The sequence below is a fragment of the Rosa chinensis genome, chromosome 2 (genome assembly GCF_002994745.2).
Source record: "Rosa chinensis cultivar Old Blush chromosome 2, RchiOBHm-V2, whole genome shotgun sequence".
Lineage (NCBI taxonomy): Eukaryota > Viridiplantae > Streptophyta > Magnoliopsida > Rosales > Rosaceae > Rosa > Rosa chinensis.
This window is the reverse complement of record NC_037089.1, coordinates 24,632,561-24,750,765: the sequence shown is the minus strand read 5'-3', so window position 1 is coordinate 24,750,765 and position 118,205 is coordinate 24,632,561. Positions and strand designations below refer to the sequence as shown.

The following is a 118,205-nucleotide window of genomic DNA, read 5'->3' as shown; positions in this document are numbered from 1 at the left end:
TCTCACGAATCGCCTTCCTAATCACTATTTCACAATTATACGAAGATCCAACGGTCGGATCTTTGCCCGTGACCACACAAAGTCATCGGGACAATCATACGATCAACATATTAAAATTTGAAGTAAAACCGATGGTCTGATCTTCACAGATCGTAAACCGAAGATAAAACGTAAAAACGTTAAATAGTAACGTCAAAACGTAAATCCACTATTTATCAACTTTTTCAAAAATAACCTTGTAATATATTAAAACGCTCGTATGGATGCGTAGATCATCGTCCAGATAATGAAAACTCAAAAAAAGGTCCGACGCGCCGCCACAAGCGGAGGTCAGACGGCGGTCAACGCGGCGGTCAACCACCTCCGATGCAAAAGTTGTCAACTACAAACTTCTTCAAAATGAAGGGCTGATGAACTTTCATACCTGGAGCTAAGTCTGGTTCGGCCTAGATCGTCCTAGATCAAGCTTTGAAGTTTGGATTAATCTGGTGCGTCTGATCAGATCCTAGATCAAATCAGGGACGTCGAAAAAGTCAAACCTTGATCTAGCGTTCTACACACAAAATCGTGATGAAAGACTTACATGGGGATGATCAGGGGGAGGAGGAGATCACGAAAATGGGAAGGATCGGCCCGTGCATCGCCGGCGTCGAGGTTTTCCAGCCGGGTCGGATTTCGCACGGCTGAGCTTCTTCGATCCGAGCCTGGGAGCAGCGGCGGGGCACGGCGACACCAGAGGGAGGCTCGTCGTGGGCCGGCGATCCCAGGGGAGCCCGGGTCCGTGGCCGGAGGAGGCCGGAGGGGCCGTGTTCGGCCGGGTCGGGTCAGAGGGTAGGCGGGCCTGGGGAGGGTTTCGAGCGAGAGAGAGAGAGAGCGGGGGGAGGGACTGTTCAGCAAAAAGGAGAGATTTTCGTCCTTATGAAAAAAAATCAGAAAATTTCCCTATTTATAGAAAATTCCCAATTTTCAAATATTCATAACTTATTCATACGAACTCCGAATATTGCGTTCCACATATGCACGCGATCGTATCGACGAGCTCTACAACTTTCATGAAGGAAGTTTTCCCAAATTCCATACGTATAAAAAGTCACTTTTTGAGATTCCCCTAAATAACGTTCGATTTCAAAAATAAAATCGTTCGAACTACTTCCACAACTTCTCCAAGCTTCGCACTCGCTCCTATTACCGTAAAATCAATTCTAAAAATCCACGGAATTTAATTTGGATTTTCGGGGTATTACAGAGAGAGAAGGACCAGTCTTCGAGCTTGCAGGGGTACAAGGAGAAGTAGCCGTCGGTGAAGGGAGAGAGAGAGAGAGAGAGAGAGAGAGAGAGAGAGAGAGAGAGAGAGAGAGAGAGAGAGAGAGAGAGAGAGAGAGAGAGAGAGAGAGAGAGAGAGAGAGAGAGAGAGAGAGAGATTGATTGTGCTTACAATCGAGCTTGAGAGAGTTGAAGGGAATGGAGGTGCCCAAGATGGCTAGCTCATAGGCGAAGGAGGAAGACCAGGAGGTCGGGTGAAAATGAGTTAGGGTTTGGGAATGACTCAAAGTAATGCAAGTCGTGTGAGAAAAATAACTATGTGTGGGGGGAATGAAATTTTAAGTCCCGCGTTTCTCAAATTTTTCAACTTAGTCATTCCGCGTTTTTGTAAATTTTCCGTATGAAACTTTTCTCATCGGTTTATTTGGTGACTGATGTCTATAATAACAATAGAAATCGGTTTCTTCACAAACTGATGTTAAGATGTTTTTTAACATCAGGTGCAATCCTGACCGATTTAATAGTGGTGATGTCTAATGACATTATTCTAGTAGTGAGTGGAGCATAAGAAGCATTTATAGGTGGACAATGACACAATACGTGACCAGCGTGTTTGCGTGTCAACCAACATCACGAAATATTTAAGCATCTGCAAGTTGGTTGAACTAGTCCACAAAATCCCCACGGATTCTATGTAAGAACATAATGAGTATTTTCATATCCTTTGCATAGGACTGTCTCAGTCCTAATTTCCCTAAGGAACGAGTTTTGTAAAATGAGTGAGAGGCTTTAGAAGCATCCAATGAGAATTTTGGTTAGGCCTGAGCATCTAAAACGCTATTTTGAAGCAAGTTAGTGATTGCAGCATCACTTAGGGAGCCATCACCATGATGGACGCCATCAATGGCGCTATGGATAGGGACTGCGCCAGCCCTAGGCTGGTAGTGGACGGAGGCGGTGCCTTAGGCAGCTACGTCGGTCACACTTAGTCCAGAAATCAACTTTTGATTCATGTTTCATTTCGCTCGAAAGAAATTATGTCCCTGTGAAGTCTTTAGTAGACTGATCATCATATCATGACTAGGATGATCTATCCTATCGTGACAAAGCCAATATGTGTCTAAATCTAAGAGATCTTCTCTCATAACTTTATTGGATTAATAGCTCGAATAGTGACATAGAATCCACTAGAGAGACACATAAACTTCTCTAAGATGCGCCTTTGTTCGCAACCATTAGAGGTATTGCAAAGGAACTTATTTCCGTTCTCTACATGCGTTTTCGCATGGAATTCGTTGGCTATTCATAGGTGTGATTGGCTAGGAGCATAGAGATTTTTTGTGAAGGTAATTAAGGTGCCATTTGGCAGGTGGAACTTGGGCTATTCCATGTCCTTGAATTAATACTGATGGCCCAGCCATCGTAGTCACAAAAGTCATAAGCTCAAAATCAAAATGGAGTCATAAAGAACTCGAAATTTTATTCATAAGCCAACGGAGTTACATCATTATCTCTTTGACTAAACAAAATCTAATCCAAAATGATAGCTAATGCAAAATAATGGTAGTCGTCTAACTTCTTTCGATAATTCCAAAATAAATGTGACCAGGTGAGTAGAGAAATGTCGGTGGAGCAAGGCTCGCTTAAGTACCACTAATCTCAGAACCTTCCTAGACATCACACTTACTTTAAGTGAGCCTACTTTGAAGAAAAACTAAACCATTGGCTTTTACTACAAAAATATATGGCAATTGCCTATTCCATCTCTTGGAAAAATAAAGACTTAAACAGAATTGGCGATCTATTGATCCCAGCCAGATTTGTAGTCTTCAACCCTTCACTCTAGATCATATTCTTGATCTTCTTGTTCTATATAGTGAGCTTCTCTTGCTTCACAATATACTTTGTAGGCGGTGACAATTTCTTCACGAGCTCTAGAAATGTGTGCCCAATGATCAGACACTCCACATCGAGAACATACATCTCTTTGGCCAAACTCCATTGATTGAGGTGCTTTAAAAGCGTCATTTAGATGACTCTTAGTGTTGGTGGTGCCACCAATATGGCTAGAGGCGTTGCCTCCCTCTCTCTTTCCACGTTGACCTCTTAGGTTCTGTGTTCGCCTATTTTGGCGGTTACCTTCCCAAGTAGAGCGATTATATGGACTAGAACGTCCAAATGTATCCGTAAGATTAGGGTTTCGCTCTTGGCGCCCTCTCTTTGGGGCGCGACTATAATTGGATTCCGGAATATGCTATGTTCCCTCTGGTCTTGAATTATAGTTCTTCACAAGGATGTTGTCATGCTTTTCAGCGATATTCATAGCTTCAATGAGCTCATGAAACCTTGTGATCCGTCTTGCAATAACATCAATTCGATAGTTCTTAGCAACCATCAATGCAGAGATGGGGAAGGTAGAGAGAGTTTTCTCAATCAATATCGCATCTGTGATTTCTTTACCACAGAATTCCATTAAGCATTTAATGCGAAGTGCTTCCGAGTTGTAGTCAAGAACTGACTTGAAATCACAGAAGCGGAGGCTATGTCATCTCACTTCTAGGTCAGGAAGCAGGGAGTCACGGACGTTGCCAAATCTTTCTTCGAGTGAGACCCACAGCCTTCTAGGGTCTTCTTCATTCATACACTCGTACTGGAGCGAATCATCCATATGACGAGTCATTAGGATGATGACTTTCTCCTTATTTGCCTCTAAGGCTGCTCTATTTGCTTCTAAAGCTTGAGCTTGCTCAACAGTTAGCACGTCCTGGCCAGGCTCGAGAATCATATCCAGGATTCCATCGGCCTTGAGATGCTGGCGGACATCAAGAACCCACCTGTGATATCCAAAGCCAGTTGTTCCCAATGGAGCAAAGTCCAATTTGTTCAGGTTACTCATCCTGAAAGAGAACAAGAAATTAGGGTTAGTTTCGGAGTGCAATAGGCTACCATGAAAACAAATAAAATTTTTGAGCGTAGTCGCTTCCAAGAAATTAGGAATTTCCGAGTGTAGTCGCTTCCAAGAAATTCAAGAGGGGTTGGATTAGATCGAAACAATGATGTTTGCGGTCGATCGTTTTATCTCAACAAACTCTAAGTTTGGAGGACTCTACAAGCTCCAAGCTTGGAGTGAGCATGAACCCCCACAGTTCGGCTTAATTTGGTCTCACTTATGATGAAGAAAGGGGGGGGTAGAAGAAGGGATGTTGCAAGTCCCCAAAAAAGAAGAGAAATTGAATGTAAAAACTCTTAAAAAAAACGGGAACCTTTAGAAAAAAAAAACCTCGAAATATGTCCCCTGAAATTGGCTGGAAAAGCTGCCGGAAAGTGGTTGACCGGCTTTGACCGACGTTGATCGGGGGTTGACTGACGTTGACCTTGGAGCTGACGTGGCAGTGGGTCCCCTTTGATGATGTGGCGCGGGTCCGGATGCTGACGTGTCGTGGTCCCTCTTGCTGACTTGGCGCGGGCCTGTGATGACGTGGCGAAGTAGCTGGGCTTTGACTTCTTCTAGGCTTGACTTTTTTTGGGCTTTTTTCTCTGGGCTTGACTTCTTCCTTTTTTTTTTTTTTTTTTTTTTTTTTTTTTTTTTTTTTTTTTTCTGGGCTGGGCTTCCTTTCTTCTCTTTTTCTTTTCTTCTTTTCTGCCGGTTCAAGATGCTGCTGCTCAGGTGGTCGGTTTACGTCTTCATATGCCGGTTTTTGGACTTTTTCTTCTGGTTCCTGAAACTTCAGATCAACAAGCTTCTGCTACCAAAATTTGTTGGAAATTGGAGGTTCGAAAGATGGTGAACCGGTGGAATATTTGTTGTGAGTTGTATGGAGCTTCCGATGGCCGGTTCGGTAGGTTTCCGGCCGGTTCTTGGGGTGCCGCCGCCGGTTCTGGACTCCTAGAATCGAGTTCTTCAAGGTGTGAGGTGGAGGCAGAAAAGGCTTCAAGGTTTTGTATTCGGATTCAAGGTTTTTTAGCTTCTTGAATCAGAGTTTGGCTATTTATTTCAGGGTTAGGGCTTCGTACTGATAACGTGTTTTAGGGAAACAGAAATGAGAGTAAATTACTGTGTATTCTCATTGATAATAGGGGCCTCTTTATATAGAGGATTACAAGGCATAGAGTCTGAATCATACAAAGAAAGATAATCTCTAAATTCTTCTAATTAATCCCTATTACCACTTGATCAAGTAACCTAGAGTTTGGGCCAAACATAAATTAGGGTTTTACTTGAACAATATTTTATTTGTCACTTTTCCAATATGGGATCTTTCCTCTCCAACAAATACCATGCTTTAAAAAAAAAAAGGATGTTAAAGGAAAAGCACATTATGTGCCTTCGTCAAAGAAACAGACGAAGAGGGAATCAAGCAATTACAAATCACAGCTCAATCAGCATTTAGTATCATCAATGTAATTGATATTTCCGTTGTAATCATATCCCTATATAAAGGGGTTATGAATGAAATGAGTAGATAATTCCAATCCATTTTTACTTTTACACGTTATCAGCACGCTCAGAGCTAATTTTCTAGTTTCTTTCTTCTTCGCGTCGAAAAAACCAAAACCCTAGAAGAAGAAAAAGAACTTTTTCTTCCTTCTTCCTGCCGCCACCAACTAAAAAAAAAAAAAATTTCAGATCGGCCTTGCATCAGACCCGGCCTCAGAAACCAAAACCCATCCTTGCAACCCTCCACAGCCGGCCTCATCCTTCCCGGCCACCTGCGCAGCCCTCCCCATTGTTAAAAAAAAAAAAATTCAGCCCGGCCAAGACCGGCCCCATCCTCGCTGCCACCTCCCACCTGCTGCTGCGCCGAGCACCATTAAATCCCCGGTCTGCAAGCTGGCCTCACAACCCGCCCGCGTCTACGCTGCAACAGCAGCACTCTGCCTCCAGTTTCCAGCATCGCTGCCTCTAGCCCAGCACCGCCGGAGCCCACCTTCTGCAGCAGATCCCAGACACAGCAGATCCCACATCGATCCCGCCTGCATCACCTCCCCGACTGACAGCAAGCCTTGCGTGCACGGCCTCTGTCCCACCCGCTCAACGCAGCAGACCTGCTGGAAATCTTCATTTGTACCCAACCTATCTGCACACCAGAAAGAGAGCGAAGAAGACGAAAAAAAAACAGAACAAAAAGAAAGAAAAAAAGAGAGAGAAAAAAAAAAAGGGACCTGGCTCAAAGAACAGGCCCAGAGAAAAAAAGGAAACAGGCCTTGCGGCCTAAAGAAAAAAAAAATACAGAAACAGGCCTTGTGGCCCAGACAAAAAAAAAAAAAAAAACAGGCCTGTGGCCCAGAGAGAAAAAAAGAAAAAAAAAGAGAGAAAGCAATTAAAAAAAAAAAAAAAACAAAAAGGGTTTTGTGGCCCATTGTTGACAAAAAAAAAGAAGAAGAAGCAAACACAGTTTTTTCTCAAGCCCAAAAACATCGCTACGCACGCCTGCATCAACAGGCGCGTGTGCTAGGATTGTTTTATTTTCTCGAAATCAAGTATGTTTTCTTTATTTTATTTTATGATTTTAACAAAGCATGCTTTATACTTTATTGTTTATGCTTTTATTATATTTTGTTATTAAGCATGTTTTGTTCGATAATATTAATCCTCTTACAACATGCCATGTTATTTATGTTTTAAATAATTATGTTTAAGCATGTTTCAATTATGCTATAGTTTATACTTTATTTTGAACATGCCATATATATTATTTATGCAATTCTGAGCATGTTTTGTGAATTTTATTTACACTTATATAGTTATTCCTAAGCATGACTTTAATTATGCTATTGTTTATATTTTATTTTACGCATGCTATATTATTGCTATTATTATGTGTAGTATATAATTTGTTGTATATTTGTGAAATTTAAGCACGCCATGTAGTTTATTTTTTTTTATATGCTATATTTTAAATGTGCTATGATTATTTTTAATGCAACATATCAATACCGTTTGGCCATGATAATGAAAATTCATGCGCATTATACACACACTTACTGTGATAAAGTATTTTCACATAGCATCGAAAAAAATGTGACCATTACGAGTCTTGGTCTTGAAATCTAATTCATAAGTTTGGAAAATAATTCACGTGGATGTCTTTATGACTGCGTAATTTATTTCTTCTCCCTTGTTTATGTAGATGACTGATCCAACTCGACCTGAGTTTGACATTTTGGACTCAGAAGGACTTGAGTACCACCGTTGGGTTTTCGATGTAGAAACTGCCTTTGTGGCAAGAGACTACACTGCCACCATCAAAACTCCCACTGACCCCAAAGACGATGGACCGTCTGATAAGGTGAAAGCAAATGCCTTAATGTTTTTGAGGCGACATATTGATCCTAGCCTACGCTGGGAATACCTTCAGTTGAAGACACCCAAAGAACTGTGGGATGCCCTTAAGGGACGTTTTGGGAACATTCATGACACCTTGCTCCCAGAACTGACCGTTCAGTGGAATGAAATCTGCTTGCTTGACTACAAAAGGGTCAATGACTTCAACAAGGACATGTTGCGCCTATAGGCACGTCTAAATTTCTGTGGAAGGGAAATCACAGAAGATGGTATGATCCAGAAGACTCTTTCCGCTTTTCCTACTTCAGCAATTATACTAGCGAACCAATATAGGCTGGAGTACGATAACAAAAGAATCACAACCTTCAACAAGCTGATCAACCTACTGCAAGTGGCTGAGAGGCATAATAAGGTTCTTTTGAACAACAATGCTAGGCCTTTTGGGACAAAGAAAATTCCTGAGGCTAATTATGACAAAGTGAAAGGTGGACAGAACCCCAATGAAAAGGGAGTTGGACGTGCTGATACCTTCCCACGTGGCAACAATGCACCATGTGGCAAGGGACATGGGGGTCATTATATGGGCCGTGGAGGCCCTCCCAATGTATGGCGCAAAGATGGTGGTATTGGCCCTAGTGGTCATGGAAACAAGGTGCAAAGGGCACATAAGAACCCTTCAGTAAAACAGAATAGAGTTGGCAATGAACCATGCTATAGGTGTGGAATCATTAGGCATTGGAACAAGAACTGCCAAGCAAGCAACAGAGTAGCAGCCAATTACAAGAGATATAGGGATTCTAAAGAACAAGAAACTCACTATATGGAAGAAGGAGGCCATGACCCAAATGTCAACCTCACAATTGCAGACCTCAATAGCAACAAGGAACTTGCTCAGTCAATGGATGCACTAGATTTTGACTGACCTGCTTTATCTATTTATTTTCCAAAGACAGTTGTGAAGGCATAATGCCTCACTTTTACTTAGACTATTGTTTTTGTCTTAAAGTTTATTTTCAATCATGGATTGATGAATAAGATTTCTGAGCAAGACCTTGATTTGATTATCGTTGGCTTATTAATAAATTTTGAATTTTATTCTGAAGCACTGAATTTATTCAAATTTATTTACTATACACATATTTACATGGTTCGAAATTGCAATATAAAGATGTAAAGCAATACATCTAAAAAAAAAGAAAATTATTACTAGAATGAAAAGATTATCATTCTACTAAAATAGAATTACTCTAAAGAATCTGAGATATATTTAAAGTCAAAGACGCTCTGTATGCACCAAGAGCTAATCGAACCTTGTTAATGTTTCAAAGCAATTTGTGCCAACGGTTATCATGTAAAATCACACCGTGAGTAGGAACTGAATACCTTGATATTGCATCTAATGACTGTGGAAGGAAACACATCTTAGAGAAACTTATGTGTCAATTTAGTGGACTGTACCTCACTACGATTCGGATCATTGAATCCTATACTGTCACCAACAATGAAATGTGGGACACTGACTCATACAGGCTTTTGCATGACCGCCTATGGCACCGAGGTCGTGACATGATGATCCGTATTTTTCAAGAACTCATACGGACATCCCTTCTTTCGAGTGAAAAATGGGAGACAAATCCACCACACTGCAACGTGTCGGTTCTAGGATTGCTCAAATGCAGTCATTGCTTTCTGAAGTACCAGAAGCACTACCTCCCTCCCATTATGCCTCATTGACTATTTCAAAGGCACATCACTCGTTTTGCAAAGCCTGCTCTTTAGCAAAAACAAGATCGAGACCTTCCTATGCTAAAGATACAAAACAAAACATTCCATTCTTACAAAGGATACAAAGAGATGTCTGTGGACCTATCCATCCAGAATGCGGACCATTCAAGTACTTTATGGTTCTGGTGGATGCTTCGACAATCTGGTCACATGTCGTTTTATTGTCCACAAGAAATGCTGCAATACTCCTAGCACAGATTATACATTTAAGGGCTCACCACCCTGATCACCCTATCAAGTCTATAAGGCTTGATAATGCTGGAGAGTTTACATCAAAAGCATTTGATGATTATTGCATATCTATTTGGATCGATGTAGAGCATCCTGTATCCCATGTGCATACACAAAATGGTCTCGCAGAAGCCACCATCAAAAGGCTACAGATGGTGACTAGGGCATTGGTTATGCGCACCAACCTGCCTATATTTGCATGGGGTTATGCAATATTGCACGCAGCTTTACTTATTCGTTTCAGACCCACAGCTAGCCAACCATTTTTTGCGTACCAGTTGGTAACTGGATATGAGCCTGACACTTCACACTTATGCATATTTGGTTGAGCAGTATATGTGCCTATTGCGCCTCCACAGTGCACCAAAATGGGTCCTCAGAGACGATTAAGTATTTATGTTGGATATGAATCCCCAACAATTATCTGCTATTTGGAACCCTTGACAGGCGATCTCTGTACCGCTAGATTTGCGGATTATCACTTTGATGAGACAGTCTTCCCGTCATTAGGGGGAGATAGGAAAAAGGATTTTCCAAGGGAACGACAGGAATTGTTGTGGTTTGTCCCTACTCTGTCTCATTTTGATCCCCGCACTTCACAAAGTGAAAGTGAAGTGAAAAGAATAATCGATCTTCAGAACGTAGCAGATTCGATGCCTGATATGTTTACTTATATCGCAAAAGTGACGAGATCACATATACTAGCTGCAAATGTGCCTGCAAGGTTAGAAGTACCCAACAAGGGGCATGGTGCCGCAGATAGAGGCACTGCAACCTCACTTAGTGGAGGTGTGGTTGAGGCCGTGGCTCCCCAAGGAAGAGGGGGAGGTCACTTGGTTCAATTGACACTCACCCAAGGAAGAAGAGGGTGAGTAAGGCACAAACCAATCATCAATGTATAGAATCCCTCTCATGAGATTATCTCTGATTGTAGTTATGTCCATGAATCAATACTGGAGGACGCTCCGATGTTTGAAATGATTCCAGAGAACAAAGAAATCTCAAAGGATTACGAGAGTGCTTATGAGTAGATAGACAGATCTTCAATACACATTGATGATATATACTGTTGCTCAAGGAATCATAGAGCACGATGATATCGAACCACGCTCTATTGAAAAATGTCAACAAAGAGCAGATTGGCCTAAATGGAATGAATCAATCCAGGTAGAATTAGATTCTCTGACAAAGAGACATGTATTTGGTCAGGTAGTGCTAACCCCACCAAGTGTAAAGCCTGTAGGACATAAATAGACCTTTGTCATAAAGCGTAATGAGAAGAATTAAGTCCTAAGGTACAAGGCTAGCCTTGTGGCGCAAGGTTTCTCACAACGCCTTGGAATTGACTACGAGGAGACATTCTCTCCCAAAATGGACGTTATAACGTTCCGCTACTTAGTTAGCTTAGTAGTTTCCAAAGGACTGGAAATGCAGCTCATAGATGTGGTTACTGCATATCTCCATGGAGATCTAGATTTAGAGATATATAAGAAAGTGCCTGATGGCCTTACATTACCCAAGCCAAGTGACTCTAAACCACGGAGTGCGTTTGCAATTAAGTTGAAACGCTCATTTTACAGAATGAAACAATCCGGGCTGATGTGGTATACCCGTCTAAGTGACTACTTGATTGGGAAGGGATATAAGAATGATGAAGTATGCCCCTGCGTATTCATAAAGAAAACAAGTTTCAGATTTGCAATTGTAGCAGTATATGTCGATGATATGAACATAACAGGCACTCTTGATGAAATAAGAGAAACCGCGAGCTACTTGAAATCCAAATTTAAGATGAAGGATCTTGGGAAAACTCGATTCTATCTAGGCCTTGAACTAGAACACCGAGTTTGTGGAATATTAATCCACCAGTCTGCATATGTCCAAAAGTCAGGCAATATAACATGGACAAAGCACATCCTGCTAGCACTCCCATGATCGGTCGAAGTTTGGATGCAAGGAAAGATCCATTTTGTCCAAAGGAAGATGACGAACAAGTGTTGGGAGCTGAAATTCCCTATCTAAGTGCAATAGGCGCATTATTGTACTTAGCCCAATTTACTCGACCAGACATTGCATTCTCAGTGAACTTGTTAGCTAGATTTAGCTCAGCGCTAACGCAGCGTCATTGGAATGGTATCAAGAACATTTTCAGATACCTAAAAGAAACCATTGACTTGGGATTGTTCTTTCCCTACAGAGAGACAAGAGGGACCGCAGATGGAATTGCAATCCCTAAAGGAAATGTTGATGGCGAAAGCGCCACTCACTACACTGAAACACCAAATGACGTTTTGGTTGGTTTTGCTGATACTAGGTACCTCTCTGACCCACATAAAGGTCGTTCCCAAAATGGTTATGTATTCACCATTGGGAGCAAGGCGATATCTTGGAGATCAACCAAGCAAACCCTTGTGGCTACCTCCTCGAACCACTCAGAGATCATCGCTCTACATGAGGCGGTCCGTGAGTGTGTATGGTTAAGAGCTATCATCACACATACTCGAGGAACTAGTGGTTTGAGTTCTACCACTGAAGAGCCTAATTGCATTTATGAAGATAATGCAGCTTGCATCGAACAGATGAAGCTAAGATATATCAAGGGGATAATACAAAACACATATCGCCAAAGTTTTCCTACAATCAGCAACAACAGACCCTCCTCAAGATTCAAGTGAATCAAGTAAGGTCTGAAGAGAATGTGACAGATTTGTTCACCAAATCACTGCCTAAGGCCACATTTGAGAAACATGTGAAAAGCATAGGAATGCGAAGACTTTCCAAGCTCACTTGATTAATGTAAAGATCAGGGGGAGGTGTAGATGTCAGGGGGAGTCTAACACACACATGTCATTCTCAAATGTAGAAGGTGCGTTGTGTTCTTTTCCTTCGACCAAGTTTTATTTTTGTCCCACAGGGTTTTTATTGTTACTTGGCAAGGTTTTTAGTGAGGCAACAACTCATGCACCATTTCGTCTTTGACTTGGCACAAGGGGGAGTGTTAAAGGAAAAACACATTATGTGCCTTCGTCAAAGAAACAAACGAAGAGGGAATCAAGCAATTACAAATCACAGCTCAATCAGCATTTAGTATCATCAATGTAATTGATATTTCCGTTGTAATCCTATCCCTATATAAAGGGGTTATGAATGAAATGAGTAGATAATTCCAATCCATTTTTACTTTTACAAAGGACTCAAAATAAAATGATCCAAAGGGTTATTATGGAAAAAAAAAAAAACATAAACATGAAATTTGAAGAAGTGCGTGAAACTTCCACATTCTTCAATATTTCGATAACATGACGTGCATTGCATATGTATAAGAGACTAGTTCTAAATAAGATGATAACTTTTTTTCAATCACATTCTTAGGTTATGTAAGTTTGAAGCAGGGGTGAATATGTAGAGACGGAATCAAATTTTCTCACCACTTTCTTTTTTGTGGTAATATCACTACCCTATTAAAACTTGCCACGTCATATAGAATTCATTTAATATGTAAAACATATTTTTTTTAATAAAACATCATGATTAATTTAAGATTTTGTGGTTCTTCATCACTCGATTCATTCTCATCATCTATCATCTCCTCTTATTTTCCTCTCTCCACTTTTCTATTTCTCTACGATGATAAGCCATGAGTTTTGGTAATTTGGTTATCCAGTCTCTGTAGAGATTGTAATAAGTAATTTTAGATTGGGGTATTCTTTGAATTAATTGAAATTTTATATGGCTATGTATTGGGTGTTGATTTGCTGGTGTTTGATGGTATTACTGAATCATTCTAGCAATCAAGAATTTTGGCTGCAAATTTCAAGGATGTACAACAATTTGAGGATTATGAAATAGACGAGAAAATACTTTGGAAATGTATTGTTCTCTCCCTACCTCTTAATCTTTTTTGAGGTTTATTATGTTTTAGACTTTTTATTTGTGGAATTTTTTTTAAGCAGAAAGTAATAAAGCTTCAATGACGGTTTATGCAGGTTTATTCATATGGTTAGGCTACATGGTTCTGAATTTTTTTATTTATTTAAAGTTTTGAAAGATTCGAAGAGGGTTTATGTAATTCTATTCAAAGAGGGTTTTGTTTTGTCTTTAAGAACATAATAGCTTTTCTTTTAAAAAAAAAACATAAGGAAAAAAAAAAAATACAAAGAACACTACAACAAAAATTGGGTATATGTATGTCTATCCATGGGCACACACAAAAAGATCGCCCCGAGCCTCATAAATCTTAGGATCGACTCTGGAGCAAAGCTCTATATTTTCATCATAGAAAATCACATAAACATAGTCTAATTTCCTCTTACATGGATGTTCCCATTTAAAGAGCTAGTTGGTCTCCTAATACATTGAAGAACACCGCTTTCCAACCCAACATTACACCATGTTTAATCCTCCAAAACATTCAACAACTCTTATAAATGTGCATAATTTGAAACATAAACTAATCAACTAAATTCAAAGAGAGACCCTTTGAAATGCCAAATGATTTGATGGAGTTAACCACCTATGCACTACATCATACTCCTTGGGTGAGAAAGAACTCATCCACAAGTTCGTATGGTTGAGATCAAATTCATCCAAGAGCTCATAATGTCTCCATCCTATCTTTTTGCTTATTCTTGTTTTCCTTCGTCAAGTTGACAAGTAACATCTCGGCATAATAGCCACATAATTCAATCATTTCAAGAAACTCTTGTGATGCATAAATATTATTGAAGAATGCATTAAGCTTCAATACTCTCAATAACTCCTTTGCATTTAAATTGTTGTTGATGGAAGCTTGTATAAAATCACCCCAAAAAGGATCATGATATTGAAATTCAAAAATAAGAGAGTATTGTGGTGCATGTGAAAACCCGACTTTAGTTTCTAAATATACACCACCATCCTCACAAACCAAGAATGCAACATGTATGATTCCTACCTTGTTCATTGGATAAAAGTTTCTCATTCGAACCGCTAGGTGTAAATAAATTCTCGAGGCATGCAAGAACTTTGTTCGAAAAATCAAACTCACTATCTCCATTTTGGCATATGAATAACCCAAATTGTTGGGTCAAAAGCTTCAACATCAAGATATTCATCATAGATGGTTGATGAAGTCCAATCAATGAATCAATTCCAACGTTCATGCTCAATTTCTAACTCAAAAGGAAACAAATGACATAAGACATTTGAATTTTCATTGAGTTCAATAGGTTCCTTGACCTCCAAATTGAACTCTTCAATGTCCTCAAGCTTGTATTCCTTTATACAAGCACCTCTAGCAACTTCAAGCCACTCTTGAAATCTTGGTGTTCCAATCTTCTGACATCGCTAAAAAGAAGCACGCAATTTAACCCTGTAAAATACGATAAATAAGGATCGTTCAAATCCGGGGATTGAGGGTAAACCTGTCATTGTAAAACAAGTAAAGAATTAAAATAAATATAAAGTATAATATTTACAAAATATATACAAATAAGGAAATAAAAGGGGGATTTTAGATAGATTTTAGAAAATTAAAATAAATAAAACACAGAAAATATAAAAACACATGTACAAGAATGAAACGTAAGAAACAAAGATCAAAACCAATTCCATGTAATCAAATTCGATTCAAACAATTAATCATCTAAGTCATGAGAAATAAGTTGATCATGTGAAACATTCGAAGCAAATGATTTCCCATATTTTACTTTTTTTTACTAATTAACCTAAGCGAAAGCACCTAGATCAATCCTATTAAACATGCAATCAAAGTCTAGAAAGCTAGCTAATCAAGACATGTTCAATGCAAGAAACATAGAGAAAGGTTATCAACTTAAGTGCACAACCTAGTATGAATAAGTTATCTATTTGCAATCCTTTTCAATTGAATTCGACCTTTGTCCAAAGCCTTTACTACTTTTGATTTAAGTTTACAAAACTATTAGATGAATTGTTTACCTAAATCTAGCACCAATTATATGCAAACCCTAGATGTTTCGAACCATATAAGATAAACATATAAAAGATGTCAATAAAGCAAATTCAATCGAACAAACTCACATAAGCAACTTAGAATCACAATCATAGAATTCGAAAACTTTATTTAATCATAAGAATTGGGCTTAAACTTTTCCCTAAACGTTATTGTTAACTAGAGACAAGTTCCTACGAAATCAAACAAGGAAACCAAAAGATTACAAGGAAAAAGAATGAATTACACCGTGAGTTGGAGATGGAGATGGAGAGCTTGAAACGTTGGGATCTTGAATCTTGGAAGCAAGTCTTCAAGGTGGACGATGGAGGATATGATCTTCATAGCTCCTTCTTCTTCCTCTCTTTGCTTGAAAACGCGGAACTTGAAACTAGAGAGTGGAGAGGGGGAGAGAGTTTTCTGACGTTGTGGTGTCTTGAAAAAGTCTAGAGAGGGGGGTATATATAGGGGAACGTCCAAGCTTCATGAATCTTCTTTTTAATTTCCCAAATAATTATCTAGTCATGCCACATAGCTTCGACCAATCACAGAATGTCATGTCAGCCATGCTATGTCATCCAATATTCCAACCAATCAAAAAACACCAAAATAAGTCCATAATCTTTCAAAATATTTTATTGCTGATTTTCCCAAGATTTTATCTTATCTTTCTCTTCATTTTTGGCCAAAATACTCTTGAGTGAAAATAGGAATGAATCTGGACTTGTTTTGGACCTTTTCTCCCTTAAATCTCTCTATGGCGTCATTATCCTTGATCATCTCTTGATTTTTGACATTAACTCCATGATTTCCAACCATTTTTCACGGCAAAATCAAGATTTAATCCCCCAAAAATATCTCCAACGTCACATCTTCTATGATCCTCTCTTGATTTTCACGGCAATAAGGGATTTTATTTTCTAAAAATCCCTCTTTTTACGTCCAACAACCCAAATTGATTGGGCTTTCACCATTTTGCTGAAATCCACATTAATCTAGAAGATTCTTGAGCCTCCATGTGTCATCTTCAAGCCATAAGGTCTCCTAATGCCATCATGACTCCTCACATTTCACCATTTTTCTTTATTTCTTCGACAATGCTTTCCTAGATGACTCAGGAGTCTTGCTTTGACAAAGTTTCCCATTTCGAATAGGATTTCCTAGTTGAATCAGGATTTCCTGGTTGAATCAGGATTTCCTGGCTGGACCGGGAAAACTTCATTTCTTCATTTCAGCTCATTTATGCATCCTTGTGCCTTGCCTTTGTCATCTCCAACATCTCACATCCTTCTCATGTGTCTTTAAGCTCATTTCCTTGTCATTTTCTCCGATGTACCTAGAAAATAGAAACTAAATTAAAATTTATTTATTTAAAGAAATAACTAAGAAAAATATGAGGAAATAACATTTAAAACGTCGCATTAAAATGCTCCTATCATCTTCCACAAACAATTCTTCGACATTTGAGATGAACAACATTGATGCTCGATTGCTTCAAATGAAACTTCCACATTCTTCATTTTTTTTATAACAAGTTGTACATTGCATATTTATAAGAATAGTTCTAAATAATGTATGACTTTTGTCAATCACATTCTTAGGTTATGTAATTTGTGGCTATGAAATGTCAATGTAGTAGTTATTGAGTCTTCTAGGGCCTATATTTTAAGGGATTAAAGGCTAAGTGATACACATAAATTATATAAGCTCATCTAGTTTTTTTTTTTTTTTTTTTTTTTTTTAGGGATATCTCATCTAGTTCGTAGAATTTTTAAAATTTAAATTAAAGTTCAAAGATTTAATACAATGGAAAAGAAATTAGAGGGATAGAACAATAATGAAATCTTTGGGGGAGACGAGGAAAGCATGAGGAGTGTGGTTATTACTAAGTGTAGTGATTACATTGACATGTAAAAATGGTAGAACGATAATTTAAACTAAAAAGAGAGGTGAAAACAAGCTTAGGCACCCAACACACTTTCAGTTAGTGGCGTTTGGGTAAAAAAGTAAAATGAGAGCTTCATTTTCAGTATGAAGTTCATTTGCACTTGAATCGCCACTTCTCTATGGAATTTCATTTCCTCTGTGAATTTGTGAAGGAACTCACTCAAAGTACATGGTTTGTGCTCTCTCTGTATAAATATTTATGAGTTTTGATTGTTAAAACCAAATTAAACCATATTCTTATTGCGATAATAAAAAAATTATGTTATCCTTTTGTTTTTTTACTTTCTATAAATTATGAGAGCAATTTGGTTATTTCATTTTTTTGATTATGAGAAATGAGGGCTTCCCTGTTTGATTCAAAACGATAAGGATCTTCATGGAATTTGTTGTTAATACATATTTTTTTCTTGTTTGGATAATGCAAATAATTGCTTTAGCTTTTCTCTCATTGCGATTGTTTTTTTTTTTTTTTTTTTTGTGATATGAATGAAAAAACATATTGTATTATTTTTTGAAAGGAAAAATATTGTATTATTATGTCAAGTAGAGTCAATACTCATAGAAACACACCAGCTATAGTCAACTAGCTTATAAAGACAAGGTTTCTAATTTGTTTACAAATATGTTTCCTTGTTGAACTAGGAATAGAGAAAAAATAAATCATCCTAAGATGCCATTTTTGCCTCATTCTTCATATTGTATCTTGTTTCTACTTGCCAAATCCAACTAGAATTCCAGATGCTCAAATGCCCCTTAGTGTTTGATCGAATGCTTCGCCATCTGTTAACACCTATAGCAAACCAAACAAGTTCCAGTACTTCAATAGAAGTCGAATCAAAGAATCATGAAACCCTCCCACACGTTGTTTAGTTGGTAATCTACCGTTTCACTAGATATTCTCTATCCATATAAATGTTGATCCTCATTTAGATGATAACAAGCAACGTGCATGAAGACAATTTGCAACTGCATATCTACTCTCTGTTACATCGGAGGCATTGATATAACTATTCAATTGCTGCAATATTTGTAAAGAAATATTCAACTTCTAGTTTTGCTCCGTCAAAAAACAACGTATATTTAGCATCACCGAATAAACGTTGTATTTCCACTCTTGGTTAAGTCCATTGATCCATGCTAGGTCATATGAAATTGTTACTAAAACATAACACCGTCTTGCATTTAAAATGTCTAGATGCTCTCAATGAAACAAAAATTGTTCACTACAATAAGATGTGCATAATTTAAAAAAATGATCGAGTTCTTCGGTTATGTTAGGTGGTAACAGCATTCGGATACTGGTAAAAACAATATGTTAGAATGAATGTTGATCTTTTTGGAACTTATCAAATCTGAAAAATCTGACTTCATTTCTGATCACATATATGTGATCCGAGTTTATGTTGTGACTCTTTTCACATTTTCAGAATAAGTTGTGGGAATCAGTGATGATATCCTTGACGACTTCAGCCACGTCATCCATTGTTCTTTTGTTTGTTGGTGTTGTGAGCTGCATTGATCTTTCATTTTGCTTAAAGTGGTTGCCAAATGTGTGGTTGAAGCTCTTTGAAACTATGGCGAATGTCTGTTGTTTGGTTATTTTCCCATCAGTATATTTTGTCACCAACACTACTTTGCTTCGGCAATATACTCGTAAATATACTTGCTTATTGTTGTTATCATTCTTTTGTGAAAGTATTGGGAAGTAAAGGTAGTGTGGCATTCGGCTGGAATCCAACAAGCTAGTTGAAATTGGCAAAAGAAATTGTCTTCATTATTCTCCATTAGGTTGCACTTGAAGTAATCACCTTCCAAGCTCCCGGTGATTGTGAAAGTAAAAATCATAAGAAATTGAGTTCTCAAAAATAATTGATAGAATGTATGATTGGTGAGGGAACTAAATACAGTAGTTAACCCTCCCATTGATTGTGATTGGTTATTACCTTTGCTCACTTGATTTTGTAATTTTGTTTATAGGTAGGATAGTTTTAGTGGTGAAGGAACATATTAGAAAGAAAGAACGGAAAAAATAAATATTTTCTTATGTCTTCTACGCAATCATTGCACGACTCTTTCCATGAATTGAGAGGTAAAACGAGGAGAGATGGTCGGCCATGCAGAGTGCGTAAGGTTCTCCAAAAAATATTTTGTGTATATTTTGTAGACAAGGCAAATTGATGCACTTATCCTCCAACACTAGCGTTTTTCCTCATCTCTGAAATATGTAGAGAATCTCCTTCGATGAGCCTTATGCCCTGGGAATGGCCAACCATCTGTCTTATTTTACCTCTCAATTCTTGAAAAAAAGTTATGCAAGTTTAGCCATTTGGAGCAGATACGCCGGTAAAGGTTGATCGAAGAATTGTTTTGTTCGGTACATCTACAATATCATAATAATAATAATAAAAAGGATTAAATACTTGTTACTCCCTGTACTTTACCCCGTAAAACAGTTTAGTCCAAAATTTTAAAATTAAACAGGTTAGTCCTTATTCTCTCTAATTCTCACACAATAGGTCTGTCACGCCCCTGATTTTACTCACATGAAAATCAATATATAATCCCATAATTACATATGTGTGAACGTTCAACCATCAATATAAAATACCTAGAAATTTTTTCCCTTTTAACCTAAGAACATATTGATGCCCTGAACCCACTATGTCAATATAGACCCGCTCCATAGAGTCATATATTATAATGCTTACGAATTAAATTGTCAACAACAAAATAAATCGTAAATGCTCCTCAGAGCTAACTACACAACGGAAGTCCTTATTAACGGTAAAGTTACAAAAATGGTTTCCTACCGTAAAGCTGCAAAGGCGCTACCTCAGCTTCAGCCCCGATTTTTTCCTAACCTGCAGGATTTACCCCTACACCGTTTGAATAGTGTACCGGGTTGTCACACAACAAACCCTGTAAGCTTTTGCAAGCCCGTATGAGTAACTCAAAACAGTTAACACAACTCACACCAGAAATAAGGAAAACAACTCACGCTTTGATTCCTTAAAACACGAAATAAAGGAGAATAACTCACACTTTAATTTCCTTTCAAATTGAAATAAAAGAAAGCAACTCACACCTTGTTTCCTTTTAAAATGAAACATAGAAAACAACTCACACTTGAATTCTATCAATAAAATATAGAAAGCAACTCACTCCTTGATTTCTATCAGTTGTACCAAAATCCTACCATAGAAAACAACGCACACTTGAATTCTATCAATAAAACATAGAAAGCAAGTCACTCATTGATTTCTATCAGTTGTACCAAAATCGTACCATAGAAAGCAACTCACACCTTGATTTCTATCAAATCGTTAATAAGGAAAACAACTTGCACCTTGTCCCCTTAAAAACCGTTAATAAGGAAGCAACTCACACCTTGTTCCCTAAAAGCACATAATGCATGAGTTATCAATAACCAGTTCTCGTTACCCCATGAATTATCTATATGGCAGACTATTTAGAGCTCTAACTGAAAACGTAATCACTCGTCCGGCCAAAGACGTGATTACCTGATATTCTGCCCAAGGTCATAGACCTTCGATCCTCAGGCCGCACAGTCCCTTGGAGCAAAACATTAAAGGAGTCGCACTGGACCCAAAATGTTACACAAATCGCAACTCTTTTGAAAACAATCGAAATCAACATTTCCAAAATCATTGTTTTCCGAAAAGCCGTAACACAAAACAATAAAAGAGCATCAATTCATGCCTATTGTTTTCATACCCAAATCTCAACGCTTTTCAAAACAAATCGAAATCAATCATTTCCACAAATCATTTGTTTTCCAAAAGCCACACCCCAAAACAATAAAAAGCATCATTTCATGCATATTGTTTTCATAAATACACAAACCACCAAAACATATATATTTCACTTAAATGAGGCGAAACCACATCCGAGACCTCCAAAAGTCCCCGGAATTAGTCCATGATAGATGTGACCAAACCACAAGTCGATCGGACTCTCGAATCCTCACGGATCAAATAAATCGATCGGTATGAAACTGCAAAAATCATAACAATTCCATACGAACTCCAAAATTTGCATATTATATATCGAAATTCTCGTATCAACGAGCAGAACAAATATAATAAGAAAAATAGTTCCTTAAGTGGCTGGAACACCGCCAGAACGCTGCCACAGGAGGTGGCGCACCGCCGCCTGCCAAAACTCAATATTTGCCAAAACTCTCAACATCAAAAAGCTTCATCGAAGCATGCTTGTGAATTCTCATAACTAGCTCGAAGTCAGAAAACAAGCATAAAGGGTCGAAAACTACCTCACAAGCTGTGAATAGTAATCCCATCTGAGTTGAACAAAGTTTTACTTGAATCGATCCAAACAACCACCAAGGATCGATCAAGGAGGCTGCTCTGAGCTCCCCAAGCTCAACTTGAAGCCCCACCGACGTCGGAGATCGGAGAACCGATCGGGTCCGAAAACACCCAATTGCACCGCCTTCTACCGCCGCCACCACCTAGAATCGATGCTAGAGGACACCACAGGGACGACCAGACGGAGGAGACGATCCTATCTGAAAAGTTTCGTCGCCGGAGACCGCCGCAGTTCGCTGGAAAAGCCTTGTCGGGTCTGCTGGGTCCGGGTCAGGTCAGTCGGATTATTTTGTTTCTGAAGGTGCAGCCGAGAGAGAAGAGAGAGAGATATCAGTTTCCGGAAATGGAAACCAAATGAAAATAGTAAATTTCCCCCTTGGGAAACTTCTATTTATACCAAAATGGAAACTTCTTCCAATGACCATAACTTCCTCATACGAACTCAGATTGACGCGTTCCATATGTCTACGAATTTGTATCGACGCGCTCTACAACTTTCGTGAAGGAAGTTTTCGGAGAATCTCATCGTATCAAAAGTCAACTTTTGCGCCAACCCTAAAGTCATATTTTCCGAATGAAAATTAATCCGAAACACTTCCGCTCCGTCTACGAGCCACGAAACCGTCCAATAAACATAAAATTAATTCCGGAAAATCTTCGGAAAATAATTACGAATTTTCGGGGTATCACAAGGTCCAAATTCTCACATAATGGGTGACTATTTTACCCTTCATTTTTTTTTAATTTTAATTTTTCTCTTTTTTTTTGTTTAATTTTTCTCTCTTTTCTTTATTTATTTTTCTGCTTCTCTCTCTCTCTCTCTCTCTCTCTCTCTCTCTCTCTCTCTCTCTCTCTCTCTCTCTCTCTGAGATCGATTCTTATTCTCTGCTCTCACTCTCTCTCTGACTGTTTTAGTAAATAGCTAATCACCGATTCATATTCAGCAAGTGTTCTCAAATATGTCGGTGTCGATAAACTCATAAGTGAAGCCATGTACGGCAGGGATCCATGGGGTTGGCCTAAACATGGAGGAATCAGCCACCGACGACGACTATAGCTGGAAATAGCGGGACCTCGATCGGGCTTGGGTCAATGGGGCCCAGGTCAGGTTCCAATAGAGATCGAACTTGAATTCATATATTGTTCTTCCATACCCATAAGTAGGGCTGGCCTCGGGTCAGTGTTGCCATTTCTAGTAAAGGAACAGAAACCGATTACTGCATCTCGGTTCGGGTTTGACAATTTTCAGTTTTAGAATCGAGAAGAAACCGAACCGACCATGCTCGGGTCGGTTCCTCAGTTTCTCGGGTTAGTTTCCTCATTTCCAGAACATTAGAAGAGTAGGACTATAGAAGCATACCAGAATTGAGTTGGTTTCTGTATCTGGTGCAGTATGCTAAATCAGCACACTACCCTTCATGCTTTCCCAACAACACAAACTCACAAACTGACCAAATAACACTAACAATCCACAAAATATTCACAATGTTACCAACGAAACTAACTAAAAACTGAAAATGAAAACTGCATTCAACATAACATTTCAACTTTTCAACACTCAAAACTAAAAAGTAAAAACTAAAAATGAAAACTGCATTATGCATTATTGCATTATTGCATTTAACACAACATCTCAATACTAAAAACTGAAATTGAAAACTGCATTATGCATTACTGCATTCAACACAACATTTCAACACTAAAACATGTCAAACTGTCAAAGCATGAAATCAACACTTACTGCCAGCAATTCAGACCAACTGATAGTGAAACATTGAAATAGAATAACAATATCTAAGCAATCCAATTTGGTCAAATATGGCAATCTTCCATAACCACAACACCACAATTCAACCAAGAGTCAATTTAAATTATAAAAGCTAGAAAAAATAAAACAACTCCATCAGCAATGGCTGCAAATCTGCAATGCAGCAATGAATGAACTGCATTAAATAAGCAAATCCATCCCCAATGCTCAACTCCATCATCAAATCGGCAAATCTGCAAATCTATATTAAAAAAAAAAAAAAAAAGCAAAGCAATTCATCAACACTTGAATTCCAGGAAAACAAAGCAAAGCAATTCATGAACACTTGAATTCTATCAAAACAAAGCAAAGCTTTGAAAACTGATCAGACCTTTTCAACAACTCATTTTTTCTGTTTTCTCTATTTTTTCTTCTTAGATGTAGAAACTGTAGTAGCAGAAGCCTCTAAACTTTTGGTAGTACGGGGACTTGGTGCAGAAATAGATGCAGGAGCAGCTTTCTTCCTGGCCTTCTCAGCTCTCTCTTGTCCTCTTTTTCATGTTCTACACAAATCAAAAACACAACACAAAACTCAGATGGTATGATTTAAGGAACAAAACACAAAAAACACAACACAAAGTCACAAACCAAAAATAGAATGTTGAAAACACATACCGGCTTCAATGTTTTCATAGGACTCCATTTCCTCTATAGTAGGAATGTACTCCAACCCCATAATAGCATCAGACTTCAACCAATTTTGAAGACAAATAAGCTTTTCAACAGTTTTGGGATTTAAGGAGCTTCTGTATGGATCTATCACTCTTTTTCCGGTGCTGAAACTCGACTCACTTGCAACTGTGGACACTTGTATGGCTAATACATCTCTGGCCAATGCTTGCAAGTTGGGATATTTACCTCCATTCAGCTTCCACCAATCCAAAATCTTCCAATCATCTTGTTGAATTGGATTTTCTATAAGGTCCAGTAAATACCTATCCACCTCATGTCCCACAACAGCTTCATTATTTTGTTCTAGCTGTCGGTTCCATTCTTCTTGCATAATTGCCCTCTTCCCACTAAGTGACCTTGTTCTGCTTCTAGACTTGCTAGTTGCTGTATCACTATTTGGTGCACCTTTAGACTTGTTCTGCCCACTGCTTGCACCATTTTGCTGACCATACAAGTCACATAGATCGACAACAAGCTGCTTCACTTCATCACATTTCTCCTTGATCTCCCAACTACTCAAATTCAACATTGTTTCACTCACATGAGCAATGTTTCTAAATTTATACCTAGGAACTAAGACTAAGGCAACTAGGAAAAGTTGATTCAATTCATCCAACGAACCAAAATACTTCGAATACTTTGCCTTCATCTTAACTGCCATGTTGTACAACACTTTATCTGCTTGGGTTGATTCTGGTCCTATACCACCAGAATTGAGTTCTTCAAGCTCTGCTTTGATGCCAACAATATCATGAAATGCCTTGTGGGCAGTAGGTGTAAGTGAAGCACTAACATTAAGTGTCACATCATAAAATACCTTCAAAAACTTCACAAAGATTGCTGCATTGTCCCAATCTGTATCATTTGGTGGCCCAACCCTTTTAACAGCAGCCTTCTTCGGTCTCTCATCTTCATCATCTTCCTCAAATTCCTCCTCTTCATCAAAGTAGCTTTTGTACTTTGAATCCTCCTCATCATCCAACCTAACAAAACCTTTTTTCAACTCCAAAGTTGTATCCAACATAAGAAAGGTGGAATTCCACCTTGTCGGAATATCTAATATGCAAATCTTATTGCATTCAACTTTCTCCTTCTCTACACAACTTTTGAATTCATCTAACCTTGCACCAGAACTTCTAACATATCTCACAGCATTCCTTATGCTACATACGGACTTCTCCATCATATTCAGTCCAGATTTCACGATAAGGTTTACGATGTGAGCCAAACATCTCACATGCATAAACCTGCCTCCACAGATTGGTTTTATCTCCCAATTGCACATTTTTTTTCCCTAAGATAATCAATGGCATGCTTATTGGCAGAGGCATTGTCAACAGAAATGGTTAAAACCTTATTGATTGACCAATCAATCAGACAACTTTCTAAGATTTTTCCTATGGTTACACCTGTGTGGTTTGGAACAACACAAAAAGCAAGCACTCTTTTGTGCATCTGCCATCCCCGATCAATAAAATGAGCGGTAACTACCATATAGTTTATATTTTGACAAGAAGTCCATGTATCAGTTTTCAAACAAACACAGTGAGAATTCAATTCCCTCCTCAATTCCTCCTTCTTGGCATCATACATGGCCAGAAATTTTTTAACAATCACTTTTCTACATGGGACTTTAAACAAAGGCATAGCAACACTGCAAAAATAATTAAACCCAGGTTTCTAAATAAAAGTAAAGGGAAGTTCATCCACAACTATCATATGAGTTGCAGCTTCCACACAATTCTCTTGTGACCAATTCATACTAACTAAACTACCCTGACCACCTCTTCTTCCATCACTAGTCAAAACTTGTTGTCCCGATTCAACATTAACTCTACCAGGGTATCCTTTACAAACAATCTCAATGTATTTCCTGTGCCATTTTCATATGAATTGCAAGCCAAATGAGTCGGACAGTACTTACATTGAGCACTTTTTGTATGGCCAACCACCTTCTCAACTCCATCGATAGTTTCGATTAAAGGATGATCTTCCTTCGTGAAGTGATCCCAAACCTCAGACCTTTGCTTCCCTTTCTTCTTCTCTCCCCTTTTTCTCTTCGCAGCAGTGCTCCGAGCAGAAGGAGCTTTCTTTGATTTTGGGACAGCTACTGGCTCAGATGGTCCTTCTCCAGATGGTTCCAAATTGTTGCTTGCAACAACAAGCTCATTGCAAGCAGATGGTTCGGATTGGGATGAACAGGTTGCAGACGTTTCGGAAGAGCAACCTGCAGCTTCGAGCATGATTGGAGATTCTGAAATTGAAGAGCTAACTGCAGCTTCAGGATGAAATTGAAGGAAGAACTGAATCAGTCGAACAGGTTTGAGGTGATTTGAGGTGATGAACTGAATCAGTTGAACATGTTTGATCGAAGGTTTTGGTCGAGCCTGAGAGGTTTTGCTAGAGGCGATAAGAGGTTTTGGTCAAGGCTTTGAGGTTTGATCCAAGGTTTTGGTCGAGCCTGAGAGGTTTTGCTGGAGGCGATGAGAGGTTTTGGTCGAGGCTTTGAGGTTTGATCGAAGGTTTTGGTCGAGCCTGACAGGTTTTGCTGGAGGCGATGAGAGGTTCTGGTTGAGACTTTGAGGTTTGATCGAAGGTTTGATCAAAGGGTTCTAATTTTGGGCTAGAAAAAACCTAATAACCTATCATCATGTGTATAATACAACATATAATCGGTTCCTCCAGTTTTTTGTGTTTCCAAAACTGAGAACCGAAACAGAACCGAATGAAGGGAACTCGGGTCGGTCCTGCTATGAAACCGAAAACTACAGCCTAAGAACCGCACCGCACCAGAAGGTTCGTTCGGTTTTCCTGGTTCCCGGTTTAAAAATCCCAGCCCTACCCATAAGCATAACCACATACATATCCATAATCCATAACCATTTTAATGCCCTTATTGCTGTTGCTCTCCTATTGCGGTCCAACAATCAAAAGTGAAGAAGAACAATACCAGAACCATCAACCCAGACCCGTTGAAGAACAATGGACTAGACCTGGACGACATCTTCGACCTAGAACACCAACATCCAGACAATGGACTTCAGCCCAGATCAGCTTCCTGCTTTGCTGTGTTCAGATCCTGTCAGATCAGCCACGAAGGAACTCACTACTCCGAATCAGATTCCGGCGACCAACCTGCAAGATCGAAATTGAAGCATGTGTTAACTCTTGAAATCTACTTTTGATTAAGTTTGGAAAATTTGGAGTTTTGGGTATAAATTTGCTACTGTGTTCATTATGAAATGTGAATTGTGATGATTCAGATCGGTTTTGGGTATGATCCATTGTTTACTAAGTTTTGGAGTTTTATCGATGAACACCGTCATGGAAGGAGGAAGAGGAAGAAGAAAAGGAAAAAAAAAATTGAAGAAGAAGGAGAAAAAGAAGAATGGAAAAAAAGAGAGAAAAAAAGGAGAAAAATAATAAATAAAAAATAGAAAAAATAAAAAGTGAGGGGTAAAATAGTCAGTTTGGACCTATTGTGTGAGAATTAGAGAGAATAAGGACTAACCTGTTTAATTTTATAATTTTGGACTGAAACGTTTATGAGGCAAAGTACAGGGAGTAACAAGTATTTAATCCATAAAAAAATATCAATGTAAGTAGCAAAACGACTGCGTATCAGGCATCGCAAATGTTTTCTTATTGTTCTTTCTTTGTACTATGTTCCATCATTCCTAAAACTAAACCACCAGTAAACAAAAATTATAAAATCAAGCGAGTGAAGATAATAAGCAATCACAATCAACGAAACAAAAACAAAAATGATATTTGCATTATTCAAACAAGAAGAAATATGCATTAACAACAAATTTCATGAAGATCCTTATCGTTTTGAATTCAAACATGGAAGCCCCCATTTCTTATAATCAAACAACCGTGTTTTTTCCTGACAAGGGGGACTCGAAGAAATCCGGGCCAATATCCGTGGCCCAAGCTATATATTTTCGATAAGTTTGAAATATATTGTTTAGAGGCTAAATAAAGCCTACTTGGAGATCAAGCAATCTTGAGGCAAATCTTGATATTATCAATATATTTGATATTTAATGGTGATTTGCTTGGTTGTCAAGACTATGCAAGACAGGAAGATAAATATGCAGGCTGCATTTAAGGCTGAGATTACGCGAGCCATGCAAGGTAATTACCAAGCCCCCACATATATCTCAATCAAGGTTGCAAACGCGAGTAAATTGGGTTGATCAATTAAGGAAGGATACAATTATCCTTCACTGGCCTTCGCCACCAATAATCAAGGCTGCTTATTAATTAAGGAATATGGCATGCACGTGCAAATAGGGAAGCATGCAATCATGCTTGCATGTTGCATGCGGTTAGAAAGGAACATATATATATATATATATATATATACATATATATATATATAGGACCGTTCTGAAGAGGACGTCCGCAACCCAAAAAAGTGCGGACGTCCCTCCTCCGGCGTCGAGAAGGTGGCGATAGTTGTGTTGCTGTTGCCGGACGAACCCTCTGAACGTCCCGGACCACTTTCCAGTCGGGTGGACTCGCCAGTAACCACTTTCCAATCGACCTTGATTGGACTACCACTTTGCAGTCGACCACGCTGCCCAGACCTCTGACCTCGATCTCTTTGGCCTTCGTCTTCACTGCAAACTGGTCTGGGATGCATGTAGCCTCCGTCGGACAAGAGGTGCGCCGCCGTCGGAGCTTGATCGCCGAGAAAGGAGGGACGTCCGCACTTTTTCTGGGTTGCGGACGTCCTCTTCATAACATTTTCGTTTATATATATATATATATATATATATATATATATATATATATATATATATATATATATATATATATATATATATATATATATATATATGGTGGCTCATGCATGATTCAATTAAGGAAGGGATCATGGCCAAGAACCATGCATGCAAGGAATCAAGGGGTCCCTTATATATTTCAATTAAGCCATAATAGACGTGGGGGAGATAGCAACTAGCAAGGATGTAATCATCCTTGATTACAATCAAACAAGGGATCTCAGTGCATTAAGTGTGCCATAAGCTACGGAATGCTTGCGAAGGCAATCTGTGCACATCCAAGAAGATTACGTCCAGGACTTCAAAAGGTAATTAACCTTGCCTAGAAGATTGCTACGACAGAGTTAATCTATTATTGCCTACGATAATATCATAACTATTAAGAGTTTTGATTTGATTTAAGGCCAATAACTGTGGCTTAAAATATAGTATTTCATTCATATTATGAAGGTGAATCTGCAGCGAGCAATCTATATATAGAGGCTAATGCGATACAACAAAAAACAACTCTTCAATCAATCAATCTCTCAAATTATCAAAGCCTCTTCGGAGCAAACCTACCTTCAACCTAGTTGAAAACCAGTGAAGCAAGGGTAATGTCCTCGCAACCCAGCGAAGCTAAAGTCACGTTTTAGCAAACCCGTGCTTTCTCCTACTTCCTGGTGATTGCTCTGCTCAATCTACAATATTGAGTATCGACTCGATGACGCAAGAGATCACAACACAAGCCCTTATCCGTAAGGCAAGAAGTCATTTTCCGAAAGGCATAGAAAAAAAACCTTGTGACGAGGTTGGTGCTCTCCTAGTCCACATCGTTTGATCAAGAAGTCAGATCAAGAGACACCTCGAAGACTGCACCCCACAGTACTGGCACTCTTGCGCATGCTCAAAAGAGACTGTTTGCAATCAGACTGGTTTTGGAGCTGTTAATGCTCAAAGTCCGCGGTGGCCGATCTTTAACTTAACGCGGGTCCGATGGGCAGACCGTTACTCCGAGGATTTGATGGCCTACGCTAGCTGTCACACGAGAGACAGGGCGTTAGAGGGAGACCACGTCGGGTGGTCTTCTCTTCTCCGATGCCTAAGTCAGTCCATGCATGTAGGCAGCATAACAATAAATGAGTAGTAAATGCGTAATTGATGAGGAGAAAGGAAAGAACCTTTTATAGGTGAGGAGAAGGTTGATCTTCTTCTTGTTTTCGATGTGGGACTGATGTGCTTCGATACCCAGCGTCTGGAGCTTCTGATGCTAACTTGGCGCGGCGCGTGGTGGCGCGTTAGCTGTGATCTGGGGGCGATCCCGGGCTTGGGCGGTAGCCCGCCTGGCTGTGTCTCCGCAGGTCACCCACTTGGTGAGATTCGGTACCTCTGGCCGTACAATGAGCGTGGCTCATTATAGCTAATTATGCTTGCAAACGTACATGTAGGTACAAGTCCCCCAAGTCCCCAGTCAAGGAGGGCAATCTTGGTTGGGGAGTTGATCGTCTGTGCGAAGCGTTTTCTCCGCTTAGACTTGCAAAAAGCATAATTAGCGTCATTGCGTTGTCAACCATGGACTTACTGAGCGAACGCTTTATACCCTTTTCGGTGGGCCCCTCTTAGGCCCGCCAGGGAGTCCCCCACTCCCTAGCCAAGACGGACCTCCGGATGGTCGGCAAATTGTTTGTTGAGGGGAAGCTGCGCGGAGCAGAGGGTGTTGGGTAGCGAGCCCAATCTTAGTACCCAAGTGACGGGGGTCAACGTACCTGATCATGGTCGTCGTAGACTGTTGACAAGTCCCCGTGTCCCGTAGGGACGATATGACCTTAACGTCGCTAGTTGTAGCAGGAAACAGCGTCACGTAGACGTGTTTGGCAGTAGCTATTGAGTGGAGTTGCGCTCAGCAAAGCACGGGGTTTGCAAGACGGAGGGAGCTCTGCCGGCAGTGTTGCGTGTAGCAGAGGCTGCCTATTGCAAGTTGATGAGTGGAAGTTTCGCTTAACGGGGATTCGCTCAGCGGAGACTTCGACAGCCGTAGGGTGCTAAGAGAGAACTCCCTCTGGCCGGGTTTCATCCAGCGGACACCATCGGTTGGAAAGTGACGAGAAGCTTCGCTAGTAGGGGTTTCACTCGGCGAACTTCGACACTTGGAAAGTGACAAGTGAGAAGTTCCGCTAGCGGGGTTTCGCTCAAGGGAGTTCGATACTTGGAAAGCGACAAGTGAGAAGTTCCACTAGCGGGGTTTCGCTCAGCGGGGGCTTCGACACTTGGAAAGTGACAAGTGAGAAGTTCCGCTAGCGGGGTTTCGCTCAGAGGGGGCTTTGACACTTGGAAAGTGACAAGTGAGAAGTTCCGCTAACGGGGTTTCGCTCAGTGGACGCTTTGACACTTGGAAAGCGACAAGTGAGAAGTTCCGCTAGCGGGGTTTCGCTCAGCGGACTTCGATACTTGGAAAGCGACAAGTGAGAAGTTCCGCTAGCGGGGTTTCGCTCAGCGGGGGCTTCGACACTTGGAAAGTGACAAGTGAGAAGTTCCGCTAGCGGGGTTTCGCTCAGCGGACTTCGACACTTGGAAAGTGACAAGTGAGAAGTTCCGCTAGCGGGGTTTCGCTCAGCGGATTTCGACACTTGGAAAGTGACAAGTGAGAAGTTCCGTTAGCGGGGTTTCGCTCAGCGGGGACCTCGACACTTGTTAGGTGATAAGTGGGAAGTTCCGCTAGCGGGGTTCGCTCAGCGGATATTGCTGACGATTGGCGCTTTCTTCCCAAAAGTGGAGGCTTCCATTAGACGCTTCGTCTGATGGTGGTTGACACGTGGCGAACGCTTAGAGGGTTAGCGTGCGGAGGCGTGTTTCCTCCGCCTAGCCGTCTCCCTGCCATTAATGCTGAGTAATGATGGATTTTGTAACCGAGGCGACGCCTCGGTTAATCCGGAGAGTAACTGGAGTCGTGGGACACGTGGATGGCTGATATTTGATGTCGTTTTTCAGCGGACGGCCCAGAACTGTTTGACGTTGACATAAAAGGGGGGGGAAGTTGGCTAATTTTGACACTTTGCTCTAAACTTTGAACTATAGTCGTCGTCTTCAAGCTCTCTGCGTCTATGATCGGAGAAGAAGGCTGGGACGATATTGCTGAGTCATCATAAGTGGAGAAACCGACGAACTCCGGCCTAGAAGACAAGTGTGCTCAAACTCCCACTAGAGACTCCATCGTTGAGGTCGGTACTCTGATCTGTATCCCTGTTTCATTGAATGTCTGTCATGGCGAGTTTCTGGGTTTTGGGTTTCTGTTGTTCGTTGACGTGCTGTGAGGGTGTGAGAGTGGGTTTGGGGATGGGTTGCTGTGTTTGACAGAGTTGGGGCTTTTTAGGGGTTTGCTAGATGGTCGAATCTGGGTTTGAATGCTTGTTCTTGTTTTGGTTTTTTCTGGGTAATTGTTCTTGATGTTCTTGGGTACTAACTGATATAGGTATAGGTTAGATCTTGTGTGAGCTAACTGATTTGGGTTTTAGGGTTTTGGGATGGCCGATGTCATAGAGATTTCGAGCAGTGAGGATTCCGGATCTGAAGTGTTGTTTAGCGAGGCGGATAGAAATTTTATTGACTCGTTGCGTCCGTCTGCCTGTGCAGGAACCTCACTGCCAGAACCGCTAGAGGTTGAGCCGCTACAGACCATATCGTGGGACGTAGTTATGGGTCGTGCACCGCGTCCAGAGAGTTCTAGGGCGGGGGAGGCTGCTACTGCCCACACTATGCACGAAGAGCACTTAGAAAGCAATAGTGCAGCCAGCGGTTCCGCTGGGGGGGAAGGTGTAGCGGGAGAGGATACCGAGTCGGCGTGGGTGTTCGAGGATGGCACCCCCATTGATGAGGCGGGAGGTAGGATGACTGCTGTTGCCGTCAACCGGCTGAAGCGGGTGTTCCGGTTGCCCGGCGTGGTGAAGCTGCGTCCGCCGACGGTGGAGGAGAAGGTCTCGATCCTGCCAGAGGGCCACGCTGCCGTGCACGAGGCTATATTCCGCGAGGGAGTGACCTTCCCGCTGGTGCCGAACCTTCAGATCTTGGTGTGCGAGTTTGGCATTGCCTTTGGGCAGGTCTGCCCCAACATGTGGCGGTTGCTGCTGGCGCTAAACTCATTGTGGCGGTTGTCCGGTTGCGAAGGACTGACCGTGGCGGAGGTACTACACTTCTACGAACTGGTGTATGTGAAGCGCCAGGGTTGCAGAGGGCAAGTAAACCTCAGTCGTCGCCAAGGAGCGCCCAAGCTGATCGAGAACATGAGGGACTCAATGTCATATTGGCGGGGGACCTTCTGTGTTGCCACGACGGGGTGGGAGTACCAGGCGGGGTCCAACGAAGGGGAGCCGACGTTTAGGATTAAGTCGGAGTTTCAGCCTATCCGAGGTTGTTTGTCGGTCTCCGCCGAACATGTCTGGCGGGGTTTTCCTTTTTTTTTTTTTTTTTTTTTTTTTTACACTGCCTTGTACTCTGTACTGACAATGACCTTTTGGTGCAGTGGGGTTGCGGTACAACCTGACTAGTGAGGAAGAGTGCCGTGTGACACGCATCATAGGTTGCTGGCGGAATCGCAACCTGCTGGACTTCCGTCTCCTTACAGGCTGGGAGTTGTTGGTGGATCAACAACTGACTCATGCCGTTGGTAAGTACTCTCCGCTGTATCGCACCTTTACAGAGATTGTTCCACGCTGACCGTTGTTGTTTTTTTTAGAAACTCCGCCGGGGAACAAAGCGAGCCGTGACGCCTTCGCTAAAGCCATGGACCGTGCCGAGATCGACAACTTCTTGGAGGCCATGTACGCTTCCGGTCTGGCGGCGCAGAAGACAGTGGTGGACCCGGAGACGCTGGCGCTGAGCCCGTCCGAGGTTCCTATGGTGCTGTCCATGCCGCACCACTCCCATCTTGGAGGTGACGGGCTGTCTGCTGTCCAGGCGGCGACTGGTGCGGTAAGGGAGACAGCGCCGCCGAAAGAGAGAGCGCCGGCCATACGGCGCGGGGTGCAGAAGAAAGCAGTGCGCCCAGCGGAGGGTGTCACAATAGCGGGGTTGGAGCAGCCAACGGGGGCTCGAGGCTTGCCCTCGCTGGAAGCACGCAGGTGCTTCAGCGAAAACGCCGTCAACCCGACTCCGGCGGGGAAAAGGAGGAAGTCGTGGAGATTACCGGGGCCCGCGAGCAGCGGAAGAAGTCAAGGCAGGCTCCGCCCGAGGCTCCCGCTGATGTGGCGAAAGCGGCGGGTATGAGCGGCCTGGACTCATTTGCCGCTTACGCTGAGTTCCTGAATGACGGTGAACGGGAGTTCCTGTATCACCTCTGTGAGCGGTTGGGGTTCAGCGGCCTGGAGGGGATTGTATGGTCGACCGCCGTTAACAAATCGCCCTTCAGCACAGCATTTGGGCACATCGCCGTTGGACTACATGAGATGTTCCAGGCGGCGTCAAAACAGCCCCTAGTTGAGCTGGAGCTCAGGGAGAAGGTGGCGGGCCTACAGAGGGACTTGGGGGAGGCCCAGGAAAGGTTGGCTGATGTTGAGCGACGCTTGACAAAGGCCGACTGTGATGAGGCAGACGCCCGTGGAAAGTTGGCCGTTGCCATTGAGCGGCACTTGGAGCGGAACGAACAGTTCTCCAAGTTGGAGCAAGACATGTCCCTGCTGCGGGATCGGGTGGCTGCCAAGGATAAGAAGGTTGAAATCCTTCAGCGGGAGTCTGCCGCTAGACAAGCCGAGGTTAAATGGCTAGAGGGTGAAGTCACTCGCCTTGAGGCTGAGAGGAGCCGCGCTGCAGCTGGCGCTGTTGAGTCATACAAGCAATCGGCGGAGTACAAGAAGGCATTGACCGAAGCGGCGAAGGCCGGTGCCCTGGCTAATGTGGAAATGTTGCAGCAGAAGGGCGCCATCGACTAGGCAAAGGCATCGATGCCGGTCGTGCCGCCAGCGAAGGAAACTCCGCCGACAACAAGTACTGCCCCTGCCACCGCCGCTGGTCAGGTTGAAGGTGTCTGTTCAAGTAGTGGGGAGAGTGGCGGACTTCCGGAGGGCGACTCTCAGCGGACTCCTACCCAGTCCGAGGTGTCCCGTGCTGGGTTTCTGGCGACCCACACCCGGGCGGATGGCACAATAGAGACCCCCAGTCCCACAGCCCGAGGGTCTGACCAAACAAGCCGCTCATATCCGCCGCAGGCCGCCGGTGGAGATGCTGAAGGTAGCGGAGCCAACCCCGCCAACCCCTGAAATAGGAGTAGAAAATTTTTTGTAGCCGCTGAGGCGTGTTTTATCTGATGTAATTGACGGCATTAAAAGTTAATGAAATTTCAGAATTTGGTTACTTTGTTTTCAATGTCTTGTACCGCTAGAGTTTTGACAATTTTGCTTTTGCCAACAAATGAAACATTAAAGCAATTAAAATTGGTCCAAGTGCACAGTGTATCGGATGTGGTCTGCTGACCGGCGTTGCCAGTTGCCCTTAGTGCTAGACTTGGTAACAATGGTCTGAATAATTCCTCGTTTCATTGATAGCTGACTGATCAGCGTTGTACAAAAGCGGGGTCGTACCCGTTGGGTAGCTTCCCTTAGCTAAATATTGAACAAAAATTTAGCTAAGTCAAGATGCTCTTGGGTAGCGGCATGACTATTTGTAGTAATACCGAAGGTGCTCGATATTCCAAGGGTGGGTCGTAGTGACGCCATCCTTGTCCATTAAGTTGAAGGTGCTTGGGCTAATGACTTCTACAATTTTGTATGGACCTTCCTAAGTTGGGCGGAGTTTTGTTGGTGGTGGTATGACTTCCTTCATTACCCAGTCCCCCAGTTGGAGGTTGCGGGCTTTGACCCTGGCGTTGTAGAAACGCGATACCCGCTGCTTGTTCTGGAGATTTTGCAAATGAGCTGCGTCTCGTTTTTCCTCTAGGAGATCCCTGTCGAGGTTGACGCCGTCGCTGGTGGTCTCGGGGCAGTAACCTTCGACCTTAGCGGTTGGTTGGGTTACCTCGATAGGCAGGACAGCCTCAGTTCCGAACATCATACAAAAGGGGGTTTCACCTATAGCGGAAGTTGGGGTTGTTCTGATGGCCCATAGAACTTCCAGGAGCTTCTCCGCCCATAAACCCTTAGCCTTATCGAGCTTCTTCTGTAACAGCTTCTTGATTATCTTGTTTGCCGCTTCAACCTGGCCGTTGGTTTGGGGGTGGGCGACTGATGCAAAACGCATCTTGGTGCCCAGGTTGGTGGTGAAAGAGATGAGTTCCCTGTTATTGAACTGTGTGCCGTTGTCTGTGATGATTGTATGCGGAACACCGTAGCGACAGTAGATGTTCTTCCAGAGGAAGTGAATTACTTTGGCGGTAGTTATTGCCGTCAGGAGCTCCGCCTCTATCTATTTGCTGTTGTAGTCGATAGCGACGATGATGTATTTGAACTGGCCCTTTGCGGTTTGGAATTTGCCCATCAGGTCAAGGCCCCACGTTGAGTGAATCCAGGGACCGACGATAACCGACAGGGGTTCCGCCGGGGCATGTGGAAGATCAGCATATTGTTGGCATTTGTGACAAGATTTTGATATCCGCCGGGCATCATCACCAAGCGTAGGCCAAAAGTAGCCTTGTCGCATTGTGCGATTAGCCAAGGATCTGGCGCCTGAATGATTTCCGCATTCTCCGCCATGTATTGTCGCCAGCACAACCTTTCCCTCCTCTGGGGTTAGGCAGCGAAGGTTGGGGTGAGTGAATCCCTGGCGGTAGAGCTTTCTGCTCTGGATGTTGTAGTGGGTTGCTCTCCGCTGGAGCTGTCGCGCTTTGATCTTGTCCTCCGGCAATGTCCCGTTGCGCTTGTACTGAATAATTTCATCCATCCAGCAAGGATTGGCCTCAATGTTGAAGATCTCCGCTAGGGTTTTTGTGATACTTGGCTTGTCCAGACACTCTACCCTTGTGTCCGCTGGACTTTGGTGTGGCTGGGCGGTTGCCAGTCTTGCCAGTGAATTATCCTTGGCATTCTTTTCCTTGGGGATCTGTGTGATGGTGTGGAACTTGAATTTTTTGAGCAGTGTTTTGACGTACCCTAAGTATGCCGCTAACTGCTAGTCCTTAGCCTGAAAACTGTTGTTGACCTGGTTAACGACCAACTGAGAGTCGCTGAAGATGTTAACGCTGTCAGCCCTTGAATCAATGGCGAGGAATAGGCCGGCAATGAGTGCTTCATATTCCGCCATGTTGTTAGAAGCTTTGAAGTTGAATTTCAACTCCTACTCGACGCTGAGTCCCCCTGGTCCTGTTAAGATGATTCAGGAGCCGCTGGCCTTGGCGCTAGCTGAACCGTCCACGTGTAGGTTCCAGTCTGATTGGCGGGGAGATTGTTCCTCAGATACCACCATCTCCATTCCTGGTTGTGCTCCGACCTTAGATTCAGGTTGTCGTTCCGTGAGCTCAGCGATAAAGTCTGCCACCGCTTGGCCCTTCATGGCGGTTCTTGGTTTGTAATCGATGTCAAATTCGCTGAGCTCAATGACCCACTTGTTGAAGCGCCCCGAATGTTCAGGGTTCTGCATTACTTGTCTCAGCGGTTGATTGGTTAACACATGGATTGTGTGGGCCTGGAAGTACTGGCGGAGGCGTCTGGCGGCAACGATTAGTGCGAGAGCGAGTTGTTCCAAGGGAGGGTACCTGGTTTCCGCTCCATTCATGCCTCGGCTGGCATAAAATACTGGGAGTTCGTCCTGGTTCTCCCGCCGAACGATGGCCCATCTTACCGCCGATTGTGATACCGCCAGGTATATGTATAGTGTCTCGCCTTGCACAGGAATGGAAAGTAGTAGAACTGCCGCCAGGTACTCCTTCAGGCCCTGAACGCCGCCTGGCACTCTGGGTTCCAATCGACGACTTTCTTGTGGGTTGTTTTATGGACTTTGAAAAATGGGGCGCACCTATCGGTCAGTCTGGAGATGAATCGAGACAGGGCGGTTAGCTTGCCCTGGAGGCATTGGACGTGCACCTTCCATTCTAGGTCCTTCAAGTCGAGGATGGCTTACACCTTGTTAGGGTTGGCCTCGATGCCCCGTTCACTGACAATATACCCCAGAAATTTGCTGGCGGTGACGCCAAAGAAACATTTTTCTGGGTTGAGGCGCATACCGTAGGCTAAGAAGATGGCTATTATGATTTTTAGGTTTGCCACATGTCCGCTGGCCTTTATACTCTTGACCAACATGTCGTCTACGTAGACCTCGATTATCTTGCCCAGATGCTCCGCGAACATGGCGTTCATCAGTCGCTGATAAGTTGACCCTGCGTTCTTCAAACCGAAAGGCATCACATTGTAGCAATACAGGCCTTTGTCGGTGGTGAAGGTGGTGCATTCCTGGTCGTCGGGATGCATCCTGATCGATGCTGGGTAGTGGGAAACTATCTTTTGGGCATGCCTTGTTAAGATTCTTGAAGTCGACGCACATCCTCCACCTGCTGCTAGCCTTTTTGACCATAACCAGGTTGGAAATCCACTGGGGATAGATGACCTGGCGGATGAACCCAATGCCTTGTAGCTTGGCAACCTCTTCCCCTATAGCACGGTACTTCTCTTCGTCGAAGGCTCTGCGCTTCTGCTTGATAGGGTAGAAGGATGGTTTGATGCTCAACTTGTGTGTGATGATTTGAGGGGAGATACCTGGCAGGTCTGCATATGACCAGGCAAAGACCGTAGCGTTGTCACGTAGGAACTGAGTGAGCTCCGCCGCCAGCTCTGGGTCTAATTGAGCGCCTATGCGGACTGTCAGCTCAGGGTGCTCATCAGAGATGCTGACGACCCTTAATGATGTTTCCGGGTTGACCGGCTCCTTCCTTACGTATTTCTTTTCGTCATCCCTGGGGTCCTCAAAAATATTTGGTGGCGGTGCCTGACTGCCTACTGCTAGGATCTCATGGCGGCGGGTTGATTGTGCTATAGTAGTTGAATAACACTCGCATGCCAACTGTTGACTTCTCCTAACACAGCCTGTGCCGTTGGGTGTGGGGAATTTCATGAGTAGCATGTATCCGGCGATGATGTACTTGAGTTTATTGAGCGCTGGCTGACCAATGATGGCGTTATATGAGCTAAAACAATCTACAATTATGAACTCCGTATGTATCTCAGCCATACATGGACTAGTACCGATAACTAGCAGCATATAGTCAGAACCCAGCGGTTGCGTGACGTCATCGGAGAAGCTGAGCAGTGGTTCATGATCTTGGAGTAGTTTTCTGTTCCGCTTAAGGTCGTTGTAACAACCACTGAATATAACGTTGACAGCGGATCCACTATCAACCAGGATTCTCCCCACTGACATTTTGCCGAGGATGGCGTCGATCAAGAAAGGATCATCATGGGGCAGGTGCACTCCACGTTCCTCCTCCTCTGAGAAGGTAATAGGCTCCCAGCCAGACTTTGGGAGTTTGGCGGATCTTTCGTAGCGGATGTTGCAGACTGCCTTTGGGTGATTAGCCCGTGCATAACGCTTTCTAGCCCTGTGGGACATGTTGGTGATTGGAGCACCCCCTTCAATGGTGTTGATGCGGCCCAAGGGTTCAATGTCAGCGATCACAGGTGGTGGTCGGTGCACCTTGAATTGCTCCATCTTGCCATCACGGTACAAGGTCTCAATGCCCGTTTTGAGAGCGTTGCAGCTGTTGGTATTGTGACCACTGTCCTCGTGGTATTTGCACCACCTGCCAGTGTTTCTTGGCTTTCCTGTTTTTGGGTATCTTCCATGGGGCGGCGATGAGATCTGATCCTTGCACTGATTGTATATTTCTTCATATGAGGCCGTGAGGACTGTAAATACTGCATACCGCTGGGAAGACTCCGTATGTTTGTTGCGGTTGTCCCCATGGGATGGGCTGTTTCCCTTGTAGTGCTGGTCCTTCTGTCGCTTGTTTTGGTACTGGCCCTGCTGCCACTCCCTCTTTTTGTCAATTGGCGGTGTGTTGGAGGTTTTGTTAGCGGTCCCCTGCTGACCGGAGGAGGGTTGTGTAGACTTTGCTAGTGCCGCTGGTGGCGGTGGGGTTTCTCCATATGTGATGAATTCTGCTTGGGCATGAATGACTGCCTCACTCATGAGGTGGTCGTATACCGCATTTGGGTGATTGTAGTTGAGGTGATAGAGGAATGGCCCTTTGAGGAGTCCTTGCTTAAAAGCCACCGAAGCCATTGTTTTATATAGATCACGGCATTGAGATGCCGCCGCTCGCCACCTTGTGACGAATGCCTTCAGTGTTTCTTCCGTACCCTGCTTGACGTTGAACAGTTGGCTTGTATTGTGGTGCCCGGCGGACAGTAGGATGAACTGAGAGAGGAAAGCGTGTGACAGTGCCTGGAATGAGTCAATGGATCTCGGCGGGCATTCGAAGAACCAATTCATTGCCTCATTGTCCAGCGTTTCGCTGAACAAGTGGCACAGGGTGGCATCATCGAATCCCTTGTTGTTGGTGACCTTCTTGAAGGTGTCCATGTGGACGAAGGGATCAGTCTTACCGCTGTAATGTGACATTTTTGGAGTCTTTGCGTACGCCGGTCTGACGGCCAGCAAAATTGCAGCGGTAAATGGTCCTGGCCTGGACGCAAAAAGTGGATTTGAAATTGGCGCCGGGAAGCCTGATTCCGCCCGGATTAACCTTTGTTCCAACTGCTACATCCTTTCCAGTATTTGAGCGGTTGCATCGCCGGCGGGACCTAGCCGGGTATCCCGCTGAATTGATTCCCGCCTGGGAACGGGTGGGTTGCCCTCGGTTCTTGCCCTCGGCCTCGAGCGGTGGGTGTGTAGTGATGACTCTGCCTCCTGTTCCAACATTAGCTGGGGTACAGGGGGTGGCCCCATTCCCGCTAGCTCTGGTGGGTGCAGCGGGACCTGCATATGCACGACTGATGCTGGTATCAATGCTCCGGTACTAGGTCTGCTGTGCCTGGTGCTCCGTGACTGCTCGCTTCGTGCCGGGTTGGCGGTTGCTTCCAGCGTTCTCTTTAGTTCGTCAAAGCGTGACACAAGTGTGGCCACTTACTTTTGGGCCTCGGCCTTCTCTTTGCGTTCTTGTTCACGCTCTCTGTTTGCTTTGTGAAGATCCGCCAGTGCCAGCTCATATAGAGAGGCAAGGTCTTGGCCTGGCGGGCGGCTGCTACTTGGGTTTGTTTCACTGCCAGGGTTGACCGGGGTGGTGAACAATGCGCGGTTGATGCCTACCGCTGGGTTGGTGGGTTGGGGAATGGTGGACTGATTTTCCTGCTCTTCAGCGTTTCCCTCACTACCGCTAGTCATGGTGATTGTGGCAGGATGACCTTTTGTTCAAGGGTTCCCACAGACGGCGCCAATGTTAATGCTCAAAGTCCGGCGGTGGCCGATCTTTAACTTAACGCGGGTCCGGTGGGCGGACCGTTACTCCGAGGATTTGATGGCCTACGCTAGCTGTCACACGAGAGACAGGGCGTCAGAAGGAGACCGAGTCAGGCGGTCTTCACTTCTCCGATGCCTAAGTCAGTCCATGCATGTAGGCAGCATAACAATAAATGAGTAGTAAATGCGTAATTAATGAGGAGAGAGGAAAGAACCTTTTATAGGTGAGGAGAAGGTTGATCTTCTTCTTGTTTTCGATGTGGGACTAATGTGCTTCGATACCCAGTGTCTGGAGCTTCTGATGCTAACCTGGCGCGGCGCGTGGCGGCGCGTTAGCTGTGATCTGGGGGTGATCCCGGGCTCGGGCGGTAGCCCGCCTGGTTGTGTCTCCGCTGGTCACCCACTTGGTGAGATTCGGTACCTCTGGCGGTACAATGAGCGTGGCTCATTATAGCTAATTATGCTTGCAAACGTACATGTAGGTACAGGAGCCAAACAAATGGAATAATCGTATTGTTCTCATAATTTATAAAAAGTAAACCAAAAGGATAATTTAGTTTCTTGATTTTCGCAAAGAGAATATGGTTTAATTTGGCCTTAATGACCTAATTATAGAGAGAGAGAGAGAGAGAGAGAGAGAGAGAGAGAGAGCATTAGTCACGTACCTGGAGTGAGTTCTTTCACAAATTCACAGAGCGAATGAAACATTTTGGAGAGTATTAGCAATTCAAGTGCAAATGAATTTCAAACAGAAGACGAAGCTCTCACCTTCATTTTTTTTTTGTACCCCGAACACCACTAATTAACAGTGTGCTAGGTGCCCAAGCTTGTTTTCAACTCTTTGTTTGATGGAATTAGCATTTTACCTTTTTTACAAGCAACGTTTCTCGAACCAACGCAAACCTATTTTCTCTCACCGTATGATCTCCCACCAAAAACCTCACCGAATTTCATTAAATGTGCTCACTAATATTAATCAATCTTGTCTGGTCATTAGTTTTTGGACTAAATATTTGTTACTCCTCATACTTTTCCCTTAAAAACAGTTTAGTCTAAATTTTTAAAATTAAACAATTTAGTCCTTATTCTATCTAATTCTCACACAGCATGTCCTAAAATGACTATTATACCCTTACTTTATTTATTTTTTTATTTATTATTTTTCTCTCTTTTTTATTTTTAAATTTTCTGCCTCTCTCTCTCTCACAAATCTCGAAATACAAAGGGTTTAGTTTTCTACCAAATCAAGATCAAGAACCAGAGAGCGTTACATACACAAACTCAATACAAAAATCCAAAGCGGAGAACCAAAAACCCATCAATCATTGTCCGAAATTTCTCATACCCAGTAAGCGCAAATGAGTGTTCTTGAATACCTAGATTCCATTAACGTCCCGGAGCTTCAGGTCTGGAACAATGCTGCGTCACCTTAGACGACAATGAAGGCTCTGAATTCTCCAGCGTCGCCGTTAAACCTTCATGGCCTTTCGAATCTAATTGCAGCAAAGAGAATCTGAGCCCCGTTCCAAAAACCTCTCTTTTCACTATGTCTATGATGCCGTTTAAGCCACTGAATGGACATTCTTGGAGGCAATCAGTGGCGCCGAAGAAGATGGGGTTTGAGGTTGAAGAAGAGAAAGGTCGAGACTTGGGGAAGATCGATTCGGAGATTGAGGAGATCAAGAAGGAGATAAGCCGATTGAATTCGAGGCTGGAATTGGGGAAACTAGAGAAGGCCCATAAGGTGGTGGAGAAGCGTGGCAGAGTTGTGGCGGCGAATTACATGGAACCTTAGTAGCAGAGTGTGAAGAATTCCGCTGGGTTGAGAAAGATTGAGGAGTCTTTGAATTTGAGCGCCAGGCCGAAGGTTAATCGGAGAGGTATGAGTTTGGGGCCGTCAGAAATTATCGCCGGTGCTGGGTTCCGGTGACCAAGCAAGCTTGAGATAACCCCTGTTCAAAAAATACAGGATCACCAGAAATCTTGCTTCTTGAAGCTTCAGAACATTAATGAATTGAGGGTTACTAAAGACCCTGGCAAAAGCATGAGTCTTAGCCTAAAATCGAGGAAGACCGCGTCGAGAGAGAGAGAGAAGAACCATAAGGAAAAAAAAAAAAAATTTAAAAAAAAAAGTTTAAAAAAAGGAAGTGAGGGGTATAATAGTCATTTTATGACCTGTTTTCTCACACGAGAATAAAGACTAAACTGTTTAATTTTAAAAATTTGGACTAAATTGTTTTTAAGAAAAAAGTATGAGGAGTAACAAGTATTTAGTCCTTAGTTTTTCTATTAATTATTTGCTATGGTGGCGCTACAACCACCTTTTCATGATGATATGCACTTTACGTGGGCATGTAAAATCATATCTTAAGTGACTAGTAATTCAAAAATTTTGCAAAATATTTGACCAAAAAGTTAAGGGCTAGATGACATCGGTTAAAACTAATGAGTACATGGAACCTCTACTGATATTAAGAGTAAAGGACCAAGTGATTCAGGATCTAAAGGTCTCAAAAATAAAATGAAACTTTCTATCGTCCATTTGTTTGATAAAAAGTTTTTTTTTTTTTTTTTTTTTTTTTTTTTTGAGGTTTGGACGACAGTAGTAACCACAAACACACACACCCTCATGCAGTGTATCCCAGCGTAGCCGGACTAATCACTGCACCGCAAACGCACAAACTTTGGTGTTTAATCAACCTAGGTCCCTCAAATATGCTGGCCACGTGATGGAGCTGGGATTCGAACGCTAGATCTGGGGGTTCCAGACTAGGCCGCTCGACCAACACACCACACCACGTGGTTTTGATAAAAAGTTAAGGATGAATAAATGATCTCCACTTTAATTTATTGTAAAGATGATAGGTGATGCATGAGCATATAGAGGTCAATTAAGTGACTTTAATATCAGCCAAAATCAAGGCAACAATAAATACGACAGCAAATTAGTGTTGATTTCTTTCTCATATATTTATTTGTAATGAGTAGTGCTACATATCACAATTTTTTTACCAAATATGAATACAAAATCCGCCACATCACCACTCTTTTTTACAAATCTTAATGACATGAATTCCTAAAAATAATTACAAAATACAATTATTTTCTTATAAATATTTTAAAAAACAGAAACCCTAATTCACCGGCCTCTATGAGTTTCTTCTAAAACTTTATTTGTAAGTTCTTTAATTATTGCTCGAAACACAGGTATCTGACAAGATTAAAATCTCAAAATCCTTCAAGTATCAAATTCGGAAACAATGTTCCTCCAATTTGGTTGCGAGAAAGTATATCTAAATCAAGAGGAATTTGACCCCAAAATCACCTTGGAACTCAGAAGAATACCAGAAATTCCAGCATCATAGATATAATTCTTTGAAGCCATGCAGCCCCATCTTGCAAGATTCTAAACTTATCTTACGGAATTGAAAAGGTGGAACCCATCTAGGATCAAAGTTCAAAATAAATGAGTCGTAGTAGCAAATGAATTATTGATGTATGGAATTAATAAGGATACATATCACAGCAGCAATTGATCGGAGTGGCAATGGAATGCTTCTTTCTCGGAAAGTTCATTCATTTATCTGAATTTATTTTCTATTTATCACTTTAGTTTTATTTTATTAGAAAAGATAAACAAATAATAAATCCACTAAGGCAAAAACTCCATGTAATCAATGATGTGGCACATGCCACATCATTTGGTAATTAGTTTTGGTATAAGTTTTTGGGATCTCAAGCATTTTCCATTTGTAATTGCATAGATTTAGCGGTATTTTATTATTAATTGGATAAATTTGATATTCATTTTGTAATTTTTCATTATTTTGTTTTGACTCGATCTTATGCTATTTAAACAAGAGTTTGTCATCTTTGTAACGAGCTTCTTTGACATTATAATGAAAATATAGTCGCTTTCTAGCTGCCTATAATGAGTTGTGTTCTTCTTATTTCTGGTGACGTGTGCTATTAATTCTAGGCCTATGTTTTAGGACCCGTTCCCCATCAATTTGGTATCAGAGCTTTGGTGAGAGCGTGGTGGATTCCATGGCTTGAAGCAGGCCTGATCGGGGAGGTTCTCGAATGGAGGGTCGTTATAGCAATGACATGGAGGAAATCAAGATGATGATTCAACAACTTGCAGAACGTATTAATCGCATTAAAATTGGACGCCAAGGAGGTAAGAGTTATGACCGAGCCGGGAGAGAGACGTTTATCAGCGTGTCACTTGCATCGAAACTTTTTGCCAAGACGGTAAGCGTACGTTCTGACGGGGAGGGAGACGTTGACCCTTTTCATCACTGTGCTCCATTGTGTGAGTCGGACTAAAGGGTACAACCGGTTAGTTTTGACTATGAAGGTTCAAACACTATCTTTAATTTTTCAGTTAATAAAATTTTGAAAAAGAAAAAAGAGATGGTTTTGTGGATTTTAGTTTGCCACCAATCTATGATTGTTTTTTTTTAGGCTTGTGGTGATAATTGTGATGATCAAATTTGTGATGGGAATTGGTTGGAGGTTGAAAGTAATATTGATGAACATGGTAGCAATATTATTAATAAAGAGTTTGAGCTAGTAGGAGGAAAAATTACTATGCACATGCAAGAAATTGATCCAAATATCCAAGTCATTGAAACTACTGTACCAGCAATTGAAGGGGAAGACATTTACTCATGTATGAGTATTGACAAACTTGATATGGGTGAGTGGATTGATGATATGAACTCAAACCATGGCCATATTGGTGATGCCAACGTGGATTTCAATTTTGGACTTCCAAGAACTAGGCATGAGCAAGGTTCAATCTTGGATGAGAGTAATACAAGTTTGGCTTTTGGAGGAATTACCTACAAAATAAAAGTTCACAAATCCGTTGATTTTGTTGGGTTTAATGTTTTCAATTTTCAAATTCTCAAGATATTAGTTGATATTGTCAATTAGAAGAAGAATGGTACAAAATCAACGGATTTGAGTTTTGGGTTGGCAAAAACGAAATCTCTCAAGTCAAGATTAGGAAGTTATTCCAAATATTTATTTATTTGGAATAGACGATTTCAATTACAAGCTAAAGGATCAACCATGATTTGGTTGCAATGGAAAAATGGCTTGAATTCGAGGACGAATTATTTCCAACTAGAGGGGAGTCTGATGCAAGAGCATATATGGGTCAATTAAGTGACTCTAATATCAGCCAAAATCAAGGCAATAATAAACATGACAGCAAATTAGTGTTGATTTCTTTCTCATATATTTATTTGTAATTGCATAGATTTAGAGGCATTTTATTATTAATTGGATAGATTTGATATTCATTTTGTAATTTTTCATTTATTACTTTTCCTTATTTTGATTCAACTCTTAAAGCAAGAGTTTGTCATCTTTATAACGAGTTTTTTTGACATTATAATGAAAATATAGCCACTTTTCAGCTGCTTATAATGAGTTGTGTTCTAATTTCTGGTAACGTGTGCTATTACTTCTAAAGCTATGTTTTAGGACTTGTTCCCCATCAATAGGTATCGATAAATGGTTCCAATCAAGTTGCTAAACTACATTTGGAAAAGAATTATTTAGACGGGTGTGTCCAAAGTCCAGACGCAGAACGGAGTATCGTCCAACATTTCTGATACACTAAATTGTTTCCGTGTTGCATTGGAGATGCTGTTTATGATGCCAGGAGAATACGATGGAATTAAGAGGAATCACTACCAAATTGCCCCATCATTACCTCAAGGTAGTAGAGATAGTAGCTAGAGTATTATAAGTGATGATCAACTTGTAAATTGTAATGAACTTGGTAAAAAAAATGCTATCGCATTAGAGAATTAAAATTGTGTTGAAGGAAAATCAAGTTTAGTGTGCCTTATCAAACTAGGAATAGGAATAGGAGAGAAGGTTCTAGATTTCCCAATCCTACACGGATTGGTATTCCTTGTAACATTAGATTATGCACTTTGTAATCCCTATATATAGGGCTCCTATTCTCTATAATGAAATACACTTCTCTCATCAATCTCTCTCAATACCAATATACTTAAACACGTTATCAGCACGAGCCCTAAACCACAAAAGCTAAAACCCAAAAACCCGAAAAGAATTTCTTCTCCTCAAAAATATGCGCAAGCTCCTAGCCCTCGATAGCCTCGCTGCGCACCTGCCCCTGCAGCGCACCTCCGCAGCCCCTGCTGCCCCGCAGCCCCCGCTGCGCACCTGCCCCTGCAGCGCACCTCCGCAGCCCCTGCAGCGCATCTGCTCCTACCGCGCACACCTGCGCACGCTGCTGCCCCTGCAGCGCTACTGCCTCTGCAGCTCCTCTTTTCTTCTGCTGCAACTCGCTGCCACTGCAGCATCTCTGCAGCCCCTGCTACCCCACGTCGCTGCAAACTTCTACACAACTTGCTTCGCTCCATCACGCCTGCATCGACACGCGCGTGATCCAAATACAAGTAGGTATTCAAAAGAGTAAGTTTTAAAGTTCCTATAATTCGAAGTTAAATATTTCTTCTTTTTCTCGGGGACTTAAAAACCTCCCTTCTTCTTCATCCCACCTTTCATAGAACGTGGGTTCGATTCAATGCGGAATCGTGGGGATTCACGCAATTAACGAACTAAGAGCGTTCGTAAGACTTCGGACTAAGAGCGTCCGCAAGCATCGATTTATGACCTTATAAACATCATTGTTTCGGTCTAATCCAATTTTCTTGGAAATCGATTTCTTGGTAGCATAGCTCGGAAATCTTAAATATTTAGTTGTCGTGGAAGTTTTAACTCCGAAACTAATATATTTCTTCTTCTTATTTCAGGATGTCGAAACTTGACTTCCCTGCACTTACCTCAACTGGCTCGGAATATCATAGTTGGGCCACGGATGTTGAGCACCATCTCACTTCAAAAGGGATCCTACCCTTAATTCAAGCTCCTAATCCTACTCTCATATTTGAGCGTACGGCTACGAACAATGCCACCGCCCTCATCTTGATGAGGCGCCACATGGATAAATCACTCCGACTGGAGTACATGGCAATCAAGGATGCTAGAGAATTATGGGTCGCGCTAGAAGAGCGATTTGGTAATATCAAGGATACCCTCCTCCCTGACTTGAAAGTTCAATGGGGCAATCTACGATTCGCCGACTTCAAGTCTGTAGCTGAATATAATTCAGAAGTTCTACGCCTCAAAACCATGTTGGGGTTCTGTGGACAACCAGTCACAGAGCAAGAACTAATTGAGAAAACTCTCTCCACCTTCCCCGTCTCAGCAATTTTGCTCTCAAAACAATATCGAACGGAATTCGATACTAGACGGATCACGAGATTTCATCAGCTCATTACTATTATGTCTGTAGCTGAAAAGCATGATAATATCCTCGTGAAGAATTATAATTCAAGGCCTATCGGAACTAAGAGCGTTCAGGAGGCGAATTATAATCATGCACCCAAAGGAGGGCGCAAGGAGCGGAACCCTAACAATAAGGGACATAACGGACGTTTTGGTCCATATAACCGCCCTACAAAGGAAGGAAACCGCCACAATGGAGCGGGAACACGTGGCAACAAAAGCCAACGTGGGAGAGGGGGACACAAGGCCGCCGGCCATAGGGGTGGCGCCAATGTCCAACACGGACGCCAATCTCGTCCTCATGCACAAGATGCATCTCAATTCAAGGGAGGAAATCGTAATGATGCATGCCATAGATGTGGATCTATTGAACATTGGTTCAAGCAATGCAATGCAAGCAAACAATTAGCTGCACATTACAAGGCATATAGGGAATTTCGAGAACATGAGACCTATCTTGCCGAAGATGTAGAAGAAGAAGGTGATGATGCACACGCCAATCTCACCATAGCGGACTTTAAATCTGACAAAGAATTGCACAAGGATGCTGCAGATTTTGATTAGTATAGTCCTTTATTTTTTCCAAGAATCATGTAATGGCAATTATGCCTTAAATCAATAACATGACTTATTGTATTAACTTTTCCCTCTAGGCGTACTCAAGAGTACTTGTGATGTCTAGGCAAGGTTTGATCTGAGAGAACGGTTTTAAAAGTGAGCAACGCTCCACCAAAATCTCACCTTACCTTACCTGGTCACAACAAAATTGAAATTACCGAACGGATTAAGTGACTACGATTTGTCTACTATTTGATTTTATATTGGATTAGATTTTAGTCAAGAAACTTTGATGTAATCATTGGCTATCATTTAATAAAGTATCGACTTATTTTATTCAAATGTCTTGGACATATTCTAAATTCGAACTTTATTATTTTTCAGTATGTTTCCCGGAGAGCTCGAATGCCTCGTGGATAGTGCCACTACACATACCATCCTTCGAAACAGGCAGCTATTCCTATGGATGGCGCCTACTCGATCTTCTGTGACTACGATGGCTGGACCATCTCAATTGATTCATGGTCGAGGACCAGCTCAATTTATGTTGCCTAATGGCACTACTTTGAATGTCACCGAAGCTCTTTATGCTCCTAGGGCAGGAAGAACCCTATTGAGCTTCAAAGATATAAGAGCCAATGGTTTTCATGTGGAAACACATTGTGAGAATGGACAAGAGTTCATTTGCATCACCTCTAATGACTACGGACATAAACGAGTCTTAGAGAAACTTATGTGTCGCTCTAGTGGGTTGTATGCAACCACTATTCGAGTCATTGAATCCAACCATGTCATGAGAGATGATTTATGGGATTCCGACACATATAGGCTTTGGCACGACCGTTTGGGACACCCAGGTCGTGACATGATGATCCGTATATTAAAGACTTCACACGGACATCCCTTTTTCAGAACGAAAGGAAGTAAAACTCGAAATTTGGATCAAGGAGGAGCACCTACGCCTCACGGCGCCTTCCCCCTTCAAGTCCGGCCACCACTAGCCGGCGCCGCCATCCCCCTGCGGCTCCAGGGTGGCTTTGACGCCACCCCTGCTCCCCTGACTCCAATTTCTGCTTCTAAAGTCAAAAGTGACTTCATGGCTCAACCAAAATCCTCATTGGTTATTTCTAAAGCCCATTATTCGTTCTGCAAAGCCTGCTCTTTAGCAAAGTTAGGATCGAGACCATCCTATGCAAAGGACACCAAAGAAAATATACCATTCTTGCAAAGAATCCAAGGTGATATTTGTGGACCTATTCAACCACCATGCGGACCATTTAGATATTTTATGGTGTTGGTTGATGCATCGACACGCTGGTCACATGTCATGCTATTGTCCACAAGGAACGCTGCATTTGCTAAACTCCTAGCACAAATAATTAAGTTACGGGCTCACCACCCTGATCATCCCATTAAGTCTATAAGATTAGACAATGCTGGGGAGTTTACATCAAAGACTTTTGATGATTATTGCATGTCCATTGGGATTGATGTTGAACATCCTGTTCCTCATGTTCATACCCAAAATGGTCTCGCAGAAGCCACCATTAAACGACTACAAATGGTTGCTCGAGCATTGGTGATGCGCACCAATCTCCCTATTTCTGCTTGGGGCTATGCAATATTGCATGCAGCTGTGCTTATTCGTCTGAGGCCCACTGCCACCCAACCCTTCTCTGCGTCCCAGATGGTTACTGGGTATGAGCCTGATGTCTCACACTTACGCATATTTGGGTGTGCAGTCTATGTGCCTATTGCGCCGCCACAGCGCACCAAAATGGGTCCTCAAAGACGATTAGGCCTTTATGTTGGATATGATTCTCCAACGATTATCCGCTACATAGAACCCTTGACAGGCGATCTCTTTACCGCTAGATTTGCGGATTGTCACTTCGATGAGACAGTCTTCCCATCGTTAGGGGGAGATAAGAACATCAATGTTCAACAGGAACGACCGGAATTGTCGTGGTCTGTCCCCACTCTGTCTCATCTTGATCCCCGAACCGCACAGTCTGAAATTGAAGTGCGGAGAATTCTCGATCTTCAGAACGTAGCAGAATCGATGCCTGATGCGTTTTCTGATATCGCTAAAGTGACGAGATCACACATACCTGCTGCAAACGTGCCTGCAAGGATTGATGTCCCTAAAACTAGAGGACATGACGCTAACTCAAGAGGATTTGAGCATGGCGCCAACGTCCCCTCTCACAGTGATGGTGACGTTGTGGCTAGGCCCATGGCTCCTGCCAGGAAGCGCGGGAGGCCTATAGGTTCGATGGATTCTCGCCCAAGAAAGAAAGCGAGTTTGGCACAGAATAATCCATTAATCATCGATATAAATAATCTATCTCATGAGAATATTCCGGATTATGGTTATGTCCAAGAGACATCATTGGGGGACGCTCCAATGTCAGAACCAACTCCAGAGAATAGAGAGATCTCCATAAATTACACTAGTGTACATGAGATGATGGATAGAAATTCTATGGCGATTGATGATGCATTTGCATATCATATTGCAAAAGGAATTATAGAATATGATGATATCGAACCTCGCTCTGTTGAAGAATGTCAACGAAGAGCAGATTGGCCTAAATGGAAAGATGCGATCCAGGTTGAATTGGATTCACTAACAAAGAGACAGGTATTTGGGCCTGTAACGCAGACACCCCCAAGTGTAAAGCCTGTTGGCCATAAATGGGTCTTTGTTAGAAAGCGTAATGAGAAAAATGAGGTGGTAAGATATAAAGCCCGCCTTGTGGCGCAAGGTTTCTCACAACGCCCTGGAATCGACTACGAGGAGACATATTCTCCCGTAATGGACGTTATAACGTTCCGCTACCTTGTCAGTTTGGTAGTTTCCGAAAAACTTGACATGCAGCTTATGGATGTGGTTACAGCATATCTCTATGGGGATCTAGATTCAGAGATATATATGAAGGTTCCAGATGGACTTCAATTACCCAAATCAAGTAGCTCTAAACCACGGAGCGCGTTTTCAATAAGATTAAAACGCTCACTATATGGATTAAAACAATCCGGACGGATGTGGTATAATCGTCTAAGTGACTACTTGATTGGGAAGGGATATATTAACAATGAAATATGCCCATGCGTGTTCATTAAAAGGACAAGTTCCGGATTTGCAATCGTAGCAGTTTATGTCGATGACATGAACCTAATTGGAACTCTAGATGAGTTGAAGGAAACTGCTAAATACTTGAAATCCGAATTCGAGATGAAAGATCTTGGGAAAACACGGTTTTGTCTCGGTTTAGAACTCGAGCACCGTAGTGATGGAATCTTGATCCATCAGTCTGCATATACTCAGAAAATCCTAAGGCGCTTTAATGAAGATAAAGCAAAGCCTGCAAGTACTCCCATGATCGGCCGTAGTCTTGAGCCCGGAAAAGATCCGTTTCGTCCAAGGGATGAGGACGAAGAACCCCTAGAGGCCGAAGTGCCCTATTTAAGTGCAATAGGCGCATTATTGTACTTAGCTCAATGCACAAGACCGGATATCTCATTCGCAGTGAACTTGTTAGCTCGACACAGCTCTGCGCCAACACGCCGCCATTGGATTGGTGTAAAGACCATCTTTCGATACCTAAGAGGTACGATTGATATGGGCCTATTCTATCCCTACAGAGAGAAAAGGAATGACGGAAAATTGGGATCGGACCCAAAAAGGCAAAACGCCCCCGTCCATGGAATGGCCGCCGGCCATGTTGCCGGCGCCGGCGCCGCCGCCGCTCATGGTGGCCGGCGTCCTCCTATCTCCCTCCATCAAAACGACAATGATGTCTTGATGGGCTTTGCTGATGCAGGGTACCTCTCTGACCCTCACAAAGGTCGCTCCCAAACAGGTTATGTCTTTACCATGGGAAGCACTGCGATATCTTGGAGGTCTACGAAACAGACCCTTGTTGCTACTTCCTCAAATCATGCAGAGATTATTGCTCTACATGAAGCTGTACGTGAATGTGTATGGTTAAGGTCTGTAATTCGACACATTCAAGGAAGTTGTGGTTTGAAGTCTACCACAGATGACCCTACATGCATTTATGAGGATAATGCAGCTTGTATTGAACAAATGAAGTTAGGTTTCATCAAGGGCGACAACACCAAGCATATATCGCCTAAGTTCTTTTATAATCAGCAACAACAATCACTTCTAAAGATTGAAGTGAATCAAATCCGATCAGAGGATAATGTAGCGGACTTATTCACTAAGTCGTTACCTAAATCCACCTTCGAGAAACATGTGAAGAGCATCGGATTGAGAAAGTTATCCGAACTCCCACGATTGTAGCAATCAGGGGGAGATATCGACATCAGGGGGAGTTATGATGTCTACATGTTCGATCTCGAAGAGTGAAGGACGTGTTGTGCTCTTTTTGTCCTTCGACCAGGATTATTTTTGTCCCACAGGGTTTTTGTTACCTGGCAAGGTTTTTAACGAGGCAACGGATGAAGCGTCACTACCAAGTTTGAGCGGCACAAGGGGGAGTGTTGAAGGAAAATCAAGTTTAGTGTGCCTTATCAAACTAGGAATAGGAATAGGAGAGAAGGTTCTAGATTTCCCAATCCTACACGGATTGGTATTCCTTGTAACATTAGATTATGCACTTTGTAATCCCTATATATAGGGCTCCTATTCTCTATAATGAAATACACTTCTCTCATCAATCTCTCTCAATACCAATATACTTAAACAAATTGATCCTGTCCGGCCAGGCGAAGAAGAAGTTGAAAAGGAGATAAACGCACGAAAACATGATTGCTGTGCAACACCTTAAACCAAGATTTATATTCATAAATGGCCAGGCTCTGTTGTAGTGAAATCTACTGCTATGAGAAAATAATGTAACTGCATGTAGTGCCTAAGTACGTCTGCATCCAAATTGATGTAACTGAAACTTTTCACAACAACCTTTTATTTCCTTTTGGCTCTCCAAGTCACTTGAAGCATGGTTGAATACTTGAATAGACATGTCAATGTATGCTACACTATTGTAGCATATACAAACTATAGTTTTGCTTACACTGTAGACTAGGAAGATGAGTTACCTATTAACTGTTAAGAAGAGCTTTGATGATTGGCGTGACCTTTTCACTTGTCTTGATGATTCCAAAGAACATGAGCCTGTAAACAATTACCATTCCAAACAAAATGGCAAGATCAACCCACTTAGAGTAGCCCATCTCCATTTGCCAAATACTCTTCAATATTTCTTCACCAGTAATGATGGGTGGCCCTCCTGCTTGATTACTGGGAAATGTTAGTCCTTCAAACTCATTCTTGTAGAATCCTTGATTTACATACTTGTGGAATCCGATATAGTACATTGGGTATCTCCAGAAGGGGTTTGGAAGATCGTGAGGTTTTCGGAAGAAACCTCCATTCAACAACATCACTCCTAGAATTCCAGAACCTGTGATAACACCCATGAGGAAATCTGGCACAATGCTTGCTACAATCATCATCAAGCTCTCAACCAACATCAGACACACAAACAGAACCAATGCAAAATAGGTGAAGTGGTCAAAGCTCTTCTGAAGGCCAACAAGGAAATAGGCTATTGCTCCAGGAATTAAAGAGATCATCAGTAAGTATGGAATGGAAGAAAATGAGTTTCCAACAACAAATGCAGCAACACCATAGTGCCCGTTTAATCTTTCACGCTCGAAAATCTGGTTGGTGATAGAGAAAAGGGGTCAGATTATCAATAAAGAATAATGAATATATATGTGTAGTGCATAACTATGATTACTCACCTTCATGTCTTCTACAAAAGAAGGAAATCCACCTATTGCCATGAAAGTTAAGAATGCTGCAACAAACATGAGCATTGATGCTCTATCCTGAAAAAAGTACATTCATTTTGAAGGTATTAAATCATTGGCTAATGTGCTAGAACAGCTAAAATGGTAGAACATGCATTAGGACACAAACATCTCACTCGTATCTTCACTAATTAAATTACCTGTATTGAGTCAAAAGTGGAGTCAATTTCATGATAAATAGTCCCTACACATAAGCACAAGGCAATGTAAATTGCAAGACGAAGCCAGTAGTAGCCTAGATCGCGGTACATATTCACGAATGATCTCCTTGTCAAAACCAGGCATTGAGTTATAAAGTTGGCTTGGCTTCCTTTCATTAGAGCTCCACCTTTCTACCAGACAGTAAAAAGAGTAAGGTAATCATTAAACGTTTTGCTTTATACCTACATTCCTTGATAATACTGGAATTGGAGATGGATCATTCCAAACCATAAGACTAGTAACTGACCTGTTGGCAAATTTCAGTTACCCGGTGCTCAAGTTGCTTGAAAGTTCCTGAAGACTTGTATGAATTTATGAGAATCTTAATTGCTTCCTCGGTGCTTGTTTTTCCCTCAAGCCCTTGTTCAATGTCCTAAAATTCAATACTGAAGTCAACTTTTTGCTAGAGTTTCCATAAATTCTTGCTACAAGGATCAAAATTATTTTCTTGCAAAAAAAAATTCTACATGGATAGTAATTGTTATAAGAAGACTTACAATATCAAAATCCTTGTTTATAGTTCTCAGGCAGTGATCTGATGGGTTTCTCAGAGCTGGGCATGGGAAGCCATTTAAAGCAAAAAACTGCGCCATGACAGGTACTATAGTTTAAGTGTTTATAAAAACTCAACTTTGTTCACATGAAAGTCAGAGTAATACGTGAATTCACATTCATTCTCCAAAGGAAGTAATACCTGTTCTGCCGTTGAAGCAGGGCCAAAATAGACTGTTCTACCAGAGGAGAGAAGACAAAGATTTTGGAAAAGCTCAAACACTTCACTGCTAGGTTGATGAATTGATGAAATGACTGTCCTTCCATCGCGGTGAGCCAGTTTAATAATGCGGTTCATGACATGGTAAGATGCTGCACTGTCTAGTCCACTAGTAGGCTCATCGAGGAATAAAAGCTTCGGACGAGTTAAGATTTCAAGGCAGATGCTAACTCTTCTTTTTTGTCCACCACTGAGGCCTTTTCTGCTCCAACCTCCAATTCTTGTGTCCATGGAGTCTTGCAAACCCATCTCCCTTATCGTCGTCTCTGCTCTTTCCTTCTTTTCTGTTTTCGACATGGAGTTAGGGAGTTGTAGTTGAGCCGAGTAATTCACAACTTCCCTTACTGTTAATGTTGTCATTAGCGTGTCATCTTGTGTCACATATGCCTATACCAATGACGATCGATATAGACATAAGAATTAAATGATGTTTCTAATTAAGGGTTTAGGATCTGAATTCTTATTTCCAAAAAACAATGAGAAATTAATAAGTATTTAAGTGTATTAATTTCAAATAGTTCTAAACCAGTGTTCTGAAAAACTCTCTGCACAGCGGCCTGGGCCGCCTGGCAGGATTCAAAAAAAATATTTGAAATATTTTTTTAGGTCAAATACAACACTTTTAAATTATATGCTTAACTTTGTCAAGTATAGTTTTTTGTTTTAATTACACTCATTTATATGTTGCATAATAAAATAAAATTAAAATAAAGTAAATATTCATCTAAGCCTTGCCTAAACACCTAGGCACTAGGCCATTCTCCATCGCCTGACTACCGCCTAACGATTTTTATAACAATATATAGTTTCAACATGACCACTTAACTTACATTAACCCCCGTCAACAATTCACATGACAATGTATTGATCAATGAGAATTTCAGAGCGCCAATCCCATGTTTTATTCAATTTCCTTACCAAGGTTCCGTAGGCAAGAGTTTCTTTCCGGCCATTGATTAAGATCTTTCCTCTCTGCTGTGCGCTTGAACTTAGCCTTCCTGCAAAATTTAAAGTCTGTATTTTTTAATGAAAAGATGAGAACAAATTATTATATAGAGAAGACTTGTACATGTCTAATTAGATGCACAGATATATGGAGAAGACTTGCATATTTAAAGTACCTCAACCCTAATCGATCTCACCCTTTACCGTACCGATCGAACCATATTATTTCAACACAAAACCATTAATTAATTACTTGCTCAGGTCTCCTAATTAATCACCCATGGTTGGAGTTTGTGTGATATTGTTCTAGAACCGCTAAAAGCGTTTTACGGTGCTTAATTTCTGAAGTAGCACATATTTGTTGCTTCCTTGGAAAGCACTTCCTTAGGATCTGTACTCATTGCAAGGAAACAATGTGAACAATTTTATCAATTAGCCCGATAAGTTTGTCTATGAGCAAATATAGAGATCCAGATTTGTTTCTCTGGAGTACTGATTGCTAATATTCAACCAATTAGTAATCCAAGATTCCCGACTTTTTTCAACTATTCCAATTGGAAATAGGATTGACTACAGATCGAGCCGTAGAACATGGTATTCACTAAGAAAACAAAGAAATAATTATATATATTCGAGTATATACCTGCCAAAGCATCCAAAAGGGTAGATTTGCCACAGCCAGAAGGACCCATTATAGCCAAAACCCCACCAGGTTGAGCAAACCCAGTAAGCCCCTGCAAAATCATCTTCTGCCCACTCTTCCCATCACCTACTCCGACCCACAAGTCCTCCCATGTCAAAGAAATGCCCTTCTCTCTTGACCCAAGTTCAACATGAGTAGCACCACTCCTTCGGACATTAGCATTTTCAGCTTCTAGTGACTTTTCAACCGCAGAAGCATAAGCAGTACTAGTAGTAGTGCTTTTGAATCCAATGCTAAATGGGAAAATCCTTTCCATGCTAGAACATGATAAGGATATGCCATCTTCTGCAAAATCATGAGCAGCACTACCCTTGATCTTGGTGTCTTCCACTGGTGATAGTAATAATCTTGAGGGGCTTGGACTTGGTGCCCATCTTGGAAAGTTGGCTGGAGAAGAAGAAGACTCCATGGAAATGGCTCTCTTTGCAGTGTCTTAGGTGAAGAGTAAGAGTTGCAGTGTGTTATTAATCCACAACGCTACTACTCACCCCAACTACGATTTAAAGCTTTTCAGAAGTGTCCTTCGTTTATGATCAAATTGTCATTGCCCAAAATAAAATAAAAATATTATCAAATTGATAAGGCTGTCAACATAAGTTCAATCATGCCATATTCAATAAATAAATAGTACCCTAAACAGTATGGAGCAATGAATGACTTTACATTTTTGCTGTTTCAAATCAGAGAACGACTTCCATGCTCTGAGATTTGCATGCTCAGATTCTCTGGGTCCACACACGTTACTTTCACGTGATAATTTATTAAATTGAAATCTACTTGAGAAAGGTTTAGGCTATGTTTGATATGGCTGTGCTTCTCAGAAAAACTGGTTTCTGCTTATTTATGAGAATAAGTGGCTGAAAAGTAAAATAGCTGAGTGTTTGGTAAACTGGCTTTTTATAAGTGCTGTCAGTGACAAAAGCAGTGTCAAAGTGTTTGGTAAACTCAAACTGGCTTGTGTTTTTTGTTTGTGGAATGACCAAATTGGACATAAGAGATTATTTTGCCTTGATTGTTTGGTAATACAATGTTGTTATGGCGTGATAAATTTTTGTTAACTTTTAATTTTTATAAATCACAGTGACCATATATATGATTAATATTAGATAACCGAATTCTAGTTTTTTAGTTCATTTTACCTAATGCACAATAATAATCAATTGGAAATCAAATTGAATGCAAACCATGATCAATATTTGTACCAAAAGCCTTGTGATACATCAATTTATCAAATACTGAATTTAAGGAACATTGTTATCCCATTCATACATTTCAATTTTCAAGTTTCCCAAGCTAAGTTTTACATGATGAAAGATAATATAACTTGCTGTGTTGCTTGGTATTCCGCTTGATCTCCCAATGACTCTGAATTAATACCAGCTGCAACAACATACATATCAAGTTTTCCTATTGGTATTCCAGTTCCAAGAACTCCAAGGTCACCTATCCAGTAGGAAAAGAAACCAAGAGACTTTTAGTATAAAACAAAGGAAAATGAAGGATAATGATGAAAAATAAAAGCAAGGGATGGCAACAAGCATACCCATGTATCTCTTTAAACCACTTATCCACACAAAATATGTTACAAAATGATGTGATGGAGTTCCATTGACATTATCCATTTGTAATCTCCAAAGTGCAGACAGAGTAAAAACTGTAACATGTGAAAGGATGCCATATCTACATTCTTCAAACCAGCAAGCATATTTGAAAGGAATACAAGCATATAGAGATGCTCTAGCTATACAAAGTATGTAACCAAAAAGTTGAAAAACACATGGACATGTTCCCACAGAACAGTGAGATATGAATATATGATGACATTCTGAATATCACTTTCCCTATTAAGAGCATGTCCACTGGTTTAACCTTGACTGGGCATAGTCAAGAAAAACATGACTACATGACCTTGAGATGGATTTTGGTCCTTCCACCGTTGGTTTTTTGACTGGGCAAAACTCACCCTTTCTTGACTACAGCCAAGAAAATAGTCATCCCCATGACTATTTCCATGACCGGCCAAACCCAGATGCCAGCTAGGCCCAGGCCATATCGTGGCTGACGTGAGGGACGAGGTGACGTGAGGGACGACGGACGAGGTGATGCTCCGCCTGGGTTGCTTCGATCTCGGCCTGGGGGAAGCTTCTGGGCGGTTTGACGCCACAGAGCGGCAGGACGAGGTGAGGCGACCTCGGGGGGGCCGGGTCCTTGGCCGGAGGACGGAGAAAAATCCGGGTCGGGTCGGACGAAAAACAACGGGTCTGGTGCAGCTGCGAGAGAGAGAACCGGAGGGGGGGGGGAAATGAAAAAATGAAAAAATTTCGTCCTTTGAAACAAAATATAATTTTTTTTCTTTTTTTGCTATTTATAGAAAATTTTCAGATTTCAAAAATTCATAATAAATTCATACGAACTCCGAATATTGCGTTCCATGTATGCACGAGATCGTATCGACGATCTTTATAACTTTCATGAAGGAAGTTTTCCCAAATTATGTATGTGTAAAAAGTCGATTTTCGAGGCCCCCTAAAATTATATAATAATGAACAATGTTGACCGGGCAAGAAAAACAACGGGTGTAAACCCATGCCCAGTGGCAGTGAATAGTAACTTGACTGGTCGAATTCTTGACTTCTCGACTTTGCCTTTTCTTGACTACGGGTGCACTTGCTCTAAGGAACATAATTGAGTCCCATAAAAACAAATTGATAGCCTACCGTGGATGATCTTGATATAGAAATAGGTTGACTTCGAGGTCTCCCCCTTTGTACCGTAGTAACTGGTGGTGGCTCATCATCCAAGGATGGAAAAAGAGAAGTGTCGGGAGGCGTTAATAACCTTTAAATTCATAACACGAGATCATTTCATCAGTACAAAGAAGGAAACAGGAGTGGACTCCTAATACTGGCTGAAAGCCTCATGAAAAGAACAAAACTGCAATGTATTCCTCATAAAACAATAACCACATTGATTTTGCTCTGTGATTAAATAGACAATTCCAGGTAGCAAAATTTCGGTTCTGTGACAGAAAGGAATAAGCGGAGTGTGGTGAGGTATTAATAACCATTGAAATCAATAACACCAGATAATTTATCAGTTACAAAGACAGAAACGACTACTGATACTGACTGAAAAGCATCATGCAAATAACAAAAATGCAATGTGTTTTCCATAGCAGAATAACCATGTAGTTTTTGCTCTGTGATTAAGTAGACAGTTTCAGGTAGAAAATTTCAGCTTTTTGATTAAAACGCTTGAATTATCAGCCAGGTAAGATGCCAGAATAGTGAAATGGATAAATTCACTAAATTTGAAAGTTAACAGAAATGCATGGATACAAATTGATCCTAGAAGCAGTTAAATCATGTCTTTAGTAATTCAGAACACATCAGCATATTATAAAACTGGTTAGCTAGCAATGATAAACTAAAGAATCAGATAACGGAAAATAAACTCACCACTCGTAGTCATTTTTCTCTTCTTCAGCATTAAGCAAGTCACTACTCTCCCCCAGAGTAGGAATGGCGATTCCCAGCTTGAAATCCAAAAATTGCCTCAATTTCGTAGCTGTAAAACCATAAACATAAATGTAGCCCTGTCAGCGCTGGTACCAGTGAAACAAAACAAAAAAAATCTCCAACTATACACTTCCAACCAAAACCATAAAATCAAGGGGAAATGATCATTTACCCAATATTGGGGTTATTTAACCCCACTTACCCAAACACTCTAAGAGATTGCCCACTTAATCAACAGTTTTCATTTTTAAACCCCAATTACCCAACCTTTTCAACACGTGTTTGTTTTATCCAATATTTCTGACCCTTTTGGCCCTCTATAACTGAAACGCTTTCAAATTGTAACAGAAACGTGATTTAGGGAGCGAATCTCTCCGATTTTATAGAGAAAGAGAGAGGATCGGCTGGAATTGTAGAGAGAGAAGCTCCCTGGTTTTTTTTGGAGTGGAGCTCTACCATTTTAGAGAGAGAGAGAGGAGCTGTGCAATTTCTGGAGACAAGAGAGAGAAGCTCCCTGGTTCCAGTATGTGAAGCTCTCCAGCGATTTCAGTGTGTAAAGCTCTGCGATTTGTATTTAGAGCTGGTGGTAGAAGACTTGTGATTCCTAGAGAGAGAAGATATGCTGCGATTTTCACATGGAGCGAGATCGAGATGCTCTTTGTGTTCCTCCATTGCGGTTTGCTTTTTTTTCTTTAGCTCTATCTAATCTGTTTGACTTTTAGCTCGATTTAATCTGTTTGATTTTAGGTCTTTTTGTGTACGAATTGTTGTGTTATTTTTGAACTGATTTTTCTGAATCAGATCTTTGTGTTATGTTTGTTTTGGTTTTGAATTGTTTTTGCAGTTTTGATTTGAATTTCCAGGTGTTTTTGAGTGCATTGTGTTAGTTTGGAATTTCTATATTAACTTCGTGTTTTTTTTGGTGAATTCATCCTTGGATTTGGGTTTGAGCAGTTTCCTAAGTGTTGTTGTAGTTCTGATTATATTATTGGGAGGCAATAATATTTCTATTGGGGGCCAATAATGTGTGTTAATTGATATTTAGTCTCTATAATTGTTGTTTATTGATCTTTTTATTTGGGTGCATAGCAATTTATTACATTTCCCAAAGTATTTTTGTAGTTTTGACTGTATTATTGGGGACCAATAGTCTGTGTATTGGGGGGCAGTAATGTTTTTTATGTGTTGTTAAGTCGCTGTAATTGCTGTCTAGTTATCCTTTTCATTATTTTAAAACTAATTTGGTACTGCTTCTAATGTGTTTTGGTAGTTTTGATTAAATCATTGGGGGGCACTAATCGGTTTATTAGGGGGCAGTAATATGTGTTTTAGGGTTAATAATAGATTCGTTCTCCCGTTTTTTTTTTCACAGGATTATGGCTGATCCTCTGGTTACTAGGTGCCTTTACTCTGGCAAAGGTTATATGATTCCTTTGAATCAATGTATGAGCTACTCTGAGTTGTATGAAGACATTTTCCGTACATTCCAGTTTTTGCCGAGCAATGTTATTGAGCTTCAGTATTCAGTTCCTGGTTGCGAAGTTTGTTTTCTTCGTAACGATAGTGATTTCCATATGTTGTTTTGCTCTGCTAGAATACATAGGTTAGAGTGTGTCGATATTTCAGTTTTAAAGATTGGGGGAAGTTGCAGAAGAACTTGTTCAGTGGATAGTTGTTCGGAAGTTATTGATGAAGATGATTATTTGGGTGATGCATTTAGGACTGAAGTTCACAAGACGTATTTGTCTGATGAGTGGAGTTCTTATATTCATCATGTTGGGGATAAGTTTCATGGTGTTTCCGAGCTCCGTGAAAAGCTCAGGAAGTATGCAGTTGCAGTTGGTTTCGAGTTTGTATTCCTGAGAAATGATTTGGACCATATTCATGCAGTCTGTGCAAATGTTGGAACCGAAGGTTGTGATTGGCATCTTCGCGCTCTTTCATCATCTACCAATGGTTGCCTTTATATAACAGAGTTGAATAATATTCACACTTGCAAGGGTGTAGTTAAGACTCAAAAGCACAAGCTTTTGGGATCCAAGGTTGTCAAGACTTGCATTGCTGCTGATGTTAGCTATAGTCTTTCATTGAAGCCAAGGGAGATTATGAGCAAGTTCAAATCAACATATGGGTTTGATATTTCCTACAAGGTTGCCTTGAAAGCAAAGCATAAGGCTAAGGAAGCGATTTATGGTTCCGATGCAGACTCGTTCAGGAAGTTATCATGGTATAAGGAAGCTGTTTTGCAGAGTAACCCGAGCTCTTCTTTTGTGTTGGAAGTTGACCCATCTACTAATCATTTTCAGAGGCTTTTTGTATCTTATGGAGGTTGTGTTGAAGGCTTCCAATTCTGTTTGCCTGTGTTGTATGTTGATGGAACGTTTGGTAAAAACATTTACAAGGGTCAGATTCTTTCTGCAACTGGAAGGAATGGAAATCAAGGTAGTGGTATAGTTTATTCCCCCCCCCCCCCCCCAGGTATTTTGCAGAGTAACCCGACCTCTTCTTTTGTGTTGGAAGTTGACCCATACTAATCATTTTCAGAGGCTTTTCGTAGCTTATGGAGGTTGTGTTGAAGGCTTCCAATTCTGTTTGCCTGTGTTGTATGTTGATGGAACGTTTGGTAAAAGCATTTACAAGGGTCAGATTCTTTCTGCAACTGGAAGGAATGGAAATCAAGGTAGTGGTATAATTTATTCCCCCCCCCCCCCCCCCCCAAATTTTATTATTGGCCCCTAGTAATATTGGCTTTTGTTGTCGTTTCTTCATCTGTGTGATTAATATTTCTTGTTTTAGTTTCTTTCATTGTTTTTTATATCATTTTTGTTGTGCAATGCCACGCTGCGATAGTTTACTGCTCTGCAATAAAAACATTATTGGCCCCCAGTAGACTGATTTTTCTATGATCTGGTTTATGCAGGTTTCTACCCTCTAGCCATATGTAGAGTTTGCTTGAACCTCAAGGAAGAGTCATCACATTTATAGTGATCGGGGTACTGGTTTGTTGAGTGCTTTCGATAAGGTATTTGTTGGTAATCCTCATCTATTTTGTCACAAGCATTTGGTGGTGAACCTTGTCGGTAAATATAAGGGTAAAGGTAATTCTGTCTTGATAGAAGATGTTAAGCAGAAGTTTTTTAAGGTTGCATATTCCTCCATTGAGAAGGAATACCATTTCAATTTGCGGTTGCTTAGAGCAGTTGGTGATGCCGATATTATTGACCATTTTCTTGCTGAAATCCTTGTGGAAAATTGGTGCTGTGCATTTTATACTAGCTGCCGATATGGAATTATGGCTAATGGGATTGCTGAATCATTTAACTCTTGGATTGCAATTGAGCGTTTGATGCCGGTCTATTGTATGCTGGACCAAACAAGAATAAAACAAATGGAGCAGATGGGTGAGAGGAGGGATGAGGCACAATGTTGGACCACCGAACTAACTCCCAAAATTGAGGAAAGGTTGAAGGTGCAGATGGAGAAATCTCGTCGTTTCAGTGTCCATTGTTCTAGCCCTAGAGTTTACGAGGTTCGATCTGACTTTTCCTATGTAGTCAACATTTCTGATCATTCATGTTCATGTGTGAAATGGCAGATCAATTGTTTTCCTTGTCCTTACGGCCTTGCTGCAATACAAGCTGCCTCTGAAAATGTCTATGATTATATTGATAAGTACTTTTGTGTTGATATGTTCAAGAAGAGCTACAGTTTTCCTATCCGGCCGATAACCAATGTTGATATGTCTTCTTCTGAATCTGCTACTGAATGTATATTACCTCCCCTTGCGAAGAGACCACCCAGGAGGCCTAGGGTGAAGCGGTTCAAGTTGGTTGGAGAGGTTGAAAAAAAGCTTATTCGTTGTGGCCGTTGTGGCAAAATGGGCACTCATAACAAGTTGAGCTGCACTGAACCTCTCGTTCAGCAGTAGTATATGTTTCTGTAAAGAGTTGATAGGTTTACTTTTTTCTATTGGGGGGCAGTAATGGGTTTATTAGGGGCCAGTAATTGTTTATATTCAAGCTCAAACAATCATTATTCTTTTCAGATAGTGTTAAAGTAAAATGACAATTGGAATTGGTCTACTCATTTCATTTCATAGTCCCTTTATATAGGGATAGAATTACAACAGAAATATTGATTACATTAATGATACTAAATGCTGATTGATCCGTAATTGCGCTGATTGATGGTAATTAATCACTGATTCCTTGATTCTCTCTCCGTCAGTTGCTTTGATGAAGGCACACAATATGTTTTTCCTTTAACACTCCCCCTTGTGCCAAGTCAAAGACGAAATGGTGCATGAGTTGTTGCCTCACTAAATACCTTGCCAAGTAACAATAAAAACCCTGTGGGACAAAAAATACACCTTGGTCGAAGGAAAAGAGCACAACGCACCTTTTACATTTGAGGATGACATGTGTGTGTTATACTCCTCCTAACGTCTACACCTCCTCCTGATCCTTACATTAATCAAGGGAGCTTGGAAAGTCTTCACATTCCTATGTTTTTCACATGTTTCTTAAATATGGCTTTTGGCAATGATTTTGTGAACAAATCTACCATATTCTCCTCAGATCTTACTTGATTCACTTGAATCTTGAGGAGGGCCTGTTGTTGCTGATTGTAGAAAAACTTTGGTGATATGTGTTTTGTATTATCACCCTTGATATGCCTTAGCTTCATCTGTTCGTTGCAAGCTGCATTATCTTTATTATTGCAATTAGGCTCTTCAGTGGTAGAACTCAAACCACTAATCCCTCGAATATGTGCGATGATAGCTATTAACCATACACACTCATGAACCGCCTCATGTAGAGTAATGATCTCTGAGTGGTTCAAGGAGGTAGCCACAAGGGTTTTCTTGGTTGATCTCCAAGATATCGTCATGTTCCCATTGGTAAATACATAACCAGTTTGGGAACGACCTTTATGTGGGTCAGAGAGATACCCAGTATCAGCAAAACCAACCAAAACTTCATTTGGCGTTTCGGTGTAGTGAGTGGCGCTTTTGCCATCAACATTTCCTTTAGGGATTGCAGTTCCATCTGCGGTCCCTCTTGTCTCTCTGTAGGGAAAGAACAGTCCCAAGTCAAAGGTTCCTTTTAGGTATTGAAAATGTTCTTGATACCATTCCAGTGACGCTGCGTTGGCACTGAGCTAAATCTAGCTAACAAGTTCATTGAGAATGCAATGTTTGGTCGAGTACATTGGCCTAAGTACAATAATGCTCCTATTGCACTTAGATAGGGAATTTCAGTTCCCAACACCTCTTCGTCATCCTCCTTTAGACGAAATGGATCTTTCCTTGGATCCAATCTTCGACCGATCATGGGAGTGTTAGCAGGATGCGCTTTGTCCATGTTAAATTGCCTGACTTTTGGACATATTGCTCCTATTGCACTTAGATAGGGAATTTCAGTTCCTAACACCTCTTCATCATCTTCCTTTGGACGAAATGGATCTTTCCTTGCATCCAAGCTTCGACCGATCATGGGAGTGCTAGCAGGATGCGCTTTGTCCAGGTTAATTTGCCTGACTTTTGGACATACACAGACTGGTGGATTAGTATTCCACAAACTCGGTGTTCTAGTTCAAGGCCTAGACAGAATCGAGTTTTCCCAAGATCCTTCATCTCAAATTCAGATTTCAAATAGCTCGCGGTTTCTCTTATTTCATTAAGAGTACCTACTATGTTCATATCATCGACATATACTGCTACAATTGCAAATCCGGAACTTGTTTTCTTTATGAATACGCAGGGGCATAATTCGTCGTTCTTATATCCCTTCCCAATCAAGTAGTCACTTAGACGGGTATACCACATCCGCCTGGATTGTTTCAACCCGTAAAGTGAGTGTTTCAACCTAATTACAAACGCACTCCATACACTGAAGCATTTATTTATAATGGTTTGTTTTCTTGATTGAGTTGATTCTAATTAATCATATTTAATACTCAAGGTACTTAGTTACTTGATATTTTTGTAGACTCCTAATGTTTTGTATGAGTAGTAAATTATAAAGATGATAAGTATATATTAACTTATATTTTAAGAATTATCAGTGAGTCAACGTATACTATCTTAATTTACTATAACGTGTTACATATCTAATATTTTATTTTGAAATAAAGAATATAATCAACATCCTTTAAAGACTCATTAAAAATTTATATCTATGTTTTTCTCCAAATTTCCATTATTTTTCTCGAAAATTTGTCAATATCGATATTTCTCGATATTTTCATTTAATATCCATTTTTTGGATAGTCGAAATTTCCTCGATATTCGATATTTTGGTCCTTGATCTAGAGAACATCTTGAAATAATATCATGAGTCTCTACTAAACAACTTTATTCAACCAGGCACCAACTAACAAAGAGCGCTCTACATGCGACTCTATTTGCTTTGACACAGCGGTGACACAACGGAAGGCGACCCTTTTAACCTAAAGCGACAAAGAAAGCATTTAGGCGAATAGACGCCATGAACGCCCTTTTCCAACTTGGATGGTGAAATTCAAAACAGCCAAGGACTTTTTAGCTTGATTTGAAACAGCAAAAACGTAACTTCATTCGTTACTCCATCCCCCATATTATATGGTTCTCCGGCGGCTGCGGATCATACTATTTAGGGTACTATTTAATATGGCATTATTGAACTTATCTTGACAGCCTTATCAATTTGATAATATTTTTTTTTTTGGGCAATAACAATTTGATGATAAACGAAGGACACGTTCTGACACTTCTGAAAAGCTTTAAATTTAGTTGGCGTGACTGCGTGAGTTGTGGCGTTGTGCATTAAATTCACAACAGCGAAGGACTTTTTAGCTTGATTTGAAGGGGGAGGATTCAGTGCACCGACGTCCAGTTGCACCGACATAAATGAATGGTTAGATTATATTAAATACACTCTTAAGTTATTAATAAAAATATTAATTATAAATATTAAAAGTTGAGATCATCTTATAAGTGTTAGATCATTTACACTGTCAGTGCATAGAATAATTTCCATGATTTGAAACAGCAAAAATGTAACTTCATTCATTGCTCCATCCCCCACATTATATGTTTCTCCGGCGGCTGCGGATCATACTATTTAGGGTACTATTTAATATGACATTATTGAACTTATCTTGACAGCCTTACAAATTTGATAATATTTTTGTTTTTTTGGCAATGCCAATTTGATGATAAACGAAGGACACGTTCTGACACTTCTGAAAAGCTTTAAATTTAGTTGGCGTGACTGCGTGAGTTGTGGCGTTGTGCATTAATAACACACTGCAACTCCTACCCTTCACCTAAGAAACTGCAAAGAGAGCCATTTCCATGGAGTCTTCTTCTTCTCCTGCCAACTTTCCAAGATGGGCACCAAGTCCAAGCCCCTCAAGATTATTACTATCACCAGTGGAAGACACCAAGATCAAGTCGAGTAGTGCTGCTCATGATTCTGCAGAAGATGGCATATCCTTATCATGTTCTAGCATGGAAAGGATTTTCCCATTTAGCATTGGATTCAAAAGCACTACTACTAGTACTGCTTATGCTTCGGCGGTTGAAAAGTCAGAAGCTGAAAATGCTTATGTCCGAAGGAGTGGTGCTACTGATGTTGAACTTGGGTCAAGAGAGAATGGTATTTCTTTGACATGGGAGGACTTGTGGGTCGGGGTAGGTGATGGGAAAAGTGGGCAGAAGATGATTTTGCAGGGGCTTACTGGGTTTGCTCAACCTGGTGAGGTTTTGGCTATAATGGGTCCTTCTGGCTGTGGCAAATCTACCCTTTTGGATGCTTTGGCAGGTATATACTCGAATATAAATTATTTCTTTGTTTTCTTAGTGAATACCATGTTCTACGGCTCGAATCTGTTTCCGATAGGAATAGTTGAAAAAAGTCTGGAATCTAGGATTACTAATTGGTTGAATATTAGCAATCAGTACTCCAGAGAGACAAATCTGGATCTCTATATTTGCTCATAGACAAACTTATTGGGCTAATATATTGATAAAAACTTGTTCACATTGTTTCCTTGCAATGAGTACAGACCTAAGGAAGTGCTTTCCAAGGAAGCAGCAAATATGTGCTACTTCAGAAATTAAGCACCGTAAACCGCTTTTAGCGGTTCTAGAACAATATCAAACAAACTCCAACCATGGGTGATTAGGAGACCTGAGCAAGTAATTAATTAATGGTTTTGTGTTGAAATAATATGGCTCAGTAAAGGGTGAGATCGAATAGGGTTGAAGTAGTTTACATATGCAAGTCTTAGAATATCTTTGTATCTAATTAGACATGTACAAGTCTTCTCCATAGAATAATTTGTTCTCATCTATTTCATTAAAAACTAGAGACTTTAAATTTGCAGGAAGGCCAAGTTCAAACGCACAGCAGAGAGGAAAGATCCTAATCAATGGCCGGAAAGAAACTCTTGCCTACGGAACCTCGGTAAGGAAATTGAATAAAACATGGAATTATTGGCGCTCTGAAATTCTCACTGATCAATACATTGTCATGTGAATTGTTGACGGGGTTCATGTGAGTTAAGTAGTAATGTTGAGACTACTGTTATAAAAATCACTAGGCGGCAGGCAGGCAGTGGAGAATGGCCTAGTGCCTAGGTGTTTAAGCCTTAATATTTACTTTATTTTAATTTTATTTTATTATGCAACATATAAATGATTATAATTAAAACAAAAAACTATACTTAGCAAAGTTAGACATATAATTTAAAAGTGTCGTATTTGACCTAAAAAAAATTTTCAAATATTTTTTGAGTTTTTCTATTAGAACCTCTAAATTTACTCACTTGACCTCTATGCTTTTTACACCTCCTATCAAATTTTTAAATACTAAATTTACTCATTAAACTTCACTAAAGTTCCTCAAATAACCTCACTCATATAATTTACAAACAAACTAAGATCTTTATAATAAAAAAAACTTAGCCATTTCAATGATTTACTTACTCTATAAATCTTAATTACATCTCCATTCCTTAATCAGACAACATAAATCTCTTATTCAATAAAAAAAAAATCAAATACAAGATATTGAGTTTTAAAAATTAATAAAAATAAAATAACATGAACTATTATGTGATTTTTTGATTTACTTTTTCTTTTCTAGCTGTGCCAAAAAAGAAAACAGATTAATCATTTTTACTTAATGTTTCTATATTTTCTGTACCTCATGATTAATTATTTAAATATTTTATTTATTTATTTTTATTGGCTAGCTCTATTTTTTTCCTTCTTTTTGCAAATATAATGCATAGAATTAGATTTAGGTCATAATACAATTTATTTTGTTCTCCCTGACCAATATGCGTTCAATATGCATATCATATATTTTTATCTTAATCATAGTTTTATTTCTTATTAAATATATATGAATGCTTTAATGAGTATGTAGTGAAATTGGAAAATGAAAATAGATAGGGAAAATAATAAAGAATGCAATATAATATTATTGAATTGGAAAGTTTAGAGAAAATAAATATAATGTTTTAGGGAATCAGAAACTGAGAGAAATTTGCTGTGTATTCTCATTGATAATAGGGGTCTCTTTATATAGAGGATTACAATGCATAGAGTCTGAATCATAAAAGGAAAGATAATCTCTAGATTCTTCTAATTAAACTCTATTACCACTAGGTCAAGTAACTTAGAGTTTGGATCAAACATAAATAGAGATATCCTTAAACACTCCCCCTTGTGTTGTCCAAACGCGGTGCTTCTCTCGTTGCCTCGTTAAAAACCTTGCCGAGTAACAAAAACCCAGTGGGACAAAAATAACCTCGGTCGAAGGGGAAAAAGAGCACAACACACCCTTCACGATTCGAGACAAACATGTAGACATCTCCCCCTGATGTCTGCGCCTCTTCCTGATGATTACGGTCGTGGGAGTTCAGATAATTTCCGCAAGCCAATTCTTGCCACATGTTTCTCTAACGTGGATTTGGGCAATGACTTAGTAAACAAGTCTGCCTCATTGTCCTCAGATCGAACTTGGTTCACTTTGATCTTGAGAAGCTTCTGTTGTTGCTGATTATAGAAGAATTTGGGCGATATGTGCTTGGTGTTGTCGTCTTTGATGTAGCCTTGCTTCATTTGTTCAATACAAGCAGCATTATCCTCATAAATGCTCATTAGCTCATCTGTGGTAGACTTCAAACCATAATTGCTTCGAATATGCGTAACTATAGATCGAAGCCATATGCATTCACGAACTGCTTCGTGAAGAGCAATAATCTTTGCATGATTCGAAGAGGTAGCGACTAAGGTATGCTTTGTAGACCTCTAAGATATCGCGGTCTTTTCCATGGTGAAAACATAACCAGTTTGGGAGCGACTTTTGTGTGGGTCAGAGAGATACCCAGCATCAGCAAAACCTTCCAAAACACTTATATCGTTTTGGGTTGGGGAGAGGGAACGCAGTCCACCATGTGTAGCGTGCCTGGCACTTGATGGGTCCAAATCCACCTTCTCTCTGTAGGGATAGAACAAGCCCATATCGATCGTACCACTTAGGTATCGAAAGATATCTTTAACACCAGTCCAATGGTGTCGTGTTGGCGCAGAGCTATATTTAGCTAGCAAGTTCGCAGCGAATGAGATATCCGGTCTTGTGCATTGTGCTAAGTACAACAATGCGCCTATTGCACTTAGATAGGGCACTTCTGCCTCTAGCACTTCTTTGTCATCATTTTTTGGACGGAATGGATCCTTTTTTGGATCAAGACTACGGACAACCATTGGGGTGCTTGAATGCTTAATCTTATCAGTGTTGAAACGCCTAAGCGTCTTTTGGATATAAGCTGATTGATGAATCAGGATACCATCTCTACGGTGCTCAAGTTCTAAATCGAGGTAAAATCTTGTTTTTCCAAGATCTTTCATCTCAAACTCGGATTTCAAGTGTTCAGCGGTTTCCCTTAACTCTTTAAGGGTGCCAATTATGTTCATGTCATCAACATAAACTGCTACTATTGCAAATCCGGAACTTGTTCTTTTTATGAACACACATGGGCATAGTTCATTGTTGACATATCCCTTTCCAATCAAGTAGTCACTTAGACGGTTATACCACATCCGTCCGGATTGTTTCAATCCATATAGTGAGCGTTTCAATCTAATTGCAAACGCGCTCCGCGGTTTAGAGCCACTTGATTTGGGTAACTGAATTCCATCTGGAATCTTCACGTATATTTCCGTATCTAGATCCCCATATAGAGACGCAGTAACCACATCCATAAGCTGCATGTTCAGTTTTTTGGAAACTACCAAACTGACAAGGTAGCGGAACGTAATGACGTCCATTACAGGGGAATAGGTCTCCTCGTAGTCGATTCCAGGGCGTTGTGAGAAGCCTTGCGCCACAAGGCGAGCTTTGTATATTACAATCTCTTTTTTCTCATTACGCTTTCTAACGAATACCCATTTGTGACCAACTGGTTTGGTGTTGGGCGGTATTGGTACAACTTTGCCAAATACCTTCCTTTTCGCTAGAGAATCAAATTCTGCCTGGATCGCATCTTTCCATTTTGGCCAATCAGCTCTACGTTGGCATTCATCAACGGAGCGTGGTTCAATATCATCGGTCTCAATAATCTCACGCGCCACTGAATACGTGAATACATCATCAATGATGATAAAGTTTCTTTCCCACGTCCCATGTACACTAGTGTAGTTTACAGAGATCCCTACGTTCTCAGGGATAGGTTCTGACATTGATGAGTCCCCCAATGATGTCTCGTGGACATAACCATAATCTGGAACATTCTCATGGGACGGATTTTGAGTATCGATGATCAAAGGATTTGTTTGTGCATCATTCGCTCTCTTTCTAGGGCGAGTATCCTTTGAACCAATTGGTCTACCGCGCTTCCTTGCGGGACCTGCGGCCATAGATGCCACATCATTGCCATGCTGGGCAATGGCGCCATCTCCTGATGTCACAGGAGTGGCGTGATGTCTAGTATTTGGGACATCGATCCTTGCAGGCACGTTTACAGTAGGTACGTGTGATCTCGTCACTATAGCAACATCAGAAAACGCATCAGGCAGAGTGTCTGCTACGTTCTGGAGCTCGATTATTCTTCGCACTTCAAGTTCGGACTGTGCGGTACGGGGATCGAGATGAGACATAATGGGGACAAACCACGACAATTCCTGTCGTTCCTGTTGAACATCTATGTTCTTATCTCCCCCTAACGATGGGAAGATTGTCTCATCAAAGTGACAATCCGCAAATCTAGCGGTAAAGAGATCGCCTGTCAAGGGTTCAAGGTAGTGGACAATGGTTGGAGATTCATAGCCAACATAGATGCCCATTCGTCGTTGTGGACCCATCTTAGTACGCTGTGGCGGCGTAATAGGCACATAGATGGCACACCCAAAAATGCGTAAATGCGAGATATCAGGCTCATACCCAGTCACTAGCTGTAATGCAGAGTAGGATTGGGTTGCAGTGGGTCGTAGACGAATCAGCGTTGCTGCATGCAATATTGCATATCCCCAAGCAGAAATAGGGAGATTGGTGTGCATAACCAATGTCGTGCTATCATTTGTAGTCGTTTGATAGCGGCTTCTGTGAGACCATTTTGGGTATGAACATGGGGAACTGGATGCTCTACATTAATCCTCAGTGACATGCAATAGTCATCGAACGTTTTCGATATAAACTCCCCAGCATTATCAAGGCGAATGGACTTAATAGGATGATCAGGGTAGTGAGCCCGTAGGCGGATAATCTGGGCGAGGAGTTTAGCATAAGCAGCATTTCGAGTGGACAACATCGTGACATGTGACCAGCGTGTCGACGCATCAACCAATACCATAAAGTATTTAAAAGGTTCGCATGATGGTTGAATGGGTCCACAGATATCTCCTTGGATTCTCTGTAAGAATGGAATGAGTATTTTAGGATCCTTTGCGTAGGACGGTCTCGGTCCTAATTTTCCGAAGGAACAGGCTTTGCAAAATGAGCGAGGGGCCTTAGAGACAACCGATGAGGATTTTCTAGACATTACACATAAATTGAGTTCGCCTACTTTGAAGAAAGATTAATATCATTGGCATCTATTACAAAAGTAATATGGCAATTGCCTACATCTCTTGGAAAATAAAAAGACTTTATCAAAATCGCCAGTTTCTGGGTCTTGATCCTTGTAGTCTTCCACACTTAGATCGAGATCGCCATCTTGATCTTCTTGTTCCATGTAATTTGCCTCCCTTGCTTCACGATACGTCTTGTATGCATTTGCAACATTCTAGGATGCAGTACACTTCCTTGCCCAATGTCCACTTGATCCACATTGAAGACAAACATCTTTATGGTCAGGCTCCCTTGATTGAGATGCTTTTGGTGCATGATTTGGACGACTATTACTCTTGGTGGCGTCACCACCATAGCCGGAGGCTCCGCCTCTCTCTCTCTTCACACGTTGACCTCCACGGTTCCGTGCACGCCTCTCTTGGCGATTTCCTTCCTCTTTAGGGCGTGAATATGGACCAGAACGTCTAGAATTGTCCCTACACTTAGGGTTTCGCTCCTTACGTCCTCCCTTGGGGGCGCCACTATAGTTAGACTCCGGAATAGACTTAGTTGCCACGGGTCTAGCGTTATAGTTCTTCACAAGTATGTTGTCGTGCTTTTCAGCTACGTTCATGGCGCCAATAAGCTCATGAAATCTTGTGATACGTCCTGCTTTCACATCAAATCCGATAATTCTTTGAAATCATCAGGGCAGAGACGGGGAAGGTAGAGAGAGTCTTCTCGATCAACATCGTATCAGTTATGGCTTGGCCACAAAACTCCATCAGAGACTTGATACGAAGAGCTTCTGAGTTATAATCAAGCACAGCTTGAAATTACAGAAGTGGAGGCTATGCCATCGCACTTCTAAATCAGGAAGCAGGGAGTCACGAACATTGCCAAATCACTGCTCAAGTTCAACCCATAGCTTTCTTGGGTCTTCCTCATTGAGGTATTCACTTTGGAGCGCGTCATTCATGTGCCTTGTCATGAGAATGATGGCCTTAGCTTGATTTGCTTCAAAAGCAGTAGCTTGCTCAATGGAGAGCACGTTCTGACTAGGCTCTTGGATGGCTTCCAGAAGTCCATCAGCCTTAAGATGTTGGCGCACATCTCGGACTCACCTACGGTATCTTGCGCCAGTTGTCTTTAGTGGAACAAAGTTCAACTTGTTCAGGTAACTCATTTTGAAAAACAACACAAGATTAGGGTTAGTTTCGGAGCGAAAAAGGCTACCACGAAAAACTATTAAATTCCTGAGCGTAGTCGCTTCCAAGAAATTAGGGGTTTTCTGAGCATAGTCGCTTCCAAGAAAAATCCGATTCCAAGAGGCGTTTTGGATTAGATCAAAACAACGATGTATGTGGTCGATCGTTTTCTTCTCAACAAACTCTAAGTTTGGAGGACTCTATAAGCTCCAAGCTTGGAGTGAGCACGAACCCCCACAGTTCGGCTTTTGGTCTCCCCTATGAAGAAGAAAGGGGTGTAGAAGAAGAGATGTTGGAAGTCCCCGAGAAAAGAAGAAGAAAGTGAAAAAAAAAAAACTTCAAAAACGGGAACTTTTAGAAAAGATTTACCTTGAAAAATGGTCGGAAATTCTTGACAAGAAAAAGTCGTTGGAAAAGTTACTGTAGATGGCCGGAAAAGTCGCCTGAAAAGTGACCGGAGGTCGCCAGAAAAAGGTTGACCGGAGGTGCTGAAGTGGCAGATCGGTTGCTGACGTGGGTGCTGACACAGGGCTGACGTCAGATGGCTACAGGCGGCTGGGCTTCTGAGCTTCTGACTTTTGGGCCGAGTTCCTGCTTTGCTTTTGGGCTGCACTGTGCATCTGGGCTCCTTCGATCCTTCTGGGCTGCTGGGCTGGGCTTACAGGGATAGGGCAGAGAGAATCTGCAGGTCACTTCCGGGGGCCGGTTTGGTGGTTTTCCGGCCCATTCTTGGGGTGGGGCCGCCAGTTCTGGATTCCTGGGGTTGAGATCTTCAAGGTAGGAGGCGGTGGTTTTCAGGGTTAGGGCTTCGTGCTGATAACGTGTTTTAGGGAATCAGAAACTGAGAGAAATTTGCTGTGTATTCTCATTGATAATAGGGGCCTCTTTATATAGAGGATTACAATGCATAGAGTCTGAATCATACAAGGAAAGATAATCTCTAAATTCTTCTAATTAAACTCTATTACCACTATGTCAAGTGACCTAGAGTTTGGATCAAACACAAATAGAGATATCCTTAAACATATAACAATTTTTTGGTATAATAATTGTCCTTAATAGTCATTTTATAGTAGGTTATATATGTCATTTAATAATTCATAATAGAGTGAGGTCAAGTGAGCAGATTTGGAGGTTCTAATAGAAACTCTCATATTTTTTTGAATACGGTCCGACTAAGCGTCTGTGCAAGAGATTTTTATGATACTGGTTTAGAACTATTCGAAATTAATAGGATTAAATACTTATTAATTTCTCATTGTTTTTTGGAAATAAGAATTCAGAACCTAAACCCTTAGAAACATCATTTTATTCTTATGTCTATATCGTCATTGGTATAGGCATATGTGACACAAGATGACACGCTAATGACAACATTAACAGTAAGGGAAGTTGTGTATTACTCGGCTCAACTACAACTCCCTAACTCCATGTCGAAAACAGAAAAGAAGGAAAGAGCAGAGACGACGATAAGGGAGATGGGTTTGCAAGACTCCATGGACACAAGAATTGGAGGTTGGAGCAGAAAAGGCCTCAGTGGTGGACAAAAAAGAAGAGTTAGCATCTGTATTGAAATCTTAACTCGTCCGAAGCTTCTATTCCTTGATGAGCCTACTAGTGGACTAGACAGTGCAGCATCTTACCATGTCATGAACCGCATTATTAAATTGGCTCACCGTGATGGAAGGACTGTCATTTCATCAATTCATCAACCTAGCAGTGAAGTGTTTGAGCTTTTCCAAAATCTTTGTCTTCTCTCCTCTGGTATAACCGTCTATTTTGGCCCTGCTTCAAAGGCAGAACAGGTATTATTTTCTTTGAAGAATTAATGTGAATTCATGATCATTCTAACTTTCATTAGCATACAAATGACATTTTGTAACGAAATAAACAATATATATAACCTATCCGGTGCAGTTCTTTGCTTCAAATAGCTTCCCATGTCCAACTATGACAAACCCATCGGATCATTACCTTAGAACAATTAACAAGGACTTTGATGTTGTAAGTCTTCTTATAAATATCTACCTATATTAAAATCCCCTTTCATGTTGTTGCTAGAAACTATAACCTGATTATCCAATATTGAAAAGTCAACTTGCGTACTGAAATTAGGACGTCTAACAAGGAAATGATCGATGGCAAAACAAGCACTGAGGAAGCAATCAATATTCTCATAAGGTCATACGAGTCTTCAAATACTTTAAAGCAAGTTCATCTCAAGGTAAATGAGATTTGCCAACAGGTTAGTTACTCTTTGGAATGATCCATAATCAATTTCAGCATTAGTACGTATCTAGGACAGAAAACAAGAAAGGCTAGTGATTACCCAACTCTTTTTACTGTAATGTAGGGAGGTGGAGCTCTGGAGAAGGGACGCCAAACCAACTTCATAACTCAATGCCTGGTTTTGACAAGGAGATCATTTGTGAACATGTATCGCGATCTAGGCTACTACTGGCTTCGACTTGCAATTTACATTGCCTTGTGCTTATGTGTAGGGACTATTTTTCAGGACATCGGCTTGACTTTTGGGTCAATACAGGTAAGTCGGTGAAATTATCAGTGAGATATTTGTCTGCTAATGTTATATTACATTGGCCAATATATAACACAGTAACTCCAAAATGAATGCAATTTTTCAGGCTAGAGGATCAATGCTCATGTTTGTTGCAGCATTCTTAACTTTCATGGCAATAGGTGGATTTCCTTCTTTTGTAGAAGACATGAAGGTGAGTAAGCATAGTTATGCACTGCACATATATTCATTATTGTTTATTGATAATCCCCTTTTCTCTGTCACCAACCAGATTTTCGAGCGTGAAAGATTAAACGGGCACTATGGCGTTGCTGCATATGTGGTTGGAAACACACTTTCCTCCATTCCATATTTGCTAATGGTATCTTTAATTCCTGGAGCAATTGCCTATTACCTTGTTGGCCTTCAGAAGAGCTCTGACCACTTCGCCTATTTTGCATTGGTTCTATTTGTGTGTCTGATGTTGGTTGAGAGCCTGATGATGATTGTAGCAAGCACTGTGCCAGATTTCCTCATGGGGATCATCACAGGTGCTGGAATTCAAGGAATAATGATGTTGAATGGAGGTTTCTTCCGTTTACCAGACGATCTTCCGAAGCCCTTTTGGAGATACCCAATGTACTACATTGCATTCCACAAATACGCAAATCAAGGATTCTACAAGAATGAGTTTGAAGGACTTACATTTCCCAATAACCAAGCAGGAGGGCCACCCACCATTACAGGTGAAGAAATATTAAAGGGTACTTGGCAAGTGGAGATGGGCTATTCTAAGTGGGTTGATCTTGCTATTTTGTTGGGAATGGTAATTGTTTACAGGCTCATTTTTTTGGGAATAATAAAGATAAGTGAAAAGGTTGTGCCAATGATCAAAGCTCTTCTTGTTGGTGTTCCCAAACACTGAACAGCTTACAAATAACCAATCCTCCTAGCAAAACTATAGTTGTATGTACTAATGTAGTATGTAAGTCGAATACGGACACGTATTCAAGTATTCTACTATGGTTGAAAACTTGAAATGACTTGGACCAAAAAGAAATATGTGTATAAAATGACTTGCTCTCCTAAGATATTATTTTAGTGGACTATGAGGAATAAATGTATCTCAAGTATATGTATTAAATTTAAAAGCTATAATTGTTGTGAATGATAATGACTATTCATGCAATAGGTATTGCTTAATGTATGCGATTGACAGACTCGTAATGTATGCGATTGACATACTTGTAATGTGCGATTGATTAGTATAGCTATTATGTATTGCCTTTTGTATACATGATGTAACCCTATATAACCTCATGGTGAGATGAATACAATACATTTTTTCCAATTCTCTATAACACGTTATCAACACGATACTCTAACTCAAGCCTTATCCAGGAAAAAAACCTAACACCCGAAATTTCTTTCACCAAAAACTGCCGCATGCTCCTAGCTCTTGCTAGCCATACCGTGCACTGCTCCTTCAACCCTTGAGCACCCATGTGCCTCCTACTGCCCCTGCAGCATCATCTCACGCCTGCTGTCCCTACAGCACAGCAGCACGTTCCTTTTTGTGCAGATCAGCCTGTTTGCATGCCCCGAAACGTCTTGATCGGGACCTCAAATCAAAATTCTTCCTTCATAAAAGTTGTTTGTCTCTGTCTCTTCTATCTGACCTCCAAATTTCAGGCCTATTGGAGTCGTTTTGAGATCTGTACACCATTCGAAGTGGGAGCTGTTCAAAAGCGAATCTGCTCCGAATTTCAACAAGTAAGTTTTAAAGATTAAAGTTCCTGCTTTCTTATCTTTTAAATTCCTTTATTTTCTGCAGGATTTTCAATATACGAACATGGGTTCGATTATTTAATAAAGCAGAATTGTGGGGATTCACCCTTAACGAACTAAGAGTGTTCATAATGCTCGGACTAAGAGCGTCCGTAAGCATCAAATTGTGACCATATTAAAACATTATTGTTTGGTCTAATCCAAAAGAGATTCTTGGAAATTGTTTTCTCGGTAGCATAGCTCGGAAATCTTATTATTTTAGTTTTTGTGGAAGTTGAGCTCCGAAACTAATATATCTTCTCTTCTTATTTTCAGGATGTCGAATGAACCTAGACTCGACTTTCCCATGCTTGACTCAACATGCTCGGATTACCACAGTTGGGTAACCGATGTTGAGAACCACCTCACTTCAAAGGGAATATTACCCATAATCCAGGCACCTAACCCGGATCGTGTATTCGTGCGAACACCTACAAAGCATGCTCAAGCAGTTATCTTGATGCGACGCCATCTGAACAAGGCACTCAGATTGGAGTATATGTCGATCAAGGATGCAAGAGAGCTATGGGTAGCGCTAGAAGAGCGCTTTAGCAATGTCCAAGATTCCCTCCTCCCTGACTTGAAGGTTCAATGGAACAATCTGCGCTTTGCTGATTTCAAGTCTGTTGCTGAATATAATTCAAAAGCTCTTCGCCTATAGTCCATGTTGAGGTTTTGTGGACAACCTGTCACAGAGCAAGAGCTAATTGAGAAAACTCTCTCCACCTTCCCCGTTTCAGCCATTGTGGTATCAAAGCAATACCGCATTGAAGTCAATGCTGGATGGATCACGAGGTTTCATCACCTCATCAATCTCATATCTGTAGCTGAGAAACATGATAACATACTCGTGAGGAATTATAATTCAAGGCCCATTGGAACTAAGAGCGTTCATGAGGCGAATTATAATGCACCCAAAAGAGGGCGTAAGGAGAGAACCCTAAGAATACAGGATATGAGGGACGTATAGGTCCATATAACCGCCCTAACAAGGAAGGAAACTGCAGGTTTGGTGCGAATACACGTGGTGGCATTGCCACACGTGGGAGAGGTAATCGTGGTATCCCTGGTCGTCGTGGTGGCGCCATGGCTCGTGGTGGTGGCTCCAACCCTCCTAGGGAACGCCCATAACGTGCACCTTAATTAAAGGGAGGCAACCACAATGACATATGTCATCGATGTTGTTGATGCTCAAAGTCCGGCGATAGCCGATCTTTCGTTTAACTCGGGTCCGGTGGGCGGACCGCTACTCTAAGGACTTGATGGCCTTCGCTAGCTGTCACACGAGAGACAGGGCGTCAGAGGGAGACCGCGTTGGGCGGTCTTCACTTCTCCGATGCCTAAGTCAGTCAATGCATATAGGCAGCATAACAATAAATGAGCAGTAAATGCGTAATTAATGAGGAGAGAGGAGAAAACCTTTTATAGGTGAGGAGAAGGTTGATCTTCTTCTTGTTTTCGATGTGGGACTGATGTGCTTCGATTCCTAGCGTCTGGTGCTTCTGAAGCTATCTTGGCGTGGCGCATGGCGGCTCGTCAGTGGTGATCTGGGGGCTATCCGGGGCTCAGGTGGTAGCCCGCCTGGCAGTGTTTCCGTAGGTCACTCCTTTGGTGGGAGTTGGTACCTCTGGCGGTACAATGAGCATGACTCATTACAGCTAATTATGCTTGCAAATGCACATGTAGGTACAAGTCCCCGAAGTCCTCAGTCAAGGAGGGCAATCTCGGTTGGGGAGTTGATCGGCGGTGTGAAGCGTTACCTCCGCTAGACTTGCAAAAGCATAATTAGCGTTAGTGCGTTGTCAACCATGGATTTACTGAGCTAACGCTTTATACCCTTTCGGGTGGGCCCCTGCTAGGCCCGCCAGGAAGTCCCCCATTCCTTAGCCAAGACAGACCTCCGGATGGTCAGCAAATTATTTGTTGAGGGGGAGCTGCACGGAGCAGAGGGTGTTGGGTAGCGAGCCCAATCTTTAGTACCCAAGTGACGGGGGTCAACGTACCTGATCAGGGCCGTCGTAGACTGTTGACAAGTCCCCGTGTCCCGTAGGGACGATCTGACCGTAACGCGGCGTGGCTATCGTTGTCAGAGTGAGGCGTAGCCTTGGGATTTGCCACTGGCGGATATCTCCCCGCTGGTTGTAGGAGGAAGCAGCGTCACGTAGACGTGCCTGGAGGTATTTTATTGAGCGGTGTTGCGCTCAGCAAAGTATGCGGTTTGCAAGCTGGAAAGGGAGTTCTGCCAGCAGTGTTGCGTGTAGTGGAGGCTACCTTTCTTGCAAGTTGACGAGCGGAGACTTCGTCACTTAGACGATGACAAGGGAGAAGTTCCGCTAGTGGGGTTTCGCTCAGCGAAGACTTCGTCACTTGGATGATGGTAAGGGAGAAGTTTCGCTAGCGAGATTTCGCTCAGCGGAGACTTCGTCACTTGGAAGGTAACTAGTGAGAAGTTCCGCTAGCGAAGTTTCGCTCAGTGGAGACTTCGTCACTTGGAAGGTGACAAGGGAGAAGTTCCGCTAGCGAGGTTTCGCTCAGCGGAGACTTCGTCACTTGGAAGGTGACAAGGGAGAAGTTCCGCTAGCTGGGTTTCGCTGGGCGGAGGGTTCGTCACTTGGAAGGTGACAAGGGAGAAGTTCCCCTAGCGGGGTTTCGCTCAGCGGAGACTTCGTCACTTGGAAGGTGACTAGTGAGAAGTTCCGCTAGCGAGGTTTCGCTGGGCGGAGACTTCGTCACTTGGAAGGTGACAAGGGAGAAGTTCCGCTAGCGGGGTTTCGCTTGGCGGAGACTTCGAACGATTGGCGATTTCTTCCCAAGTGGTTACTTCCATTAGATGCTTCGTCTGATGGTGGTCGACACGTGGCTAACTTATAGAGGGTTAGCGTGTGGAGGCGTGTCTCCTCAGCCTAGCTGTCTCCTTGCCATTAATGCGAGAAATTATGGATTTTGTAACCGTGGCGACGCCTCGGTTAATCCGGAGAGTAAGTGGAGACGTGGGACACGTGTACGGCTGGTACGTGATGTCGTTTTTCAGTGGACGGCGTAGAATTGTTTGACGTTGACATAAAGGGGGGGGGGGGAACTTAGCGACATTTGACACATTGCTAAAGCTTCAAACTCTACTCGTCATCTTCAAGCTCTGTTCGTCTGAGATTCGAGAAGAAGGCTGCGACGATTTCGTGGAGTTATCACACCTGGAAGGACGACGATCTCCTGCATTGAAGACAAGTGTTCACGATCTCACCAGAGATTTCGTCTTTGAGGTTGGTATCCTGAACCTCATCCCTGTTTCATTGGATCTTTGCTATGGCCAGTTTCTGGGTTTTGGGTTTCTTTTTTGTGTGATCTGTTCTTCCCCGATGTGTTCTAAGGGTGTAAAGTGAGTCTTAGGGTGGGTTATGGTGTTTGGCAGAGAGGTGGTGTTTAGGGATTTGCTAGATGGTCGAATCTGGGTTGAGTGTGTGTTTTGTTCCCGTTTTGGGATTTCTGGGTAATTGTTTCTTGATGTTCTTTGATGCAACTGTCATAGGGATGGGTTAGATTTTGTGTGAACTGATTGATTTGGGTCTTTGGGGTGGCTAACGTCATAGAAATTTCAAGCAGTGAGGATTCCGGGTTTGACGTGTCGTTCAGCGTGGCGGATAAAATTTTTATTGACTCGTTGCGTCCGTCTGCCCGTGCAGGAACCTCATTGCCAGAACCACTAGAGATCGAGCCGCTACAAACCATACCCTGGGAAGTAACTATGGGGCGTGCTTCGCGTTAAGAGAGTTCTAGGGCGGGAGAGGCTGTCGCTGCCCGAAATAGGCGTGAGGAGCGGTTGGCGAGTAATAGTGCTGCTAGCGGCTCCGCTGACGGGGGAGAATTTGATAGGGAGGATACTGAGTCAGCGTGGGTGCTCTGTGATGGCACACCTGTCGACGAAGCGGGAGGGCCGATGACCGTTGCTGCCGTCAACTCGTTGAAGCGGATATTTCTGTTGCCAGGTGTAGTGAAGTTGCGCCCGCCGACGTCGGATGAAAAGGCCTCGATCCTGCCAGGGGGTGTGCCGCCGTGCACGAGGCGATCTTCCGCCAAGGAGTGTCGTTTCCGCTGTTATCAAATCTCCAGATTCTGGTGTACGAGTTTAGCCTCGCCTTTGGGCATTTTTGTCCCAACATGTGGCGGTTGATGATGGCGCTGAACTCGTTATGGCACTTGTCCGGTTGTGAAGGGCCAACTGTGGCGGAGGTGTTGTACATCTACGAGCTAGTGTACGTGAAGCGCCGAGGTTGCCGAGGGCAAGTGAACTTGAGTCGCCGCCAGGGGGCGCCCAAGCTTGTTGAGAACATGAAGGATTCCATGTCCTATTGGCGGGGTAGCTTCTGTGTTGCTACAGCGGGGTGGGAGTACCAATCAGGATCCAATGAGGGGGAACCGTTGTTTAGGATTAAGTAGGAGTTTCAGCCTATCCGAGGTAGTGTCGGTCTCCGCTGACCAAAGTTGGTGATTTTTATTGTGAGTTGCTGTAGTTTGTACTAACGGTTACTTCACTTTTTTGTTTTTTTTTTTGTAGCAGGCCTGCGCTATAACCTTACTAGTGAAGAAGAGTGTCGCGTGGCACGTATCAGAGGCTGTTCGCAGAATCGCAATCTTCTGGACCTTCGCCTTCTCACAGCTTGGGAGTTGTTGGTTGATCAACACTTGACTCGCGCCGTTGGTAAGCATTTTCCGCCACAGCACTCCTTAGTTAAGTTTGCCCCAGGCTAAGTCGTTGTTGTTGTTTTTTTTTTTTTGTAGAAACTCCGCCGGGTAATAAAGCGAGCTGGGACGCCTTTGCTAAAGCGATGGATCGTGCTGAGATCGGCGATTTTTTGCCGAGTATGTACGCCTCCGGGCTGGCGGCTCAGCAGACGGTTGTTAATCCGGAAACATTGGATCTAAGTCAGTCCGAGGTTCCCGTCGTGCTACCTATGCCGCACCACTCACATCTTGGTAGCGACGGCTCGCCCGTCGTTCAGGCGGGGACTGGTGTGGCTAGTGAGGCTGTGCCACTGAAAGAGAGAGCGCCAGCCACCCGGCGTGGGGTACACAAGGAGAAAACGGTGCGGCCGGCGGAGACCGTCACCATTGCGGGGTTGGGGCCGCCGCTGAGGGGATCGAGGCCTGCTCCCGCTAGAAGTACACGGGTGCTTCAGCGAAAACACCGTCAAAATGACTCTGGCGGGGAAGAGGAGGATGATGTGGAAACCACTAGGGCCCGCCAGCAGAAGAGGGCACGACAGGCTCCGCCCAAGGCTCATGCGGACTTGGAGAGAGAGGTGCCTGCGAGCGACCTAGACTCTTTCGCCTCGTACACCGAGTTCTTAAATGACAGTGAGCGGGAGTTTCTTTACCACCTCTGCGAGCGGCTTGGGTTCGGTGGCCTGGAGGGGATTATACGTTCAACTGCCGTTGACCAATCGCCCTTCAGCACGACCTTTGGGCATCTCTCTGTTGGACTGCACGAAATGTTCCTGGCGGCGTCGAAACAGCCTCAGGTCGAGCAGGAGCTCAGGGAGGAGGTGACGGGTCTTCAGAGGGAGCTGGGGGAGGCCCAGGACAGGTTGGCGGACGTGGAGCGGCGTTTGACAAAGGCTGACTGTGATGCAGCGGATGCCCGTGGCAAGTTGGTCGTCGCCATTGAGCGGGACCTGGAGCGGAACAATCAAGTCTCCAAGCTGGAGCAAGATATGTCTCTGCTGCAAGATCGGGTGGCCGCCAAGGATAAGAAGGTTGAGATCCTTCAGCGGGAGTCTACCGCCAGACTGGCCGAGGTTAAAAGGTTGGAGGGTGAAGTCGCTCGCCTGGGGGCTGAGGGAAGTCGTGCTGCGGCCGCTGCTGTGGAGGCATTCAAGCAGTCGGCAGAATATAAGAAGGCGCTGACTGAGGCTGGGAAGGCTGGTGCCCTTGCCAATGTAGAGATGCTGAAGCAGAAAGGCATCATTGATTGGGCGGAGGCGTCCATGCCCGTTGTGACGCCAGCTAAGGATGCTCCGCCGGCGAAGGGTACGGCCCCTGCTCAGGTTGACGGTGCTTGCTCGGGTAGTGGAGAAAGTGGCGCACGCCCAGCGGATGACTCCCAGCGGACTCCTCCTCCTACCCAGTCGGAGGTGTCTCGTGCTGGGTTCTTGGCGGCCCATACTCGGGCGGATAGTACAATAGAGACTCCAAGTCCCACTACCCGAGGGTCTGACCAAACAAGCCGCCTACATCCGCCGCCGCATGTTGAAGGTGGAGATGTTGATGGCAGCCGAGCCAACCCTTGAAAGATGAAGTTTTTTTTTTTTTGTAGCCGCTGAGGCGTAATTTTTTGATGTAAAGAACTCTTTTGGGTGGGAAGTCCCAGCCCTATTATCTATTATCTAAAGGGCGTCAACTGTTCACTGGCGTGTCACTATTCATTCGCGTTGCACTGTTCATTTGAGCCCGAAGTAAATGACGCTTTTGCCCTTAATTTTTTCTTAAATTACATCCCTGCCATTCAGTCTGTTATAAACACCCGCCGACAGTAGAATGCTAGAACTCCAGAAGGTTCAGGTTTTTTCGCTCTCTTGCTTCTCCTTATCAACTTGACAGTGGTGCAGATATTTAGCAACGATTAGATACGTGGCAAGGATTGATTTCTATGGCAAAGGGATTGATTTCCGTCTCAAATCAATATTCCGTCTGTAACCTGCATTTGATCACTCGGCACGAGGTTATTGAGCTTCCTCGAAGAGAGACAAAGCTCGAGCTTTCTGGAGATGACGATCTTCTTCATTTTAAGAGGTATCTAATTGATTTTTTCACAAAAAAAATCTTCAAAATCAGTTTAAATCTTCATATGTGATTGATTTAGGATTTGCGCTCAGAGATATTGATTAAACACAATATTGATTTTGCTAACAATTTCCATGTTTTTCTCTGACAAGAATTAAGATTGGGTATCTACACCTGAGGATTCTAGATTTGTATAATAAGTGGATTGCTTCTTTTTTCTACAGTCGTGTAAGGAGGATTGAGAGGTTTAGGGTCAAAGAGATAGAGATAGACGAAGAGATAGAGAGAAATCGGAGGCAAGTTCTCACCTCATCATCTGAGATCGGAGGTTAGTTGCTCTCCTTCAAGTTTCAACCTTTATTGCTTTGGATCGTTCATGGTGTTGTTTGTTTAGATTTTGGTGAAAAACGTAATGAATCAATACACACTTTGGTTTGTATTTTATGTGCTTCCCTTCTGACCAGATTCCTACTTCAAATCTGTGTAATCATCTATTGACCTTAAAGATCCAATCTTAGAAATTGGTTTTGATCAGATTTCTTTGTTTGAGTCTATCGTACCTGTGATTATAAACCGAATTTCGAGGCCAAGTTAGTGTTTAAATATTTTCACTGTGTTAGAGCTTGGGACAAGTTGGTTCAGTTTTCAATTCCCCTTTGTTTTGATAGTCAGTCAAGCAGATACATTATTCTTTGTCAGGGGTCAAGACTGCATTATACTTGGATTCGGTCTATGTAGTAGATATTTCCAATTTATGATTAGCCAACTTGGATCCTTATTTTCCATGAAAGATCCAAGTGATCTCCATTGTTTATAGGCTTGGGAAGCTGTAGACACTCTGTTGGTCACTATTTGTCCTAAACCAATTACATTTCTGATTTAATAAATGAACTTAATGTGCTTTTACTGTTTGGATATCTCTGGGATGTAGGCTTGGGTTCGTTTTGGAAGAGATGTGTGCCAAGATTGTGATTGAGTTTAGGAGACCGGCTTTGGGAGCAAAAGAGGTATGTGTTTTGTTGCTTTTTCCAGTTCTATTAAGATTGTTTTTTTTTTCTTCTGTATTTGTAGATTTATTAGAAGAAAAAGGAAGAATTATGAATAAGAGAAAATTTATAATGAGCTTTATTGTTTAGAACAGGTGTGTCAATAGTGAAAAGAAGTGTTACTGTTTTTGGGTAATCAGGTTTTACTTGAAATAGAAAGAATGTTGTTCTGTTTTGTTGGAGCTGAAGTACTTTGTTTTGTAATCTAAGTTTAGAGGGAAGCAATGAAATGCCGGAGAATTGCTGTTGCATTTGGAAATTTATTTGACAGTTTATTTGGATTTGGACATTTGTTTTTATTGAGAAGTAATTGTTGAAGGATATCGACATAATGTGTGCCTCTACAAACTAGGGTTTAGAGTTGTAATAAGAATGTGTTTTAGGTATTCAATTGTAATCGGATTCTATTACCTTTTGGGTACCTTGTAACTCCCTATTTAAAGGGCTCCTATTATCAATGATAACACACAATTCTATTCTCCTATAACACGTTATCAGCACGAGTTCTAACCCTAGCTTCAAAGAAAAAAAAACTTTTCTCTCTGCCGCCCACCCAAAACAAAAAAAAAAAAAAATTTCTCTTCCGGCCGCACAAACCGGCCTCGTCCAGCCCCAAGGATCGGCGTCGTCTTCCCAGGCCATCTTCTCAGCCTAACCCCGATCCTGCCGATCGATCCCAGCGCATCTGCCCTGACCTACAGCGCAGCCCAGTCCTTCCGGCCACCAAACCCTCCACGATCGGCCTCCCTCTCCAGTTCGCGTCCTCGTCAGTCCACCGTGGCAACCTCCCAGCAGCCCAAGCCTCCCAGCGCCAGCACCTCTGACCTGCACAGCGGCCCCCGCTGCTTCCTGCTGCACCGCCGTACGCTCCCCTGCACCTTCCTGCTGCACAGCGGCGCGCACACCCAGCAGCCCTCGCTGCAGCCTAGCCCGTGCACCACCATCCCTGCCGCTGCATCTCTTCCGACTGCCAGCGAAGTGAAAAAAAAGGAAAAAAAAACCAGAAAACAGAAAGAAGAAGAAGAAGAACAGAGGAAAAGAAAGAAGAAGAAGAAAGAAAAAGAAGAGGGGACCCGGCTGGGCCCGAAAAAAAAAAAGGGAAGAAGAAGAAAAAAAAAAAGGAGAAGGAGAAGGGTGGGCCCGGAAAGAAAAAAGAAGAAAAAAAAAAAAAAGAGAAGGAGAAGGGCTGGGCCCGGAAAGAAAGAAAAAAAGGGGGAAGAAGAAAAAAAAGGAGAAGGGAGAAGGGCAGCCACCAACTGCCAATTTCCGACCAGATTCCAACTACACGCCTGCATCAACACGCGCGTGTCTTCAAGCCAACAACAATCACGTAAGTTTTTATAATTAAGGTTGCTGCTTTCTTGTATTTAAATTCCTTTTATTTTCTGTATAATATTGGAATATATGTTGCCAAATGATTTTGAGTACTTAACAAAGCGGAATTGTCGGGATTCACGCTTAACGAACTAAAAGTGTTCGTATGAACTAAGAGTGTTCAAAATTAAACGAACTAAGAGTGTTCGTGTGAACTAAGAGCGTTCACAATGCTTGGACTAAGAGCGTCCGTAAGCATCAAATTGTGACCATATTAAAACATCATTGTTGGTCTAATCCAAAAGAGATTCTTGGAAATTGATTTCTTGGTAGCATAGCTCGGAAATCTTATTGTTTTAGTTTTCGTGGAAGTTTAACTCCGAAACTAATATATCTTCTCTTCTTATTTTCAGGATGTCGAATGAACCTAGACTCGACTTTCCCATGCTTGACTCAACAGGCTCGGATTACCACAGTTGGGTAACCGATGTTGAGAATCATCTCACTTCCAAGGGAATATTACCCATAATCCAGGCACCTAACCCGGATATTGAGTTCAACCGAACATCTACAAAGCATGCTCAAGCAGTTATCTTGATGCGACGCCATATGGACAAGGCACTCAGATTGGAGTATATGTCGATCAAGGATGCAAGAGAGCTATGGGTAGCGCTAGAAGAGCGCTTTGGCAATGTCCAAGATTCCCTCCTCCCTGACTTGAAGGTTCAATGGAACAATCTGCGCTTTGCTGACTTCAAGTCTGCTACTGAATATAATTCAGAGGCTCTTCGCTTACAATCCATGTTGAGATTCTGTGTGTTGATGTCTAAAAGTCCAGCGGTAGCTGGACCCTAGCTAACGTTGATCCGGTGGGTGGATCGATACTTGTGTTGTTCTCGAAGCTACCGTCACCTGTCAAATGAAATACAATGGGCGTCAGAGGGAGACCGCGCCGGGCGGTCTTCTGCTCTCCGATGCCTAAGTTAGTCAATGTATTTGTGTTGACAAAGTAACAGTAGGTAAGTATTGAATGCGTAATTAATGAGGAGAGAGGAGAGAACCTTTTATAGGTGAGGAAGAGGTTGATCTTCTCTTTGTTTTCGATGTGGGACTGATATGCTTCAGTTCCCAGTTTCAGAAGCTTCTGATGCCATCTTGGCGTGGCGCGTGGCGGCGCGTCGGCGGCGATCTGGAGGTGGTCCGAGGCCGAGGCCGTAGCCTGTCTGGCGGTGTGTCTGCATGTCATTCCTTTAGCTGGAATTAGTACCTTTGGCGGTACAATGAGCGTAGCCCATTATAGCTAATTATGCTTGCAAATGTACATGCATGTACAAGTCCCCCAATTCCCCAGTCAAGGAGGGCAATCTTGGTTGGGGAGTTGCTCGGTGGTTTGAAGCGTTTTCTTCCGCTAGACTTGCAAGAGCATAATTAGCGTCAGTGCGTCGTCAACAGTTGGTTTTACTGAGCAAACGCTTTATACCCTTTCGGGCGGGCCCCTGCTGGGCCCCCCAGGGAGTCCCCCATTCCCCGGCGAAGATAGACCTCCGGATGGTCGGCAAATTGTTTGTTGAGGGGGAGCTGCACGGAGCAGAGGGTGTTGGGTAGCGAGCCCAATGTGACACCCAAATGACGGGGGTCAACGTGCCTGATCAGGGCCGTCGTAGACTGTTGACTAGTCCCCGTGTCTCGTAGGGACGGTCTGACGGTAACGCCGCGTGGCGGTCGTTGTCAGAGTGAGGCGTGGCCTCGGGATTCGCAGTTTGGCGGATATCCCCCCGCTAAATATAGCAGGAAGCAGCGTCCGGTAGACGCGGCTGTCGGTATTTTGTTGAACGATATTGCGTTGAACAAAGTACGCAGTTTGCAAGATGAAAGGGGGTTCCGCCGAAGATGTGTAGCGGAAGACACCCCGCTTGCAGGATGGCTATGGGGAAGTTCCGCTGTCGGGGTTCCGCTCAGCGGAGACTTCCTCAGATGGAATAGGACAAGGGAGAAGTTCTGCTGGCGGGGTTTCGCTCAGCGGAGACTTCATCACTTGCAAGAGGACAAGGGAGAAGTTCCGCTGGCGGGGTTTCGCCCAGCGGAGACTTCGTCACTTGGAAGAGGACAAGGGAGAAGTTCCGCTGGCGGGGTTTCGCTCAGCGGAGACTTCATCACTTGGAGGATGACAAGGGAGAAGTTCCGCTGGCGGGGTTTCGCCCAGCGGAGACTTCGTCACTTGGAGGAGGACCAGGGAGAAGTTCCGCTGGCGGGGTTTCGCCCAGCGGAGACTTCGTCACTTGGAGGATGACAAGGGAGAAGTTTCCGCTGGCGGGGTTTCGCCCAGCGGAGACTTCGTCACTTGGAGGAGGACCAGGGAGAAGTTCCGCTGGCGGGGTTTCGTCCAGCGGAGACTTCGTCACTTGGAGGATGACAAGGGAGAAGTTTCCGCTGGCGGGGTTTCGCCCAGCGGAGACTTCGTCACTTGGAGGATGACAAGGAAGAAGTTTCCGCTGGCGGGGTTTCGCTCAGGGGAGACTCGGACGGTTGGTGTAGTTATCGCAGTGGTTACTTCCACCAGACGCTTCGTCTAGTGGTAGTAGACACGTGTCCAACCCGCAGGGGGTTAGCGTGCGGAGGCCTATCCCCTAAGCCTGGCCGTCTGCTTACCATAAATGATAGTAATTACGGGTTTCGAAAACGAAGCGACGCCTCGGTTAATCCGGGTAGTAAGTGGAGGTCTGTGACACGTGTACGGCTGTCGATTGATGTCGTTTTGCAGCGGACGGCGGAGGATGCGCTGATGTTGACATAAAAGGGGGGGAAAGCCAGCGAGATTTGACACTTTGGTAAAAGCCTCAAACCCACAGTCGTGTTCTTATCGCTCTACTTGTCCGAGACTGAAGAAAGAGGTTGCCGGAGCTTGGAGATACTGTTCCCGGAGAAACGGCGATAGCGGCCCCCCAGGATTACCGTGCGTCATCGTATCGTAGGCTTCACCACCGAGGTTGGTATCTAGATTTATTTTTCCTGTTTCATTGGATCTGCTACTTTCTAGGTTTTGTTGTTTGTCTTTCTGGGGTGACTGCTGGTTTTGTTGGGCGTGTTCTGAGGTGTAAAATGAGATTTTGGGGGGGGGGGGGGGGGGGTTGAATTGCGGTTGGCCAAGCGTTAGTGGTTAGGGATTTAGATGGTCGAATCTGGGTTGAGTGCGTTTGTTCGTGTTTTGGCATTTTCTGGGTTTTTTTTTGTTCTTGATGTGCTCGGCTATAACTGATGTGAGAATAGGCTAGATCTGTGTTTGTGCTAACTGATGTGGGTTTTAGGGTTTTGGGATGGCTAACGTCATAGAGATTTCGAGCAGTGAGGATTCCAGGTCTGACGTGTCGTTCAGCGCGGCAGATAGGATTTTTATTGACTCGTTGCGTCCGTCTGCCCATGCAGGAACCTCGCTGCCAGAACCACTAGAAGTTGAGCCGCTACAGACCATCCCCTGGGAAGTAGCAATGGGTCGTGGTTCGCGTCCAGAGAGCTCTAGGGCGGGTGAGGCCGCTGCTGCCAACGCTAGGCGCGATGAGCGTTTGGCGAGTAGTAGTGCTGCTAGCGGCTCCGCTGGAGAAGAAGAAGTAGCGGGGCAGAATGCTGAGTCGGCGTGGTTTCTATCTGATGGCACCGCCGTCGACGAGACAGAAGGGCGGATGGACGCCGCTACCGTTAACCGAATGAAGCAGACGTTCCGGATGCCGGGCTCGGTAAAGCTGCGCCCGCCGACAGCGGATGAGAAGGCCTCGATTCTCCCAGCGGGATTTGCTGCCGTTCATGAGGCGATATTCCGCCAAGGAGTGACATTCCCGCTGGTGCCAAATCTCCAAATCCTGGTGTGCGAATTTGGCCTTGCCCTTGGTCAGATTTGCCCCAACATGTGGCGGTTGATGTTGGCCATGAACTCACTCTGGCGGTTGTCCGGGTGCGAGGGGCCTACTGTGGCGGAAGTGCTTTACTTCTACGAGCTGGAGTACGTGAAGCGCCGGGGTTGCAAAGGGCAAGTGAACTTGAGCCGCCGGCAGGGAGCCCCCAAGCTGATCGAAAATCTAAGGGACTCAATGTCCTACTGGCGGGGGACCTTCTGCGTCGCCACAGAGGGTTGGGAGTATCACGCCAGGTCGAACGAGGAAGGGCCGACATTTAGGATTAAGTCGGAGTTCCAACCCATTCGAGGTTGGTAACCGGTTTCCGCTGAACGTAGTTGGCGGGTTTATGTATTTGCATTTGTAGTCTCACTAACGATTACCGTTTTTGTGCAGCGGGACTGTGGTACACGCTAACGCGCGAAGAAGAGTGCCGCGTAGCGAGGATCAGAGGTTGCTGGCGGAACCGCAACTTGCTAGATTTCTGACTTCTGACCGGTTGGGAGTTGCTGGTCGACCAGCGGCTAACGCGTTCCATTGGTGAGAAATCTCCGCCACACTGTTTTCTCATTTTTTTTGTATGTGTGCTCTGGACTGACTGGTACCCATTTTTTTTTTTTTTTTTTTAGAAACTCCGCCGGGTAATAAATCAAGTCGCGACGCTTTCGAAAAGGCCATGGACCGCGCGGAGATAGACGACTTTCTGGAGGCCATGTACGCCGAGGGGCTGGCGGCTCAGCAGACGCTGGTGAACCCCGAGACACTGGCACTGAGTCAGTCGGAGGTTCCCGTGGTGCTGCCTATGCCGCACCACTCCCACCTTGGTGAGGATGGTCTGCCGGTAGTGCAGACAGGGACCCAAGCGGCTGGCGGGGATAGGGGAGGCGTTGCGGCTGGGCAACAGAAGGAGCGGATGCCTGCTCAGAGGCGTGGCCCTCAAAAGGGGAAAGTGGTGCAACCGGCGGAGCCGCCAGCGAGGGTGACGAGGACCGCCGCCGGGAACCCAAGGGCGCTGGAGAGAAAACGCCGGCAGGTTGATTCTCCTGACGAGGAAGAGGAAGAGGAGGTTGAGGTAATCGGGGCCCGCCGGCAGAAGAAGGCTCGCCAAGCTCCTTCGAAAACTGTTGCGGTGGAGGGAGAGACGGCCGCCGGCAGCGATCTGGACTCGTTTGCCTAGTACGCCGCATTCATGACAGATGGTGAGCGGGAGTTCCTCTTCCATCTATGAGAACGGCTAGGATTCGGCGGCCTAGCGGGTATCTCGCGCCCCACGGCAATTGACCAATCTCCCTTCAGCTCGGCGTTTGGTCAAATATCGGCGGGACTGCACGACATGTTCGTGGAGGCGTCGAAGCGGCCCCTGATTGAGGGGGAGCTGAGGGATGAAATCCAAGGTCTCCAGAGGGAGTTGGCGGAGACGAAGGAGAAGCTGGCGGAGGCGGAGCAGGGGTTTGCCAAGGCGGAATGTGACTATGCCGACGTCCGCGGTAAGCTCAACGTAGCCATTGAGCGGGACTTGGAGAAGAATGAATATGTCTCCAAGTTGGAGCAAGACATAGTCCTGCTGCAGGAGCGGATAGCCGCCAAGGACAAAAAACTCATTATTGTGCAGCGGGAGTCCGCCGACCGAATGGCTGAAGTGAAGCGGCTGGGGGGTGAGGTTACCCAGCTGAGGGCTGAAGGGAGTACCGCTGCGGCCGCTGCCGTTGAGGCGTTCAAGCAGTCGGCGGAGTTTAAGAAGGCAATGATCGAGTCGGCGAAGGCTGGGGCCCGAGCAAATATAGACATGCTGAAGCGGAAGGGCGCCATTGACTTCGCCAAAGCGTCACAGCCTGACGCGCCGTCGGCTGAGAGTATCCCGCCGGAGATAGACGTGCCTGCCCCAGCGGGAGGTGCCTGCTCGGGCAGCGGAGAAAGTGGCGCTCATCCGGCGGAAGGGTCCCAGCAGACTCCCCACCCCACCCCGTCGGAGGTGTCACGTGCCGGCTTCCTGGAGGCACATACCCGGGCGGATGGTACCATGGAGACCCTCAGTCCGACGGCGCGAGGGTCCGACCAAGCGAGTCGATCGATCGTGCCGCCGCCCGCCGAAGCAGAAAATGTCGAAGGCAACCCCTGAAGCCGGCCGAGGCCGCTGGAGACTCCTAGTTTTTTTTTTGTTTTTTTTTGTGGCCGCTGAGTCACGACAGCTTGTAAAGAATATTGAAAGTGAAATAAATTTCTGACTTGGTTTGCCATGATGTGTTTGCAAGTGCTAGTGTTTTGAGTAATATATATTTCTTCTGTCGATCAATGAAACATTAAAGGAATTAAGATTGGTCCAAGTGCACCACGTAGCGGACGAAGTCCGCCGACGATTGCTGGCGTTGCCAGTTGCCCTTAGTGCTAGACTTGGTAACAATGGTTTGAATAATTCCTCGTTTCATTGATAACTGACGGATCAGTGTACAAAAGTGGGGTAGTACCCGTTGGGTAGCTTCCCTTAGCTAAATATTTGAACAAAAATTTAGCTAAGTCAAGATGCTCTTGGGTAGCGGTTTGACTATTTGTAGTAATACCGAAGGTGTTCAGTATTCCAAGGGTGGGTCGATGTGACGCCGTCCTTGTCCATTAAGTAGAAGGTGCCTGGGCTAACGACTTCCACAATTTTGTACGGGCCTTCCCATGTTGGGCGAAGTTTTGTTGGTGGCGGGATGACTTCCTTCATGACCGAGTCCCCCAATTGGAGGTTCCGGGCCTTAACCCTGGCGTTGTAGAAACGCGATACCCGTTGTTTGTTTTGTAAATTGTGTAAATGGGCCTTGTGTCTTTTTTCCTCTAGGAGGTCCGTGTCCAAGTTGACGCCGTTGCTGTTGGTCTCTGGGCAGTAGCCGTTGACCCTAGCGGTGGGCTGAGTTACCTCAATAGGAAGGACAGCTTCTGTGCCGAACATCATACAAAAAGGGGTTTCGCTGGTGGCGGTAGTTGGAGTTGTCCGGATGGCCCATAGGACCTCTGGAAGTTTTTCTGCCCACAAACCCTTGGCGTCGTCGAGCTTCTTTTTTAGCAGCTTCTTGATTATCTTGTTTGCTGCTTCGACCTGGCCGTTGGTTTGGGGATGGGCGACAGATGCAAAACTTAACTTGGTGCCCAGGTTGGCGGCAAATGAGATGAGTTCCTTATTGTTGAACTGTGTGCCGTTGTCTGTAATGATTGTATGTGGGACGCCATAGCGGCAGTAGATATTCTTCCAAAGGAAGCGGATTACCTTTGCGGTAGTTATTGCCGTCAGTGGCTCCGCTTCTACCCACTTACTGTTGTAGTCGATGGCGACAATGATGTACTTGAACTGGCCCTTGGCGGTTTGGAACTTTCCCATCAAATCAAGGCCCCAAGTGGAATGAATCCATGGGCCGATGATGACTGACAGTGGTTCCGCCGGCGCGCGTGGGAGATCTGCAAACTGTTGGCATTTGTGGCAAGACCTCGAAATCCGCCGAGCGTCATCACCAAGCGTGGGCCAGAAGTAACCTTATCGCATTGTGCGGTTAGCCAAGGATCTGGCGCCCGAGTGGTTTCCGCATTCCTCGCCATGGATTTCTGCTAGGACGACCTTTCCCTCCTCTGGGGTTAGACAGCGGAGGTTGGGGTGGGTGAATCCCTGGCGGTAAAGCTTGCCGTCCTGGATGTTGTAGCGGGTTGCCCTGCGTTTGAGCTGTCTTGCGTGGACTTTATCTTCTGGCAATGTGCCGCTGCGCTTGTATGCAATGATTTCGTCCATCCAGCTGGGATTGACCTGAATGTTGAAAATCTCCGCTAGGGTCTTTGTGATACTTGGCTTGTCAAGGTATTCCACCCTTGTGTCCGCTGGACTCTGATGTGGTTGGGCGGTTGCCAGTCTCGCCAGTGAATCAGCCTTAGCGTTCTTTTCCCTGGGGATTTGTGTGATGGAGTGAAATTTGAACTTTTTTAGCAAGGTTTTGACGTATCCCAAATATGCCGCTAACTGCTGGTCCTTGGCCTGGAAGCTGTCGTTGACCTGGTTAACGACTAGTTGCGAGTCGCTGAATATGTTGACGCTGTCAGCTCCTGAGTCAATGGCGAGGAGTAGACCGGCGACAAGTGCCTCGTATTCCGCCATATTGTTTGAAGCCTTGAAGATGAATTTCAATGCGTACTCCGCGTTCAGTCCCCTGGGTGCTGTTAAGATGACTCCGGCGCCGCTGGCCTTGGCGCAAGCGGAGCCGTCCACGTGCAGGTTCCAATCTGACCGTAGGGGAGTTGTCTCCTCACCATTTACTACTTCTGTTCTGGGCTCTGTTTGAGTACCGGGTTCCGCCTGACGCTCAGTAAGTTCAGCGATGAAGTCCGCGACTGCCTGGCCCTTCATGGCGGTTCTTGGCTTGTACTCTATGTCGAACTCGCTGAGCTCAATGGCCCACTTACTGAGGCGACCCGAGTGTTTAGGGTTCTGCATCACTTGCCTCAACGGTTGATTGGTTAACACATGGATCGTGTGAGCCTGGAAGTACTGCCGGAGGCGTCTGGCGGCAACGATAAGTGCGAGGGCCAGTTGCTCCAACGGTGAATATCTAGTTTCTGCTCCGTTCATGCCTCTGCCGGCGTAGAACACTGGGAGCTCATCCTGGCCCTCCCGCCGGACAATGGCGCAACTTATCGCCGTTGCCGAGACCGCTAGATAGATGAACAGTGTTTCTCCTTGCACAGGGACAGAAAGGAGAGGGACTGCCGCCAGGTATTCTTTTAGGCCCTGGAACGCCGCCTGACACTCTGGGTTCCAGTCAATGACCTTCTTGTGAGTTGTTTTGAGGAGTTTGAAGAATGGGGCACACCTATCAGTTAGTCGAGAGATGAATCGAGAAAGGGCGGTTAGCTTACCCTGGAGGCACTGGACGTCCACCTTATACTCGGGGTTCGCCAGGTTAAGGATGGCCTGTACCTTATCCGGGTTAGCCTCGATACCTCGCTCGCTGACGATGTAACCGAGAAATTTGCTAGCGGTGACTGCAAAGAAACATTTTTCTGGGTTGAGGCGCATATCATAGGCCAGGAGGATGGTTACTATGATCCTGAGGTTTGCCACATGTCCACTGGCCTTTATGCTCTTAACTAGCATGTCGTCCACGTAGACCTCGATGATTTTGCCCAGATGCTCAGCGAACATGGCGTTCATCAACCGCTGGTAAGTTGCACCGGCGTTCTTCAGACCGAAAGGCATGACATTGTAGCAGTAGAGGCCTTTATCGGTGGTGAAGGTGGTGCATTCCTGGTCGCTGGGGTGCATCCTGATCTGATTGTATCCGGAGAAAGCGTCCATCATACTGAGGAGCTCGTGTCCGGCAGTCGAATCGACTAACTGATCGATACGAGGTAGCGGGAAACTATCCTTTGGGCATGCCTTGTTGAGATTTTTGAAGTCGACGCACATCCGCCACTTGCCGCTGGGCTTTTTGACCATTACCAAGTTTGAGATCCACTGGGGATAGATGACTTGGCGGATGAATCCAATGTTCCGTAGTTTGGCGACCTCCTCTCCGATTGCCTGGTATTTTTCCTCATCAAAGGCCCTCCGCTTCTGCTTGATAGGGTAAAAGGAGGGTTTGATGGTCAGCTTATGAGTGATAACTTCAGGGGAGATACCTGGCATGTCCGCGTAGGACCATGCAAAGACGGCGGCGTTGTCACGCAGGAATTGAGTGAGCTCTGCCTCCACCTCTGGATCCAGTTGGGCGCCTATGCGGACTGTCCGCTCAGGGTGCTCGTCTGAGATGCAAACAACCTTTAACGATGTGTCCGGGTTGACCGGCTCCTTCCTTACATATTTCTCCTCCTCATCCCTAGGGTCTTCAAAGATGTTTGGTGGCGGTGCCTCATTACCCACCGTCAAAATTTCATGGCGGCGCGTTGACCGCGCCACAGTCGTTGAATAACATTCTCGCGCCAGCTGCTGGCTTCCCCTCACACAGCCCGTGCCGTTGGGCGTGGGGAACTTCATGAGAAGCATGTACCCGGCAATGATGCACTTGAGCTTGTTAAGCGCTGGTCGACCAATGATGGCGTTGTATGAACTGACACAGTCGACGATAATGAACTCCGTATGCACCTCCGCCATGCATGGACTAGTGCCAATAACCAAGCGCATGTAATCCGACCCTAGCGGTTGTGTGACGTCGCCGGAAAAGCTGAGCAGTGGCTCGTGATCCTGGAGTAGTTTTTTGTTTCGCTTGAGATGGTCGTAGCAACTGCTGAAGATAACGTTGACAGCGGATCCGCTGTCCACTAAGATTCTCCACACCGAGAATTTGCCAAGAATGGCATCGACCAAGAATGGGTCATCATGGGGTATATGCACTCCGCGCTCCTCCTCCTCTGAGAAAGTGATAGGTTCCCAACCTGATCTCGGGAGTTTGGCGGATCTTTCGTAGCGGATGTTGCAGACTTCCTTCGGATGATTAGCGCGTGCATAGCGCTTTCTTGCCCTGTGGGACATGTTGGTGATTGGAGCACCGCCATCGATGGTGTTGATGCGGCCCAAGGTCTCGACGTTGGCAATTACTGGTGGTGGTTGGCGCACCCTGAACTGTTCCATCTTGCCGTCACGGTACAAGGTCTCAACGGCTGTTTTTAGAGCATTGCAGCTATTGGTATTGTGGCCGCTGTCCTCGTGGTATTTGCACCACTTGCCGGTGTTCCTGGGTTTACCCGCTTTTGGGTACTTTGGAGGGGGTGGCGGTGGAATCTGATCCTTGCACTGATTATAGATATCTTCATATGAGGCTGTTAAGACCGTGAAAACTGCATACCGCTGCGAGGACTCCGCCTGCTTGTTGCGGTTATCTCCATGGGTTGGGCGGTTTCCCCTGTTGTAAGGCTGGTCCTTCTGCCGCTTGTTCTGGTGGTGGCCCTGCTGCCACTCCCTTTTCTTGTCAGTTGGCGGTGCCGAGGGGTTCTTGTTAGCGGTTTCCTGGTGACTGGAGGATGGCTGTGTTGACTTTGTTGGCGTTGCTGGTGGTGGTGGGGTTTCTCCATATGTGATGAATTCCGCCTGAGCGTGAATGACCACCTCACTCATGACGTGGTCATACGTCGCATTGGGATGACTGTAGTTGAGGTGATAGAGGAACGGTCCCTTGAGAAGTCCCTTTCTGAAGGCCGCTGATGCCATAGTTTTGTCTAGGTCGCGGCACTGAGACGCTGCCGCCCGCCACCTTGTGACGAAGGCCTTCAGTGATTCGTCCTCCCCCTGCTTAACGCTGAACAGCTGACTCGTGTTGTGATGCCCGGCGGACAATAAGATGAAACGGGAGAGGAAAGCGTGTGATAGTGCATGGAATGAGCTGACAGAACTCGGCGGACATTCAAAGAAGCAGTTCATTGCCTCGCCATCCAGTGTTTCGCTGAACAAATGGCATAAGGTGGCGTCGTCGAAACCTTTGTTGTTGGTGACCTTCTTGAAGGTGTCCATGTGGACGAAGGGATCGGACAATCCGCCGTAGTGCGGCATCTTTGGGGTTTTTGCATATGCTGGTCTGACAGCCTGCAGAATTGCAGCGGAAAAGGGCCTGGGTCTGGAAGTGAAGAGCGGATTCCGAGTTGGCGCTGGGACGCCCGACTCCGCCCGAATCAATCTCTGCTCCAGTTGGTGCATCCTTTCCAATAGCTGGGCAGTCTCCTCGTCTGCGGAATCGGTCTGAATGATCCGCTGGGCTGGCCTGCACCTCGGCACAGGCGGATTACCCTCTGTCCTCGCCCTGGTTTCTGAGCGGTTGGTGTGTGGGAGTGATTTCGCCTCTTGCTCCAACATTAGCTGAGGTATGGGCGGTGGTCCCATTCCCAACAACTCAGGTGGGTTCAGCGGTACCTGCATCTGTACGACCGGCCCTGGTACCAATGTTCGGGTGCTGGGTCGACTACGCCTGGTGCTACGTGACTGCTCGCTCTGTGCTGGGCGGTCGGTGGCCGCCAGCGTCCTCTTTAGTTCCTCAAAACGTGTCATTAGTGTAGCCACCTGTCTTTGGGCTTCAGCCTTTTCCCTGCGCTCCTCCTCACGTTCTCTGTTTGCCTTGTGAAGATCCGCCAGTGCTAGCTCGTACATGGTGACGAGATCTTGGCCTGATGGGCGGCTGCTGCCTGGGTTTGCCTCACCGCCGGGGTTGGCCGGGGTTGTGAATAGTGCGCGGTTAACGCCGATCGCGGGGTCGGAGGGTTGGGAGATGGCGGGCTGTTCTGCTTGCTCCTCTGCGTTTCCCCCGCTACCGTTAGTCATGGTGAATGTAGCGGGATGACCTTCTGTTCAAGGGTTCCCACAGACGGCGCCAATGTTGATGTCTAAAAGTCCAGCGGTAGCTGGACCCTAGCTAACGTTGATCCGGTGGGCGGATCGATACTTGTGTTGTTCTCGAAGCTACCGTCACCTGTCAAATGAAATACAATGGGCGTCAGAGGGAGACCGCGCCGGGCGGTCTTCTGCTCTCCGATGCCTAAGTTAGTCAATGTATTTGTGTTGACAAAGTAACAGTAGGTAAGTATTGAATGCGTAATTAATGAGGAGAGAGGAGAGAACCTTTTATAGGTGAGGAAGAGGTTGATCTTCTCTTTGTTTTCGATGTGGGACTGATATGCTTCAGTTCCCAGTTTCAGAAGCTTCTGACGCCATCTTGGTGTGGCGCGTGGCGGCGCGTCGGCGGCGATCTGGAGGTGGTCCGACGCCGAGGCCGTAGCCTGTCTGGCGGTGTGTCTGCATGTCATTCCTTTAGCTGGAATTAGTACCTTTGGCGGTACAATGAGCGTGGCCCATTATAGCTAATTATGCTTGCAAATGTACATGCATGTACACTGTGGGCAACCTGTCACAGAGCAAGAGCTAATTGAGAAAACTCTCTCCACCTTCCCTGTTTCAGCCATTGTGGTATCCAAGCAATACCGTACTGAAGTCAATGCTGGACGGATCACGAGGTTCCATTAGCTTATTAATATTATATCTGTAGCTGAGAAACATGATAACATACTCGTGAGGAATTATAATTCAAGGCCCATTGGAACTAAGAACGTTCATGAGGCGAATTATATATAATGCACCCAAAGGAGGGCGCAAGGAGCGGTACCCTAAGAATGGGGGACATGAGGGACGTTTGGGCCCATATAACCGCCCTAACCAGGAAGGAAACCGCAAGTTTGGTGTGGATACACGTGGTGGTAATGCTACACGTGGGAGAGAGGGTCGTGGTATCCCTAGCCGTAATGGTGGCTCAATGGGTTGTGGTGGTGGCACCAACCCTCCTAGGGAACGCCCGCAACATGCACAACGTGCACCTCAATTCAAGGGAGGCAACCGCAATGATGAGTGTCATCGATGTGGATCAATTGAGCATTGGTTCAAGCAATGCAAGGCAAGTGAGGAACTAGCTGAAAGATACAGGGCATATAGGGACCTGAGAGAGCAAGAAGTGTACCTTGCAGAAGAAGAAGAAGATGGTGGAGATGTCAATCTCACCATAGAGGACTTCAAAGCTGAAGATGAAGTGCACATGGATGCAACAGACTTTGATTAGATTAGTCCTTTTTATTTTTCCAAGAGCTTTTGTAATGGCAATTTGCCTTAGTCAATAAATGACAATTGTATTAACTCTTTCTTATGTGGCAGACCCAATAAAATGTGATGTCTAGGAAAGTCATTGATATTATTGGTACTTAAGAGAGCCTCGCTCCACCAACATCTCTCTCTACTTTCCTGGTCATATTTGATTGGAGTTACCAAACGGATAGAGTGACTACAATGTGTCTTACTTTGATTTTATTTTGGATTAGACTTTGGAAACCTTGATGTAATCATTGGCTATTAATAAAGTGTCAATTCTTTTACTTAATGTCTTGGACATACCTTAATTCGAACTTTATTATATAAGAGCCAATGGTTTTCATGCGGAAACACATTATGAGAATGGACAGAGTTCCTTTGCATCACCTCTAATGACTACGGACATAAACGAGTATTAGAGAAACTTATGTGTCGCTCTAGTGGGTTGTATGCAACCACTATTTGAGTTATTGAATCCAACTGTGTCATGAGAGACGACTTATGGGATTTTGGCACATATAGGCTTTGACATGATGATCCGTGTATTAAAGACTTTACACGGACATCCATTTTCAGAACGAAGAAAAGTAAGAACCAAGAATTGGTTCGAGGAGCTGCACATGTGCCTCATGGCGCCATGATTGTTCAAAGATAGGCCATACATGGCCAGTGCCGCCTACCCCCTGTGGCAAATACATGGCATTGACGCCATAAACTCCTCTCTCTACTTCTCAAGTCTATTGTGACACTATGGCTTCACCAAAACCTTTATTGGTTGATTATAAAGCCCATGTTTCGTTCTGTAAAGCCTGTTATTTAGGATTGAGACCATCCTATGCAAAGGAGATTGAGGAAATAATTCCATTCTTACAAAGAATCTAAGGGAATTCTATGGATTTGATCAACCAACTTGCGGACCATATAGATGTTTTATGGTGTTGGTTGATACGCAAACACGCTGGTCACGTGTTGTGCCATTATCCACTCGTAATGCTGCTTATACTACACTCCTAGCACATAACATATGGCTACGGGCTCACTACCCAGATCATCTCATTCAGTCAATTTGACTTGATAATGCTAGAGAGTTTACATCGACAATTTTCGATGACTATTGCATAGCATTGGGTATTGATATTAAGTATCATATCGCCATGTACACACCCAATTGGTCTCTCGGAAAAGCCACCATTAAACGACTACGATGGTAGCCCGGACATTGGTAATGCGCACCAATATTTCCGCTTGGGTTATGCAATATCGCATGCAGCTATGCTAATTCGTCTACGACTCATAGCAGCCACTCAACTTTTATTTGCGTTACAGCTAGTGACTGGGTTCGAGTATAAATATCTCGTATTTTTGCATATTTGAGTGTGCGGTTCATGTGCCCATCGCGCCGCCACAGCGCATCAACATGAGTCATTGTAACGAATGCATATACATATATTTGTTGGACATGAGTCTCCAACTATAAGTCCGCTATGTAGAACCCCTGACAGGCGATCTCTATTTCGCTTGATTAGCGAATTGTCACTTTGATGAGACAGTCTTTCCGTCGTTAGGGGGAGATTAGAACGTCAATGTTCAACAGGAACGACAGGAATTGTCGTGGTCTGTCCCCACTATGTCTCATCTTGATCCCCTAAAAGTGACGAGATCACATATACCTGCTGCAAACATGCCTGTAAGGATTGATGTCCCCACAAGAGGACATGGTGCCACCCAAAGAAGATGGGTGCTGCACCACTACCATGGATGGTAGTATGGTGACGCCACAAAGGTGGCATAATGGCGTCATAGGCCATGGGTTCCGCTAGAGAGAGTAGGAGACCCATAGGTTCGATGGATTCTCGCCTTAAGAAGAGAGCGAGTTTGGCACAACTTGATCCATTGATCATTGATACTCAAAATCCGTCTCATGAGAATATTTTGGATTGTGGTTATGTCCAAGAGACATCGTTGGGGGACGCCTCAATGTTAGAACCAATTCCTAAGAATATAGAGATCTCTACGAACTACACTAGTGTACATGAGGACGTGGAATTATTGAGACCAATGACATCGAACCTTACTCCGTTGAAGAATGCCAACGTAGAGAAACTTGGCCTAAATGGAAAGATGCGATCCAGGTTGAATTGGATTCGCTAACGAAGAGGAAGGATTTCGGGCCTGAGATGCCAACACCTCCTAACATAAAACCTATTGACATTAACAGGTCTTCGTTAGATAGCGTGATGAGAAAAAGAGATGGTAATCTCACCTTATGGCGCAAGGTTTCTCACAACGCCCTGGAATCGACTACGAGAAGACATATTCTCTCGTAATGGATGTCATTGCACTCCACTACCTTATCAGTTTGGTAGTTTCCAAATAACTGAACATGCAGCTTACGAATGTGGTCACTACGTATCTTTATGGGGATCTAGATACATAATATAATGAAGGTTCTTGTGGACTTTATTTACCCAAGTCAAGTGGCTCTAGACCACGGAGCGCATTTGCAACGAGGTTGAAATGCTCACTAAAATGACTACTTGATTGGGAAGAGATATGATGAACTATGCCCACGCGTTTCCATGACAAGTTCCGGATTTGCAATTGTCGCGGTTTATGTTGATAAACATAATTGGAACCCTTGAGAGTTAAGGGAAACCGCTGAACACCTGAAATCCGAGTTTGAGAGGAAGGACCTTGGGAGAACACGGTTTTGTCTAGATTCAGAACTTGTATACTGTGTCAATAGACATTTTTGATAACGTCAAAGATGCACCATGGTCGTCTGCAGTCTTAGCCCTAAAAGGGATCCGTTTCGTCCCAGGGATGATGACGAAGACGTGTTAATAGCGAAAGTGCTTACTTATGTACAATAGGCGCATTATTGTACTTAGCACAATACAAGATCGGACACCTCAATTATTATGAACTTGTTGGCTAGATATAGCCCCGTGCCAACGCAACACCATTAGATTGGTTTAAAGACAATCTTTCGATATTTGAGAGGTACGATTGATATGGGTTTGTTCTATCTCTACAAAGAAAAGAGATGACGGAAGTGTGGGATCGGACCCCACAAGGGAAAATGCCACCTTCCGTGCTCCACCTCCCCTCCATTGAAATGACAACAAGCATTTCTAAATACTGAAGTGAACCAAATCCGATAAGAGGATAATGTAGCGGACTTATTTACTAAGTCGTTACCAAAATCCACTTTCGAGAAACATGTGAAGAGCATCGGATTGAGAAAGTTATCCGAACTCCCATGATTGTAGCAATCAGGGAGAGATATTGACATCAGGGGGAGGCATGATGTCTACATGTTCGATCTCAAAGAGTGAAGGACGTGTTGTGCTCTTTTTGTCCTTCGACCAGGGTTATTTTTGTCCCACAGGGTTTTTGTTACCTGACAAGGTTTTTAACGAGGCAACAATCAAAGCGTCATCATCCAGTTTGAGCGGCACAAGGGGGAGTGTTGAAGGATATCGACATAATGTGTGCCTCTACAAACTAGGGTTTAGAGTTGTAATAAGAATGTGTTTTAGGTATTCAATTGTAATCGGATTCTATTACCTTTTGGGTACCTTGTAACTCCCTATTTAAAGGGCTCCTATTATCAATGATAACACACAATTCTATTCTCCTATAACAGTAATCAGCTTAAATATGTAGTTAAAAAGGTGAGATCAAGAGTCATTAATTCTTCAGTTTGTGATTTAAGCAAACTTTATAACCCGTGATAAAATTGGCTTTCTAGCTTTTGGGATTTGCCATATACTTAACTACATAAAATCCTTCAGTTTGTGATACCATCTCAGTATATATATGTTTCCTACAGATCGATCAGCTTCGGTCCAATCTTGAATCTCTAATTGCCAGCCGGGTTCAAATCTTTTTCATTTGCTTCTGAGATCAACATCAGAGCAAACCCAGACTCGATTACAGAATTTATCAGTTAATGTAAATCCCCATTTCCTTCTTTCCAATTCTTTCTATCCTCGATCATATTTTCATTTCGTGCTCCATCATGATTATATATTGTTGGTTTCTTCAATCCACAAGATCGATCCTTTTTTTCTCTTTTCATTTTGTTTTATGTTCATTTTTTATTCATTTATACATATTATATAGTACTGCACTTAAAGATGTTTTGTATATTCAAAATTTTTGGAAGCAGACAACCTATCTGGTAAGAAGAAGTTTTCCATGAAACTCATAATACCAGAATAAATAAGTTTTTGTCTCTCCTTCATTGTTTAACATCTTTCATGTTATTTGATTGAATTTATTTTTACGTTTTGTATTCTGTATTTTTGAACACGTTATTTTATGAATGCTATATGATGCTACTTGCATTGAGTAAGGTTTTTTGGCCAGATCACCTTCGTCCATTGAAACTACTAGGATTTGAAAGAACACTTTTTCTTTATTGCATCATATTGTTACTGATTGAATTGTTTTTATTTTTTTAGTTCTTTTTTTCATTTATGATGAGATTCTTTTCTATCTACATATAGTGACTTATTATGATTCTGTTTTCTGTTCATTTTTTTTAGCCATTGGCTCTGCCTATTCAACAATGTTGCATTTTTTAGCTTTATTGTGCAACATTTTTTGTATCCTATAATCTTCTATGAATTACATCATTGATTGATTGAAAAGTTGAAGACTGCTTGGCATAATTCAAATAGCTCAACGACCATTTAGAAGTGCCTTAACATTTCTTTCTTTAATGCCATCTGTATACAGTAAAGTCTTGGCCTTTGTTTATTCATGCTCACATAGTGTGCAGGCCAAATAAAGGAGGTCCTTCTAAAGCACCAGTTATATATACTGGAAAAATCATGTGCTTCACAATACCAATGACTGCAATTGTCTCATTGTATACACATGTAAGCAAGTCTTCCTTTTACATTATTCTGCAGTATTTAAAATTTTGTGTGAGAATACCAAGTGCAATGTATTTTTAAGTTGGATCTTTACACTTTGCTTTTGATGATAATGTTTACAAAACATGTGGAAATTAACCAAAATATCTTCAATATAGCAAGATAACAATTCTTAGCGAACTAAGACCAAGAATTATGATATATATCAGTAGCACTGACAGTAGAATCAGATAAATAACTATCTGAATTTTTTTCAACAATTTAACCAAACAGAAAATGAAGATGGCATCTAATTTCTAGCATAAGAGGATCAAGAGCCTAAGATTTCATTCACTACCAAATTTAAATGATGCAGATGTGCATTGTAGTATTTTCTTTGATTTCATATTCTATTTCTGCCGTTTGATGATTTGTTCAACTCTTTGCAATGCATTAGAAGTGTTGTACTTTTATTATAGTGTCCAGAATCATTCGCGTATGAATAAGGCTGATATATATGCTTCTCCTATTTTCTCTTCATAGATTTATGACTTCGACCGATATAACAAGGATGTTGGTGTTGCTCAGTTTACAACAAAAATTTTGTTGTTAGAAACTGCCTTCCAAATGCCAAATCAGATATATGCTTTTATCAGCATGGAATCCTCCACCTGAAGGGGGAAAGCATCTACACTTCCTTTTGTGTTGCATACTCATTCTATAGTGAGTAACCATGCTTTTATCACCATTATGCATTCTGAAGATAAATTTCTTCTCTTGATATTCTTTTTTTCCTGTACTTTGATATTCTTTTTTTATTGTACTTTTAGCTTAAACCACTATACCACATCACATTAAAGATAACAAGAGTAACTCCAATATAGGTATGCTGTGTGCATGTTGGATTCTGTTTTCAATGATTTGTGCTTATTGGGTCACTAAATGATTGTTAAATGCTGGCTCTTTTGCCTGAGTACCATAATGACAGAATTGTCTTAGATATGGTTTTGAATCAATTTACAATGACTGTATTTGAGGGGTTATAAGGGAATTATCTTACATGGTAAAGTTTCCATAAAAGTCAAAAAAAGAAAAGAAAAAAAGATTCCACTTTGTTGCATTGAGTTCTTTAGCTTCCGTTGTTCTGTACTCGATTAAATGATTTACATTAGTAAAGCTTTCAGGAGATGAAAGAACCCTTTGAAGATGATATTGTGTCAGCTCTGCTCAGCTGTTAAAATATGCTTATAGCTACCGAATGGTCTTATGGATAGTCCCAAAACCCAAGATAGCGAACCAACAACTTCCATGCCAAATCTTGTTAAGCTTGGGAAGAAGAGGAATCTAGATGGACTGCAGAAGGAATTGTTCACACCAGAACCAAGCAAGAACCCAAGAAGGCAAGTTTTAAAATCTTTGTTTGATCAGTTCAACAAGGAATAGCTTCAATTCTGATTTAGGAACCATACTCAATGTGTGCAGTCTCTTTTTCACTTAGTTTTTGCATTTTATCTTCTCTGTCCATTCAATTTAACCATGCCTTAGTCAATGAGGCAATCCTTTAAATATGACCTTCATGTGCTCTGTATATTCCAGTGACAACCTTGAAGATGAAGCAAACCCATCAGATGAGACCAGCACAAATACATTGGTTCAATCTGACACTGAAGACCTTACCTAGCCACTTCTGTTGTGCAACCCTTTTTCTTATGCCTTTTGTCATGCTATGTAACTTTTTGTGATGATGACCATTCTCTATTTTTTTGGTAATACTAATGGCCTTCCGAAAACAATCAACCAAAATAGCAGAACATCTACTGATTAATGTACATAAAAGGTATCAGAGTTGATTGTTCAATAGTGTGACTAAGTACAGCACATGACAACTGTGGAAGTGCACATCAACCTCAAATCTGGATGAGGAAGGATGCATAAATGAGTTATCTGTGATTCCAAGTCTTGGTTGCACTGATAACTTCTTAAGTAAGGATCAGTCATGAAGTTTATGAAACTTCCTTGCACTGATAACTTCTCATGCTATAAGGTAAAAGCACACCTGATTATGTATGGAATTATTTTTAAGATATGCTGCATCATTAATGAAATTAATTCATTCATTTTCACAGGTCACACAATGTCCACTTCTGTCGAGGTGTTTGGGACTACAGAAGTTCTGTTATGGAATCACAATCACCCTCAGTGCCCACAACATTGTAGCTGCTAGCAGAACTGCTGACAACTGAGGAAGTTGAGAAGGGAAACTTGATATATAAGCTTCAAGCGTTCCTCAAATCTTTCATACTCCATGGCTGGAGCCTGGAGGGACGAAATTTCCACTCTACAAAGCACGACCTTTCAGATCAGTACAAAAATGAGCTTCAGGGTGGTTGTACGAAGTGTTAAATGAACATGTGAAAGATTTGTTTGAAACTGAAAACTTCATTTCATTATTGTTAGTTGTTAGTTCACTTAGAACAACAGAAATTGATAACTGTTGTACACCCCTAAATGCAGTTATTTTTGTCTATACAAGCGGTTTTATTTGTAATAATAGTAAGTCCCGTGGCAAAGCGCGGGCAAATTTTCTAGTATATATGAAATTTCGAAATTTGGTGTTTGTCATGATATGTCTATACCGCTAGAGTTTTGACTAAGAGTTTTGCTTTAGCCAATCAATGAAACATTAAAGGAATTAAGATTTGGCCAAGTGTACAATGTAGCTGACGTTGTCCGCTGACTATTGCTGGCGTTGCCAGTTGCCCCCAGTGCTAGACTTGGTAACAATGGTTTGGATAATTCCTCGTTTCATTGATAGTTGACTGATCAGCGTTTACAAAAGCGGAGTAGTACCCGTTGGATCGCTTCCCTTAGCTAAATATTGAACAAAAATTTAGCTAAGTCAAGATGCTCTTGGGTAGCGGCATGACTATTTGTAGTAATACCGAAGGTGTTCGGTATTCCAAGGGTGGGTCATTGTGACCCCATCCTTGTCCATTAAGTAGAAGGTGCCTGGGCTAACGACTTCTACAATTTTATATGGACCTTCCCAAGTTGGGCGGAGTTTTGTTGGCGGTGGAATGACTTCCTTCATTACCCAGTCCCCTAGTTGGAGGTTCCGGGCTTTGACCCTAGCGTTGTAGAAACGCGATACCCGCTGCTTGTTTTGCAGGTTGTGCAGATGGGCCTTGTGTCGTTTTTCCTCTAGGAGGTCCTTGTCAAGGTTGATGCTGTCGCTGTTGGTCTCTGGGCAGTAGCCTTCGACCCTAGCGATAGGTTGAGTTACCTTGATAGGCAGGACGGCCTCAGTTTCGAACATCATACAAAAAGGAGTTTCACCAGTGGTGGAAGTTAGGGTCGTTCTGATGGCCCATAGAACTTCCGGGAGCTTCTCCACCCATAAACCATTGGCTTTGTCGAGTTTCTTTTTTAGCAGCTTCTTGATTATCTTGTTTGCTGCTTCGACATGGTCGTTGGTTTGGGGGTGAGCGATAGATGCAAAACGCATCTTGGTACCTAGGTTGGCGGTGAAAGAGATGAGTTCCTTGTTATTGAACTGTGTACCGTTGTCTGTGATGATTGTATGCAGGACACCATAGTGGCAGTAGATGTTCTTCCAGAGGAAGTGAATTACCTTGGCGGTAGTTATTGCCGTCAGGGGCTCCGCCTCTATCCACTTGCTGTTGTAGTCGATAGCAACAATGATGTATTTGAACTGGCCTTTGGCGGTTTGGAATTTTCCCATCAAGTCCAGGCCCCACGTTGAGTGAATCCATAGACTGATGATGCCCGACAGTGGTTCTGCCGGTGCATGTGGGAGATCAGCATATTGTTGGCATTTGTGACAAGATCTCGATACTCGCCGGGCGTCATCACCGAGTGTAGGCCAAAAGTAGCCTTGTCGCATTGTGCGATTGGCCAAGGATCTGGCGCCTAAGTGGTTTCCACATTCTCTGCGTGTATCGCTGCTAGCACAACCTTTCCCTTCTCTGGGGTTAGACAGAGGAGGTTGGGGTGAGTGAATCCCTGGCGGTAAAGTTTGCCGTCCTGGATGTTGTAGCAAGTTTCTCTCCGCTTGAGCTGTCGCGCCTTGACTTTGTCCTTTGGCAATGTCCCGTTGCGCTTGTACTCAATAATCTCGTCCATCCAGCTAGGATTGACCTCAATGTTGAAGATCTCCGCCAGGGTTTTTGTGATACTTGGCTTGTTGAGACACTCTACTCTTGTGTCCGCTGGACTTTGATATGGCTGAGCCGTTGCCAGTCTTGCTAGTGAATCAGCTTTGGAGTTCTTTTCCCTGGGGATCTGTGTGATGGTGTGAAATTTGAATTTTTTGAGCAGTGTCTTGACGTACCCCAAGTATGCCGCTAACTGTTGGTCCTTGGCCTGGAAGCTGTCGTTGACCTGGTTGACTACTAGTTGAGAGTCGCTGAATATGTTGACACTGTCGGCCCCCGAGTCGATGGCGAGGAGTAGGCCAGCGATGAGTGCTTCATATTCCGCCATGTTGTTGGAAGCCTTGAAGTTGAATTTCAACGCGTATTCCGCGTTCAGCCCCCAGGTCCTGTTAAGATGATTCCGGCGCCGCTGGCCTTGGTACAAGAGGAGCCGTCCACATGCAGGTTCCAGTCTGACTGCCGGGGAGACGGCTCTTCAAATATCACCATCTCCGTTCCTGGTTCTGCCTCGATTTTGGATTCGAGCTGACGGTCGGTGAGTTCAGCAATGAAATCTACCACCGCCTGGCCCTTCATGGTGGTTCTTGGTTTGTAATCAATGTCAAACTCGCTGAGCTCAATGGCTCACTTGCTGAGGTGCCCGAATGTTCAGGGTTCTGCATTACTTGTCTCAGCGGTTGATTGGTTAACACATGGATTGTGTGGGCTTGGAAGTACTGGCGGAGGTGTCTGGCGGCAACGATGAGTGCGAGAGCAAGTTGCTCTAAGGGAGTATACCTTGTTTCCGCTCCGTTCATGCCTCTGCCGGCATAGAACACTGGGAGCTCATCCTGGTTCTCCCGTCGGACGATGGGGCAGCTCACCGCTGATTGCGATATCGCTAGGTATATGTATAGTGTTTCTCCTTGCACAGGAATGGAAAGGAGTGGAACTGCCGTCAGGTACTCTTTCAAGCCTTGGAACGCCGCCTGGCACTCTGGGTTCCAGTTGATGACTCTCTCGTGAGTCGTTTTAAGGACTTTGAAAAATGGGGTGCACCTGTTAGTGAGTCTGGAGATGAATCGAGACAGGGTGGTTAGCTTGCCCTGGAGGCTTTGGACGTGCACCTTCCATTCTGGGTCCTTCAAGTAGAAGATGGCTTGCACCTTGTCAGGGTTAGCTTTGATGCCTCGTTCACTGACGATATAACCCAGAAATTTGCTGGCGGTGACGCCAAAGAAACATTTTTCTGGGCTGAGGCGCATATCATAGGCCAAGAGGATGGTTACTATGATTTTGAGGTTTGCCACATGTCCGCTGGCTTTTACGCTCTTGACCAACATGTCGTCCACGTAGACCTCGATTATCTTTCCCAGATGTTCCGCGAACATGGCGTTCATCAGTCGCTGATAAGTTGCGCCTGCATTCTTCAAACCGAAAGGCATAACATTGTAGCAATATAGGCCTTTGTCGGTGGTGAAGGTGGTGCACTCCTGGTCGCCGGGATGCATCTTGATCTGATTATAGCAGGAGAAAGCGTCCATCATGCTGAGGAGCTCATGTCCGGCGGTTGCATCAACCAGTTGATTAATGCGGGGTAGTGGGAAACTATCTTTTGGGCATGTCTTGTTAAGATTTTTGAAGTCAACACACATCCGCCACTTGCCGCTAGGCTTTTTGACCATAACCAGGTTGGAAATCCACTGGGGATGGATGACTTGGCGGATGAATGCAATGCCCTGGAGCTTGGCAACTTCTTCTCCTATTGCACTGTATTTCTCTTCGTCGAAGGCTCTCCGCTTCTGTTTGATAGGATAGAAGGATGGTTTGATGCTCAACTTGTGCGTGATGATATTTCAGGGGAGATACTTGGCATGTCTGCATATGACCAGGCGAAGACCGCAGCGTTGTCACGTAGGAACTGAGTGATTTCCGCCGCCACCTCTGGGTCTAATTGATCACCTATGCGGACTGTCCGCTCAGGGTGCTCATCAAAGATGCTGACAACCTTTAATGACGTTTCTGGATTGATTGGATCCTTCTTTACATACTTCTTCTCGTCTTCCCTAGGATCATCAAAGATATTTGGTGGTGGTGCCTGACTGCCCACCGCTAGGATCTCATGGCGGCGGGTTGATCGTGCTATAGTAGTTGAATAACATTCTCGTGCCAACTGCTGATTTCCCTTGACACAACCTGTGCCGTTGGGTGTGGGGAACTTCATGAGAAGCATGTATCCGGCGATGATGCACTTGAGCTTGTTGAGTGCTGGCCGGCCAATGATGGCGTTATATGAGCTGAAACAATCGACAATCATGAACTCTGTATGTACCTCCGCCATACATGGACTAGCACCGATAGCTAGCCGCATATAGTCAGAACCCAGCTGTTGCATGACGTCACCAGAGAAGCTAAGCAGTGGCTCATGATCTTGGAGTAGTTTTCTGTTCCGCTTAAGGTTGTTGTAACAACCGCTGAATATGACATTGACAGCGGACCCGCTATCCACCAGGATTCTTCCCACTGACCATTTGTCGAGAATGGCGTCGATCAAGAATGGGTCGTCATGGGGCAGATGTACTCCGCGTTCCTCCTCCTCTGAGAAGGTAATGGGCTCCCAACCAGACTTTGGGAGTTTGGCGGATCTTTCGTAGCGGATGTTGCAGACTTCCTTTGGGTGATTGGCTCGTGCATAATGCTTTCTTGCCTTGTGAGACATGTTGGTGATTGGAGCACCGCCGTCGATGGTGTTGATGCGGCCCAAGGGCTCAATGTTGGTGATCACAGTTGGCTGTTGGCGCACCTTGAATTGCTCCATCTTGCCATCACGGTACAAGGTCTAAATGGCTGTTTTGAGAGCATTGCAGCTGTTGGTATTGTGACCGTTGTCCTCGTGGTATTTGCACCACTTGCCCGTGTTTCTTGGTTTGCCCGTTTTTGGGTATCTTCCTGGGGGTGGCGGTGGGATCTGATCCTTGCACTGATTGTATATTTCCTCATACGAGGCTGTGAGGACTGTAAATACTGCATACCGCTGAGAGGACTCCATTTGTTTGTTTGCGGTTGTCCCCATGGGATGGCGGTTTCCCTTGTAGTGTTGGTGCTTTTGCCGCTTGTTCTGGTAATGGCCCTGTTGCCACTCCCTCTTCTTGTCAGTTTGCGGTGCGGCGGGAGTTTTGCTAGCGGTCTCCTGATGACTGGAGGAGGGTTGTGTTGATTTTGTTGGTGTTGCTGGTGGAGGTGGGGTTTCTCCATATGTGATGAATTCTGCTTGGGCATGAATGACCGCTTCACTCATGAGGTGGTCGTACACCGCATTTGGATGATTGTAGTTGAGGTGATAGAGGAATGGCCCCTTGAGGAGTCCCTGCTTGAAAGCCGCCGAAGCCATTGTTTTATCAAGATCGCGGCATTGAGTGTTTAGTGTTTCTTCTATACCCTGCTTGACGTTGAACAGCTGGCTTGTATTGTGGTGTCCGGCGGACAGTAGGATGAACCGAGAAAGGAAAGCGTGTGATAACGCCTAGAATGAGTCAATGGATCCCGGCGGGCACTCGAAGAATGATAGGAGCATAAATGCGACAAATATAATGTGCAAAACTTTACACTTTTCTTAGCTATTTCCTTTAAAAAGTCAGTTTTAACTTAGTTTTCTTTTTAGGTAGTTCTTGGAGTGATTCAAGAGAAATAGGAGCTTAAAGGGAGAAATGGAGCCATAGATCATGAAGTACTGATGCAGAGGACTAAGTTTGATCAACCTTTTGGCCAGAAATTACAAGGAAATTCCATTGAAATCGTTGTGCAAAACAGTTGCTGCACAGCAGAAAACTGCAGTTTCAGAATCAGCTTTCTGGGAACGGTTTTGAGGAGAAATTCTTGCCTCATTCCAGCTGCACCTATGCAGAAAGGGCTAGCAAACCTTGAATACATGATGTTATACTTCAACAAGAGCCAAATAAATGGTCAGAAGCATCAACGAGGCAGCAGGAAATCAAATTCAAAGTAAGGTTCGCGATAAGGCAGAAACTGTCAGCTTTTCACGAAGATTTTTGGGAGGTCTTTTCCGGCGACTTAATTGGAGTTTTTCTAGGAAGTTGTTGTTCAATCTAGAAGATATGATGTAATAGAACACGTGGAAGTCAAGAACCATCCAGAAACATGCACTATGCCAAAAAAGCCTTCAGACGACAGATTATATCTGTCGTCTGATGAAGTAAAAATCTGTTGTCTAGGTGGCTGCCGTCTCTAAGCCATTCAGACGACAGATATTCTCCGTCGTTGATAATGCACTCAAACAACAGTAATCTGTCGTCTGAAGTACCTAATATTGAAGAATCGGAGTCTATCTGTCGTCTGAAACACCATACAACTACATATTAATGTTGTTGGAAATTCACTTCATCAACGGATTCAAAAAATAACTGTCGATGTAGTTAATGTAAGATGACGGAGTTTTTGTTGTTTCTGTCGTTTGATTGAACTAATATTAAGCTTAGTTGGTGCTTCTGTCGTTTGATTTGAAGAAAAGCTTAGTTATATGTTGACTGATTTCGTATGCAACAACATAATTCTGTTGTTTGAAGTTGCTAGAAACAACATATTAACCACCTACTTCTGTTGTCTGAGAGCTCTTTGAACTCTACTTTTCTGTTGTTTGAACGTGGTAGAAACAACATATCAACACCTACTTCTGTTGTCTGAGAGCTATTTGAACTCTACTTTTCTGTTGTTTGAACGTGGTAGAAACAACATATCAATCACCTTCTTCTGTTGTCTGAGAGCTCTTTGAACTCTACTTTTCTGTTGTTTGAACTTGGTAGAAACAACATATCAACCACCTATTTCTGTTGTCTGAGAGCTCTTTGAACTCTACTTTTCTGTTGTTTGAACTTAATAGAAACAACAGATGATCATTTGTTTATGTAGTTTCTATTTTCTTGATACAACATAAATTGTGCTGTATTTTCTTGATATAACATAAACCTTCATATATCTGTTGTCTTTCAACCATTTCAACATCAGTCATTTACAATCATCAAAACCATAAAATTGGACTAAAATCAGCATTGAAAATGATGGCTACCTTTCATTAATTGCATCAACATCATCCAAAATACAATCCATAGTTCCAACTCTAAACCTAGCCAACAGTTACATTATGATCGAGAGAACCAAAAAACCATCTTATCTCGATCATTTACCTTGTGCACCAAGTCAAAAACCTATAAGGTAAAGAAAGAGTAGCTAGACAGAGCAACTGCATGCATAATTTAAGTTCATCAACACTTTCCATCAGTTGTATATAAATGCACAAAGGGGATATCTGCGAAGATAAACAGCTTCACCATTTTATCCATAAAGCTTCTTTAAGCAGACCTGCACATAGGGGAAAAAAGTATACTAAACTGGAGAAAAATTTCAAAAAGAGAAATGGGAATGAATAATATTTTTCATGCTCAACAAACAGACGTATATCTGTTACCTATAGATAAGAGTTAAACAAGAAAGTTTAATGTAGTATACAAAACCAAAACATGAAGATGATGACAGCTGCCAAGGTACCAATTGCAATTAAACATGTATATTTAAATTAGAAAGTTGTATGAGCAGCAATACCTCTAAGAGTTGCAGAAATGATAATGATTTTACTAACTGAAACTCTAAGAACCTTGTGCTGAGAAAAAAATGAATAAAAGGATCGATCAATTAAGACCTATACTTTAGGTGAAACTAGTAATAAATTCCTTTGCCATATACATTTGAACCTTCTATCATATACATTTGATCCCTCTGTTGAAGGGTTCATAACACTTATCTTTGCCATGAAGGCATTTAAAAAAATATATGCAGAGACAACTACACTTTTAGCAAATGAGAGAAAATAGTTTGTCAAACAACAAAGTACAATTTATACCAAACATAGATCAAAAGGCCGGTGCTTTGAGCTGAATCTGCGTCCAATTCAACAAACAATCAAAAAGAGAAGGAAAGTAAACCTTTGTCCCCTGACCATGATCAGCATGTACACTATAGCGTAGCAACAATATTCAAGTAGAAATAAAGTCAAATTAAATAAATTGAACAAGATGAAATAGATAAAAAAAAAAAATCCTGGACATATATGGTATTGCTAAGTAGTCCTCATCCAACTAAGTCTAAACTAGATTTTTAAGACCACATATTACCTACATGAGAAGAAATTTGAGTTTTGTTTACCTCTAAACAAGATTTCACCATTGTACACAAGGTGTGAATTATAGCTCTTCCTGATGAGTAAGAAGCAAAACAGTGTTTATCAGACAAATGGTTGGTTTCATAAGAATGGTCAAATCAGAACATGTCAAGGGATGCTACGGAATAATGTAAATAGCTGAAACTAAAATAATTTAAGAGAGCAAATCTGCAAAAGCTCTACCAAAATTTAGGGATGAGATACCTGAAAGAAAAGTGCACCTCTTTCACATATCAAGTTACAATTGGCAGTGTTCCAATTGGAATATTCATTGACATACCTGTAGTGTTCTTCACAAAAAAACAGCATATAATAAAAACCAAGATAAAAAGCAAAAAAAAGGTCAATGGAATTAGGAACCAAAATTTACGCAGACTAGAAACTGCTCAAACTACTCAGAATAGCTTCAGATAGGTGCAAATCATCCATTTCCAACTTCCATTCTTAAAT

General features: G+C 43.1%; 4 protein-coding genes and 1 long non-coding RNA gene across 17 annotated transcripts; 3 read left to right on the top strand and 2 right to left on the bottom strand.

The window, feature by feature from the left end:
- Window positions 1-6,117: 6,117 nt before the first annotated feature.
- LOC121051204 (zinc finger BED domain-containing protein RICESLEEPER 2-like) lies at window positions 6,118-25,470 on the bottom strand. Its single transcript, XM_040513317.1, has 2 exons — window positions 24,231-25,470; window positions 6,118-6,341 (listed from the first exon to the last, which is right to left on the bottom strand). The coding sequence occupies exons 1-2, from the start codon at window positions 25,468-25,470 to the stop codon at window positions 6,118-6,120; spliced, it is 1,464 nt and encodes a 487-aa protein (XP_040369251.1).
- A 28,774-nt stretch (window positions 25,471-54,244) lies between these two features.
- On the bottom strand, window positions 54,245-58,242 carry LOC112190767 (ABC transporter G family member 1). The gene is made up of 8 exons (XM_024330248.2): window positions 57,733-58,242; window positions 57,063-57,142; window positions 56,067-56,531; window positions 55,870-55,956; window positions 55,620-55,745; window positions 55,312-55,503; window positions 55,103-55,189; window positions 54,245-55,018 (listed from the first exon to the last, which is right to left on the bottom strand). The coding sequence occupies exons 1-8, from the start codon at window positions 58,199-58,201 to the stop codon at window positions 54,398-54,400; spliced, it is 2,127 nt and encodes a 708-aa protein (XP_024186016.1). The 5' UTR covers window positions 58,202-58,242; the 3' UTR covers window positions 54,245-54,397.
- Window positions 58,243-62,686: 4,444 nt separating this feature from the next.
- Window positions 62,687-65,238, top strand: LOC112183970. The gene is made up of 4 exons (XM_024322286.1): window positions 62,687-63,752; window positions 63,868-63,990; window positions 64,231-64,256; window positions 64,369-65,238. Exons 1-4 carry the CDS (start codon window positions 62,687-62,689, stop codon window positions 65,236-65,238), a joined length of 2,085 nt encoding a protein of 694 aa, XP_024178054.1.
- A 3,298-nt stretch (window positions 65,239-68,536) lies between these two features.
- Window positions 68,537-79,303, top strand: LOC112188571 (ABC transporter G family member 1). Its single transcript, XM_024327711.2, has 8 exons — window positions 68,537-69,115; window positions 69,681-69,760; window positions 76,899-77,363; window positions 77,476-77,562; window positions 77,687-77,803; window positions 77,912-78,103; window positions 78,204-78,290; window positions 78,369-79,303. The coding sequence occupies exons 1-8, from the start codon at window positions 68,647-68,649 to the stop codon at window positions 78,999-79,001; spliced, it is 2,130 nt and encodes a 709-aa protein (XP_024183479.1). The 5' UTR covers window positions 68,537-68,646; the 3' UTR covers window positions 79,002-79,303.
- A 7,023-nt stretch (window positions 79,304-86,326) lies between these two features.
- Window positions 86,327-109,605, top strand: LOC112190868. 13 transcript variants are annotated; one of them, XR_005806733.1, is made up of 7 exons: window positions 86,327-86,689; window positions 86,905-87,008; window positions 87,612-87,687; window positions 106,340-106,461; window positions 107,287-107,393; window positions 108,547-109,352; window positions 109,496-109,604. It is a non-coding gene; the product is annotated as an uncharacterized LOC112190868 (long non-coding RNA). The 13 variants fall into 13 exon arrangements; XR_005806726.1 differs by having other exon boundaries at window positions 86,328-86,689; window positions 86,833-87,008; window positions 108,554-109,352; XR_005806729.1 differs by having other exon boundaries at window positions 86,329-86,689; window positions 106,320-106,461; window positions 107,251-107,393; window positions 108,554-109,352.
- The last annotated feature ends 8,600 nt before the right edge of the window (window positions 109,606-118,205 follow it).

Coding starts and splice junctions, on each gene's coding strand:
- LOC112190767 (XM_024330248.2), bottom strand. CDS start 58,201: ATGGAGTCTTCTTCTTCTCCAGCCAACTTTCCAAGATGGGCACCAAGT. Junction 56,532..57,062: donor CTCTTGCCTACGGAACCTTG/GTAAGGAAATTG, acceptor TCATTGGTATAG/GCATATGTGACACAAGATGA. Junction 55,190..55,311: donor CCACTTTTGACTCAATACAG/GTAATTTAATTA, acceptor TACTTTTTTCAG/GATAGAGCATCAATGCTCAT.
- LOC121051204 (XM_040513317.1), bottom strand. CDS start 25,470: ATGGAGAAGTCCGTATGTAGCATAAGGAATGCTGTGAGATATGTTAGA. Junction 6,342..24,230: donor CTATGAAAACATTGAAGCCG/GTATGTGTTTTC, acceptor TCTGGTGTGCAG/ATAGGTTGGGTACAAATGAA.
- LOC112183970 (XM_024322286.1), top strand. CDS start 62,687: ATGGCTGATCCTCTGGTTACTAGGTGCCTTTACTCTGGCAAAGGTTAT. Junction 63,991..64,230: donor TGGAAGGAATGGAAATCAAG/GTAGTGGTATAA, acceptor TGGTTTATGCAG/GTTTCTACCCTCTAGCCATA. Junction 64,257..64,368: donor ACCCTCTAGCCATATGTAGA/GTTTGCTTGAAC, acceptor TTTTGTCACAAG/CATTTGGTGGTGAACCTTGT.
- LOC112188571 (XM_024327711.2), top strand. CDS start 68,647: ATGGAGTCTTCTTCTTCTCCTGCCAACTTTCCAAGATGGGCACCAAGT. Junction 69,116..69,680: donor CCTTTTGGATGCTTTGGCAG/GTATATACTCGA, acceptor TTAAATTTGCAG/GAAGGCCAAGTTCAAACGCA. Junction 77,563..77,686: donor TTAACAAGGACTTTGATGTT/GTAAGTCTTCTT, acceptor ACGTCTAACAAG/GAAATGATCGATGGCAAAAC.